The 144,179-nt window shown below is 41.0% G+C and overlaps 2 protein-coding genes across 3 annotated transcripts in view; one reads left to right on the forward strand and one right to left on the reverse strand.

Annotated features, from left to right (window-relative positions):
- Nucleotides 1-221: 221 nt before the first annotated feature.
- RAPH1 (Ras association (RalGDS/AF-6) and pleckstrin homology domains 1) lies at nt 222-59,418 on the reverse strand (the record flags this gene model as incomplete). 2 transcript variants are annotated; one of them, XM_080347084.1, is made up of 15 exons in its annotated part: nt 58,932-59,418; nt 55,716-55,821; nt 54,286-54,808; nt 41,368-41,443; nt 34,539-34,613; nt 24,238-24,315; nt 18,436-18,595; nt 15,712-15,833; nt 14,006-14,071; nt 11,213-11,356; nt 9,918-10,028; nt 8,170-8,268; nt 7,402-7,522; nt 5,737-5,879; nt 222-2,192 (listed from the first exon to the last, which is right to left on the reverse strand). In XM_080347084.1, exons 1-15 carry the CDS (start codon nt 59,049-59,051, stop codon nt 222-224), a joined length of 3,915 nt encoding a protein of 1,304 aa, XP_080203210.1. In that variant the 5' UTR covers nt 59,052-59,418. The 2 variants fall into 2 exon arrangements, with proteins under 2 accessions (XP_080203210.1, XP_080203211.1); XM_080347085.1 differs by lacking the exons at nt 34,539-34,613; nt 41,368-41,443 and having other exon boundaries at nt 54,291-54,808.
- Nucleotides 59,419-140,614: 81,196 nt separating this feature from the next.
- The window catches only part of CD28 (CD28 molecule), a 10,504-nt gene continuing 6,939 nt past the window's right edge, over nt 140,615-144,179 (forward strand). The window contains exon 1 of the mRNA XM_080347041.1: nt 140,615-140,706. Within this exon, the coding sequence (XP_080203167.1) occupies nt 140,652-140,706 (55 nt within the window). The 5' untranslated portion in view covers nt 140,615-140,651. The remainder of the gene's footprint in view (nt 140,707-144,179) is intronic.

Below are 144,179 nucleotides of genomic sequence, written 5' to 3' on the forward strand. Positions count from 1 at the left end.
TCTCTACCCACTTTTCCCAATAAAATATCAACACCCTCAAGCCCCCATATTTTTGGCCTAGCCATGAGAGGGGAACGTCTTTACATTTAGCCTTAGCTACAGTTTGAGATCACCTCTTTCGATGGGGCTATCCTCCGTGTCCCAACATTCTCTCCAAACACGCAAGATCAGGTTGGCTGATCACGGAGCTGCTCCCAAGTCATGGAGAGCGTGGGGACGGACTACCAGTCCCGCGACAGCTTGGTGTTCTGATCCCTTTTGGGAGGCGCTGGGGGTGGCCCCCTCCGTAACGTTGCATAGCCGGATATGTGACTGCCCCCGAAGCTGCTTGTCTTCTGCTGGTCAGCCAGCAGCTCCGGCGGAGGCGGCGGCAGGGCCATGTCGTCCATGGTGGCGGTGGGCTCTGCTCTGGACATGCGTGCGGAGGAGAGGGAGCCGTGCCGGGTGATGGATTTCCGCTGCAGTGTCCGGTTGAGGTCTGCCAGGAATCCTGGCTGAACGCTAAGGCTGGACTTGGGTGAAGTGGGCACTTGAGGGCCAGCTGACGCTGGTGGCTCAGTGACCTCCGCTTGCGTCAGTCGAGTGCTGTCATTCCGCTTGGGACGTGTGGGTGGTGGGGCTTTTTTCACAGATGGTTTTGACCACACCTGAGGCTGAGGATTGACAACAGCGACTTTTGGGGAGGTGCTGCCTGAAAACACGGATGGGATCTCAACTGGCGGGAGAGGAAGATCTATTTCAGGTGGTGGTGGTGGAAAGTCTGAATCAGATGGTGGTGAAGGGAATTCAACCACAGATTCCTTCCCAGACACACCCGGAGCAGGAGGCTTGGCCAGGATCCCTCCTTGTGGAAGGACAATAGGCAGGCCCACCCCAGAAAGGTTGAGCTTTCCTGGCTTTGGAGGGGGTGCAGAAGGCGATGACTCCTTGGAAGGAGACCCTGACGGCTCTGGTGGGTGTGCAAATTTGCTGACAAGGCGATCCACTGAAGGTCTCTTGGACTCATGGTACTCAGTGGAGCTGGTGGACTTGATGCTGGAGTTTCGCTGAGGTGTTGGAGGTGGTTTCTTCCCTCCGGGGCTTGACGTCTTGCCGGTCTTTTTGACTGGAGACCCTGATTTGTCAAGGGGGGGAGAACCTGCAGAGGAAGCTGGGGAAGGAGGTGGAGGAGGAAACACTAAGCTGCTCTCTGGTGGAGGAGGGGGGAAATCTGGTGAGGGAGCGGAGGCGGGCTGCCATTTGGGCTTTGCCTTCACTGCTGGAGGCGACTGTGGAGCCACGCTCAGCGGAAGGGGTTTCAGAGGCTGAGGCTCAGCGGCAGGTGGGGTGGGAGGGGGTGGGAACTGGCTGACTATCTGTTTCACCACCGAGGGCGCTGGGGACTGAGGGGATGGAGGGGGCTTCACAGAGAAACTCTGCTGCTTTGGGAACGTTGGGGGAGGAGTGGGGCCGGGAGGGGCTGGGGGCAGCGGAGGCACCTGGGGAGAGGTGACACTCGGTTGTTTCTTTATTGCAAGGGGTAAGGGAGCTGGCACAGGGGGGGTGACGTGCGTGACCCCTGGCGATGCTGCCTTCCCAACAGGCTGTGCGGGAAGAGCTGCCATGACAGGCTTTGGGGGCGCCTGGGGTGGGGGGGGGGCAGGCACAGGAGGAGGAGGTGGTGGCAACGAGGAGGTGGCAGTGGCCTGGCTTATATTTGGTTGAACTTGATGGATTTTGGGGGGCGGCGGTGGCGGTGTGAACTGTGGCACAGAGGGGGCACAAGGTGCCGGCTTCAGCTGTGCCATGGCCGACCCCGGTGTTGGGGGAGGCGGTGGAGGGGGGGGAGGCGGCATGACACCGTTGGGGGGCACCAGCATCTGAGGCTTTGCTGAGGAGGGGGGGGGCGGGGGGGGCTGCTGCACGGCAGGAGCTTTGGAGAAAGGCCCGCCGTGCTGGGCAGCGTTCTGCAGCCTGGTGATGGTGCTGTACTTGACAAACATGGTGGCGGCAGAGCCCGCCGATGGCGTGGCCTGGCTGGGGAGGGGGGGTGGGGGCGGAGGTGGGGGGGGCGGCGGGGGCGGCGGGGGAGGGGGTGGGGGAGGCAGCGGGGGGGATGGCTGCGAGGCTCCGTAGGGGGCCGCCACTTTTGTCTGTGGAGACACAGGAGGTGCAACAGACATGAAGGGCCGACCTGCGGGCTCCATTCGGGCCTATTGGGAAGGGATTTTTAGTCAAAGTGGAAAGGGAGAAAAAGAAAGAGACAGGGAGAGAGAGAGGGAGGGAGGGAGGGAGACAAAGAGATTATAAAGTCAAGGTCTAAATGTGCCTGTCATTAAAAATTAAGTGGCAGATTACAGCATGCAGGAAGTATTAGCAAAACAATGCAGCAAGAGACAGCTCTGCACGCTGACCAGCCGGGACCGGGTGCGGAGGGACAGAACCAGCAGAGCCAGGCGTGCTCCACGCTGGGCTGAATGGCAGGGAGAAAATACAGCAGCCTTGCGGCAAGTATAGTGACCCAACCAGAGCACGCCCAGAGGCCACAGGCCATGACAGAGGACATCACGGGAATCCTGAACTGCTCTAAAACATGTCAAGAGCAAGCTCTGCGCAGGGATACTACTGAGATCTTTCCACTACACACACTCTGATATCCAAGACTGACAAGGGCAAAAATGAGGAAAAGAGAAAGAACTGAGATTTCCGAGGAAAACTTCCCCAGAGGACACATTTTGAGATCTGCAAGAGAAAGTCAGCTTGGGAAAGAAAAGCTGGACATGCAACTATTACATGAAGCAGAAAAAGAACGACAGGGAAACACTGACTAGGGGAAGGAGCAATGGGAAAGCAGCAGGCAACGTTTTAGTCTACTCGCTGGGTTTTGTTCAAATTAAATTGCGTCTCTAAAAGTGTAAGCCTACATTCCTGTTAAAAAGATAGTTGCATTACTAAAGTTTGTAAACATCCTCTTAATACAAAGTGGTTCAGCTACAAAGCAAGTTGTGAATTTCACAGTGCACAGCATAGGAACATGCCTTAGAGATGCAATACCAACATGGCAACTGACCACACCAGCTACCTATAGTTCATTAGCAGATACTTTGCCACAAGTTAGCCCAATTATGCTCATTTGCACTCTATGAGCAGGTTTTCATATTGCTTTGTTCTAAACGTGGGTGCACACAGCTTCTATATGTGCAAAAGAACACCAAAAGGATTAGAGTCAGAAGCAACAAACGGTGATTCACAACACACATGGGGTGTGCCAATACCTGCCACATTAGCTCTGGAGGGCAGGGGTGTAAGAAAGTTCTGGAGCTAAACCAAAGTGTTCACATGACAAAACACGAGAGAAATCTTGATCTCTTGCAAGCGTTAGTCTGTAAGTCACCATTCTGCCAATCACCCAGGTTAATGAATTTTTGAGTAGCAGCACCTGACCTTAATTGTGCCCTGTATAAGGCACCCCGGGTGTGCTGACCTCAGCTGTGCTGAGCTTCACTTTTGACACCTGAGACAGCAAAAGGCAACAGGAAAAATAAAAGCAGCATAAAACAGACAAAGAGGGCGACCAAGGCATACCAGCACAGCTATCCCTCAGTGGCAAGACCTTGGAGAATCTTCAATTTGTCACTTAAAGCACACACAGTGAATGTGCATTTTAATGCCTCTTTCAATCTTTGAGATATTTGAAACAGAGAGGAATTTTCCTCGTATCTACTGAAGACACTCATCTTCACAGTGAGCAAATTAAACACTCAGGACAGGGAAAAGAATTTTGTAGATCACAGGAGGGTGCCCTCCACAGAATTAAATTAGATTTCCACAACCAGAAACATATTGAGTGATACTTTGGTTACAGAAGAACCTTGAAACAGATCATTGTACTTGTTTGTCCATATAACCATGTAATGTCTTTCTGGGTATCTTGGAAAATCACTTACTGCATACTATTTATTCATATTTGTAACATGCATCTTCATGACTATCTGGAACCCTCAGACATGCTATTAAAAAGTATCTATCTTTCAAAATAACAACAGTACTTTTTTTTTTAGCTCTTTTTCCTATGAAAACGGGCTTTTGCAATTGAATTGTTTGCCATCTCTTTTCCTATGCCAGTTGGATTCTTTGGAAGTTTTAGTACAATCCATCCCCCTTTATTACACATGACAAAGAGAAATATAACTTTTATTGGATTTGTGCATGGGAAGGAAATAAAATTGATGACATCTTGCAACATGGATGGCCCTCACCAGGGGCCAGTCTCAATATTTTATTTTTAAAATGGCTTTAATCAGGTAGCATAAAAATTCTTGGGGTTTATTTAAATGAGCAATTGCCAGCAGCACTATGGACTTGATAAGAACAACAGTCATCCCAGAGTGGAAAACTTCAAACTTTTCTCTACAAGCTACCAGAGAGTGTAGCAGCAAGATTTTCACATCAAACCCAAAACCTCAGGAAGCGTTAATATTAGAGTTCTCATAGCAGTGCTCTCTCACCTCTATCAGATACATGTTAGACAGACTCAAGTGTCCATATTTTGCATAGACATTCCTCCTGCAGAAATGGTGCGCCCTGTGCACACAGACAAGGCATCTGCTGATGAACATGCACCACGTGTTGCATTCATGCAGTAGAAAAATTTGGATCACAATTTAGCAAGCTACATTCCAGGTCTGACTACTACGTTACTATTAGAAATAGACAATTTCCAAGCCAGCAGGCACCGCAGAAAAGTGACAAATTCCAAAGAATGCAGCCATGTCAGTTTTCACATTGTGCCACATGTGCTTTCTTATTTGAAAATGTCATGTCTTGTCTTATTTTTAATTATTTATTGATGCACCAATGTCAGGTGTAGTGACCAATGGTTTTAGTCTTAAAAAGCTTGCTTCTCTAGCTTGAACCTGGCGTCTGGGAAAGATTCAAAAGTGGCAGGAGTGTGGACAGCTTCTCATAGCCAATATACTTCCACAGGTAACCAGTCAGTACTGATGTCATGGCTGTTTGGGAACCTGGAAACACCTTTGTTTCTGACAACAAACAAGCCTAAGTGGCAATTCTGCTGTGTTTGGAACTATTCCTCAGGAACTACACCAGTCAACTACCACAGGAAAGGACAGAAAACTCACCAAACCACAACAGACCTGAGCCCCAGGCTTCAATGGGTTAAAATATTTTGTAACTCTCTGCCAGCAACAGGAGATACCGAACCTGCCTCAATCCACAACTGCTGTCAAGTTTAGTACTTCTTCTTTAACCATATCTATGGTTATTGTTCCCATTTCCACCCAGTATGATAGAAAACATTTGAATAAAAACTACTGGAGTACTTATTAAATAGACAAACCTGTCTTCAGGTTTCAGTTACCCACATCTTTCCATTGTAAAGATGTGGGTAACTGAAACTTGAAGACAGGTTAGTTAACTGAAGAAATATCTTAGTGAAAGAATTTCATTCAACTTGTTAAGAGCTGATCCTTTTATTTTGTCTTTATTCAACATTAGTTAATAGGATTCTATGGGGGGGGGGGCTTCTGTGCACACAAATAAAAGCAAGAACAGAAGATTTCAGGGCTGAATTCCCCGAAAGAGTGATTCCTGAAGAAACAATTATATGGCAGTGTGTGTCAATAACCTAGAGTAAAAAAGTGAAGAAATCCCACTCAAGACAGAGGTGGAAGAGGCATCACCCTGTCTCATACATTTTGTTGGGCGTTGGTTCTCAAACTAAAGTCTTCTTGTTACCTTGCTGGATTCCTCCAGTTGAGTGCCCCGTTTCCAGGCCTCGGAGAACATGGAGCTGACGATACTTTGGGAACGGACATGTCCAGCTGGCTGGGTGTCAGAAACTCCACTGTCAGACTGATTAGAATGATTTGATTGAGATTCTGTTTAGAAGAAAGTTAAGAAATAGTTAGCATGTGTTTATGAATGCAAGAGTAAAGTCAGTGTGCTTATGATGCAACTCTGTGTGGTATTTATTGGTCACCCTTGTTAAATATGTTATCCTACCAAAGGACATTGCTCCCACTAACTGCTGCGTAAACTCTAGCTCACATCCAGGCCGTTGCTGTGTGAAAAACAAATCAGTGCAACAGATTAACCAAACCTGAAGCTCCACAGAGATGACAGCATGTCAGATATGCAGCAAAGTAAAAACACACTGCAGTTGTATGGGTTGTGAAACACTCAACAGCTCCTGTACTTTGTGAAAGCCCCATTTAATGCAGTGCACGCAGCCTGCCCTCTCCAGCACAACCTTAGAAACAGACACTGGACACAGGCTGAGGACAGGCAAACTACACCAGCCGAGGCATCAGTCTGCTCCGTTCCTCAAAGGAAGGGAAGGAAGGATGCATATCCTGCAACTAGCAAATGCAGATGATGCTCTGGGTCCACGGGGTATCTTGAAAACACAGCAGCACCCACCAGTCTGGCATGTGCTTTCTGTGGGGAAAAAGAGTATCCAGGATAGGCTTGACTTCAGCTGTGGCAGAACACGCATGACTGGTGGGCTGCGGCTCAGCCCCCCGGAAGAGAAACTTTACCAGGAAAACACCCCGCTTGGATAGAGAAATTGTCAGTAACTGAGAATTTACTGCTACATCTGACAAGCTGTTCCACACAGTTCAAAAAACATGGTACCTTCACGGTTAGGCTGAATTTGTTGAGCTCATTCTCACAGGCTACTTTCTGGACCTTTCTAATTCAGTAACATTACTTCCTGATCTGTATCTGTGATGGACAAAACACTCTGACACAACAACCTGTTTTCGATAATGCAATTTGCCTCTGAGGGTTCAGAATAACCTGGCCAAGTGTCAGTCAGCTCTGAACAGTGAAATGATATAAAACTATCTGTTTTTAAAGCGTTATAAACAGGAGCATACGACTGCAGGCACACACAGTTTGACACAAGAACAGAAACAGTATTTTCAAAGTCTGTATCGAATGAGATTGTTCGGATCTTTGCCTCTGGGCAGGGACTAGTTCTCATTTTCCAGTTTCAAACATGTCAGTCAACAAAAGCAGTTAGAGAGCTACACATACAAGTCTCTAAGCCTCATTAGAACATGGATTTGACTTCTTTTTTCAAATAGGTCAAGACAGAGGCATTTGAAAGCAAGTTTATTCTTCTCAGTAGCAGAAAAACATTCTTTGAATGTGAACAAGAAAGTACTATATGTTCCAAATACATAAAACACTGCAAGTAATACAATAAAATAGGGTTTATATAATATGTTTATATATATATGTTAAACATAAAGTCTATGTTTTAGATTAAATATAGCAAGAAAGACTTTGGAAAACCAGTCTATCTCCTGCAGTAGTCTCTCCTGAGGTCTCCAGAGAGTGGATGACAAAAAAGGTAATTAAATCTTTGTATTACAAGACAGATCACATTACTACCTGGCAAACTAGATGAGCTGGAGCCTGACTTGATACTGGAGCTAGATAAGGAAGTCCAGTCATACGCAGATTCCGTTCTCTTCAGTGCTTCTTGATAGTTCATGTACAGTTGCTTCCCATACTAAGCAAAAGGACAAACAAATTTAACAACTGTGTAGGCTGTGCACCCTTTAGACTGCTGAGTGCTGCCTCTGGCATCTCTGTTCCACCTGGTTTTCCCTCTGAGAGAAACAACAGGCTCTTTGTTAAGAAGCTCAGGCAACATTAATTCAGTGCAATTTTATTTTTTTTTTAATTTCCCAAAAATTGTAACCCCTTCCCCCAACCTTTTGCCATTTTATTAGAGAATTGCTGAAAGAAAGAAAGAAAACCAGTTCAGTTATGCTAGTAGAGGCAGCATCAAGCAAAAAATGGGCCAACGAATAAACTAAGCCAACCTGGGAGTCCTAGAAAACAATTGTTTTCTCAATTATCTTCTTTTACCACAAGCCACCTTCTTGATTTTTTAAGGGAGCTGGCTAAAATGTAGCCATGGTGTCAGTTAGAACTTTATCATGGGACAAAGAAGTGCAGCATAAACAAGAAGAAAGGGCCCCATTACTGAATTGACACAACAAAGCCTAGCAAATTTGCTAGGGAATAAAATACGTTAGAAGATTCATGTTCACGTTCTGAAAAGTTAAACAGAGGAACGTCAGATTTAGCATGTATTTTGTTTCAAACAGGTAATGACAACAACTCATGGCAACAGTGCAAGCAGGAGGTCACCTTAGCAATACGGATGCCGTTGATCCATTGGTGCAGAGTTCTCACATCATCACAGCAAAGGTACTTGATATACTGGGATTTCTTCTGGATCTGAGGGTGCTGCAGAAAAATTGTTAATCCTCATCAATATTTTAATAGCCAGGAATGCAAGGAAAGCCATTTATCTGTTGAGGTCTATACAGACAAACAATGCTGGAAGCTCTTCAATAGGAGTCTGGTTTTTAAGGATTCAATCCTGCTTAATATAGTAATTTGGTGATTTGTCAGTTCCACACTGAGGACATAGCTTCACTTTGTCTAACTTATCCAACTAACTCCATCCCATTAATTTACTTAAATAAACCAATAATGGACAATTTAGTCACATTATTATTTGACTTCAACATTTTCAGGTCTTCATTTATGCCCAGAATGGCTTTAAAAAATTACTTAGATCAGGTTTATTCTGTGTAGTCAACATGTTTGAAAAAATGATTCACTTTTAACCTGTCCAAATGACGTGGGCAGAAAGTGACATGTGAGCAGAAGAAATCAATTGACTTCAAGGAATTCATAAATACCTACAAACATGGACATTTTTCCTTTTAATTGCATTCAATTAACTGTGCCAATGATCTATAAGAGCATGGAAAATATTTTCAGTTTCAACTGTATGCTTTCTTCCTTAATATCATGTCCCATTTTTGATATTCAGTGTCTACCTCTCAGTGGGCACAAATACACATTGCTCTATCTACTGGAAGATGAAATCCTATTTTCCGACTGTGGACAGGCAGCCACAGACTCCAGGCACATAAAACATTCCAATGTACTGACAATGCCACATGAGCTACAAATCAGAGAAGGTGAGTAGTCAAAGGAAAACTCTAAGTGCAACTATAACCACCTCTTGTTACTTGCACCATTTTCAAATCCACGAAGACACTTCACTTGCTGTGAACATACTGTGAAAACCTGTTTTAAAATAGCTTTGCAGCAACTGACACCACTGTGAACACTGTGTGGGAGTCAAGAGAGATGGGGAGATGAGTAGATGCAATTTAAAATAAAGTACTTAAGTTAATAATCTCACAGTTTAAGATCACGTCACTGCCTTCATAACATTTTTGTCCTACTTGTTCTTTCTACCTGTCCTTTATACTTAGAAATTTCTTCCTTTACAGCCTCCTCTTTCCTGCAGGTTGAGAAATATGGGTAGACTTGACTCCGTAAGGCCAATTTCTGTAAAAATCTGGACCTGTGCTCTGAGAAGACGGCAAGTCCCTGAAGTTTCAAGTGGTATTATCTCACAGAACCTCAATTGTTGTAAATTATAGAGTTACCAAAGGGAAAAAAAGGGTTTAGTGTTATGTTTTAGAATACGATAACAATTAAAAAAGACTCATCAGTCTGGAAGTAAGACAATTCAGGGCAATATGAAAACATTTACAAAGTCACGAGGAGTATGGAGAACAAGAAACAACCATTAGCTAACTGTTCACTTCCTATATTAATTTCTCATATGCAAAATGAAGATAATTTAGAGATTTGCCCTGAAAACTGACAGGCATAGTTTTCCAATTGTTATATTACTATAAGAAGTGTATTCTAAATTATAATCTCTCCCAAGATTCATATTGTGTTAGTCTGTTCTTGCTCACAATTAGGAAGTGTAGTCATTATAAGGGACTAAAATTACTGTGGAAACGTTTCAAGCTCTTTGATTGCTCTTTTCAGTATGAGAATTTCTAAAATAATTAAGAAGTTACCTTCAGCACCAAACAATAATCTGTGGGTGCTTTGTATTTGCTCCGATAGTCCTGTCCATAGTAAACATTGACATGATCTAGCTGTAGAAAGCACACGAGATCCCTTGAGACCTATTAAATACAAAAAAATATTACAAGATAACCACACTCACTGACAAAATCAGTCTAGTGCTAAGATCCAATATTAATATAAGGTCTATTTAAGATCTAATATTAGTTTCAATCTGATTTGAGAACTACCAATACAAGAAGGATACAGCCACGTACAAACTCTGGTATCAAATATTCATTTTTAACAAGGATATTATTTTCTAAATTCAGTCTGGGTTTTTTTGTGTGTGTGTTTTTTGCCAGCATTTTGCGTTTGACAACATTTTGGAGCAAACTACTAATCTTTATTCAGAGTTGGTATGAAGAGAAAGTAACTAAGGTTGGTCAATCAGGAACTTAACAGCTGCTGGTTACATTTCATCTTGGCAATAAGCAAGGTGTCCAAATTCCAATGTGACAGTGAGTATAACTCTAACGATGTTTGGCATTGATTGTAGGGCAGGGAATTTCAACAGGCTACCTTGCATATAGATTGTTTTAATGAAGCAAAAGGCTGTGGAAAGAATGTATTCAGCTCTAAAGAGATTTCCCCTCCATTGCCAGCTGTGTGGGAAGTGGAATTCCTGCACTGGGTATCGGCTGATGCTGTCAGGACTGAAGGATTCATGGACAATTTGAACTCACAGTAGTTCAGCCTTGAAGGTACAATGCATTTGTAGCAGCTTCCTATTTACTTTTCATTATCGATATACATAGAAAAACAGCAAGTAATACTGAAGAATTATATTTACCAGTTTAAAAAAACGTAGCACAAATTGGTCCAAAAATAATCCCATTTACATGAATTAACTAAAACAAAAAAAATTCTGCAGGCTGATTGTGCAGTTCATCTGATATTTTATGATTGGCATTTGCAGTGCAATTTGTCCTTCATCTGCATTCTGCTTGACAAAAGACAGCCTCTTAACTCCACCAATCATTTTTCCTCAGGTGTTTCTGAACAGCTAACCCTGACGTCACTCAAAAAGTAGGCCCTTGCCTTGTATTTTTAAATTTGGGGTTACACCCCTAGCATCAAGCACTATCACAGTAATTTACACACTATTTCCATGATAAAGCTGCACTTTCAACTGAGGAATGTGGCACTAGCCAAGGCACAGCTAGGCCAAAATGTAAGGCTGACTCTTGTGTGCACAATTTACCGACAATAACAAATTCAGGGAAATTGCTTTAAAATAGCATACCTTTGCCTTCCCTTTAGGGACATAGTAGATTCCAGAAGCTCGAAGAAGAAAGTAACGTTTCTTCCAAGACTTCTTACCATCCTCTTTCAGCCACAAAACTCCCTCTATCTCTGGCACGGTTACAGAACTTCCACAGAAACATTCCTGCCAATAAACACAGCAGTTTGAGAAGAGAAAAAGACATAGAATATACAGCATGCCATGGTTTGTTTTTAATGACTGAAATGTTGAAATTCTTTATATAAGGAATGCACACATAAGAGGGACAGCTCTTTTTTTGTGCAGTAATATGAATTAGAGATTAACTGTAGAAGCTACAAGGTAATTCTGACAAACACAATAGCGGATCTTAGCATTTTCTCAGTGTAAGAACAATAATAAAAATATTAGCAGCTATTGTAAACATTTTCTAACCACTGCTTCTCAGTAATAGGTGCCCCAATGGCTTTACTGGCATTAAAGTTGTAAGGTCACCTTATAGATATAGCCTCACAAGTCTAAGTATACACAAAACCTAATTACATATCCATCAGATACAGCTTTAATTCGTTTAATGAGTACTTTGTTGCTACTAACTGCCAACACTACAACTTCTTGTGAAGGTCCTGTTTATAAAGAGCTAACAGGAAAACAAATGCTTTAAATACACTCCAGATTAACATGCAGCACAGAGATTTGAGTAATCCTAGATGAAAGAATTAGACAGAATTACATGCCTCTGCATGTCATGGCTTCAAGCACCTTTTTGATAAACAGCATTCATATGGACTTTTACTAAAACTCATATTAATAATACGCTAAGAGTGTGCACATGCTACTTATTGTATTAAGTATAAATCCAAAATTAATTACCCAAAATGTTTACTTTTGTGTAACTATTGAAATGATAACCATGAATCTGGAAATCAAGTGGAAGCTATGACACTTCAGCATGGTGACCAAACCATTCAGTGTTCAGCTAGTGGAGGCTGTGTTTACTGTTTGCTGTATTTGCTCGGCAATTTTTTTTGTTGTCCTCAGTTCTGTAAACTATTTAATGTGTTCCATATGAGATGCATCTCCCCTTATCTTCTATAGCTTGAAGACTCTGAGGCTTTTTTTTACTTTACGAAGCAGAAAGTTTCAAAGGTTCACAACTTCCAGAAGTTATGCCAAGCAAACTTACAAGTTCTACAAGAAGCAGTATACCAAATAATTCAAGAAGCTAAGGCAGTCTATTCCGTAACATGTGTTGATTGACTTCCTTTTCTGTCCCTTATTTTTTAAATACTTGGTTGTTTATTTTAAAGGGTAATTGAAACAAATTTTAACTATTCTGCTTACTAACTGTGGCAGAATGCAACTCCCCCTCACTTCCCCTCTCTGCCCCCTTTCTCCCCCTCCGTCCTTCAGTTATGGAGGAGTGGGCACATCTCCTCTCTTTCTCTGCTACTTGAGGCTAACAGCTTCTTTTGTTTGACCCCAGAGCACCCTGGCCAGGGCCATTAGGAGAAGGGAGTGCCAAGGAACCAGTGAGTGGGCGTGCAGAGGAGCTTCTTGAATGCCTACAGTCAGGTCTGATCAGATAAAAACGGGACTCTGGTCGAGACTCCGCCCATTGTGTGGGTCTCTCGGAGCACCAGCAAGATGCTGCCGCCGAGAGCCCCCCTCCCCGGGATGGAGACTGCGCCTCGCTGCCACGGATGTGAGTAAAACTTCTCGCAGAATTGTGAGTATATTTATACTTTCCGTGGACATATGCACGTATAACTCTCCGTGCTCCATATGAGCATGTGTAAAATTAATCCTCGCAGAATCGCGGGTGTATTTTCCTTCCGTGCACATATGCACGCGTTAACTTTCTGTGCACATTTGCACACGTACTTTCCGTGCTTAATACAAGCACGTATACCTTCCGTGCACATTTTCACGTGTACTTTAAATTATTTCCTCACACAATCGCGAGTGTATTTTCCTCCCGTGCTTCCACGTAAGCACGTGTAATATTCCGTGCACATTTGCACGTGTAAGTAAATTAACCCTCACAGGATTGCGAGTGTATTATAAATTTACCCTCGCGGAATCGCGAGTGCACACTTTCCGTACTCACTACGAGTACGTGTATCTCTTTAAAAATAATCCCGCACCGTGTTTAGGCAAGTGTGTACTTCTCCGGGACTCGGGGACGGCTCCGGCATTGTTTTGAGTGAAGCCATGTGCATGCACACTGTGGACCGCCTGTTGTATTAGTTGCTGCCCCTTAAATAATTTTCCTCAACTGATATCCAAACCTTTATTTAAGTCACTTTTGGAGTGCTAAAACCCTGTTTCTTTCCGGTTTAATAAAAGTTGGTTTTGGACCCTGTTGTCCCTTAAACTAACCTCAGGGTGCCTCCGTGACACTAACAATATTTAAAATATTAACATAGACGAGTCACCAAATCAATGCTATAGAATTTTGTAGAGAATAACCACTTGGAGGAGAGTACTAGTAAAAAAAGTCTCTGCCACTGCAGGTCAAAAATCCAGGTGACAGTTGTGCAGACTGTGACAGGTTTTAGCTACAGTTACTGGTAACCTCATTTTATCACTGTGTATGCTATTTTAGTTACTAAACAAAATAAAGACGCATTTTTATTAACTGATTGTATCTGAAATAGAGTAACATCAAAATGTAACATCTGAAATGTAACACATTCCATTCTCAGTTGTTCCAGAATTTCACCCAGTCCAGTTTCAATCACCGCAATCTTTTAGAGTTCAGCGTCAAACTCTGAAATGCCCACTATGTCCTTTTTGTTCTGGCAACCTTACCTCCAGCAGCACCTCTTTATTTCTGTCTGCCATCTCAGAGGTTTCTTTCTTGCCCAGAAGATAGTTCTGTAACAAGAGAAAGCTTAATATTTCTACAGGCATTCTGAAAACAAGCCAAATAACATTTCTCATTTGTCTTTCTGTAGCAGTAAGAAAAAAGACACTGTTACCTGAGAACAACACATAAAATGAATAAAACTTTGTAGTCCAATTGAAACGACCTGTCAGACTGCTAAATAATAAATTGAACTAAGTTATAACCACCCTTTTCCAGAAATATCAATCAGTCCATTCTCTTAAGTACAGCCTCATAACAACATTGTCCTGGCTTTCCACAAAAACAGCAGCATCCGGAAAGAAAAATACTACCAACGTGACAATCCCACAATAAAAATATTTTAAAAACTAGAGATCTTTAAACCTGTTAGATACCACCATCATCTACGTGTTCAAAGAACACACACATAAGCAATGTACTACTTTCCACTTTGCCCTGACAGTTTTACCAAACAGAAATATTTTTCACAAAGAATTACTAAATACTCCTTGTGTTCTTAAAAGGGATCTAACTAGGCATAGCTACTGTATCTTATTAAATAAGAAGTTTTATACTCTTTTTGTACTCTTCTTCAGCTTGGAAGGGACTGAGACGACGACTATCTTCCTCTTCCTAATGCCTAGGCTCTTATACTGGAAAAAAACCTCCATATTCACAAACTTTACCTAAATCAATATTGTAAACCATGGAGAAATCTTGGTTTTATGCTGGAACCTCATTCTTGTTGACAGCGCCTACCATATGTACTGATAGTAAATATATCAACTACATGCTTTTAAAAGAATTTAGAGTTTTGCTGCTTTATCGAGAAGCACTTAAATAAGACCTGGTTTTCCATTCTTGCTTAAAAAAAAGATCAAGTATACTCATGATGTCTCAATGGACGAACACGTGAAACTCATAGTTTAAATCCAAGAAATTACCACAGAGATGCCATACAGATGTAAAAACAATCTATGACTCCAAAAGGGAATACATTAGGTAAGAGTTAAGAGAGAGATCAAGTGATACTATATCCCGTTCTTTTCAATTCAAATTCTTCAAAGAGCCATCTTCTGCTTTTCTGTTTCTATTCCTCCACTACCTTACAGTATGAACTGCTGCCAGATATCAGATCTGTAGCTACCGTTGGCGAGAAGAGAGGTCTCTGAGGCTATATGAGAGAGAAGAGAGGCCTTTGGTTTCCTAGCTGGGGAACAGAGGCAGGTCTCAGCTTCCACCGGGAGGGACACGTCTTCTCTCCACTTGCCATTTGACCACAGAGTAACTATGCTCTTTGATTTTGTCTTCCTCTTCTTGGCAGCAACGTAAGAATGCACAGAGGAGAGGCATTACTACTAGTAAGATCTGTAAACACCTTTCTTGCATATTTGCACAGCACCAAGTCTTGGAGTAAATGCCATAAAATCGCTTGCTATTAAAATTACTCACAAACACATTAGCAAGCAGACTGCTTCAGCTCATGGTTTTCTGCCAGGGACTTGATTTTGTGCCAACCATGATGCCAAAGTATAAAGTTGCCTGACATTTCAATACATAAGCAAGTGCTAAAATAAAAGTATGGAAGTGAATGCTATAAAAAATAAGAAACTGCAATCAGGCATGCATGTGTGCACACACACTCATTCAACAGGATTCTCAGGCTTACCTGGGGATTCTTGAAAAGTGCATATTTCTCTATACGTTCCACGAACATTAGTTTGTTTTGACTATCTCTTGTCCAGTTCAGGAGATTTTCTACTAAGTTTTCATGATCTTCAAAGATCCTTTCTGCAGCAATAACAAGAGAGCAAATACATTTGAATCTGTCACATTTTGTGCTGGAAGCTGCTCTGCAGTCATATCTGGGAAACAAGGCATACACGTAGAGAAAACAGAGTTCAGGGTCTACTAAAATGGGGAAGAAGTTTACAGTAAGGAACTAGAAGAACTTAATCAACTTCCAGACATGCCTAGTTTAATTTTACACATACACATTCAACGCTCACACTTCCGTCTCTTGAGGTTTATAGTTCTATCAATACATGAAGTGTTTTCCTTCTCTTTTACCTGACAAATCTTTCTATCCCACATGAACAAGCAGACTCAAATGATGGCATTTCAAGTAAGTACAAATAGGAAGACTATCACATTTATAGATACTATGGTCCACACAATCCCTAGAGGAATTTATTAGGCAGCTTCTTCAGTACAAAATCTGTTTCTATAGCCCAAATCACTATCTCACTGAGTATATATGCACTTAGTATGTAAAACGGCATATAATGCAATGTTTCTGTTATTAAATATACTTTCTAAAATTAAAACATTGTAGCTCACAGATACTTCATATATGTACTCTGCTCTAACTAGAAAAAAAATGAAAACAGCCTTTGTCCCAAACGAAACAAACCTTCCAGAATTGTTTCTGTTACAAACTTGCAGGGTAAAACCAGGCAAAGCACTTCATTCTACATTCTGGAAATAATCCCATTGAGTTCTTCTGAAAGTACATATACAGCTCCTGGTTAAACCATTAATAGTAATAGGTGGCTTTCTACTTCAAGTACATATACCTGAATCAGACTCCTCAACTCTTCTGAGTTATGCTAAAGGAAAATATTATAACCAAGGAGTTCCTTCCTCATACATAGGCGTTGCCAGAAAAAATGTTTCAAAAGATGAAGCACTGGCAAAATAACACAATATACAATAGTGCATAGTGTGAGGGCTTTGTTGTAACCAATTTTTCATCTGTTTTTCAAGTTCCAGTATAAAATACATGCATAAAACAGGCTGCATTTTAGAACGTCTTTTAAAAAAAAATATGTAAAATCTATGAAAAACTACCTAACAGTTGCCCTACCAAGGATCAAGGAAAGTCAAACTGAAAAATGAAAGAGGAAACTCAGTTCTACCCTCTTGCATATCTCTTAGGCTTATCATGTTGTACTCTGAATTTAAAATTCTGTAATTATAATAATAGGTGTTCTTTAGCTTGAAACTCATTCAATACAGCCATCAAAATCTGTCATTGCCAGTATGTCACTGAGCCCATACACAGTAGGACATGCATGTGCTTCCAAAACATCCAGCAAGAGATTTGTTAACCTCAGTTGCAGTTCAAAATAATCTTAATTCAGTCAGGCTGTTAATTTGGATAAATGTCAGTTTCTCTTTCTGTCTGCCACCTAGCTTTTTGTTTCTAGTAGAAGCGAAAAATATTTTTTCCAATATTTTTTCCTTTATTCTTTCCAGGCTGCACAGTGAATGGAAGAGTCCTAGGAAAGCAAATCTAGGATGGGAAAGACCACTGGTGGAGCCTTGAGTCCAGGATCCTGCTACCTACACAACCAGAGATTTTTCAGTGATAGAAAACTACTGCAGAACCAATAAGGTTATATATTAATAATATTCTCATTGGTTAAATGTAACAGAATCACATCTTTGATTTTTATATACTTTATATATTTTGGATTTACATGGAAATCCTTTCTGGTTTCAAAACTGGGCAACTTTTAAGATTTCATTTATTAAAATGTTAAGGTTTTGAGCCTAGTAAGATGCTATTTGTTATATGCAAGGAAGAAGATTCAAAGGATACCTCGACACCGTACAACAGCCTTTTTTGTTTAACAATAACCAAAGTTAACATGCTATATTGCCTGAAATAGAAAACATTTCACCAAAAGAACAAGGAAACACTAATCTGCATTTTAATTTGAAATTGACATATTTGGGTTCAGTTCTGGGCTTTTCTTTAGTTAATGGATAAAGTGCTTACCAGCTCTTTGATGTATTTTTTTCCCTGATAATGGGGATTAATTGTTTTTCTATCATTTTTCCCCTTGTTTTCCACTCAGATGCTACATCCTTTGGCTAAATGAACAACTTACACTGTGGCATGTGCAATGCAGCACAAAGGAGCTTTAACTGCCCTTAGAGCCATACTGCCAACTGCATTAGAATATTTAACAGAAAAAAAAATGTAGGCAGCTTTTTGTAACAAGAGCTATTAGAATCAGCACAAACCACTATTTACAAAGAGAAAGATGTATGGTAAGTTTTTTAGCCCTTACCTCTTTCTTTTGTGAGGAACCAATCAAAACCAAGAAGCTCAGTGATTAGATATATGTAAAACTGCTATATCAAACCTTAAAATTTAGACATATTTTTAATATGAAAGAAGAAAACATTCCCAGATCATTCTGAAACATCATTCATGAGCTTTATTACACATGAATGAACATTTACTACATGAATGAACTTTTACTACATGAATGAATGGGATGATGAACATAATGAAGACAAAAATTTAAATCATTCTGAGGACACAGATCTAGACAAGTGTTACATCAACAGGTAAGAATTATAAATGTTTATAATTACTTACCCATTTGCAATTCAGAGATGGTTTCCACCAATGACCAGTCTAAACTGTAACCGCAATGCGATTTGTCCATCAGATTGTCTAATACTTGTCTCACTGTCTGCCTCTCATCCACCATCATTGTTTTTGAGCTGTCATCTGACATATGGACTCTGATCACCAACTGTTAAGCAGAAAATTAGGAGAACGAGAAAAAGGATTCACTTCCCACCTTTCAACTAAAATAATCTATTTACGATCTTGTTTCTTTTCCTTCTTCCTTCCTTTTCCTTTGTTTAAAATAGCATAAAATAGTAAGTACAATCAAAACACTCCCTCAAAAAGTAAAAAGCCATGAATGATGGTTAGATATTTGTATCACAGACACTTTAACAAAACACTGTTCTCCTTCAATATAAGAGAGTAAATATAAAAGGTATTCCCAGTACAATGACAATGCCTTTTAGCTCTGTATTAGGGATGAAAAAGTGCTTCTGACAAAGTGTCCTGTCCTGATTAATAAAGTGTTTTTGTGTCAATTCTTCTTACATATCTAGGTGGGACAAACATAGATACAGAGTTCTACATTTACCTTATATACAATTAGAATTTTTCAGATTTGCAATTCAAGCTTTCTGGCCACTTCCTCTCTAAATTCTAAGAATGTTGATTATGTGAACAATATATCTATACTAAGTCTTATTTTTCTGGGAAGTATGAAGCATTAGTGTGAAAGAAATCTGTTTTTAAAACTTAATGGCTTTTCATATGCCCTTTAAATAGGTCATTGTCCAGAAAGAAAAATACAGCCATTTCTTAAACCAAACAGAAACTTAAGTCATGTTTCTAGACTTTCTCCACTTGGCAAACCCTGTCTGTACCCTGAAATGTTTGTATTCCATTTATCACTGGGAAATGTTCCTCGGATCAGCTGACTGAAGCCAGCTCAGCCGGAGCCGTGAGCGAAATCTCGAAGCTACAGAGGTAAGAGAAGGCAAAGAGAGGGGTTTCTGGTCGCGATTTCGATTCCGCTACCCGCGAGTCCCCGGCAGCCCTTGCGGAGCCGGCTGACGTGGCGCGACCCTTACCACGGTGACGGGAGTCACACCCCCTCCCTCTTGCTTTGAAAAAGCCTCTGGGAGGGCAGCGACGCATTGCTGCCCACCAGGCACTGCGAGGTGAACGTGCTTGTGAGGCAGGTGAGCACTACCCACGCTGTGCTGCAGCAGCGACTGGGGCTGCTCGTGCGGTAGGGTCCAGAGGTTCTGTCAGTCCGTGCTGCTAGACCGCTCACTTGTTGCTGGTGACACAGGCTGGGTGTGGCAGGGCAAGTTGACTGGACACAACTAGCTCTTGTAGGTGAGTTTGTCCGGGTTTTCATTTTGTTATCTTGTCCTCAGTTTAACTAAGGGTAGTAATGGTTTCTAGAAAAAGGAAAGCTGTTGCTGCCATTAATACAAAGAGTGTGTCTACACAGACACTACCTGCCAAGAAGGATGCAGCCACCCAGGCTTCTGGCTGTGCAGAGTGTCTGTGCCTGGCATTAGCATCAGAGAATGGTATGGGAGGCACCTGTGTACGATGTGAGCAGGTCAATGACTTACTGTGCCTAGTGGCAGAGCTTAAGAAAGAGACTAAGGAGCATTAGGGAGAGTGAGGAAGAAATTGACTGGTGGGGTCAGGCTCTTTTGACTCCTAAGGGTGTGCAACAGGAGATGGCAAAGCCTTGTCCCTCCTGCCATAAGGCAGATAGAGCAGATCTAATTGATGAGGGGGAATGGAAACAGGTCCCTGATCAGAGAAGTAAAAGAACCCTCTCTCAATCCCCATCACCACCCTTGGTGCCCTTAACAAATAGATATGAGGCCCTGGACCCTGAAAATCAGGCAGAGGACAGCCAAGAAGATCCACCTGGAGAGCCCCCTGGATGGACCTCATCCACAAGAAGGATTACAACTGCAGCTGTAAGAGGAAAAAAAGAAGAAGAGGGGTAGTAGTCGGCGACTCCCTTCTGAGGGGAGCAGAGGGCCCTATATGTCGCCCAGACCCATCCCACAGGGAGGTCTGCTGCCTTCCTGGGGCCAGGGTGAGGGACATTAATAGAAGACTTCTGAAGCTAATTCAGCTCTCAGACTACTATCCCCTGTTAGTAGTCCAAGCTGGCAGCGAGGACATCAACAGAAGAAGTACTAAGATAATTAAAAAAGACTTTAAAGAACTGGGTCGGTCAGTTCATGGGACGGGAGCACAAGTGATATTTGCCTCAGTTCCTGTGCTATCTGAGATGGATGAGGAGCTAAATAAAGAGAGAAGTAGAAAAGCCCATCTCATCAACAGGTGGCTTAAGGATTGGTGTCACCGTCAAAATTTTGGGTTTTTTGACCATGGGGCAAACTCCATGGTACCTAGTCTCCTCAGATCAGATGGGCTTCATCCTTCTAGGGAGAGCAAGAGGACTATAGCCCATAAGTTGGCAGGGCTGATCAGGAGGGCTTTAAACTAGGTTTGAAGGGGGAAGGGATTGAAACCAGGCTCTCCAAAGATCAGCCTAAGGATGGAAAGCCCAAATTAAGAGTGAAATCAGCAGCCCACTTGAAGTGCATGTACACTAATGCACGCAGTATGGGCAACAAACAAGAGGAGCTGGAAGCCATTGTGCAGCAGGAAAGCTATGACATAGTTGCCATCACAGAAACATGGTGGGATGACTCTCATGACTGGAGTGCTGCTATGTGTGGCTACAAGCTCTTCAGAAAAGATAGGCAGGGTAGGAGAGGTGGAGGGGTGGCTTTATATGTTAGAGAGTCACTCGACTGTTAAACTTGAGGTCAGCAGTGACAAGGTTGAGTGCCTGTGGACCAGAATCAGAGGGAAGTTCTACAAGGCTGACATCCTTGTGGGTGTCTGTTATAGACCGCCCAACCAGGACGATGAAGGAGATGAATTATTCTACAAGCAGCTGGCAGATGTCTCAAAATTGATGGCCCTTGTTCTTGTGGGTGACTTTAACCTGCCGGATATCTGCTGGGAGCTCAATAGTGCACAGAAGAGGCAGTCTAGGAAGTTCCTAGAGTGTATAGATGACAATTTCCTTCATCAGCTGGTAAATGAGCCTACGAGGGGCAAGGCTCCACTAGACCTACTGTTTACAAACAGAGAAGGGCTGGTGGGAGATGTAGTGGTTGGAGGCTGCCTGGGTCATAGCGACCATGAAATAATAGAATTTTCAATACTCAGAGATGCAGGGAGAACCATTAACAAAACCTCTACGCTGGACTTCCAGAGGGCAGACTTTTGCCTATTCAGAAGCCTAGTTCAGAGCATACCCTGGGAAACAATGCTTAAAAACAAGGGGGCCCAGGAGGGTTGGACATGCTTCAAGCAGGAGGTTTTGAGTGCACAGGAACAGGCTATACCAGTGTGCCGAAAGGCTAGCCGGCGGGGAAGACAACCGGCTTGGCTAAACAGGGAGATTCTGAAGGAAATCAGAAATAAAGAGAGACTTTACCGACTGTGGAAAAAAGGGCTGGCTACTTATGAAGAATTTATGGAAATAGCTAGATCATGCAGGAAAAAAAATCAGGGAAACAAAAGCGCAATTTGAGGTTAATTTGGCCAATTCTGTCAGGGATAATAAAAAGTCCTTCTTTAAATATGTTAATAACAAAAGAAGGGGCAAGGAAAACCTCCATTCTCTGCTGGACTTTGAGGGAAATATAGTTAACAAAGATGAGGAGAAAGCTGAAGTACTTAATACCTACTTTGCCTCAGTTTTCACCAGAAAGACCGGTGGCCCTCAGGACAACTGGCCTCTGGAGGTGGTTGACACAGATAGGAAGCCAAACAGGCCCCTTGTATTCCAGGAGGAAATAGTTGGTGATTTACTGAGCCATCTGGATCCTCACAAGTCTATGGGACCAGATGGGATCCATCCTAGGGTGATGAGGGAGCTAGCAGAAGAACTTGCCAAGCCGCTCTCCATCATCTTCCAACAGTCCTGGCTCACTGGGGAGGTCCCATATGATTGGAAATTGGCCAATGTTACCCCAGTCCACAAAAAGGGCTGCAAAGCTGATCCTGGTAACTACAGGCCTATCAGCCTGACCTCGGTGCCTGACAGGGTTATGGAGCAGATCATCCTGAATGGAATCACACAGCACCTTCAGGATGGACAAGGGATCAGACCCAGCCAGCATGGGTTTAGGAGGGGCAGGTCCTGTCTGACCAACCTGATCTCCTTTTATGATCAGGTGACTCACCTGGTGGATGAGGGGAAAGCCGTGGATGTGGTCTATCTGGACTTCAGCAACGCCTTTGACACTGTCTCCCATAATATACTCCTGCAAAAGCTGGTAGCCCGTGGCTTGGACAAGTGCACTCTACGCTGGGTTAAGAACCGGCTGGAGGGCCGGGCCCAGAGAGTGCTGGTGAATGGGGCTGCATCTAGCTGGCGGCCAGTCACTAGTGGTGTTCCCCAGGGGTCAGTGTTGGGTCCAGTCCTGTTTAACATCTTTATTGACGATTTAGATGAGGGGATTGAGACCATCATCAGCAAATTTGCTGATGACACCAAGTTGGGAGGGTGTGTCAACCTGCTGGAAGGCAGGAGGGCTCTGCAGAGGGATCTGGATAGACTGGAAAAGTGGGCTGATTCCAATGGGATGAAGTTCAATAAGGCCAAGTGCCGGGTGCTGCACTTTGGTCACAACAACCCCCTGCAGCGCTCCAGGCTGGGCGCAGAGTGGCTGGAGAGCAGTCAGTCAGAAAGGGACCTGGGGGTACTAATTGACAGGAAGCTCAACATGAGCCAACAGTGTGCCCAGGTAGCCAGGAAGGCCAATGGTATCCTGTCCTGTATCAAAAATAGCGTGGTCAGCACGACAAGGGAAGTGATCCTTCCCCTGTACGCTGCATTGGTGAGGCCACACCAGGAGTACTGTGTTCAGTTCTGGGCCCCTCAGTTCAGGAAAGACATTGAAGTGCTGGAGCGGGTCCAGAGAAGAGCAACACGACTGGTGAAGGGACTTGAGCACAAGACCTATGGGGAGAGGCTGAGGGAGCTGGGGTTGTTTAGTCTGGAGAAGAGGAGGCTCAGAAGTGACCTCATCACTCTCTATAACTACCTGAAGGGAAGTTATAGCCAGGTGGGGATTGGTCTCTTCTCCCAGGCAGTTAGCAATAGGACAAGGGGGCATGGGCTTAAACTCTGCCAGGGGAAATATAGGCTGGATATTAGGAAGAAATTCTTTACAGAGAGAGTGGTCAGGCATTGGAACGGCCTGCCCAGGGAGGTGCTGGACTCGCCGTCCCTGGAGGTTTTTAAAGTGAGGTTGGACATGGCACTTAGTGCCATGATTTAGTAAACAGACTAGAGTTGGACCAAGGGTTGGACTCGATGATCTCTGAGGTCTTTTCCAACTCAGTCGATTCTGTGATTCTGTGAAATCCTCCTATGTGTAATGGGAAGGTGTCTCTAAAGAAAAGAGACCCAAATTTAAAAATTGTGACTGCTTAATATGAAAAGCCTCAGGAGGCTAGACTTTCATTTCAGCTCTGGGTGAAGGTCAGCAAAGTCTTCTCAGTGTGCACCAGCTGCAAAATAAGCTGTTTCTTAAGAAAAACACTGTTCCATATGCTAGAATTTTCTTGATTTGGTCCAGTCTAGATGAGAGAATACAGTATCACTCAAGATCAGACACTACAGTGTTCCTCTTTTACTTAGGCCAACTTAAAGGTAATAGACACAAATGAGAAGAATTTTCCCTGCATTTTCCAGGAAAATAAGTATAAAATAAAGACCCTTATAAACCAGTATAAATAATTTACCTTTTTCACTTGTGCCTCTTTAATCTTCTCTAACGCAACCCTAATCTTCTCTGCTTTGAGTTTAGCAGCCTGTTCCTCCTGGGGGGGACACAAAATAGAATTCCAGTTAACACAACCTTCAGTCTAGTTTTAGTGGATTTAATTTTGAGGCTACCATGCTTTAAAACATGAACTGAAATACTGATTTACCCATCTATATATCCTCAGCTCTTTCTTAGTGATGATAAAGACTATTGTTTTTTAAGACAAAAAGAGCTACTATATACATCTAACATTTAGAAATACAACCACCAGTATATCCAAAAGAACATACTGGAGATATATACTTTGTACAGACACATTTGGCATTCATCTGTTCTTCCATATTGTAAGTAGCCTTGTGCATTACTACCAATTATTTTTTAGCATATAACATATCTAGTGTCACAGATTTGGACAATAAATATTGAACAAGAATGTACAATTCAGTACAGCCAATAGATATTTGGTTGATCAACATAAAACATGAACAGCATACTAAGAAATATCAGAATTTAACAGTGTGTAGAAAGTACGAAAAACAAATCCTATAAATAGGATTCCATAATATGTGCATTGGTTTAGAACATTTTAAACTATTAAATCAGTTTGCAATAAGTAAACAGCTTGAAGACTCCCTTTATTAAATCCAGGCTGTATTTTGCCTTGCTTTAAATATTGTAAGACATGTAAAGCAAATGAGCATTCTTTTCTTTGATGTTCTTCTAAGTAATCTATTTCTGTTACACTGGAAATGCATTTAAAAAATTCAGATAATTTAAATATGTTCTATCAGCTAATGCTAAAGAAAACTGTATATTGTAAGACTAGCAATACTTTTTTTTTAATTTTGGGAGATTATTGATACTTCTGTTGAAAGCAGATTTAAAATGCACAGCTAAACAAGCAAGCACTCTTTATAAGATATCATATGCAGGTTTCAGATTTTAGAAATCTTAAATTGTGGGTGTTCATGATGGCTAATATCTAAAAGCATCAAAATTATTTAAAAATCTCTAGAACAAATGAATATATTAAACAAATAAACAAAAAAATGCCTGCCAAAATATTCAGTCTCCCCTAGAAGAGAAAACTTAAGATTTTCTTCAGATCAAAAGTAGCACAGCCCTTCACTACACTTAACATGCCATTCTGCATTGGTTTCTTGTACGATTGTAATTCGTGGTTTCTTTACCGTGTGTTTAGATGTCTGCTTTTCTTGTAAAAGTCAAGATTCATCTATTCTGAAATCCAAAAAGTTTAAGTTTTCCACTTCTCAGTAAATTACAGACACTCCTATCCACTGCTAACGGGTATTCCCTGCACTACTTATTGCACCCAGCAACTCTTGCTCCCTCCCACCTGTGACCACACTACGCACCAGAACAACTCAGCCAGGACACTGGGCTGCCTTGTGAGAAACAGAATTCTGTTCAATAAAATGAACCAGTAAGTTGACACAAGCAGAAATAATGTGAGCTTGAAACATTATCTGGGAACTCAATTACCAGGGTTTTTATTAGTCTACGAGGAACTATGGATTTTTATTCACCATAAGAACGGTGTTGTATAGCTTTGAAAGGTTAAATCAGATTAGCATTCTACTAAAAACAAACAGTGCCATGATACCCAGAATACTTTAAATGTAAAACATACCAAGAATTCTAAAATATTCTTCCTTAACTATTTGCATCTGTAGAAGTAAATTACTACCAAAACCCAAGGCTTTAGACAGTTGCAAGGTTCTAAAAGTGATGCTGGGCATGGGTGCATTATGAAATCAGCAAAATGCTTTTTTAATTTTAACATGCATTTGGAGAAACTGTAATTTACAGTTTTAAAAAGCTGCTCATTAACCCAACTATAAACATTTATTGCTGTACAAAGGTTGACAGCACATTCAGTTTTGCTCTTCACTAAAGTCAAGCAGCACAATTTTCCATCCCATTTCACTGTACACCTGTCATTGCACATTGCACATTGCAACTACCTCTAGCAAACCCCAGCAGGAGCACTATTTTGATTACAGAAACAAGTTAATAACAACTGAATTCTTAGAAACTCACAAGAAGTTATTCTGTTTCTCTCCTAACAGCCAAAGCAAACAGACACCCCACCAAAGCCACCCCAAACCTGCACTCTCCTCAATGGGAGGAAGCACATGCAGTCCATCAGCTTGTACTAAACTTATGTTTTGCATTGCACACAGACAGAGGTGACAGGTGGCAAAAATACGCCACTGTAAACTATTCCAACACCACCAAGTAACAAGGCCAGGACGTATAGTCCAATCACATTCAACTTAGGTATTTATTTCCCCTTTGCTAGTGAATCCTTCTAGTAATGGTGATGTGAGTTAGGTTGGCAAAGGGTCATAAACATGCACACAAATGGCAGGACTGCTGCCCAGGTCGCGGTTTCACAAGTGACATACACCAGTGTAAATCCCTGGTATGGTTGATATGCCTGCCTCCCTTGCACAGGTTTGCTGTTCAGTTCCAGTCACAGTGCTGCTATGGCCACACACAACTCAGGGAGCTGATCTGGCTGAAAATGAACACAGCAGAAAGATCCAGCAGAATCCACTCCTTGCTAACACTGCCTTTAGAGTCCCATGCATGCTATGGAAAAGCATGAAGGAGATAAATACATATACCTGCTGTGTAAAAACACAAAACATAAAGGAGCATCATTTCCACCTCTGACAGGAAAAGGCTATTTCCTTTCAGTAGCTGTACACATCATTGTCAAACTGCAACATAAACTCCTCACTTTAATGGGATGCCTTTGAGACTATCGTTATACTGGCATTTTAAAGCTGTCAGCCGACATTGCTTCTGATTATAGAAAACACTACACCTGATCTAAAGAATGCTCAGCAACATACTTATGTTAAGAAGTTGTTCATCCAAAATATGTTAACACATTGTGAACTAAAATTGAAAGAGTACAGCTCTGGAGTGCAATGACTTTAAATGAATGACTACATTTTTATAGCAGAAGTCAGTTTTCAATAATTTTAGCCTATACTGGAATAGTGACACAAATAACCCCCTAAAATTTAAAGTTCATATTTCCTTAACACAATGACAATCAGTCTCCTGTCCCAGTTTCCAGTTAAATGTGCAGTTAAAGATATGCCAGTGGTGTTTTAACATTAAATATGCAAGATGTGTGCTATGACAGAGCCAACCTTGCTCAAATGACTTTATGCTTCACATTTCCAGGTTGGAGGTTTATTTTTTGTTTTATTGTAGATTTCAAAGTGTCATTAATTGATCCCTTTTACAGAGATCACAGGCATAATGGAAAAAAAAAATGGGGGGGGGGGGGCGGGGAACCACTTAAGAAAGGTTACAGTATTTAGGAAAGTTAGCAATTACATGATAAGATGTAAGTAACAAAGTCCATATTTCAGTTAAGCTAGCAGTGTGGATACACAGATCATAGATGCATAAAAGAAGACATTTCTTTTATATTTAATATTTGAATTTTTTCTCAGAAGTCTCAGAGTGCAGCTAAGAAGATAACTAAATAATGAGTAGCATTGCCTTCTGAAGGACCAGGAGCAGGTTTCCACTGTTTATTTTCCCAGCCAGAGTTTAGCCTCAGGTGGAAAGGCAACCACCCATTTTGCAAGGACTCTCCTTCCTGAAGAGCTTTGATTGAAACAGAGGCTCCTGTTGCCTGAGAACATCACATTATCATCATCTTGATTTGTATGTAATTCCCCCAAACTTCAAGACCTCTTTATTAGCCCCATGCTCAATGTGTATCACATTAATGCAGTGCTTTCTACTGATTGTTTTATTTTTATTTTTTATTTTTTTTAAAGGAATACTAAAGCAAATGTGTATGTCATCAGCACTGGAACAGGAAAGCTGAACAAGTGAATATTAACAGCAGTTCTTCTGTATTTCTTGATAAAGCTCATCAGGACAGGCAGAAGAGCCCTGCCCTACAAAACAACGTGGCAATGGTGGCACAGGCTGTTTATAAACAGTGAACTTGTGTTTACAGTAGTAGGCAGTGATCATTCTCAAAACATGTTTTATTGCATTTCTTCTCAAAATAACCCAGAATGACCTATATCTGAGTAAAGGAGAAAGGGAAACAAACCTGACTCTCTTTCAAAGCTCACTATATACAAGCATACAGTAGCCACATTCCTGGTGAGGGGTCCATCCTCCCTAGACTCATCCTACATTTCCTCTCTTCTTTTCAAACTTAATGTAGAGTTTTCTATACCTCTATCGCATTTCTATACCATATCGCATTATGTTAATAAATATGGAAATGCGTGTAAAGCAGTAGTATAGTTCTGGGGGTTGTATACAAAAATCATTAAACTGAAAAGTCTTTAAACATTACGATGACACTACACAATGGCAGTGCCACGTTTTTCTTTTGTTCTACTTCCATGCACCATTCACAGACTTTTTGCTATTAGAAGCTTAACTGCAACACAGAAGGTGGCTTCTGAATGGAAGCTGTAAGCAGCAGTTACATTTTAAATGCATCTTGAAGTCATACTGGCCTTTGTCACAAGTTCCTACAGAAGGGATCGTTTCCCCCCACACTCTAAATCAGGGCAAAGAATAAAGGCCAAGAGATAGATGACAGTTGCTTATGAACTTCAATGCATAATGGCATCTATGAATCTCTCCAGAACCTCCCTTGTGCTTGACCAAAATTACCCAGTGTTTAAGCTTCTCACACTCTCCCCAATGATTTTGGGCCACACTACAACAACATATGCTATTTGTTGAAGTGTTCATGCTAGAAGTGTGATGCAAAGAAATTTTCACAGACAACCCTGGCAGTGCTACTTCTTATTAAAAAGAACCACTGCACAACTTTAATAAGATCAGCATTTTATTTGCTTATAATACCATTAAACCAACTGGTTAGGAAGAAAACTGCAATGCTGAAGTTGAGGAAGAGAGGATGCAAAACCAGTACCTCAGCTAGCTCAAAGGCCAAGGAAACATTAAGTTTGTCCATATAAAAAAAAAACCAACATGGATGTCCCAGTCTCTGAGAAACCTGTTTTTCCCAATTTTCTCAGAATGGATGAGGTCATCTTGTCCAATTCCCCTGGTCAAGCAGAGCCACCTAGAGCCAGGTGTCCCAGACTGTGTCCAGATGGCTTCAGAGTATGCCCAATGATGGAGCCTCTACAATCTCCATGGACAACCTTGTGGCAGTGCTCAGTCACCCTCATTGTAAAAAAAAAATATTTCCTAATGTTCAGACAGAGCCTGCTGTGTTTCAATTTGTGTCCATCACCTCTAGTTCTGTCACTGGGCACTACTGAAAAGAGCCTGGATACATCCCGTCCTCTTTACACCCTCCCCTTACATATATGAGCATGCTGATAAGATGCCCCAAGCCTTTTATTTGCCAGACTGAACAGTCCCGGCTCTCTCAGTAGAGATGCTCCAGTCCCTTCATCATCTTCGTGGCTCTTTGCTGGACTCTTTTCAGAAACTCTATTTCCCTCTCGTACTGGGGAGCCCAGAACTGGACACACTACCCCAGGTGTGGCCTCACCAGTGCTGAGTAGAGGGAACAGATCACCTCCAAGCACCTGCTGGCAACACTCCTCCCAATTCAGCCCAAGACAGCATTTGCCTTCTTTGGCACAAGTACACAGTGCTGGCTCATGGTCAACTTTGTGTTCACTAGGACCCCAGGTCCTCTTCTACTGAGCAGCTTTCCAGCTGGGTGGTCCCCAGTACGGACTTGTGCAGAGGGTTGCTCCTCCCCAGGCACAGAACTTCACACTTCCCACTGTTGAACTTCAGCCCATTTCTCCAGCCTGTTGAGGTCTCTCTGGATGGCAGCCACACCTCCCCATCTGGTGCTGTCAACACACTTGCTGAAGGCACACTCTGCCTCAACAGCCAGATCAGTAATTGAGATGTTAAAGAGGCCCTGACCCAGTTCTGGCCCCTGGGATATACTATTAGTCACTGCCCTCCAACTAGATTTGGTGCTATCGATCACCAGCCTCTGGGCTCAGCCATTCAGCTGGTTTTCAGTCCACCTCACTGTTCGCTTATTCATCCCATACACTAACAGCTTATCTAAGAGAGTTGGTTTGTCTACAGAGTTAAGACTGAGTGAAAAACACCTAGAGGCCACTGCAGTGGTGCTGGAATTGGACAGCCAAAGGCAAGCTGGAACCAAGAGATCAGTGTTGAGGTGTGGGCCAGATGTGGGGGACTTAGGCCAAGCCTGAGCGAGAAACTAGGGTTAGCTTTTGCACCACCATCCACATCATTAATGAATGTTGATGTTGAAAAGTACTGGACCCCATATTGACCTCTGGGGTGCAACACTGGCCTCCAACCAGACTTTATGCCATTTTGAAGGTATGGTAGAACAGCATCCTATTCAGCAGGGACATACATTCCGTTGTCTCCCCGAAAGAACAGTCAAACTAGATTTGACAAAGCTAGTGGCAATGAAGAAAACAAACAAACAAACCAAAACCAAACCAAAAACCCCCAACCCAACACGAAAACAAAACAAAAAACTTTCCCCCTCCCCCCCAAAAACCAAAATGAACCACATTTCCAAGGAATTTCACTGGCTCTTGATCCCTTAGGGCATCCATGTGCACCAGATTACCTTCCTGCTTGCCTATGAATAGGACCTATCTTATAACAGGCCAGGGTTCTCACTGCGGCTACCTAAGGCAAATAGTTATAGGAGAAAAGGTACTAGGTCTGAGACCACAAAAAAGCAAGAAAGGGGAGAGAATGGAAGGAAAAAACAAAAACATATAAACAAAAACCACAACACACCACACAGCCAAACCAAAATAAAACATGACAAAAAAATGCCCCACAATCCAAAAGGGAGAACATGCCTTAGAAACCACAGTAAGGAAGTCTGAGAGAAGACTACAACACAACGTTACACTAGGACTGACTGGTAAGGAGTTTTATGTGGACAAAAAGCTCAACTGATATGCAGAATCGGGCAGAAACATAGATTTGAGAATATAGACTGTTAGTCTATCAGTGTATTAACAATACTTATTATAATTCATTCTAATACAATAAACTACATAGGAACATCATAATAATCACTGTGGATCAGTGCAAAGCAGCTTGTTGAATAGAAGTTCTATATCATCATTTTCAGTGTTGCACAAAACCCTGCTACTAACCACCTACATCCTTTTTGTGGTTTCCAGGGGTGACCATCACAATTTCCTCAAACTGGCTGTAAGAGGCTGGAGTTTTCAGATTGCGCTTACAACCTGTGTAGATTAGAAGTCAATTGCTGTATTTTTAAATTGCATTTTAAAAAAAGTCTCAAACAGATGCTTCATTCAAGAATGAGCACATCTGAATCAGATTGACCTAAGATGCACAAAGCACAAAACCAGAGGAATCAACATTCATAAGAAGGAACATTTAACAAACAACTGTTGTTTTTACATAACTGAGGACCTGGCACCTGAGCCCAGCACGGGGGAAGGACCGAGAGACGTCGGACTATGAATTCTTAGTGTAAAACACAGTCTCTTCTCGGAATATGTACTGACACCTGTATACATACCGATACCTGTGTTGATAAGTTAATTTAGGGGGAAGTTATAAGCAGGGGCTTTTTGCCCTATTAGGCATGCCTACATTTAGGTAGAACACTCGGTCTTGCAAAATCGTTATTAAAATATGCTTTGCCGAGAGATCCTGCCTGGACCTATTATATTTGCAAAATAATTGTTTCCTACATTTGCTTTTCAGGTCAACAAGAAAACAAGAATGAAGTACTAGATATTTGGGAAGAGAAGTCATGATTCCTTTTCTCCAGATGCTGACATATATATCTGAAGCATTACATCATTAAATCACCATCATCTGGCTTCCTGAATGTAGATTCAGCTTCACATGCATCAGAATAATAGAAGAAATGGTACTTTCAAAATCAAAAAAGTTAAAATTCTATTTTCACGTTCTAAGCTGGAATATTTTGGAGCCCTGAATACTCTCTCAAAATCATTTGCATGTGCTCTGTATTTTACAGTCACAAGCTTAGTTTCTTAGTTTTCGTTATTCATTTGATGGCTTAATTCCAACCCTACAGGAAAACAAGCTTGCAGATTTGACAATAAAGATACACTGCTTTACTTTCAACATTCAATAACTTACTTCACTGATAATACTTTCACTTCTGCTTTCAAAGAAAAAGGGTTTCAATGTGTGTGAACAATAATACAAGGAATTACATTTAAAAAAAAAAGAGAAAATCACAATGAACAGACCATTTTCTGTGCTGAGATCTGCCCTATACTGCAACAGGAACTGTGTGCATGGCTTTAACGCAAAAGGAATCTAGTCCATGACTAGAATTTTTACAATTAGCTATATTACCAGAGGACAAAAGTGGTATTATCATTCCCCCAAAGCATCTCTAGTCTCAGTATAAGAGGTAAACAGATCAAAGAAGGGGAAGAACACAAGAAACAATAAGACAATAAGAAACAGTTGACACACCAGAGACACCAGCATAGAACTGCAACATGACCATACAGTGAATGATCTAACACCTTGTGACAATTGCAATGAAAAGCCCCATTTCTTGGGACTGCTTCTCTCACACTGGGGCTTATCTAATGTTACAGCAAGCTGAAGAGATCTTAGCAGCAAAGTGGGCTTTCATTTCATCATTTAGTAAAGATATTTCTCTCTGCAGGAGGTCAGAAAAGAACCAGTAAGTATCCACAGCAGGACTGTGTGCTCAGTAAGCAGAAGGCTCAGCTCTACTGACAGTCCTGACCTGAGCTAACAAAACTCATAATGAACACCAGCAAGCTCACCATGAGCACCTGACTCAAAGGGCTACAAAGTCTAATAAGCTAAGAAAAAGATTTATAAATCCAAACATTCAAGTTCAGGAGTCTGTTAGAATCACTGATATGAGGTAGCTCATGGTCATGTGGCACAGACAGTATTTTGTACATTGTTTTAAGTTCCATATGCGAACGAACACTCATCCTGTATAAAAATGACCAGAAGGGAGGATATGAAAACACATGGAGATGAAAGAGAGAAAATTATGGTTTCTGTTTGTGCCACAGCCGTTGTTAATCTACGTGTGATCAAGCAAGCTGTAGTGGTTTGGTGACTGTTAGCTTTGTTGGGGATGTGGGGGCCAGAAGCTGCCGGAGGGGAAAGAGGTATGGACTTTAATTTTAAGCAAAAGAATCACAAGAGCAGAAAATTACTTCGTTTTGGCTGTTTACACTCCTCTAGAAGACAGCCTGAAAATCTGTTGTCAAGATGCATGCTGAGCATTTTGAGAAACATGTTAATGCATTTAAGAAAAAGCAGTAAACTAGTTCTAAACATCTATTGGAAAATACAGACTACTTCAGACCACTTATGCTGAGCAAACATTATCCTTATTGTTTTGCAGTTGCCAAGGTACATTTTGTCACTTCAGGCTTGCCTGAGGTTTCTCCTCTAGAGAAAAGTAATCCAAGGAGTGGTTTGCAGTAGGTAGCAGCAGCAGATATATCTGACACCTCAGCTACTGAACATTCAAAGTTTTCTCAACAACGTGAAGCTCTATGCTCTTCATCCCAGCTTGTTTTTTCATCAGAGGTTTATAGATTGCTCTATCCCTCCTACTCTAGCTTCAAAAGGAAATATGTATAGAAAATGTAATTCTTAAACTGAATGGCAACTTGTGGACTCAGTACATTACTGACCTCTTCCCTGTGAAGAGAATGAATTTATAATCAGGATTTGTACATACTCATTATACCACTGTCTTACTAGGGTACTCTCCCCACATTATATCAAGATAGCATTCAAAATGTTAAAAAAATTCTCATTACTTACTATAGTTTATCTTCAATACAAGTGAACTTATTTTAAGGATACTACTGCCTTTTGACAGTACTGAATACTCCCACACATAATCCACAGCTGTGATTTTTTTTTTTTTTTTTAAACTAGTGAATGGGAATAGAAACAAAAGAACTTCCAAAAGAACTAGCTCAGTGCATTTCCTTTTCAGCTAAGTCATTTTGCTTGCTGACATGGCTATTAGGTATTTGCCAAGAACTCAAACACTTTGATAAATCTGCAGAAACAAACAATAAAATTCAGCCTTTAAAAGCACCTTGGATAATCAGGTAAATCATGTAAATACATGCACAAGTTCCTGGAAAGGGCATGGGTGGAAGGAGCACAGCACACACCAAAAGCATTCTTTCTACATAGAAATAGTCACATACAGGTGGAAAGAAGAAGCATCACCTTGGTCAGCAAATGAGAAGGCTTTCCTGCAATGTTTCTCAGAAGGAGGGAGGTTTCCCTGTCCAAATAGGAGTGCTTGTGCAGAAAGAAAGAGAAAGAACAAAAGTCAAGAGAAGTCAGCATAGTGATTTTATAGTGTCTTGATTACAGAAGATGGAGTTGAGTTTAAGGAAAAAAACCCCTACGCCATCACTTTATTCCGCCCCCCCCATAAAAATGTGAACATTCCCAAATACTAAGAGTCTAACACACTAACACAAAAGCAGTTGTGCAAATAGAGGACACAATTTTAAGCTTCTCCTGTAAAAAATGTCACACAATAGAATTAAGAAGTTTGCTTACCTGCTAGTCACTTCTTTTCTGCAAGAGAACTTATTTTAAAAGACATTTAGAACTATAAAACATGCACTTTAAATGCTTTTCAAAATCCTGTCCAGTTTTCTAAAACTGAACATGCTACTTCTGTTACACAAATATAAGCCACTAAAAAAACGGTCATCCTGGAGACAAGGAACTGGTTTCATGCTTTCTACACTGGCTGCTGCTTCGCCACAGTTAAAGAAAAAAAGATGCCACCATAATCCAAACCTGACTACTACTTATTATTATTGTTGTTGTTGTTGTTGTTATTATTAAAAAAGTACTTAAGTTTCTCTTCTCTTGTACAGTCCAAATTATATCATCCAAGAAGTTAGAAATAATCAATTTCTCTTGGAAATTATGTGATTTCTCTTGGAAGAGAAATTAGCAGAAAGTGTATTTTAATCTGTTTAAACAGATGAAGCAAAATCAGTTAGCAACCAGTAGAGAAAGACTTGTCAAAAGGCAAAAATCAGTTAAGGACAGTTAACAGGGCCATTATAGCATCTGCTATAGAGGAACAATAAAACCATGAGCCCACAGGAATTTACAGAACAACATAGTAACACAGTCACAAGTCTGCTAAGGAAATTAGGTTAATACTGTGGCAATTAACAAGAACATTAAGTATTAATATATCTCCTGTGTACCACCACTGTACTGTAAATTTTGTCTCATGTGGCTGTATCTGTCTCAGCCTTATTTGTGTCCGTTGGTCCAATGCTATACAGAACAAGGCACAACACCTGAGCAGCCGACCAAACTCTTGTTTAATAATTAGCAGAATTAACAGAACCCCTGTCTCTTATGCTGGGATGAGTAACTAAGGATCTCTAGCGGGCTTTAAAAGTTACCAGTCAGAAAAGACTCGACACAGCATCAGAATTCAAACTTAGGCTCCAGCCCAAGCTCCACCTGGTGCTTAGCCACTAATACAGACACAGGTTGTGCTATCGACTGACTGAAGGGGTTTTGGCCTGCAGATTAATTACAGTCTGTGTCTACATCGTATGTTTTAGCAGCACACCAGTGCTGCCTAGTGACAAATTTTTCATGCCTTAAATACACACTGATGAGCTTTGTGATGCAGGACCACATATAATTAGGTCTCGTGCATTGTTTATGATCATAGAGAATTCTCAGATTAGACGTTCTGACATACATAATCACATTAGGCGACTGATGAACCAATACATTCTGCTTTTTCTACACACAGAGCATTTCCAGCAACTTCAAAGATACTTAAGAAAGGTTGTTATTTAAAGAACAGTTCATTCACTCAGCCCAAGCAAACCTGAGGCAATGTGAACATTGCTGGTTAATGATCCAGCTTTGCTTAACCTGAAGGCAGACTGATCCTCTTTTTATGATTCCTGCTAGGTGAATTTTCACTCTGAATTGCATCCTTTCCTACACAGTTGCTCTAACCTCATGCAAAGTCAGTTTAGAATGGTCTCATTACAACATATTACTACAGAACTTCTGGAATAATTTGGTTGGTTCAATCCAAAGCAGTGTCAGGATAAAGAGAGGATAGTGAATCTCTCCTTAAAGGAAATACTATTTGTTGGAGACTATTTCTTCTACAGAGAAGCTCAAGGCAGATTGTTTAACCTTATTCCTACCATTTTGGCTGTTGCCATCTTGCATTTAAGTACAGTGGATCTTTTCCCCTCTAAGGAGCTTTTATTCTATCCAGAAATGGGAATTGCCATATATTTCCTACAAAATAATAACCACCAGGGACTTCGCTAATACTGCTTTCCAGATCTGCAGCAAAATATAAAAACAGATGACCACCGGACAATTATTCTGGAAATCAAGAATGATGGTATTTCATGGGAACAGGTGTTGGCCAGTAAAGTGTGAAATAACAGTGTGATGACAACTACCTCTGTGACTTTGAGCTGGACAGACACCTAGAAACAGGAAGACACCAGTTCTTTGTCAGACACCTTTTGTGCACAGCTCCTTCCCACAACTTAACACATTCCGCGGTTCTGGAGAGGTCCAAGAGTTAGAATGAGCAGAAAAAGCAACAGGCATTAGAAGATATTAAGATTTTCTACTAAAAGCGGATCTATAAAACCGCTCCATCAGTAAAATAATTTTAAAACAAACACTTATACTTTGATATTTTAAATGATGAACACAGAGCCAGACTCCACTTCAGATTCCCAGTTAATCTAACACCACCAGTGCTCAGGCAGATCTCAAAATACCATAGCCTGGTGAGCAGGATTCTTAAGAGGCAATAAGGAACTTTTAGCCTTGTCACATCATCAAATCATGTAATTTGCACTTGGACAGAAACTGTTTAAGGGAAGAATCTGCCGATATAAACATATACACTGTGCTACCAGACTTCACAACAGTAACAAGGGACAGGCTGGAGCACTGGCTGTGCTGGAGACTGGACTTCACTAAGTTTGGTTCTCTATGATCTCCAGAAGACACTCTTCCTTCCCTAAAAAAAGCAAATAAGAAGCCTACCATGAAGTATTGAATATGCTTGCAACTTCTTTTCATGCCAAAAATAGCTTATTTTGGGGACAATTGTTACATAATACACAAAAGCTATTGGATTATGGTTTAGCACTTCCTCATAATATGGAACGGACTTTGAACTAAGTTTCAGAAACTCAATTTACTTCAAAAGACCTGCACAGAGGAAAAAAATAGTCAAAAGAAAACTATCAAAAAATAGGAAAACTATGTTTTTAACTCATTTTATACGTGAAGTACAAGATGATATTGCAATGATGATGGTCTGGGACTGTTTTCTACTGTAAGTCCCAGCGGCAGTTATTCCATATCATGCTGTAACTATGGATGCTAAGAATAATAAATAATCCTCAAAAAATTATATAAAAGATACACTGATCAAAGCATTAATGTTCTATAATGTAAAATGTATACCTTCCTCAAGGGATGACAAACCAGCTAGCTGTGCACGGAATAAAGTACAGAAACATTCTTACACTAAAAAATGGGCATGATGATCAAAGTATCAGAACTAACAAAAACCAAAAAAATAAGCCTACTAATGTCTCCATAATGAACTTCAGGCTGGTATGGATAACCACAACATACAAAATTACATTTGAGAAAAATTAACATTAACGTTTAAAAGTCCGAGGTACTGTTAGGACAAAAAAAAATTAACTAGTTTTTTTCTGTCATTCAGCAAACACAGCTAGCCTTGATGTTTATAAAAACATAGAATATAGGCTTCCAAATTACATTTTGGACTTCAAAGGTTTCCTATATCCTTTCTTTAAAGACAGGAATGTAACATCCGCTATCTTCAGGCCTAAATAGCAGAAGTTCATGGAGCAGCTGTTGAATATTGCATTTCAGTGTCTTCAGAGAACTCAACGCATTACTCCTCTTAAATACAAAGTAGCTGCTTATGCCAGAAAGCTTTTTAAATGCTGAAACATTGTCATACCCATCACCAACCTACATCTACAAAACATGTTTGCTGAACATGATAGAACAGGACTACCAGGAAAAAGAAAATACCTTTGAGATTTTCAGAATATAATTGTTTGCACTGTACTAAACGACAAGTAATCCTCTACATGGCCAAAACCTCAAGATTTTCTCTCCTATTATCCTTGTCAATTCCTTTATGAAAAGTTCAGTGGGTTGACTCATCTAAGTGTTCTGCTCCAGCAGGGGGATTGGACCAGATGATCTTTTTAGGTTCCTTCCAATCCCTGATATTCTGTGATTCTGTGACTTAATTCTTGAGGTTCTGAGGTCTCGGGATGAAAGCCAATTTCAAAAATGGAAAAAAAAACAAGCACACTCCCCAACCCCCCAAAAAAAAGGAAAATAAACCAAAACCAACACCACAAAAAAACCCACAACCAAACAAAAACAGCACCAAGATTATTTCTAACACCGAATTACTGAGCAGAATTATTTTTTGCAGACGGTAACTGATGGATGGATTTTTGGTTCTGAAGGAAGCAACTGCAGCAGGCCATCAGTTCACAGGTAAATGCTATCAATATACATAGTGCCTCATTTCTTCAATTCTACTTGTACATTTTTGCAAAACCTTGACAATCATGTTAATAACGAACACTGATCCATCTTCTTGTTACACACCTGATTATTGCTTGGTACTGAAGTGAGACAAATTTAGAAAGATTCCATCTCATTGCAATGAAACAGCGTTGTATCTAATTCCTGGAATTTTAAGGTAATGGCTTGGAATGGATACATGCAGGGCTTAAAAACAGCACAATACAGTAAGAAGAGTGACAAATATGTTCTTTGCACTGTCAATTTACACATAATGCACAAAACCTGGGTGGGACGAGTAAGAAGATGATGACCTGGCAACCTTCTAAGGTATTTTTATTGTTTTAATGTTAAATATGTTAAATAGAAAAACTTATTTTTGGTTAAATATTGCGTGCAGGTTCAAAGCCATCCTTCACTCAAGGCATATACAACAGAATAACTCACCTCAGTACATTAAAAAAAAATTACAAGATACTGAGGACTTGTGTACATAAATATCTTGCCACATTTCTTGCAAAACTCTAAAAATTTATCATTAATACCCACATCTAATTAAACCAGCTGGTGGCACTCTTGTGCCACTGTTTTAGATTTAATACAACAGCTGAGAAACATGACAATTTTTTTTTTAAAGACTCCTTCTGTCCCTTATGAAACACACTGAAACGAAGAAAACTGAGTAAGCACTATCCAATAGAGAGCTACGTGCTTACAGAACTTTGTTGAAAACACAACTACTATAGCTTGCATTTCAACTACATCAGTACATTGAATTCTTTAGACTCCAGGTTAAAGAACTAGAATCCACTATATTCAAAAGAGAACTCAAGAATTTAAAGTAGTGTAAGCCTAATTTTTATATTTTTGTCCCAAAGGGGTACAAAGATGGGAAATGAGAACTGAAACGTCACTTTGCAGTCTGTCAAGGTTTAAGGTAAGGCAGCAAGAAGCCGTGGCAGACGCTCCCTGTTATCCCCTCACTTCCCGCCACCCCTTTCCTTCAGGTTGGAAAGATTATTAGAAAGATAAGGGGAAAGGAAGAGAGACTTAGACTTCAAGTTGGAGAGTTTTAAGGGGTTTTACTAATGCTACTAATAAACAGAGAATATGTATACAAAATATACAAAACCAGTCTGCAGTGCTGGATGTGGAGTTGGCGTCCCTCAGCAGCAGAGCTGGGTGTGCAGAGCTGGCGGCTCCAGCAGCTGCAGCTCAGGCCCTGGAAGTCATGGGTGGGACTGCACAGCAAACTGGAACCTGGGTGCAGGATGCAGGGCCTGAGGCCTGGGGATCAGAGGCAGACAGACAGGGTCCTCTCCAGATGCCGGCCATGGGCGAAGAGAGTGTGACCCTCGTGATCACCCTCTTATATAAAGGGTATGATGATTACGAGATGGAATACTTCCGTTGGTCAGTTCTAGTCACCTGTTGCATCCACCCCTCCTCAAACACGCCCCTCTCCCAATGGAACATGGGAAAACTTATCAGTCTTTCTTGGCTACCATAGTAATAAATGTAAACATGAGCTTCTTCAGCATTCCATTGGTCTCTTATCAGCACTGAGTGCAGCATCCTAGGAAAAATAAGCAGGCTAAAATTCAGAAAAGTACAGCCACCTAGAAGAACTGAGCTGAAAGAAAAATCACTAAAAAAGAACTGATCTTGTTTTTAACAACACCAGGACACAATCTCTCTGAGATTGTGTGTTCATGTATAAGAGCACATAATATAAAATGCTGAACATCTTAATAAAAAAAACCCCATTTTTTGCTTTCCTTTGCCATGGGGGTTGTTCAGTCTGGAGAAAAGGAGGCGGAGGGGAGACCTTATCACTCTCTACCACTACTTGAAAGGAGGTTGTAGCAAGTTGAGTGTTGGTCTCTTCTCTCCAGGCACAAATGATAGGACAAGAGGAAACGGCCTCAAGTTGTACCAGGAGAGGTTTAGACTGGATATCAGGAAAAATTTCTTCACCAGAAGGGTCATCAGGCACTGGAACAGGTGCCCAGAGGAGTGGTTGTATCACCATCCCTAGAGATATTTAAAAGACACGTGGTGCTTAGGGACATGGTTTAGTGGTAGACTTGGCAGTGTTAGGTTTATGGCTGGACTTGATGATCTTAAAAGTCTTTTCCAACATAAGTGATTCTATGATACTATTCTATGACCATGACTGCTGAAAGCAATTGTGCTTCAGAAAAAAAAAGTGTATCTTAAGTAGTCTTGCCCAATTAATAACTAGAAAATAGGCAATGATCAACTTCAAGAAAACTATAAAGCTTGACTGTAAGGATATACACAGTTACCTTACTGCACTGTTGGGATACTAAAGAGTTAAACTCAAGTCACTAATGTGATTTTTCTGTTGCACGCAAACTGACACATCTACTGACAAAAAATGAAGCCATATAAACACGTAATAATAACTTACAGGAGCCAATTCAGCTGCTTCTTCTGGAAAGTTAAACGGATGCTTGGACTGATTGATGGAATGTCCCATAGAAACAGTAAAAAACATAGGAAAATGGGGAGGGAAGGATGCAAAAGGGGAAGAGGGGAAGAGAGGGGGAGAAAGAAAGGTTTTATTATCACTCAGAAGAGGAAAGAAAGAAGCAGTGATGACAAGTGACTTAAGCAAAGGAAATAAAAATAGGTTAAGAAGCTGCAATGTTCCTCATCCAAATTTCTTATGGACAAAATGATCAATTATTTGAAGACAAAAGGAGATTCAGGCTCTCTCCTATGGGAAGAGAGGAGGAAATAGGATACAAGTATCTTTTAAACCACAGTGAGAGGGGAAAGAGTCAATCTCAGATCAAAGCACTTCAGTGAAGCATCTGCAAGCACAAACAATACATGTTTTCTACCTTTGTTGAAACAAATCAGAAAATAAACGCAGGTAACATCCTATTTGCACACCCACTTGTTCACTAAGCCAACAACTGAGACTTAAATTCTCTCAACACTATAAACAGAAAAAAAAACCATGGTAATTTTATACAAGCTTATATGCTTCCCATGTAAATTCCTCCATACCAGTAAATAACATAATGCACTCTGGTCACAATTACTATGTATGTATAAGAAGAATGTCCATTTAGTAGAGATTTATCATATTTCCAGTTGGTCATATTATTTTAAATCTCTGAGTATCCTTATACTGTAATTCATTTAAAAATAAGTGAAGAGGAAGTACTTCTATATTTCCATAAACTTCAGTAAGGGAAGGAGAAAAATAGAACAAAACCAACAACAACAAACATAAACCACCAACGTTGTGTTTCAGGACACAGTGTTCATGGGAGTGACAAACTTATTAGTGTGAAGCTGTTAAGAGATCAAAACCAGAATATTACGCTACTAAAAAGTAGAGGCCCTAAGATTTCCAGTGCATCATCCAATACCTGCTTCTCTTCTGTCAGAGGTATAGAATTATTTGTTTCAGGCATGTTAATTTTGATAAGTGGGTTACACAGTTAAGGTTTGACAGATGTAAAAGGTCTTACAGTTTATTCAAAACCTCAGGAAAATGGACACTTAGAAACTGAAGCAGCAGCATTAGATAACAGAGCTGCCTGATACTTCAGCATACAAGATGTGGTTTCAATTGCTTATAAAAAATTTTTCCAAGCTCTAACCACTAAGACAGGAATTTTCCATGATGGGCTACTGTTATAGGATGATTACTAGTCATTTGCATTAGACAAAGTATTTCCTGGGGAGGAAAGGGAGGTGCATTTCATTTAAAATACACTTTTTTAAAGATCTCTGTACATCTGACCATGGAACTGATTATTGGCAGGGGCATCCTCAAAGACTGGCTTTGTGCTTTCCCATGGGAAATTACCCAAATTTGTCTAAGCATAAGCCTTCAGAATTAAAATTGCAGTCCATGAAGTCTCAGTGAAGTCTGAAGCACCACAATTAAAAAATACCTCAAGGATATATCCTCTCACAGAGCAATGCCCAGACCTTCAACTGGACTCTACACTACTAACTCTGAAGAAAAGATTGGCCAAGTTTGAGAACGGTTGGGTCCATGGTGGAACAGTGTAACAGCCTTCTTGAAATCGCAACAGTTGGCTGCTGCAGAACACATTGGAGCCCAACACAGGAAGTGAGGATCTGGAGCTATTCTTCTGTGCTCCCAAGTGGCAAACCCTCCTCCTGGAACCCGTGCAGCTCCATTTCACTGCAGACAACTGGAATTTCCTAACTTTAAGTGTTCAACTTTGCATATCTCTCTCTATTTTTTTTTTTTTTAGCAAACAAACAGTAAAATAATGAGGACTTAAATATATGAATTTACAGCAAGTATTTCTTAACTACAAGGGGGTCCTTATAACTTCATGCCAGTTCTGGCAGCTAGTCAAAACCTACTGGAATTGCAATTTAAGAAAAACAACTGTGGATATTTCAAGGCAAGAAACTTCTGCACCATTTGCCAGTCCATGCACCTCTCAGGTCAGTTTATGATGTCGAACATTAGTTCCTTGGGACACAGCAGGACAGAAAGGATTGCAAAAGCCAGCAAACACTTCAGTTCAAGCTAAGTTTCACTACTGGTTTTAAGAAAGGTAAGACTAAACAGCCACAAAAAAGAGGCAGTCCTGACCTCCCCCCAACCATGTGCTCTCACATCACTTTTGTGTGGACAGCAGTGATTTTGACCATGTGGTCCAGTGGATCAATGATCAACTAATTCAGAAGGATTACTTTTCACGGAGACCACAAGCTGATCCAAATCACTGGGCAGCTGCACAAACACTAGCGTCAGCACAAGATGGGGCTAGACTGCCCAATTCACCAGTAGCATGGACCTAAATTAGCATAAACCAAACAAAATCCCAAATCAAGTTTGTCTGCAGGGAGGAGGTATCAAGCAGTGGCATTTTCCCAAAAGAAAAACAACACATAACAGGAAAAAGTAAATAAGAGTTAATTTCACAGAAAACCAGATCACGTCTGATCTGTCCAAAACCAGAGGCATTAACTGGAAGACTAAAAAAAGAAAAGACAGAAAAAAACCACCCACACTTTATTAAGACTAATTCATGCATAATTGCATTAGTTGGAATATCAGATACTTCATCCTGTGAAGGGCTTTACCTGTAGCACAGAAAACAGGTATCTTAGCTGCTTTGATGCCTTAAAAAATAAAAGTGCATGTAGCCTTAACTGGCTTTGTTTGAATCTGCTGCTTGTTACACTAAATAGTAACTGTATTAAGTAACAGTTGCTTATATGTCTGTTGAACACTGAATCAGTGCTAAAAAAATGACTGTAGACATCACATTATCCAAAGATCAATCACTACAAGAGAATGAGTATACACAGCTGGAGAGCTAAAAGTCACAAATCTACACTATTGGTTAAAAGCAGATAAGCCATATGAAAAAAATTAAACCTGCATTCATAAAGCAAACCACTGATGTGGCTGGTCTAAAATCTTGAATAACTTTTACAAACAAGATACTAGTACATGTCCAACACAGGAAACTGTGACCAAGGCTGTAAATTCAGTTAAATAAAAAGGAAGACTTTTCTCTGCATTTGCAGACAACATTTATTTTACAATAACAGCCTAAACACTAACCAGCATGCACAACACTGACACTGTTACAAGGCCAGTTCTCAGTTGTTTCTTCAGAACATGAAGTCCTATTTTTGGGGTTCAGACTCCTCTACAAACCTCACAAACCACAGTTTTCATCCTATAGGTGGGAAGTATACATAACTGAAGAAAACTGCATAAGTTCTTTTCTCATTTCAAGAGTTTAATGTTCCACAATCAGCTGCTGTGTTCTTAATTTTTGTCATCTGTTCCAAATCGAATTTTTGGCAACCTGAAGGACAAACAAGTAATCTGTTGCTAATTTCCTACAGATGTAGTATTTCTCTTCCCTAATCTAATTAGACATTGCAGAAAAAGTAAAGGAATTTCTCTTGGTTTTAAGTGGACTGGTGTATCTACAAAAGATTTGCCTGTTTTAAAAGCTCCATTAATCACAACGTGTAGAATATCTTCCCTGGAAACTGCAACCAAAACATGCAACTCCCTGCAGTGCTGCTGACAAAATTCGGTATCATCGTAAGGCAAGAACTCTCATTTCTCATCTCAGTTCTAGTGGCTTGGTCCAAGATTGCTTCTTCCGAGAGGTACGTTGCCTAGATTTACTTGGTCATTGATCTATGGTATTTTTCCCCTTGTAGATGATTCTAGCAAGAGTTCCAACTTTTGAGCAACCTTTTTCATAGCTTGCCTGTTTTAATGGTATCATTTTTTCTCAGTAAATCTATCATAAACACAAGTATTTTTCTAAAGTGCTGTGGAACCATCATGAAACAGTGAGATTTATCTTTACATGTGGTTACAGTCTCCCACAGCATCCTAGTTGCTAAGTTGCAGAGGTGTGGTCTAGACAATAGAGTAGTGAGGTGGGTTACAAACTGGCTTAAGGAGAGAAGCCAGAGAGTGGTAGTCAATGGTGCGGAGTCTAGTTGGAGACCAGTATCTAGTGGAGTACCTCAGGGGTCAGTACTGGGGCCAGTATTATTCAATATATTCATTAACGACTTAGACGAGGGAATAGAGTGTACTATCAGCAAGTTTGCTGATGACACTAAGCTGGGAGGAGTGGCTGACACGCCAGAAGGCTGTGCTGCCATCCAGCGAGACCTAGACAGGCTGGAGAGTTGGGCGGGGAATAACCTAATGAAATTTAACAAGGAAAAGTGTAGAGTCCTGCATGTGGGCAGGAACAACCCCAGGTTCCAGTATCGGTTGGGAAATTACATATTAGAGAGCAGTGTAGGGGAAAGGGACCTGGGGATCCTGGTGGACAACAGGATGACCATGAGCCAGCACTGTGCCCTTGTGGCCAGGAAGGCCAATGGCATCCTGGGATGTATTAGAAGGGGGGTGGTTAGTAGATCAAGAGAGGTCCTCCTTCCCCTCTACTCTGCCCTGGTGAGACCACATCTGGAATATTGTGTCCAGTTTTGGGCCCCTCAGTTCAAGAAGGACAAGGAACTGCTGGAGAGGGTCCAGCGTAGGGCAACCAAGATGATTAAGGGAGTGGAGCATCTCCCTTATGAGGAAAGGCTGAGGGAGCTGGGTCTCTTTAGTTTGGAGAAGAGGAGACTGAGGGGTGACCTTATTAATGTTTATAAATATATAAAAGGTGAGTGCCATGAGGATGGAGCTAGGCTCTTCTCGTTGGCAAACAATGATAGGACAAGGGGCAATGGGATCAAGCTGGAACACAAGAGGTTCCACTTAAATTTGAGAAAAAACTTCTTCTCAGTAAGGGTGACAGAGCACTGGAACAGGCTGCCCAGGGGGGTTGTGGAGTCTCCTTCTCTGGAGACATTCAAGACCCACCTGGACATGTTCCTGTGCAACCTCACTTAGGTGTTCCTGCTCCAGCAGGGGGATTGGACTAGATGATCTTTTGAGGTCCCTTCCAATCCAGAACATACTGTGATACTGTGATACTGTTATTTAGACAGCATCCAATTCGAACTGGCTTCTCCAACTGATGAAATCTGATACTGACTTCTCTAATCAACACATGTAAAGACACAGGAGGGGAAGCTAAAAGGATTAAAAAGGTCACTGGACTTCAGAGAGCTTCCATCAGCACCAGCAGCTGTTCTACTGTTAGCATTACTAATTAAACAGCACATGTACATGAACACACAGCAGTCTAACCATTTTCAGAGGATACCAGCTCAGCTGACTGCCACCAGCTCATATTCTGTTCTCACAACAGCCAAGAGTCTACTGCAACCGGAAAGTGAAGGCTGATGAACCTTGAACTCTGTGCCTACATCTTAAAAAGTCACAACCACTGGAAAATAGAAACAATCAAGTGTTTGGTATCTCCAGATGAACACAATGGGAAAAAAAAGCACAAGTACGCTGCAGGAAAATTCTAAGTGATACAGTACAACTTTGCTGGAGACAGTCATACATCACACTGCCCATTTTCCTGTTCCTTCCAGGGAGGAAACTTTTAAGCTTATTCATCAGTGTGAGACAACGCTGTCAGGCAAACCCAGAGATAAATACATTCGTACATGTTTTATGGTTCATGCTAGACTTTAATTAGTGACCTATGTGAAAAAAAGTTATTAGGTTGGTGCAAAAGTAACTGTGGTTTTGGACCATGAATTTTAAATCATTATAACTAGGCTCAAACACATCTTTATTAATCAAAATAGGAACCATTACAGTCAACACAATTTTGCCAATGAGAAATAAGTTTGTTTATTCCTGTAGTGTAAAAGTCTGTGCTTGAGGATTCGACAAACTCTTGGAAAGCATCTTCTGCGTCCTGCTGGTTGTGGAAACGTTCTTCCTGCAAAAAGTTGTCAAGGTGCTTGAAAAAGTGGTAGTCGGTTGGAAAGAGTATAGGTGAATATGGTAGATGTAGCCCAATTCATTCAGCTTTTGAAGAGCTGGTTGTGCAACATGAGGTTGGGTGGTGTTGTGGAGAAGAATCAGGCCGTTTCTGTTGACCGATGCTGGCTGCAGATGCTGCAGTTTTTGGTGCACCTCATTGATTTGCTGAGTAGACTTCCCAGACAGAATGGTTTTCTGGGGTTCAGAAAGTTGTAGCAGATCAGACCAGCACCAGACCACCAAGCAGTGACCAGGACCTTTTTTCAGTGCAAGTCTGGCTTTGGGAAGTGCTTTGGAGGTTTTTCTTGGTCCAACCACTGAGCTGGTCATTGCCAGCTGTCATATACACTTTTCATTGCACATCACAATCTGATCAGGAAATGGTTCATTGTTGTTATGCAGAATAATTTTTGATTTTTTGGTCAGCTCATGAGGCATCCACTTACCCAGCTTCTTCACCTTTCCAATTCGCTTCAAATGCCAAACGACCATAGAATATTGTGTTCTTCAGCAGCTTCTCACGTAGTAGGAGGATCAGCTTTGATGACTGTTCTCAATTGGTCACTGTCAACTACACTACTCATCTCCAAGGCTCTCATCTTCTTTGCAAACCTTCCTGAACCACTGCTGCGCTGCACGTTCATTAGCAGCTCCTGGGCCAAATGTGCTGTTGATATTGCGAGTTGTCTCCACTACTTTACAACCCATTTTGAACTTGAATAAGAAAATCACTTGAATTTGCTTTCTGGCTAACATAATTTCCATAATTTAAACTAAACATAAACCAGCAAGTAATAAGCCAGTAGCAAACAAACAAAGTGAGAGAAGTGCATTAAAATGAGGTATAAAATAATCACATTTAAGAACTTATTTCAATATCTAATGGCAAATTTCAACAATGCAAAAACCACAATTCTTTTGCACCAACATAATACATGGTAAATTTTAAATTCATGTCTATGAAATAAATCAGATACACTGATCAGAGAAGCACAATTTATAAATACAAGGAAAATGTTTAGGTTCTCATTTCCCTTTTGCTTATTTTCAATCTTAATAACCCAATTTTTAAAACCTACCAATTCCATGCATTTGCAGTAATTTAAACCTTTAGAACGTCTACCTTTTCTTACCAAAAAAATCCAAACAATTAAAAAAAATCCCTTCACATCATTTGTTTTGCAGATTCCATAAGTATAATGTAGAGGGAAAATATGTGCTAGTTTTGCAGGCATTGGGAAGAGTATATTAGTAATCTTTAGGTTCTAGTGCATCATATGACAAAAATTGTTTATCTGTCAAGCATAAACTTCATGATGAATAGCCAAGCACATTTGATTACCAAAATACATAAGTATTGTTTATATTTCATAAACTGATATGTTTATGTCTGGAGATGTTTTGAAAGACTCCAAAAATCTGGCAAGCGAAGAGTCATTTTGCATGTATTTCAACATTTTGGGAACTGGACGGCTCACACTTCTTATGCTAACAACATTGGAAGCCAAAGTAATGCTTCAAGATGATAGATATGTACTGTTTTCCTTCACTGTTGACTCATTAAAAATAATTTGTGATTAATAATTGAAAAAAAGAAAGAGGAAGAGATGGTCTAATTGTGTTTCATATTAAGTCTTTCCACTGACTATTTTCAGCTTAGGAAAAGGGTAACTGGAAACACTCCAGAATACACTTGGTTTACAAAACTAAAGACATAACAGAACTGGCAGAAAATGAAAATAATTTAATTTTTTAAAAAATCTTTAGAAGAAACACAAAAACATCTGTCATGCCTTGTTTGTTGCGTATCTGTGACTACTCTCACAAATCAAAGACTAACATCTTTAGCAGCTGCTAACCATGAAAAACATGGAACATAAGGAAAACTACTCAAACCTCAAGATCCCCAAATGTAAGAGCCAATAATGCTCTATTCCTCCAAGAGCTAAAATAGACCACAACTGTTCTTTAAATCATCTACAAACAGTATGTGAGGTTCAGCAATGCAACTTTATTTTAAGATACTGTTACCTACCAAACCCATAAATATTATGGGTTGATCTCCCTCCATACAGAAACAGTTAACTGCATTGTCATACAATATAGCATTTAGTAATCACACATAAAACATGACCTACAATAACCTTTAACAGGTAGAAAAGCTTCTGTGTTATGCTACTATGTAGCAAGTATTATCTTAGTGACAAAATGTCCATACACGAACCAAGGAAAAATTGCTAAAGAACACGAACTTTGTCTTCTCACTTTATCCCACAGGAGTTATGAGCCAATACAGATGTTTCTATGAGTGCTGAGCTCACGTCACAACCATCACTAACTGTCATGCCCCTAACGATTCCTTGCTTTTCCCCAAAGAAATGGTCACATTTACTCCATACTGCCACCTTCTCTGTCAAGTGAAGCAAAGAACTGGTAGTTTTAACGCACTGGTAATTCCCTGTCAGGATTTTCACCTCTTACAAATCAAGTCTAAAAATGCAATGAAGCAAAAAAAAAAAAAAAAAAAATCATGTAGAGTTACTGACTGATAAATTCTGCATTATCGTATGTAAGTTGAAATCTCTGAGCTGTGCAAACCGGGTTACAGACATAAAGAACGCCATGGTGCTGCGGGGGGTGATGCTGTACTGTGCCAGACCAGAGGGCAGCCTTCAAACTTCTCTGCATCCTCTCCACTGAGTAGATGCAGGACAGCAACAATGACTGGCCATGAATCGACCCTTTCACCAGTCAGACATGAGCACCATCAACACAGTTCTCTGTTCTCTCCCTACTACTTCTGTTGCTCTAGCAAAGCTCACTGAAAATACAGACGATTTCTTGGTGGTGGAGGGACCGAAGGAAGAAGGAGAAAGGTAATATGGGTGGGTAGAAGGGACAAGTTAGTCATAGAGTCATCGCTTGTCCTACCTTTACTCATGCTATTATATCAGTCTACATCCAAGCAAAGTATCCCACAAGCAGAAAACAAGATTTTAAGTGTATGTCGCTCATTACACGATTAGAAGCACAGACGACAAAAAGTAACCTATCAATTTAAGGAAGAATATTTGTTAAGCAAGGAAGTAATTTTGTGAAAGACAAATTTCAATTTAGCAAAAATTACAGGGGGGTAAAAAATTCTGTTATTCAGCAATGCTTAAGAGGACAGTGAAGACAAGAACATAAGGACAACACTTAGTACCACCAAGACAAGACCATGAGACTACAAAGCAACAATCTTTGAAGACATTACTGTCCACAGTATCCAAAGGGAAAGTGTAAAGAATTGTTATGAAAGGGAGAAAATTATACAATTTGTGATGACAACTAGTAAAAATATGATTTTAGACAACCCAGGGAATTTCAGTCAACTCTCCTGAAAGTGGCATAGAGACATATTCAGAATGAGAACAAGGATGGCCCCAGCCAACACAACCACCGAGAGTTATCATCTGTCATGATGATGATGTATCTTCAACCCCAGGAAATTACTACAGCACAGCCTACTAGGAAGAAAATGACACTGAGGTGCCTGTCCAATTGCTCAGGCAAAAAGATTTATATAATCCATTACCACCAACGGGTGTATTCCTGTTCTTCCTTCCAGCCTCCAGTTCTTGGCTACAGTCCTCCTGCTGTACATCAGCACACATCAGATCACTCTGACCTTATGCAATTCACCCAAATAACACACAATGAGCCTCAGAATAAAAGTAGTAAGTTCTAATAAGTGTCAAAGTTGGGACAAGTGAGGAGGTGAGACAGCACATCGCATAGATTAGGTTCTTAGGGACGGATGGAAGGATCATATCCTCACATTTTGGGGCTATGGAATTGCAACCTCTTTCCATAATATTTCTCACTATTATCAGTCAGAACATATACTAGACATTACCTACGGCCCTCTGAGGGCAACTGCGAGGCTGATGTGGCCCTTGGTGAAAATGCGTTTGACCCCCCTGTACTAGACTATATATACTTTCAGTGGGCCAGTGCATGGCAGCTCTTTTATAGGATTCCCCTACATTTCCAGGTCAGTGAGCTCTTAAATACACAGCAGAATTATTTTTTTAAGATAGAATACTGAAGTTAGTAACTGTAAAGCTTAATTTCCTTTTTTGGACAAACATTCCCTCCTATTAAAACAGTATCTCATTTTACTTAATGTTACTGTCTTCCTCTTGTGATTCCAACAAAACTAGGTTGCAAAAGAAAGGGTGACTTTTAAAGTCCATGTACTGCCTAGAGAGAACAAAAAGGATCCATCAAAAGGGCAGAGCTGCCAAGTAATTGACCTCTTTTGCAAAAGCTACAGCAGCAAAGAAAAATTTTAAAGGTCAGCTTAACTATAGTCAGTCTCTAGAAAGACAGGGAAAAAAGAGCTAACTTGAAGCACTATGCAAGAATTAAAAAACAAACAAAAATCAACCCAAATCTGCTGTGGCTATGAAGTAATAGCCTCACCCAGTTTCTGCACAGAAACTGGGTTTTTTCCCTATAGGGGCGCTAGGTCATCTTCAAAGGCCACTTACTCAGAGGTATGTTCTCCATGAGAAACAGCACCACTGAGTCAGCTGTGTGGGTGGAAGGGGAGAATTCAGCCGTACTAGGAAAAGGTGTGTTGGTTTATAATCTAGCCATGAAGATTAATAAACTCTAAATAGTTTTCAGGCACTAAATGAATGAAAAAGGAAATTAATTCCTTTGTCAGTCCCCAGTGATTCTACCAAAGAATCCTTGGATTTCTGCCCGTTTATAAGATAAGTTTTATTTAAAAGCCACCACCACAGAATCTGTCACAAACTCCAAACAGATGTGATTTTTTACTTTTCATCAGTGATGAGAAAATAAAGTTGCTTCACACTAAAAAGTCCCATCCCATAACAGTTTTAATAGTGAATAGTTGAACATCAATTCTGTAAACCTGGGGATAATTTCTCATCTTCCTCAGGCTACTGAAATTAAAACCAACAGAGCAAAAACAAAGCAGCATTGTTAATGAGTGTAGAGGTTTCTGCTCTCAAGAGGAGAGCAGAATTTGGCTCTCGAATTACCAGCACTTTCTGGTTAGCTCCTTCAAAGGAATCATTGTTATCAACTTATCTGGGCAGAAAAACAATAGCCACATTCTGTGAGAAGCAATCACCAGCTTTACAAAGGCAGCTATCGCATGTCTTTGTCATAAAAGCTTGTGGGGTAATTTTGAGCCTTGCAGACAGTGGCTAAGAGCTCAGAAAGCAACTGAGAAAGCAACTGCAACACTTGCAGCAATAGAGATTAGCTTCCTGTGAAGAATAAGCAACTTCTTGACCTCTGTCTCTTGATTCACCAACATCAAGTTATTTCAGTGCAGCAGGTGGGTTGTTGATTACTCATGCCATGTGAAGAACTGAAAAATCTGGGAGACAAGAAGGGCAATCTTACTGATGCTTCAAGCATATCAGTCCTTAAGAAAGAGAGACTGAGGTCTAGAGGAATATCTGCAAAATCAACTGCAGAAAACATCTTGCATTTTTAAAAACTAAGAAATGCAAAATTCAAGTTTTTCTTGTGCTATGCAAGTGACAAAAGCAATTAATGCAACTAAATCATCTTTTTGGCCTGAGGAGAGACAAAAATGCAATATTGCCTAACATTCCATATAAAAAGAGCTATCAGGATGAATAAGAGAAATAATTTTAAAAAGGCCTTGTTATAACACAGAAAATGATGGACAAGGAAACAACATTGTAATCAATGATTGTCACAGGCTGGCTGCAACTCCTAGGCATACAGCAATAATGCAAATGTTTGCATTTTAAATTTCTAAAGAGAAAAGGACACAGTTGTATCTACCTCACTTTTGCTTCACTCAATACAAACCTCCAATAAAAATATGACCACCAAGTTTTTATGCAATAAGAAACTTTATGTAAACTTTCATTAATTTCTCACCATTTTAAATAAAGATTTAAATCTAAGTGTGACCTTGATGAGTTGATCATTGGACTACCAAGCCTACATCATTGACACTAGCTGAACTTTGCTGCAGATGGGTAGAGGCAGGCTTTCAGCACAACTCATTCAAATTAGTGTTCATTATTGATGAGAATAAACTCAGCTTGTTCCAGTTTCCTCCCGTAAAAGTGAACATGCATATTAGCACAACTGACTTTTGAACAGGCCAGATTTCTGTTTCAGAGGATATTTCTACAAGACAGCTTCTAGTTTAAGTTCTTTAATTTCACTGGAACACTTTTCCTATTTCCTCACGCAAGTCACCAGCACTTTCAATGTTCCCCAAACTGGCTGTGCTTTTACTAATATAATTAGTTTCCTCTCTGATTAAGCAACGCCAAGGCACCAAAATCCCAAATGAACATCTGCTATTGCTGTATCCCAGTCCAGCTGTTTTTCTGTGTTGTGCGTTGCTTCAAAGAGTTCTCCCTGTCATACATTAAACAACAATATTAAGTAGCAGCAAAATACTAGTATAGTATAGCTCCAGATAGACACTCAAACTACTCCAGGTGTTTCAGGTATTAAGTGTACTGTAACAGAAATGCAGTCTCATCGGTTTTACTTTCTTTTTTCCATAGCTGTGCAGTCCTCAGATTTAAATTAAAAGCAACAGATGTACTCAGAATAAAAACATTAACTATAAAACATTAAAATTTGTGACTGGCTTAGGAAAGAGGGGCAAGCTCTTAAAAAATACATAGTACGCGTTATTTTAAAAGGTTCCCTGCAGACAAAAACACAGAAAGACGTAGCCACAGCATGTGCAGTCCATGCAAAAGCAATCTTTAATCAGTGCCACTGCACTGAAGATGTTCAGCCAGGAGTGTTAGCATGAGAGATGGAGAAGGGGGGAAGAAAACAAGAAAAAAGGAAAAAGAAGAAAAGGAGTTTGAAGAAAAAAAATTCTTAACCAAAAAAAAAATCTTGAATTAACGACACTCTACCTCAGTGATAACTTGCCCTTGTGATGTCAAGTCCAGTTCCTGAGGTCTCGTCACCTTATCGATATCCAAGGAGTCCATGCTGGAAGCTGCAGAGGTGATGCTGGAACGGGAGGAGTTGCTGATTGAGCGCACCTCAGCATCACTCACTGTGCCAGCAGATGCTGTCCTCCTGTGCTGAGCAGTAACTACTGGTTTGGTGTCTTCCTCAATAGACTGTTGGGCTGCCTCATCCATGCTCAAAGAGGCCTTCTCTAACTGTGCAGTGATGTCATCCAAAGATACGTTGGCATGTGATGGTTTAGTCACCTTACCAGATGAGGAGGATAATCCTTTCACGCTGCTGGGCTTAGCAGAAGATCGGCTAGCAGGTGGTTTCTGAGCTTTGGATTCTGGGGCGAGGTGTTTCACCGCAGCATTGTTTGCTGAATGAGACCCAATGCTGCTGAGCTCCTGCTCTATGGAACAGAGATCAGCCATGAGGGCATCTAGATCCACAGTCTCCCCCTGATTCAGGGCTTCTGCAACAAACAAGAGGTTTCAGGACATGCAGAGTTACTTTCTTTGTCTGTGCAACTCAACTTCGTATTATCGAAGTTAACCGTGAGGATAAGGGAGCAAAGGAAGCTGTATTTTCTTTTCCCATCTCTATTGCAAAATCTCCACTCACTGCTAAGCACAAGCTTATTTGCACTACTACACTTGATCAGTAATCACAATAAAACAAAACAACAAAACAAAACCAACCCCCCCCAACCTATTTAGGTTAAATACATTTGCCCACAGAAGCATGTTCAGATTACATGTGAGAAGTTTGAACTGCTGTCATGTGAACAGAATCTAAAAATACATTTGTATAATAAAATGCGTCAACTTCTCAAAAAAGTGTAGGTGTTTTGCTAAGCATTTTCTGCTAAAGCAATGCAAAGTATGTGACACTGCTTAAGAAACCCCACAAAATACTGCACACATATTCCATCCACAAAATACTATACACATACTCAGGCTTAAATTAATGCTTCCTGTATTACAACCAGGGGAAGCTATTTTAAGACAATGAAAACCATGATTTTTGTTTAACATGAAAGCATTCTGTAGCTATATTCCCACATCCTGTCCTGTGAAGCAAGCCACTCTTTCTTCCTGTTTAACAGATCTACACCAATTCATTCTTCCATTAGAGCAGATCTCAGAACGTGTATTTCTGTACAAACACTGGACTACAATTCTCAGATACTAGGTATCGTAAAAGATACTGCTTTAGGATACTCTAGTTTCTGTGCCATCAGAAAGCAATGCCTTCAGCAAACACATTCTCACCTCAGCCAGAAGTGTATTTAAATGCTCTTATATTTTTACAGCGTTCTCATAACTGGAACAGGTGTTTTTCCTAAACTAGTATTTGAGGGGGGTAATAATTCAACAAACCATTCAAATTGTACATGGAGAAGCGATATGAGAAGTTGGCAAGATTGGTTTCCTGACGGAGAGGCGATCTCTTCACTGGTGCCACTGCCTTATCCGTGTCCAAACTCTGTAAAAGAAAAAGGGCAGAATAAAGTTTGACAAGGAACAGGGCAAGCAAACAGTCAAGATCAAGGAAAATAAATTTTCTCTAAGATATTTTTTTCAAAAACTCCTGCGATATAGAAAAAAATCCCCACAACTCTTTTTCAGGCTTTGGACTGAAAACATGTCACCATACCACAGAGATTTTGTTTCAGATATTCCATGGAGAAAAGATGTTAAACACATCCTGGTTTTTTTAGAATCAGGTATGGAAGCATATTCCAAATGCATTTTTAAGTGGCTACTTTTGAACCACAGCCAGCTTGCTTACCTGTAACAGCTTCTCTGCAGCCAGTTGCATCTAAAAGCATTCAAACTGGCAGCCTCTCTAAGAAACGTGTCATTAACTTCTGAGCATAACCATGGCATAAGCATACAAAAGCATTCAATGAAGAATTCTGTCTCATGAAAAGGGATTTTAAATTGGCTAAATTCAGACATGTTTGTCAATAAGTCTTTCCTGTGAAAAATGTTAAATTGTGAAAACAAGCCCCAGTCAGTTTATGTAAGATAATTTTTTTTTTTCAGAAAAACTAATATAAGTTAAAAAAAAAAAAATACAGACACATCTTTCTACTCAATACACTGAATTGTTATGTTACAAAGGCTAATATAGGCATACTATTATAGCAAATACCAGCATTTTTGTAAGTAACAAGCAGTGGGGCACTATGATCTGGCTGGTGACCCAAGAGGTACACGACAAAGTCCGAATCTGCTGCCCGCGGCGTGACAAGTGTTACACAGGGAATCCAGCTCTTGCTGTTGCTGATGCTTGACAGGCCTGCAGAGGGTCTGAATTTAAGCAATGCTTGTACTGATAAAACTTTCCTGAAAATATGCTTGTCTAAAAGAAAAGTATCTTCTAGGTCTAACAGAACAAAGTTTCTCACCTAAGCTTTTTTATTTCCATTTTCTACATCTTTACTCAAGACTTTGTCAAAACTCAGATACGCTATTTTTTTACCTCCTCTCTCCTCAGGTTGCCTTGAACTTGAAAAAAAAAAAGATCACTTTATTAAAAAGCCAGTCATCACTTAATGATAAGCCAGTGATGCAGCCTTGTCTTCCATCAGGTGGAAAAACCCTCACCTCTAGTACCTGTGATGGATTTTACATATTCTAAGACACAGAACAGCTAAAAAAAAAACCAACAATTTTTTTTTTTTTAAATCTACCTATCTATAACCCTAGAGGCAGCACTGAAACTGGAGATCAAGAGACAAGTTAGGGCTCATTCTTTCAGACTGAGCACATAGACTGCCACAAAAGATTTCCTGTAAAGCAAACATATTACAGTTAAAAGCATCTAAAATGTGTTTTACTGAATTTAATAATTAAGTTATTTCACATTCTTGAAAACACATGTGATATGCTGTCACTATTATAAGAGCACATTCTCCATAGCACATTATGATGCTAAAAGAGCAGTTTGAAGAGCTGCTGAAAAATGCAACAGCACCAAAAGGTTAGTTCTGAATGACGATAAGCAAGGTATGACATTCTTTAATTAACCTGCATCATAGGGCAGGATAACTAGAGCAGGATAAATGTTAATGCACTCTGCATCAGTGCCAAACGCTGCTCACACATGCTGCAAATGTTGTGATTACATTTTATAATGCCTTTATTACAGCAACAGTTAAAGAGGGCAAAGTGAATTCAAATGATCTCATGGGAATCTTTACAATTACAAATCTTTTAACAAGCACTTTCGTCTGGAAAGGAATCTGGGTCTTACTTTGAATGCCCCCAAAATAAACACTAAGGAAATCTAAAAAGGAAGTTAAAGTTCAAGGAACTCAGAGACAAAAAACCTTTCCTCCTATTGACCTTAGAGCACAGCTGAGAAACAGCAACAAGTGCTGAGATGACAGGAGTTCATCAGCACTAATCACCTCCTCCTTCATTGGGACTTTATTGGGACAGCAGCATCAAGACAGAATCACTTTCCAAACAAACAAACTGAGACACAATTAACTGCATTAACTTGTTTATACACAAGCATATGAGGTCATTCAAAATTCAGGGGCAAATGTCACTTACCAGTAGTTTGAAAAGACAGAATGGCAACTGTCAGGCTATGTTGCAGCCTGGTGTGGTACAGCAATATGAAAGTGAGAAACAAATAATGTGGGTCTTCCCCTTAACTATCTGTCAGTAGGTTTTGAAGAATTTTGCGTGGATCAGCACACAAACTGAGACATCATCATAAAATCCTTCATAGGAAGTTGAAAACAAACCACAAAAATTATGATACACAGATTGATTTCACTGTCTTCCGTTCATCTCTAAAGGCAGGATTTTTTTTTTATTGCCCTGCGTGCACAAGTTTACTAAAAAAAAGAAAATAATTTTCCCCTAGAGAAAAATCTACATTTAGATCTTGCAGGCAGAGATTTAAGTAGAAGATAACATAGTTGAGTCTGAATGTGAAATGCTGTCACATGATTAGCTGCATTTTCCTTCAGTCTTTGGGTAAGATGAAGATAAGAAAATCTGCCTCTTCTCTAGATTACTGAAATTTGAAGTATTGTACCTTTGCTAAGTCTATGTGACAAAGGGGGAGAAGATGAAATACATTATTCAAGAGGGCCAGCCAGCTCACATGGCTGAAAAAAACAGGAGACAATCAGAAAGAAATGGCCTATCACCCCAGGACTCTTGCATACCATGCAAAATGCAAGATCTGCTTCTGAAGGGAAGGATAAACACAAATAAATACTGTCATAGCTGGACAATGTCTAACCATATATGTTTGGAGATACAGCCTACCTCTAGTCAGCTAAAGTCAGTGTTTCTCTATATACACAGGGACAAAATACCAATTCCATAGTTTTTAAAAGGAAACATATCCTCTGCAAAAGGTCAAACTAGCAGCTTATGAAAAATAAATTTAATAACTTTGAGAAGGGAAAAAACAAGCCAATTTAAAAATCTTTAAAGAGTACTGAGTTGGTCACATGCTACAGTCCACCTTGGTGCAAGTGGCAGTGCTAAGTACCTGGCATCCAGCTGAAAAAAATGGGATATGTATAAAGAATTCTTCTGTGAATTGATCGAAACCCCCCTAACCTGTGTGAGTTTGTCCAGTTCCCCCAGCCAGGCCCCAAACATCTTGTCCAGATCCTGATCTTCCTTATCACTGTCTTCTTCTGCACCATGGTCAAGTTCTTCATCTGATAATTGCTCCATCTGAAAAAAAAAAAAAAAAAAGTTTGATATTCACATTATATCACTGTTTAAGAAAACTGGTGTCAACTACTAAGTTTTCTGAAGTCAAAGTACATGTTTATCCATAAGCTTTATAAAAATTGCATACATACACAGTTTATTATCTAGTTCACAAGGAAAGAGTCAGTGTGAAAGCTGCAATGGATAATTACAGAGTCATTCTTGCAGGTCACTTTTGTCAGAACCACACACAAAAAGATAAAGAACAGAGTCCACAATATTTAATACACCATCAGGAAATTATTTCTTGCTAGCCTTGCACGTGCATTCATTACCACCTATTTTTGGCAAAGTCTACTGACTTTACATTACAAAAATTCAACTCTTGTCCAAGGAACTCAGCTGACCACAGTTAAGCAACATTACTGAACTCACAGGAAGCGCAGTCTCACTGCACTGCAAATAGCTGACTCTACACATCTGTAAACAGAAATGTTTAAACAGGCCAGAGAGAATGCCAGCAATGTATCCCATGAGACAGTTCAAATCCTGGACACTGTCCAGCTCACTGCAATGGTACTGCACAATTTTTACCCAACAAAGAAACTCCTCTCTGGAAGCAAAGAATCACCATTACAGCTGTCAGACACTCCTTCATTCAACACATTTGAGTGACCAAGATGAAGACTCCAAATTGGGTCAAGTCATGAGCTACACAGTAATTTGCTACATGGCTTTCAGAAAGCACTAGTTTACATCTTGTAGATTTAAATGCAAACTTTCTAAATGCTGCTCTTCAGGAAAAGACAAATATTGGTCTGAAAGACATCAGTGTTGCAGCTGTACTGATGAGAGACGTTAAAAATAATGATAAAGGTGATCTGAGAGAAAAAAGGTTCAATCCATTTTTTACTTCATATGACAATAGTTCACGCAAAAAAACCCCTCCATGGCTTAAAAATAGTCTTTCCTTCTATTTGTATGTTGCTTATATTTCACTTTACCTTGATAAAACAATCAGGGAACAGGAGACTACAGAGGTGATGTACAGTTCTGAGGTCAGCAGAAGCCAGGGCTTTCCCACAAATGCAAGACACTGCCATCCAGTTGCTCCAGGCAATGCCACTTCAGTCTCCTACTGAGATTTTGTTTTTGTGGTAGAGCACAATGCAGCTGCTTACCTTGAAAGGGGCAATAATATTATAGCTAACCTCGCACAGTACACTGCACTGAGCAAACACTTAGCAGATTAAATTTGCCATCTGAAACTCATTTCTTCCAACAGTTGTTTTTTGTGTCCTGCAAAGTACTTCTGGCACTCCAGGGAAGAGAAGGAAGGTATTCCTAAAAGTTAAGAGTAAAGCTGAGCTCCAGAAAATGCCAATATGCTTATGTAATAGAGCTGCATCCTTCCACCAAGACCACCCCAGTTTTTCTGTTCTCTACATCAGGATTCCTCTCCGTGGTGTCACCTGAAATCCATCCCACACACAGCAATGGAGACAGCAGGGCAGCAGCAACTCACAGCCTGCCTCAACTTCTGCAAAACAAACGGAAGCTGGATTCCACTTTCACACCCCTTCAAAGCTCTGCTTTACTATTCCTTAGGCTTTTATATGGATGAGAAATACCGTAAATTCAAGACAAAACACATTCATACTTAAGGTGACGTGGTCAAACTGCTCTAACAGTGTTTGCATTTGACAACATAGCATTTCTCAATGTCTAGAAGCACTTGAAGTAAATAATTTTTATTTGAAGGCTGAGGGAAACTATTAAAAGCATGCTGTAGGAAATATGACTACGGACTGGCAAATCAAATAAATGGAAACTGTGATATGAAACAGACAGAGCTCAGTATTTACAGACACTTTACCCTGCTAGCCTTTCCCTCTCTGAGCTGTTTTAGCCACTTACTCTACAGTTGACGGGGCTTGTTCTGTAGTGCATTTGTTCTATGGCACTGTTCATAACCCATCCTTTCACTAACAGAGAAGCTTTTTCTTTCTGCTGGTTTCTTTCCATGGCTTAGTATTCTCAATTTCCTATAAACAGTTGCTTTAGCTACTTTAACTTGGCATCAAAGACACTGCTTTAGTTCCAGTTGCTCTGAAGACAGAATTAGCAGCCTAAAGTAAACTCTTACAAATAAAGTACTGTTGTGTCATCAGGTCTGGCACTAGACCCTGGAGTATTTGCCAGCTCCTTGTAGTCCCCACCCAAGCTTCCTAACGTCAGATGCATTTCCTATGAGCCCGTCAACGTTTGCTTGGAAAAGACACACAGAGGATAGTGTGTCACTTCAGAAACTGCTAATATTAGCTTGCTAGTTCTTTAAAATGGATCTCTTCTAGCACCAAGTTCCGCCACTGGAAGGAGATACTCCAAAAGACATTAATTAAATGATTAATTCAATAAATTAAGGCAGAGACAAAATGCTCAGATAACAGTATCTGAACTTTTTTGACATAAGTCAAAAGAGTAACAACTCAAAAAGAGTACACATTCCAATTAAAACGCTTGAAATTTTTCTTTTTACAGATATGTTCTTTCTCACTGTTGTTGATCACATCAAACATGCACGACACTTTAGCAAACCATGACCTAACTGAGATTTATCACACCTTTCTAAGGATATGACGTTTTCAATTTATAACAAGAAAGAAGTAGCTGTAAAAGAATCAGACTGCAGGATTTGTCTACACCACAATTAATGATGGAAAGATTATCAGAAAAAAACAAATAGAATTCTGAGTCCAACTGGAAAGGCCAATGTGCTTAAAGGGTCAGCAACAAGTATGTGTTTATGCACTACAATTTCAGAAGCACTATACTAAGCATTTTGAAATAGTGATGCTCAAGTATGTTCAAAGGCAACTGGCAGCTTAAAACCCCAAATGAAAACAAACCATCTTTCTTTCAGGCAACCGATGTTTTCACCCCCAACCTTTCTTATTATTTAAACACAAGCTGCTACAAGCTCATGCTCGTTCATGAACTAAGGATTTTCTTCCTAAAAACAACTATGGAATTTGTTACAAATCTCATACAGGGACATTCAAAACTCCTTCTGAGCAAGTACCTGGATTTCTGCATTTTAAAATCTAACCTCAGGAACCAAAAGCACTGACACAGCATACTCTGGTTTGGAAAGCATACTCCGTTTAGAAATCAGAGTTCTTCTTCCATTTGTGATCATTCATGTGTTATCATGCCAGTATCTATTTCTGTTTAAGAAGCTGTAGATGACAGACCACTGCAGCAGTATACTGTATGAGCACATAAGTGTGGTGTGCACACAAATACAAGAGTAAGATTCTAGATGGTTTCACCTCTTACACATTTACCTGACCATTCAAAGAAATAAGGTTACTTACACATGGGAAAAAAAAAGCTTTAACAAAACTGTCAGCCAAAGTTCACATCCAGGTTTCTAGGCATTTTCTTGAAGTTCTGGTAAATACCAAAGAGTAGTTTGAGCACAAATATTTGTTTCGTATTAATATTCTGTCCACATGACAGGGACCAATTAAATCCAGCATGGTTTTCAGTAAGAAATAAGAAAGTCTTATACTGTAACTGACGCCAGCATTTCTCCTTTGAATTTAACACTGCAGCACACTAAACCAACAATACAGTGCGGATCATTTGCTTCACTATTTCTATGTTTCTTCTTAATAAGCATAAAATATCTTGAAATTACCCCTGAAAAAAGAGATTTGGAGGGGGACTGGAAAGTTATGGAAACTTCTTTGTGCATTATCCAATGTTCTATAACTCAGTTTACATTAAAAGTAACCTAGATGAAGACCTGAACAAAAGAGTATTTGTTTTCTTTTACCTTCAGATAGCAAAGGTACCAGCTGAATACATCCCAAGGATCCTACAAGCACACAGACATTCCAAAGCCTCTCGGATTCAAAAACTACAGCACAAATCTGTCAGCCAAACAATTCAAATCCAAAACATCCCAAATGAAAATCTTGCACCAGTGAAAGCCTCCTTCAACATACTATTTTGAGCCAACTTTGAGTTTTGTTTCTCTTTTTTTAAACCATGCTTCAGGCAAAAGCTTTCCAGGCTTGTAGTCACAGCACAACACGATGAAAATACATTGAATGTCTGATAAAAGCCACTCCAGTAAAACACAAGAGACATTTCATAACCAATAATCCCATACATTTCTGTAATTACTCAGGCAATAATTTTAGAAGTTAAAATTCCACAAACATAGCATCTGTTGCTACACTTTAAAAATCAAATAATGTCTGTGCGCTCCTTGGTACCAGCTAAACAGGTAAACCCATTCATGCAGTACTGCTTTAAAATGGAAAAATATTGAATCTATGCCTTGCACACATGAAGAGATTCACATACTCAGAAGTACTGTGGGTGACCTCTTGAGGTCCTGGACAATACCTACCTGCCTCAGTGTGAAATCCAAGAAAGAAACAGTTACAGCTTGAAGATATAATTCAGATGTATAAAATATGCATAGTTACTAATGTATTTCAATAACGGGTCACTGGATTATTAAGGACTATGACAACTACCTGTTTCGTTTCCACTACCTGTTTCTTGCCCTTCTTTCCCCACCTCCCCAACTCATTAAGGATATTTTCTTTACATCAACACATTATCTGGCACAATCAAATTGATCTGTCCTGTCAAACGTAACTGCATTCCAGCTATCAAGGAAGCAAGGCACACAGCATTACTTTGGAAAACTGATTTTTTTTTTAAATTCCTTACTTATTTATTAACATAAACTACTAGCAATTTGGAGATAGGATTGGCAAAAAAGGAATGAACAAATGTTTAAGCACATGGGGATCTTTAAGCTGTTCTTCAAAATTAAAATAGGGCATTGGACTTTAGTAATAAATCCTATTCTTCAAACACAGGAAGTCAAGAGCAGAACATGGAATGCACAAGACTTAACACAACTGGGAGAAGGAAGACAATTATAGAATACGTTAAAAGTTTAAAAAGCAATGTGTGGTTTGAGCATATTTCACTTTCAGGTCTTTTACTTTATGTCTGGCAGCTGGTTTGGACTGCAGAAAATATGAGAACCAGGCACTCTCACTGTAAGGTCTTACTCTCGGGTTTAGCCAATTTGTGCAACATGGAAGAACGTATCTTTGAAACCACAGAAAAGAAACCGTTGCATCTGAAAATGCATGTTTTGAATTGCAGACAGGCTGGAGTTTCAATGAAAGATCAATTAAAAGTTGCCGAAAGCAACAGTTATTCAGCCAAACAAATGCAGCATGATTTCTAATGCTATTCCTCAAATGAAGCACATGCCTGTACAAGAACTTGCCTCTGTCTCTAGCTGTTTGTATTTTAAGCCCAGTAAAACAACCACCTTTTCACTAAGCTTTTAAAAATATTTTTCTTTACATGATCTGTAAGTTTGTAATGTAAGTATTTAGAGCAACACAAGTGAACACACAACTTACATGAATTTTAGCAACTGCTAATGAAGCAACTGTTGAAAAAGCAACTAGAAGAGAAAAAGTCTTATTCAGGCATCAGATGGTAACATCAAAGCAAATTGTCTCACTGTTCCTGGAATCCCCCAAAATACATCACTGCTGTATACAGTAAATACAGGTTTTCTAAAACTCGGTGCTGTCAGGAGAGCACTGTTATGTCTTTCAGATTATAACAGGCTGCTCAACAACCACCCCCAGAGATTCTAACCAGGCAAGTCAAACATGCCATTGCTGCTCCCTGGTCTTCCACAGATTCAGCACCAAATCTTTAGAATGAAGCAGTCAGGACACTAAGCATGGATATGACAACATAAATATGAAAGAATAAAGCTCTTTTTGGCTAGCAGCATGAAGAAATAGAAAAACATAATTCTGCATATTCACATGCACTGCAGCTGACTCCCTTTGTATTTAATCAAAATTTATGCACTCCCCCTGTAACTTTAGTTGACACAAGCACCCACAATTTCCTGAAATAAACAGATGGAAGATACTGGAATGTTTACTTCATCATCTTGATCTCTAACAAAGAGAAATACTTCTGATGTGCCACAGCAAAACCACCCACAAAATACCCACTCCCCCTTTGTTTGAAAGCTTGAAGAGAGAAGGTGAAATGTGAAGTGAATCAAGAAGAAGTCAATTGTTTATTCATGGGGTTGGTTTCTCATTCTCACTTATGCTGTCTTTGTAATATTATTACTACTGACTCTAGCTTTCTATAACTGCAGCCTGAAATTTTAAATTAGTTTCCATAGGGTGACCCCCTGTATATCAAAACACATTTAAAATATCTTTCCTCCTGTAAGAGAGGAGATATGCCAAAATTACTGAAATGTCTACTGAAGAAGCTATCTAATTGCATCTGAAATCTGTGCTGCTGAGAAGGCATACAGTAAAACCTCTATTCCCTCCAATATATTTCAGTGCCTGTCTCGTATCTAGCCAAACAGATGTCGCCTTGGAAAGAAGGGGCTTTATCAATCACTTTGTCCCATTTCCTAAACTAAGATTCCAGCCAGAGTACCCAAGTGGACACTACATTAATTCCCACTAAAGCAGCATCCTAGATTACATCATGTCACACAGCAGATTCTTTAAAAAGACAACCTGAAGACAGCTCTAAAAAAACTGCTTAGCCAGAGACCATAAAAACAGAAGCTGCTGTAGCCAAAATATTTTTCAAGAAGAGGATAAAATACAAGTGTTCTGTAAAACAATGATACTCATCAGTTGCAGGAGTCAACATCTTAGTCTTACCAGCTAAGACTGGAGAACTGTCAGCGTGAAAACAGAGTGAGATTATAAAAGCTAGGAAAATGTACAGCTTTAAATCTATATTATAGTCTGCCTTCACTAGGCAGAGAGATGTATTTAAAAACACACATTAGCTCCAATTTTCCAGAATCTCCCTTATGCAGTTATCATAACACAAGCATTATTGTAGCATCTCCTCCCACTCAGTTTTAGCTTTGGAACTATACTGAATGCAGTAACTTCAAGAAGCATATTTCTGTATTTTTTTTTAATAGAACTAATCTTTTTAGAATATTAGCAGGAAGTAGACAGAGGATGCATTTTGTACTATAAACAGAACAAAAATATCTTAGAGTAGCTGAAACCTTACAAAAGACAGCTAAGTGTCCAGAAAAGGTTTCATAGACAATTTATTACACAATTTGAGAAAGTACAAATTCAAAGTTTTATGTGTGACTCCAGACAACATACACTTAGAACACACTCATGACAGTATTTGAAGAGGACATAAATACACAATCAGGTATCTGCCTTACAGGTTCTTAGATAAATGGCCAATTTTGCTCAAACAAGTGATCATTAAAAAGCATCTCACCCACTGAAGAATCACAAGTGACTCATAGAAAATTCTGCTATTTCAGTCCCAAGTTCTCCTTTCAGAAGAATCCTTCAAATCTTCAAGGTTCCACTTCCTGTATGCGGCAGGCCGCTAAACTTCCCCCAGGTTGAAGGTTGATTGAGCCGCTACAGTAAGTGAAAAATTACTTTCCCAATTCTAGCTCTGGCCATAGATTTCAGGAAAATAACACCCTTAAATATTTCATTAATTCTGAAGTGGGAGGAGGGAGGAGATGTGCAACAGCACAGAGAGGAGACAAACATTCCTGATCACTGCAGGCAACTCACTTAAATCCTGAAGCATAATATTCAATTCAATTACAGTTATTATCCTAATACACAGCTGCAAACGGTATGAGAACACTAAGGGCAATGTAGGCAATCCCCAGAGTATGCAAAGGAAGTGGAGGAGAGATCCAGAAGTGCATGTATCCTAATGACGTGGTAGACTCACACATACCAGTAAGCCAGCCTGAAGCTCCACTAGAGCTTACATAAAACCATTAGAAAAGGAAATTAAGAACTTAGATGTTTGAACTTTTACTGAAGCTTCTCAATGGCTTTGTGATTCATGTAAAAATGCAAGTCTTCAACATCTTTGTATGCATTTTTCATCAAAACTACAACAGACACGTTGGAGAAATGAAGGAAAGATTTCCATTTTCCATTTTACAGATAAGGGACATGACAAGGAAATACAAAGCAAACTGCTCACAGTTTAGGAAGAAGGAAAACTGCCTACATCTGAAACTGTACCTTCAGCAACATTCTGCATGTAACAGAACATAAAATCTGACCAAAAGCAGCACAGAAACATGCATGGTATTTTACACAACCAGTTAGAGGGTTCTACTTTGCAACAAGGACAATATTTTCAGACATACTACTAGCGACAGTTCAAACGATTATCCGAAAGGTCTAACACATTTTTCAAATAAAACAGCACGTAATCCTGCTATGTCTCATTTGGTCCTCTCCTTTTATGGCTGCTAATGCTGACTAAATTACAATAGAAGAAAAATAAATCAAAACAAAGTAAAGCAATAACAGACAACAAATCAAGGCTGTCTGATTCTGTAGGAGGGCCAACAGTCTTCAAAAAAAAGGATTCAGCTGAGACCTGAGCACAACACTTGTTTGTGATGCAGAACTACTTTCTTCCCTCTCAGGCATTACACAGTTTGATCCCTGAAAAACATTTAGGTGATAGGTCAAATTGGAATGCAGGTGAGTGCATTTCCTCATAAGACTCCGAGCTACTCTATGCTTTAGTCTGGTTAAAAACTACTTCTTGCTCAAGGGACCCTCTCAAAGGTTAAAAATAATCATGATGCCAATGCTCACTTAAGATACCACACCAGACACTGGTAATCTGTATGATGTGGGTACTAGCTAGACTCAGAAGTAGTTGCCAAATCCCTTTCAACAAGGATCTAGTGACAGTCTATGAACCATAGTTCAAAAAAATGTTAGAGCAGTGCTTTAGCTGTGACAAATAACATTCTTCACAGGTTGCTTCATAGAAACTCTTGTATCAGGGTATATATTCTCTACACTAACCTCAGCTGCAACAGACTGGAAGTTGATTTAGGATTTCTGGTAAGAATTAAGATTACATTTTGAAGACCTGCATTTCACTATAGCTGGAACTACCATCTCCAGAAAACACACACAACAAAACAAACAAACAAAATCACAAACAAAAAAGAAAACATCAACCCCAAACAACCCACAACTGTATATTATTTTCAGAAAACTGACCAATGAATATTTGATACACCTAAAGTACACAGGTGTTTCATTCTTAGCATTTGAGTCAACACATTTTGTTTACAGTGAGCCATTACAAACCTCGTAACTGTAAGAGACACCACTTGGAAAAAAAAAAAATGTTTAGAGGATGAATAGGAAAATAATCTTTTGACTGAAACATTATCAAAGAAAGAAAAAGTATATTCAATTTAGAAGACACCTGATCTACTTTAAACCCACTTCTAACAAGCTAAGCCAAAGAACAACAACAACACTGGCTTAAACCAAAAATAAACATATCTAAACAACAGGCTACCCCAGTTCAAATAATTTTATATTTTAAGCCACTAGTAAAATCAGATTTAAGTATTTAAATTAGCAGTCAACTTCCATCCTCCGACTTCATTGCAAACTGTAAGTAGGGACATAAAACTGCTCTCTACCCCCATCACTCTTTTTCATCACCAACCTCTCCACAGAAGGATGTCTATTGAGGTGTGAGGCAGATGAAGACAGCCACTCCAACAGAGACAAAAATGGATGTACGGTACTGCACCATGACATCACCAGAAAAGAAAGAAGTACTACAGAAAGAGATGTTTTTCCATGGAAAAGCTGTGCCTCGTTGGAGCCTTGGACAAACTGCATAGCGGAGAGCCTTGTGAGTCTGGAGGAAAGCCTGATATTGGGCCACTGATGAGATGAGCCCAGTAGTCAAGACTGGAAAGGCTAGAAGTCAGCAGGAATGGGGCAGTTTGCTGTGACAGGAAAGGGGAGAGGATTGTTTGGCAGTGAACCAACACTGCTCACATGGTGTGATGTGAGGCACAAGCACTGAAGGGGGAGCAACTACGTGGCACGAAAAGGAGAAAGTACAAACAAGTTGTGCACGATATGGGTGTAGGTAGAAAAACATGTTTATGAATCTCACAACTGCACAAGAACCACTGCTCTGAGAGACTACTTATCAGCCTCTTCCCTTGGATCTTGTAGGTGATGAGGCACAACTTCAGATCCCCATAAACCTCACACACAATAACAAGACAGAAAGTCAACTTTCTGCTGCATAAACTCACCATTTTCCTTGTTGATGCTGAAGGAACCCAAGTTCTATTTTGACAATCTCCCCAGGCAAGAAAAAAAAAAAATCCCTTGAAGGAAGGAAAGTCCTGGACTTGCACAACTCTTCTTTCTCAGCTCACGCTTTTTTTCTCCTCAAAAAGTAAGAGAAGCCATTCTAGGAGTTCTCAAACCACAAAGCAACTTCTGTGAGGCATCTGGTTGAGCAGGGTGCCAAAGCCTGTAACAATTCCACCACCACTATTCACTCGTAAAGCCAGCACAAATTGCTGATGAGGAGAGGGCAGATATAGAAAGCCATGCTCACCACTGATAAAGGGTGAAAATACAACTTAAACTCTCCAAAGTTTCTGAAAAAAAAAAAAAAAAAAAAGAGAGAGAGAGAAAAAGACAATATTTCTCCCTGTATTTTTTCCTTTCTAACGCTTTCTTCACTTGGGGCTTTGCTTCTACTGTCAATTCAACATCCTTTCTCTGGAAGGATAGTTTAATTATTATAGACCAAGAAGTTCACATCATAACTCAAACCAGTATTAGCAATTTGAGGTATAAAGCTACAAAATTTATCTCAAATTGCTAACAGGTACATAAGCATTGCCTGCTGAGCATTGACCTTAATCTATAGATAGGCCTCACGAAAATCATTTTAAAAAATTAATAATTTAGTATACTTAAGATGTACTCTACAGATAAATGTTCATACTGAAAAGCTGCATTGTTTCAGTTTCTAACTAAGTATTGGCAGTAGATAGTAAGGGAGGGAAGGGGAGAAAAAGCACCATTTCTGGACTCTACTCCCTGGAAAAAAAAAAAAAAAGCACTTTAAGGAAGAAAGCAGCCTCAGAATAAATGTTAAGAAGTTTTGTTATATCAAAGGTTAAGCACCAACTGATGCATACCAAAAGGACTTTATCTAGAATTTAATTGTAGAGATTATGACCAAATGTAAATATTTAACACAGAATCAACATTTTAAAGTACATGTAAGAAAAAGTAAGAAAATCAGCTTCCATGGCAAGGAAAAAATAAAGTCTAAGTCATGCCACCGAGGAAGTGAACAAAAAATTCCTATACAGTAGGCCAACCATGGAAGATGGGGCTGACAGCTGGGTCTTCTTAAAGAAGGACTTTAAACAAAAGGATTTAAACTCACAGAATTAGGCCAGCATTCCCAAGGAACACTGTTCAGATCTTAAGCTGCAGAGGCCTTGTCTAAACAGCTCAGCACCGGAGTCACATAAACAACTACTGTAAATCTGTCGGCACCACACTTGGTAGCTTTGCAAACAGAACTTTTCCTTGCATATGAAAAACTAAAGACAGAGTGTTTTCCTACTGCAACCATGGCGGGGGATGGGGGGGGAGAGGGGGGGTGGAAACAGAATAAATCTAGTCAGAATCCATACTGCCACTCACGAATATAAGTTTCAAGAGTTTTTCCAAAAAGTTTCTAATCTCCCTCCCAAACTGTTAATCTAATGTGGTTTTTTATTCAGTGAAGGACAATCCTGAGCAGGTGGCTGAGTACAGCTATTCTATACACAGACATATATACACCGTACATTATGTTTCACATTACATTTTGTTTATAAATACGCTTGGAAGTTCTGCCACTCGGTAATCAATTATTCTTGTCTCTCATCTAAGTTTGATGCTGTGGAAAATCAACAAACTAAGATAATGCAGATTTAGATGATGAGAAAATAATACCAACAGCTAACTAAAATAATTTGAAAGTTTAAAAAGTTTTTTAAAAGTCACAGTTTGTAGATGAGACAGATATAATTTATGGCGAGTTTTAAAGCCATCTGAAAGCAACAAGAGTAGTTGCTTTCCCTGCAACTATTTTTTTTAATACAAAAAGTGAACAGGTCTTTTTAAACACCAGGGCTTCTTAGCAAGGGTCACACAGACTGAAAAATACTGTAGAGCACACTAAGAAACATAAGTTAATAGGGACAGGAATGAGACGCTTCATGGCATTCGTTAAGCCAGGGGACAGATATCCTCCTATCACCACCCAAATATGAACATCAAGAGTCGCTGTAGCTTTCAATAAATCAACAACAGTACTCTAGAGGATGGCTCCAGGGTTTCACCAGACAGCACCTTCCCAAAGAACCCTCAGCAGTAAAATGTAGAATAACTTCTGATAGCCACTACACTTTGACCCTGTATTCTGTTTCCTGGAGAAGGAAGAATGACCACTTCCCAGTGTCCCCGTCCAGCACAGACACATCTCTCTACCACACTCTCAAGGCTCCCGTCACTCAAATAACATCTTGGAAATTTTTGGTTTTACCAGGTGTACAGAGCTCAGTACTCACACAAGGGTACCTGTCACCTACACCCTCAGCTGTGGCTATGGTTTCGCACAACACTGTGCAAACAGTTTGTTGCTGTTGCAAGCAGGGGCTTTGCCTTCTTGTTATCTGGCCCTAAAGGTGGTCACAAAACAACTATACTGTATTTAGTATTATTTTGTTATATAACTAAGAAGCACAGAATCACAGGGATTGGAAAGGACCTGGAAAGCTCATCCAGTGCAATCCCTCCATGGAGCAGGAACACCCAGATGAGGTTACACAGGAAGGTGTCCAGGTGGGTTGGAATGTCTGCAGAGAAGGAGACTCCACAACCCCCCTGGGCAGCCTGGGCCAGGCTCTGCCATCCTCACTGAGAATAAGTTTCTTCTCAAATTTAAGTGGAACCTTTTGTGTTCCAGTTTGAACCCATTACCGCTTGTCCTATCATTGGTTGTCACTGAGAAGAGCCTGGCTCCATCCTCCTGACACTCACCCGTTATATATCTGTAAACATTAATGAGGTCACCCCTCAGTCTCCTCCAAGCTCCAGAGCCCCAGCTCCCTCAGCCTTTCCTCACACGGGAGATGCTCCACTCCCTTCAGTATCTTGGTGGCTGCGCTGGACTCTCTCCAGCAGTTCCCTGTCCTGCTGGAACTGAGAGGCCACAACTGGACACAATATTCCAGGTGTGGTCTCATCAGGGCAGAGCAGAGGGGAAGGAGAACCTCTCTTGACCTACTAACCACCCCACTTCTAATACACGCCTGGATGCCATTTGCCTTCCTGGCCACAAGGGCCCAGTGCTGGCTCATGGTCATCCTGCTGTCCACCAGGACCACCAGGTCTCTTTCCCCTACGCTGCTCTCTAATAGGTCATTCCCCAACTTTACTGGAACCTGGGGTTGCTCCTGCCCAGATGACAGACTCTGCACTTGCCCTTGTTATATTTCATTCAATTTTTCCCCGCCCAGCCCTCCAGCCTGTCCAGGTCTCTGATGGCAGCACAGCCTCTGGCGTGTCAGACACTCCTCCCAGCTTGGTGTCATCAGCAAACTTGCTGACAGTTACTCTATTCCCTTGTCCAAGTCATTGATGAATATATTGAATAATACAGGCCCCAGTACTGACCCCTGAGGCACTGCACTAGATACAGGCCCCAACTGGACTCTGCCCCATTGACCACGACTCTCTGGCTTCTTCCCTTCAGCCAGTTCACAGTCCACCTCACTACCCGCTCATCCAGACCACACTCCCTCAGTTCAGCTGTGAGGATGCTGTGGGAGACTGTGTCAAATGCCTTACTCAAGTCAAGGTAGATCACGTCCACCGCTCTGCCATCATCTATCCATCTTGTTATGTCCTCAAAGTCAGTGAGGTTGGTCAAGCACGACTTCCCCTTGGTGAAGCCATGTTGACTGCCCCTAATGACCCTCTTATCTCTGATATGCCTTGAGATGGCACCAAGGAGAAATCGTTCCATCAGTTTCCCAGGGATGGAGGTGAGGCTGACCCGTCTATAATTACTCGGGTCCTCCTTCTTGCCCTTTTTGAAGACTGGAGTGACATTTGCTTTCCTCCAGTCCTCAGGCACCTCTCGCGTTTCCCAAGACGTGGCAAAGATGATGGAGAGTGGTCTGGCAATGACCTCAGCCAGCTCTCTCAGCACCCATGGGTGCATCCCATCCAGACCCATGGATTTATGGATGTCCAGGTTGCCTAACTGCTCCCTAACCCAGTCCTCATCAACCGAGGCAAACTCCTCCATTGTCCCGCCTTCCTCTGGGGCCTCAGACATACAGGGCTGCTCAGGCCAGCCTCTGGCAGAGTAGACAGAGACAAAGAAGGCAATTAGTAACTCTGCCTTCTCTGTATCTTCTGTCACCAGGGCACCCACCTCGTTCACCAGTGGGCCTACATTGCCTCTGGTGTTAGGGGCTTTGCCTTCTCGTTATCTGGCCCTAAAGGTGGTCACAAAACAACTATACTGTATTTAGTATTATTTTGTTACATAACTAAGAAGCACAGAATCACAGAATGACAGGGATTGGAAGGGACCTGGAAAGCTCATCCAGTGCAATCCCCCCATGGAGCAGGAACACCCAGATGAGGTTTCAAGAGTTTTTCCAAAAAGTTTCTAATCTCCCCCCCAAACTGTTAATCTAATATGGTTTTTTATTCAGTGAAGGACAATCCTGAGCAGGTGGCTGAGTACAGCCACCTGAGTACAGCTACGTATTGGAAAAAGCTCTTCCTGTTGTCCTTCAGCCCTCTCGCCAGGTTTAATTCTAAGGCCTTAGCTTTCCTAGTTGCCTCCCTACACCCTCTGACAACAGCAAACCCATGAAGTTTATTAAACATCATGTAAACAGTTTGTCAAGAAAAAAAGTTTCTGCCTCTTCTTGCCATGATCTCTTAATATCAGATGCCATCAAGGCTCATTCTTTCCTGAATTCAATGGAAAAATGGAAAACTTTGCAAGACGACTAATTTATAGATTACTTCACTAGTCAGATACTTCAACTCCTTCATCTTTCCATGCTACAAATGTAATACTACCAAATTATTGTTTAAACAGAGAAAAACCACCATTGATACTGCAGTATAGATAAAAAACCCAAATCTATTATAGATGCAGTATTTTATTATCAACACGCACTACCTCAGGTTTTTTCCTACAGAATATAAAAATTCATGTCCTCCTATGAAAGCAACTACGTGATTTTTTTTAAGCATTAAAAATTAATTAGAAAAAATGGGCTAAAAATGGGCTAAAAATGACCTTATACTGTAATGCATACTGAATTTTCATCACGCTCAAAGAGCCGCCCTTCCTAAGACAAAATGCTAACCTCTGAGTACAGTATCATTGCAGCCAATGTCAGTTCCTTTCCAAAACACTTAAGCCTGTGTCCACAAGGCTGATGGCCAATGCTGTCATTTCCTCCATTAAGATCTGGAAAGCAGCAGGAAATATGGCTCACAACAAATGCAGGAATACCTGGCATACAGAAACACCACAGAGCCTACTGTCCACTCTGAGCCTGTTTCTGAAGTCTGACTACAGATGGTCTATTGCAACTTAACCATAGTGAACTCCTCCCAAGAATTAAGGGCATGAATTCTCACAGATTAATACTTTTCTGCCATATAAAACCAGGACAAACTCTTATTCTGCACATACATTCTTTTGGCAGGACTAGGGAAGGAGGTTATATCTAGTTCACAGAAAATTAGGCCCCCCATTTCATAAGCAAATATAAAGTGCATGTTGAAGTTTGTAAGAATTTAGTAGGTACTTTCCCTCAACAGAAATTTGGAAGAAATTTATCACAAATTCTGCATACAGCTACATTAATTATAAATGCAGGAGGAAATTCATATTTACAACCTCAAACAAAAAACCATTACATCATCTTAACAGCTGTGTAACAATCTGGCAAGCCTCAGAGTGAAGTTTTTTTCTGAACATTCTAAAAGAACCATTATTTTTGTTTCCTCATAAATATCTTCCTTGGTATAAAGACCTCTACAAGGATTGAACTCAATGAATAAACTACAGAATACGACACTAAAAGTGGAATGTGTTCCACAATTACTATTTTTACTGCTAAAGGAGCTGAGTTGACCACATTCTATAAGGAATGTAATTTGTGACACTAGAAATGGTAATTAATTGCATCACATTCACACCTTATTAAGGACAAGGGCTGGCAAGGAAGAACTGATCTGCATTAATTTGCTGTAGCCATAATGAGCCACAAACTAGCAAAACTAGCTTTTTAAAAATGTAGGTGACAGTGACCAGTTTAAAAGCCACATTAGAATAAGTCTCTGAATTCATTTCCAAGTTGTGTTTGTCTATTGCACTATAAAAAGCTTATGCAGATGCAGGAGTTTGTAGAATATTCCATTATCTACAGTCTCATTTCCTCAGATTGCTAACAGTGAGGTGGGAATTGGCTGGACAATTTTTTTAGTATCAGTTTTTGTAGGAAATATGATTATGCTTGAATCTTAGCTATCTCAAGCTGAATCGAATAAAAAAAGCAGCACCATGAAAGGATACACAATGCAACTTAAAAATAAATAAATTAGTTCATGACTTTTATTGGTTTACTATCCTCCTTCAGACCTCTAAATGCCCATTCAGGTTTACATCTTGCTGGCAACTTCTTCCTGTCACCTTTCCAAAGGATTTATAAAGTTTTGCTGATAGAAGCTACAGCCGGAACACCTTCAAGGGCTGGCTTGTGATAAATCAGAACAAGTTTACAATTCAAAAAAGGAAAGAATTTTTGCAGAATTATAAATTTCATACCAGTGGGAGCTTTTTGCACATTCTCCCTGCATCCCAACACATCTGTCCAATAAAGATGCATATTTTTGTAAATATAAGGTACTTAAATTCCTTATTTATACTTATTTACGAATGATCTCCGTCGGGGCCATGTCCAGACTGTAAAGCAATGTTGCATTTGATAGTACCATATACCTGTTTCCATCAGCAGGAAGGAAACACTGAAACTGAGCTGCTTCTTTGGAGGTCTTGAAATCTATAAAGATGATGGACTTCATCCATCTTTATCATTCAGAATTTGAGATGTCATTCCATCTAAAATATGAGGTTTTACAGCTCTTATTATTAAATCATTACCTATGCTTTTTTTTTTTTTATTATAATTTTATAATTTTTCTTTCTCTTTTTTCATTCACAAGAAGCATGGTCAAGTTGTGTCCACAAACAACAACGACACAACCATGAGACCCCCCCACCCCTTTCCCAGTTAAGAAAAACAAATGAGAAAAGTCCACCTTATGCAGGAAAAGAAAAACAAGCTCAAAAGTCAGTGGAAGAAAGTTGGGAAGGATTTCCACACATCGATGTTGTTGCAACACTAAACACTGCTGGTCACATGGAGCACAGATGGATTCCTCGAGCTCACTGCTATCACCTTCTGGTTGCAACTGTATTAGAGAGGTCAGAAAGGAAAATACTTTTATTTATACCAGTATAGTTTTTGCTGACTTGCTCATAAAAAGCACTAGACAAGAGGCAGGTAGTATTACCAACATGATCCATTACTAAGAGTCTTCAAATATTTAAGTCTCAACAAATAAGGCTTGAGAACGTTTCCACAGAGAGCACAGTTAGATTTTGGGGTTGGGTGGGGTTTTTCTTGAATTAAACTACTTATACACAAGGTAGGTTTTAAATTGTGCTGGTGAAGCTGAAGCAACTTCTGCTTGTATGCAGCTAGATTTGGCATTCTGTTGAAAATGCTCTTTTACATTTGACGGAAATCCTGCACCACACTTTGAAGGATGATACACAGAATAAATAAGGAAGCAATTATCTGGGCAATTTTCCCATCATATTGAAGTCATACAAACAATTCAGTTTTACTGAACTTCGAGAAAGCTGAAGATACGGGTGATGTTTTACTCTCCTTTTATCGTTTAACAGTATTCTAAAATCTTAACCTCACACTTCGATATTGCCTGAATACACAGCAGTGTAGCAAAAGCCTGACAAAACCGTAATCAGTGCAAAGTTAGTGTCATAACCACTCTTCGAAAGACTGGTCATCAAGGTGCATTTGGAAACTTTAGACAAGAAACTAGCCAAAATTCAATATTTACTGGACAGTAGCTGGAACTCTCAGCAGGGAATGACTCAACAGGTAGGTGCTTGTATGCTGTAACATCAGTGGCAGCTGTTCTGTCAGAGCTGCCAGTGGACCTGCACACTGATTAAGGGAACTCACTGGCTATGGTCCATGGAGATGCCGCTGAGAATGGCTACCAGGAATCCAGGCTTGGCTGGCAGCATTATTTCTGTGTCTCTGTCCATTCAGTACAACCACTTTTGAGATCTGGAGATGAAACAGCTCAATCACAAGTCTGAACACACCCCACAACATAATTTATGAACAAACACCTGTTAAAAAAACCAAACCAAACCAAACCGGATGCGCCTGAAGACCTTGTTTATTCCTGGTCTCAACTTTTCAATTGATGTCACAACCTTCTCTCAGAAGAAAATTACTAAAAGTGCAATACATCAATGGAATCATCCACAGCCTTCTGTGCTAAGTAGTAAGGTTAATTCTAATAGCACCTCTTTCCAGCTCCATTATTCTTGACTGTTTATATTTTTTAAAATGAAAGCAAGTCACAGAAAGCAAGTTCACATCCCCTTTTCCAGTTCTTGTGCACCATCTAAAGAATCAGCTAAAGAATCTCTCCCTGCTGAGAATACACAGAAAGTATAGGACCAGCATAGCTAATTGTACTACCCAACCTCCCCTCAGGTGCATTTTGAGATGGGGAACACCAAGAACAATATTCTGTACAGTTCTCGGTGGACATATTACCTCCTGTAGGGCAACTCTAGACAACAAAATTGAAAAGCACACACACGAACTTCAGCCCAAGTACAGAAAGGAATTGAGCACAGAAAAAAAGGATTTTTTTACCAATCCAGTCTCAAATCAAGCAGCACGTCAGGCACAAACATTTCAAAACCAATACCTGAAAGGAAACAAACTAGCTAAACATACAACTTGCTAAACTACTGGTTGTGTGCAACTTACCTAGAAAACTACAAGACTGTCTAAAGAAAAGAACTGTGCATATTACAAGACAGCAGAAAAAGTGTGGTTTGAAGATGACAAGGATAGCATTTAATCCATAATATAATGATTGCTCTGTGGCAGACCTAGCTTCCTCTTTTTAAATAATGTTGTATTCCTCGAGACACTATAAAGGTCAGCAATACAGAGAGGGCACAAATCAATTTTTTACAAAATGCAGAGCCAGAGATATCATTTCAGTGCTTATCTTAATCATCTTTGGAAAGATGAAAGTGATCATTGCTACAGCAGATTTTCTAAACGTGGTGTATAAAATACATTAAGCATAGTGGCAATAAAATAAGAAAACTACAGTTGTCAATCTGTATTCTGTTCAACACCAGGCTACCGCATGCGCACCTAATGACAGGAAGATCACCACTAGTTTCAAAATACAAGCCTCAAACCATATGTTCACTATACAGAAAATTCTCAACACAACACAGGACCAGACTGCTGCTATCTCTCTTATTCCCCCTTTGAAAAGTTACTAATCACATTATAGATGCAAGCAGAACTTAAGAAATTACTAAAGAAATATTAAGTAAACTAAGGTCTTCTTTTACTGGACCTTGAATTCCCCCCAAAAGCAGTATTCTTTAGTTTAACAAGCTACTATCACAGCACTACAGTAATTCACAATGAGTTGTGTGCATCTAAATTTTAAATTTTCACTTCAAAAGGTGAATAATATAACATTTTAACTGCTTAACCATCTATGTATTCCAAATTCTATTAAAACACCCCTGAGACTTCATACCCTACATACCACTGTTTTGAACAATGGCTGTCACTATACTCCAAAAGGTTTCATACTTCAATCTGGCTGTCTTGCAATAAATAGACGTGATAAGAGGTGATGATTTGAGATGCATACTTTATATAGAGCATCCAGATACAATACAATATTTTGAATCACACTGCAAAAACAAAGCAAGCCCTACTTTTGAATATATGTTAGTTTCCCATTTCTATCAATAATACTGCCTGAATCATGCTACAATACCAACATTTTAAGGAAAGCAATCCAGCAAAAGTCATTTTAGGAATGAAGAAGCAGCTGCTGAATTTATCAGTACGCTACATCTTCCCAACTCTCACGGCACAACACAACATAGTGAAAGCATGTGCAGTTGTAAACCCAAATACTTAAATCCATAGTGGAAGGCAAAAAGAATTTAGACAACTTAAGGTCAGCTGCAACTTAACATTTTCATAAGAGAACAACCGAACCTTTTTCTTGCTTTTCACCTCACTCTAAAGCAGAAAAATAAACATTTAGGCAGCTTTAACTGGAGCAATGTACTACACTATATCAATATCTTGTAATATTTTATCATGTTTCATTAAATCAAGTATATAGAAAAGTTCTCAAATGTTCACAGCCTGTCAAGGGTCTCATCAAAGAGAATGCCAGACTAACCTTATCTCAGAAAGTTAATAATGAGCATAAATACAGAAAACTTAGAAGTTCTGTCCTTATTGTTTCAGATGACGTACATTTCAAACAAAATGAAGACTGTGTACCCTCAAGACTGAAAAAACCTGAGGTGGAATCTAAGCTCAGAAGGCAGGTAGTTTATTATGCTCTACAAAATCAAGTAACTAAATAAAGTCTTAAGAAGACATTGCTTCAAAGCACACTCTCCTCTTTTACAAACACTTTAGACTTATTTTATTATTCTTTTGGGAAATGAGAAGTGAACCTGAAATGCTCATGCACCTTTTACCTTACAATATATAAAGATATGAGGTTGGCCCATGGTCATATTATACAGGGACACAGCAATTTGTGTTGTCATCTTTGAAATAAGAAAGAACACATTTCACAAGAATTAGTGGAAAACATTAATGATCGGAAGGTACTAGATACGAGGAATAATTAAAAGTCACATATAATACAATAACATGCCTTATGTACTGCACTCAGATCAGTCTCTAGGCCAGTTCAATTTAAACTCTTCTCCTGATATTAACAGCAGACAGACTGTACATTAAACCAAAGTAATTTGTGTCAAGCAGGAATGTTTTTTCCTCCACTGTATTTTAAATTTAAAGGCCACACAAACCTAATATACTTCTGAAGGACCCAGGCCCAGAAAGAGACGCACAAAATCATTCCCCAAACTTTAGGCTCAACAGTCTACCCAAGCTAAGTTCCTACATAGCACCTGTAACTATATTAATGATCAGGTACTTCAGAAGAATGAAGATTGACACCTCTTTTCAAAAAGATAGATGTCAGAGTCATCACATTTCAGAAGTGAAACACCACTGACATTGAAAGCACACAGTCTGAAAATACTTTGTTTGCTCTACAGTGGACTTTCAACCCCACAACGCATGATAGTCATTCCAGGAATATTCCATTCCAGTTCACGAAAGATAATTTAAGATTTTCCATTACAAAGTAGTAATAACTAATTACAGGGGATTTTTAAAAAATTGTTGGTTTTGAGGACCTTCTGAAGTTTTTGCACCAATTCAAGCTAAATAGGAATAAACAGTATCAAAATAGAAAGCTTTGTTCAAGATAATCACAAGCACTTGAGTAGGATCTTTTGGGGGTTTGTTTTCTATTTTATTTTTAACAAGAAAGTCTGCGATTTTCACTAACTAGGATAGCAAGCACAAAAGGTTAAGCTGTATGCTGCAATATCAACTGGAGTTTTGTTAATACAGAGCAGTCCTCACAAGACACTGCAGGCTTCTCTTTAAGTGCTGTGACGCAGATATGTGGTTCCTCCTAAAAATTTTACTCATTTCCCTATTGCTTCAATTTTCCACTCTGTCAGCTGCCAGAAGGGGAGACAACATTCAAGCTTTTCTATGGGGCCCTCCTTTTCCTTCCATGTAATCGCTGAAAATGAGACTTCTCACTTCTGCTATGCTGCTTAGAAAGAATCTTTGAGATCTCTAAACCAGAACAACTAAACATTTCTTTAGGGAAGTAATTCCCTTCCTCCCTCTCTGGACAGGAATTTATTGTTGGTATTCACATCAACCTGACAAACAGCCTTTCAGTTTCACAGAACCCATCATAAGATATCACTAAGTTACTTATTGATAGACACAGCTGGGTAGAGGTGATCTAAAAAGTGACCTTCTGTTATTCAGCTTCAGGCAGGGTTGTTCTCCTGACATGCTCAGAGATGGCCAAAGGAATTCCCAAGTTATAGTCAGTGTTACTATCTTGCGAAGTTACCATAAGTGAAAACTACCAGCTTTCCCTACCCCCTAAATAAAATGCCACTATTTAATGGATACAAGAGCTTATTTTAAGCCCTCAGACACAACTGCTGTTAACAAAAATCCAAATTACTAGAATTGTTGGTCATTGATGTAACACAGCAAACTTGCAGAGTGCCTTTCCAGGAACAGCGTGCAATAGCATGCAATCATCCAAGTTTCTATCAAACTCACTCAGAACTACATGTCCAAGTAAGAGATCGTTTTCTTAAGTCATGCATTAAAGAGATAAGTGGCAACTTCCTTGGAGAACAGGTCTGTAAGGCACTTTCCTTTAAAGGCTCAGAACCACTTAAAGAGTTCTTTCACTATGGGATTCTTTAGGTTTTTTTAATGCACTATGAAATGCATTTGTGTAACAGGTCTTCAATCAGCTGTGAAGAAGAATGATTACAGACACCTGGGAAGTCCAAACTTGCATTAGCATATTAAAAGAAAACAGATTCCAACAATGATTAACTCAGTTTTCAATGGTGCAACAAGATTACAGCAATTCTTCTAGCAAGGAGAAAAGCAGGAAGCAAAATTACTAAGGACAAATAAAGAGACTTTGGAATGCTTGGCTTCTGGCATGAAATAAAAAATCTATGCAAGATGCCTCATTGCTATACAGGCACGAACTAGGCAAGTCAGAATGAAATTGAAAGCTACAATATATGAGTGGGAAACTGCCTAGAACAGCCAACAGTTCAATACCAAAGACGGAGGTTTTAAGCCCAGACACAATCCATCAGTGATGTACCTCCCATAGAACAATTATGAGGAACCTCCCTCCTTAAGTGGTGAACGTCATCCTTGCTTCTGAAGGAAGCTAAATTGGATATTGCCATTTACTTCACACAGGGTGTCTTGTCCCTGAAGACACAGAGTTTCAGAGTTAACACAAATTTAAGAACTTTATATCTTTGTGTATTTCCAGCCAATAACATGAGAAAACCTGAGGGAACACTGTCATAGTCATAATGAAATGGTTTCACATTTGTTAGGGAGTACTTCTCTTCCCATCTAATACAATACTTCTTGTTCTAAACCACAGACAAGAGAAACAAGCAATGAGCTCAGATACAAAGCAGAAAAAACATAGGACTAAAATTAAGGCAACTAGTATGCAAGTATAGTATTTCTGCAAAACAAATAAGTTTCCCATGACACCTTCAGAAGATCACCGTTAAGCTGCAAAAATAAATCTCATACATGAGATGTTTGAAAGCATCTTGCAAACTTACTGTTTTCAATATTGAGCTAGAACCTACCTTAGATTTGCAAATCAGCTTACTTAAGTGTAGATAACATTATCATCTGGATATGATAATGAATTCATTTACAACATCACAGTGCAAAGTATTTCTTACAACAGATTCTGAAAGCCCAGATAGATGCCTTTTAATACTCGTAAGATCCAAGTAGCATAGTTTGTCTTTATTTTTAAAAATGCTTTTACATCCCAGAGATAAAAGAACCTTTGATTTTGCAAAACTATATAACCATGGTCTAGAAAGGTGTATACAAGGATGTAGCCTTTCTTCACCTCTTAGCATCTCCCCAAAGGTAGAACCTTTGACTGCATCTCATCTCTCCTTCAGTCTTACCAATCCAGCATGCTACAGATCATGCTGTAAACTGCATCACAGAACTTAAGTGGATTAAATCTCACCACTCTCTTCTTTTTCAGACTATTTTTAACACAACAGTTTAGTGATCACTAAAACTAAATAAGATTGAAAGGATATCTCCATCAAGAAAAGCATAAGGAAAGAAAAAAAAAAAAGAAGCTGTCTCTAATCTCAATTGCTGCTTCTTAGTTCTTATTAATACCATTTCATTAAGAGACCTACTAGAAAAAACACTGAGCAGAACATGCAGCTCTTGAGGCTGGGTCAGTACTGTCAGAGATGCAAGTAGGGAGAACTGCAAACCTGCGGCAATTCCAGACATAGCAAATGCATCTGTACAGGGATTAATGTCTTGAAGAAGTTTATAAACAACACATGGAGCAACTTCCTCCAAAGAACCTGCACATTTGTTTTGCTAATGCTATCTTCCGTAACATCTACAGCGAAGTCCATCAGTGACATGTCATCAGGAAGAGATGGAAAAAGAAGGAAAGCCAGCAAGCGTGTACACACACTGTTTCCTTCCGAACATTTGTTTTTTCAAGAATGATGTATCACAAGGATCAATTCAGCAACTTCACGGAGTTAAACATAAAAGTACCACTACAAATCTACAAGCCTTTTGACAGAGGGGAAAATCTGTCAAACATAGCTTCAGTATATTTTCTCAGTGATTAAACCAATCAAGCATTTTAGACAAAGAGATATTCCATCATAATAATCAATGAAATGATTTAAAAGACATCCAGAGACATTGAAAAAAAAAAAAAACCAAACACTATTTTTTTTTCATCACTCATTGAAACAACACAGTTGGGGAAAACCTTCCTTATCACTACCTGTAAGTTCCAAAAAGAATTAAATTCCATACCAAAAAACTCTTTATGAATTTTATGTTATAAAGGCAGCATTTTTCACAGTATGCAGTAACTCACTCAACTTAATGCTGCACTTAGCAGGCAATTTTATAACACGTATTGAAGGGATTTAACTGCAAAGGTGATACCAGAGTAAGAATTCAACTGTTTGAGACGGGAGTGTTTTATCATCAATGCACGCTACATATTCATTATTTGCACTTCTAATACTACTCAATGACATAGCCTTCAAATTCCAGTTTTACAAGCAGATGATACAAATTTACCAATTAGAGTTTCTGTAAAGCTAGTAATTAAGTCTTTTGGACACTTCTGAAAACATTTTTGCTTTATGATGACTAATTGGATTTCAGAAAATAAACTACAATTTTGCACAGTGTAATCCTAGAAGAGTTTGCAATACTTCCTCAAAGAATATACAGAGTTTTTCACAATTCGCTGATACATCATGGTAGGAGAGCAGAAGGAGAACTACTTGTTCGACACCAGGTTTAGTTTGGGGGAGTGCTTTTACCAGGACTCTGTAACCAAGACACTAAGACTAGGATCACACAGAATGAACTGCCTTTTCTATGCTGAAGATGGCTGTTCTTAAAGCAGAAAAGTGGTAACAAATGACAGAATTGGCATCAAGATGGAAGTCTAGCTATGTATTACTGGAAAGAGACAAGCTTTACTTGCAGCTTTTCTGTAGGGAGCAAACTACTGCACTGTTCCTTCTTCCTGGAAGAGCAATGAAGGCAACAACTTTAAAAAGCCTACAAAAATTAATTGTGGTTGGGATCTGTGCTGAGCACAGCTTAAGCAGAACAGCACTCTGTTTTAGCACACGAACACAACCTGCTAAACACACTGTCAGAGCGCTAATGCCTTTACCCAGTGCAAGACGATTTCAGCAGATATCAAATACAACAATTAGAACAATACAGTGTTAACATTCCAATAATGGATGATAAAGATAGTTTTCACACAAGATGATCCTTACTCAGTTTACCATTTGCCCTATGTAACATCAGTGCAACTTTATCAGGAACAGCTTGAGTTCTTGAATACTTCAAAATATTTACTCAAGTAAAGTAAATATATCATAAGTTTCACTACTGTGTAATTTCCTCACCAGACTCACTATAATATTTTGCATAAAAGCTTTCACGTTACACACTAGTCTTCTTAAAAAAAAAGACCAGAGACAATGAAGATTCAATCACCTTTCTGCTTACATCACTATAAATTAATCTGATCAATTTCTGAGACTAGAAATACAGTAACAAGTAAAAAATTATGTTCTGTGAATAAAATGTGTTATAACTGTTTTCCTTTAATTCCTCTTCCTGTGCCCTCACTCCCCTAGCCCAGTCCTCACTACAGAATTCAGCCAACTCCTTATGAAATAAGATGGCAAAAAATAATTTTCCCAATGTTTAACCTCAGGCCAGTTTCAAATTCTTGTGCAGTCATCTTCCTCCATACAGATCCTGACAGAGTGATAGCTCACAGAACAAGACATTTCAAGTGCTCTTCATTAACAGATGCATTAAAAAAAAAAAGTAAGCTCTATTCTACATAACATCTTACACTAAACACTTCAATTAAAGCCTGTCCTATCAAATAATTAAAATTACTACATAAGACAAAACAGAGAAGTGACTTTAACTCGTTGAAAAGTCAAAAAGTATCAGCCAATGTATCTAGATTGAGCTGCATATAAAGTATGCCGCAGATACTTTTCTTATTCTTTATAAGATTTTCAAGTATGAGGATGATTATTAGCAACCTGAACCATCAAGGAATTCTACTTGTCTTTCTCACAGGGACTGATATGCTTAATTGGATAGTTATTACTAATTTCCGGTATTAACCTCTTGAAAGTAATATGCCATTTTCAATGAACACAGTTCTTAAGTGATGATAATGCTTGCAGATTAATAAGGAGAAACTTAAATCCCTTGCCAATCTGAAGAACAATTAAAACAGGCAATTTTAGAGCAAGTTTCTTCAGTGGAATCCCCTGATCTTGTTGACATTCCTAAAGGTGGAATGTTCATTGTGTGTCCTCACTCAAAGTCTGCGAGTGCCAATTATATTTTTTGAATCCTCAAAAGGGTTCATTCAATATGACAACCTTGGTTTTGTAACAGTTATATTTTCTCAAACAAAATTAACATTTCACATAGAAATGCATTAAGCGTGACTATTCAACAGTCTGCTGTCATTTCCACATATGATTAAACTTAAGCAATAAAACAGATCTGGATTGCCCCTTTTATAAGACTTGTTAATCTCAGATTGCCTGATTCAACCGTAAATCAACCTATTTTTTTTCCTTTCTCTGCAATTGCTAGAAGGTGTGAAATCACAAAAGCAGCATCCATCAGTGTTTGGTGAGGGCTGAAATACAAGTTGGACATTTTAGGCTTGAGTAAGTGCCTGTAACAGGTTCTAGATTTAATCACCATGGTCTTCAGCATCCACTGATGTTAATGGGAAGATGCAAAGCACATTATTTCAGTTTTACTTGAAAATTCAGTAATAAAACTGTTGTTTGACATAACAGAAAAGGCAGTGTGACTATTTTGCAACCTTTGTCTTTATTTATAACAAGAAGAGATTTGGATTTTTCTAGTACTAAGAATGTGATGTAAATTATTTAATGGCTGTGATATTCAGCACTATTCTTTTCAGTATTTGCTTAACTGGCTTACTCTCTGTGATTTAACACTGTCCCAGTTTGACAGATTTCCATCACCCCACTACAGTGGCTGAAAGACACCTAAAGAAGGAATACAGAATACTGGTCATACTGGAAGGAATACTGGTCATACAAGTAGTATGACCAGTAAAGATCAGATTAATACAGCATAAACATGTTAAATTAAGAGTACAAAGAAATAACTATTTCTGGCTAGAAAAGCTAGCCAATTAAAAATCTTGATGCTGAAGGAAGCGATAAAGGAACACATGTTCATATTCTTGCAAAATTCAAGAGTAAGAAGCAACACAATAGTTTTACAGCTAATAAAATTTCAGTGGTTTCAGGGAATGGAGAATTGAGGTGATATCCACATATTCTGATACTCAGAAGACTGAGTCTATCTCTTGAAAAATAAAGTCTCTTAAATTAATCATACTGACCCATTACCTACAAAATTTACCACAGCTGTGTCATCCACTCCCTTAAACCAACAGGTGTTCTCTGTACCATGGCTTCCCTCATTAAGAAAGGCACAGGCTGCAATACACACGGAGTTTGAAACACTTAATATCAATGCATTATGCCCCTGGAAATAAAAGTTATTTTAAATTCAAGCCTGAAGGCACCGGTCTCAAGATACTACACAGGGAAGGTAGATTCAAAAGACTATCTAAAATTTGTCAGTGTCCCTTTTCACATTATTTTTGAATATTCTTTTCAGAGATTAACAGCTGCTAAAGTACTTTACTTTCCTGAACTGTGGCTTATCTCTTAGCAATACTTTTCCCTCTGTCATCCCATACTGAGTCAGAGAAATAGCGGCAGAAGGACTTTTCATTGCATATCATATGAGTCTGAAAACCAAGCCATTCTAAGAAAATGTCTATCTGGAAATGAAATTTGTAGGATGGCAATAAATAAATTCCTTAGTGCCACTTACATCCTTTTTCCATAAAAGAAAAAGCCTCCCCAATGTGGATTTCTGTAAGGTAATGTGAGTGGCACCCACTGACAAGAAACACCACATATCAACTGGGGTGCAGAAAAGCAGCTCTGTATCCCACTATCCACCACATTCAGCCACAAAGGATATCAGCATATTAAATATGAACATGTCTACACCTTTATATAAGGCAGGTGAAAAGTATTCCCCAGAAATGGAATTTATGGCCTATACTTCTGTTCTTAAAGATAATTTAGCAAATTATTTTTCTGTTCCTCTATTTTAATAGGAAACTTAGCAGAGAAAAGCTGATTAAACAGACAGTAAAATTAGAAGATTTTCTGTTTCAGACATGCTGTTTCAGTAAACATCTAAATTAATTCATCAATAAACTCATTTTTCTGCTCAAAGGTGTTTCACAAACTAATGTGTCTGTGTCTGGAAGACAGTGGAGTGGGAACAGATAAAAAGAGGTAATCTGTTTAAAATGGAATGGGCGTGATTCTACAGTCTCACAAAATGTTAGCTCCCCATTCCTCAATCACATGAATGGCAACATAAATATATTAGCTATATGAAATAGTCCACTTGTGCCAAACAGAGCACATCTGTACTCCTCTAGTAAAACAGGAATTATACTATGCATACTGCTGTTTGCCCCCTTCTGAATACCTATAACCAGGTAAAAATATTACAAGCCTTGAAATACTAATAAAAATGATAACGTGCAAAGACAGTGCCCAAACATGCAGGTGACTGATACCACACAAGATGACAAACCCAAAAGAAAGAAAACCTTCCAAGATGAATAGGTAAGCCATTGCCTTCTTAAAGCAAGCAGCATTAATGCAGGAGAAAAATAAGTATAGCTATATGAATTTTACACAGGTCATGTGACATTCACGTATACAGACACTCCTCCTTTCCCTCCCACCATCCATGATTTTCCCCGTGTGAAAAAAATATAATAAACCACTCTCCCCATCTCCGTGAAAACCAATGCAGACACCAGCCCTGTTTGGTGGAAGGCTCTTCACTAACCAGCCTGTCCTCTGCAAGCCGTATGGGTAAAGAGCTTAAAAAAAAAAAAATAAATCAGTTTTGTTTGTTTGAATGAATGTTTTTCCAACGAACATTGTAACGAACGATCCAAACCGATCTTTCTGCCTCAGGAGAGAGGATTTGAGAGTGTTCCGTTCCCCGGGTCGCACAGAGTGGGCTGCCCGCAGCTCCACAGGGTGGAGACTCAGCCAGGCTGACATTGTCTGGATCCCTGGCGCATCCCCGGCTCATCCCCAGCACCTCCCAAGGCACACCTCACACCGGGAACCGCCGAGGCGATCACACACACACAAAAACCTTCCACTGGTCCCCAGCACTGCAAAGCCTGTTTTGAAAAAAAACACCCGCTGATGTCTGGGGCGTGGAGGGGCGCAGGGCACAGCTGGTAAATGCTCGCCCCTCCAATACTCGGTCGCCCCAGTAGCCCCCGCCCGACCGCAGCGGTCCCTCAGGGCCCCCGCCCCGCCGCTGGGGTGAGGGGAAGCGGCAGGAAACGCCGCTCCCCGTCCGCCGCAGCCCCGCGGCCGCACGCCGGCTCGCCCACCGCCGCCCCCCAGAACACCGACACGAAGGCGGCTCCAGCACTCACCTCGCCCCGGCTCCGGGGAAGCCCCCGGCGGGCTGGCGAGCAGCGCCGACCCCCCACAGAACAGAAGGGCGAGGCGGCAGGCACGCTCCCGCTCGCTGCCGGCGGCGACACCCGGGCTCCGCTCCGCCTGCAGCCCCCCGCGGCTGCTGCTGCTGCTGCTCCTCCCGCCGCCGCTAATGGTGGCCAGCGACACCAGCTCCCACCGCCGCTCCCTTCCTTCCCCGCTCCTTGTTTCCGCCGAGCGCGGAACCGCCTCCGCCCGGCCGCCGGAGCACGTCCCTGCCCGGCAGCGGAGACGCCGCTCCCTCCACGCCGCTCCCGCCCCAGCACCCGCCGCCGCTTCGGGCTCCCCCCGCCACTCACTTCCGGCGCGCAGGCCGCACCTCGCCCCGCCCCGCCGGGCCCGCGGCCAGCGCCCGGGGGGCGGCAACAGCCCCGCAGCGCCGCCGGCTGTTGGGGCGGTTGGGCGCGCGGAGGGACGGTTGAGGGCCCTGAGAGACGGTTGGGCGCGCGGGGGGACGGTTGACAGCCCTGAGGGGCGGTTGGGCGCCCTGAGGGTGCTCCGTACACGGTGCCGTTCCGTACGCCGCTGCAGGCGCTGGGGGACGTGACCCGTCCCCTGCTCATCGCCGGGGGCTGGTTGCTGTAGGCAGCGAATTACCAAATGTTGGAAATGGTACGGAAAGCCCCGGCAGCAGCTGCCCCGGACCGCGCCGCCTCGACCACTCCGTCAGTATTTGTCACGGAGAAAACTTCAGTCAGCTAAAGCACGGTGTTTTCCATAAAGGAGAGCAATTATGCAAAACCGTGCTAGTTGTTTTACTTCTGTAAATACTAATTTACCGACGAGGTTATGAACTAGGTCAAAAGCAACATGAAGAGGCATCTTTTAAAATACAAGCTAGTACACGGAGAAGATTATTTTTGTGTGTACCTACAATTAAGTCATTTGAAAGACAAAGTTCACACATATAATTCTAATGTATTCAACAAAAAATCTTAGCTATATAAATTAGCCTTAGTGTGTAATCATTTTCAAATTTTGGACAACAAAATGTTGACAACAATATGCCAGACAAGCTGAGATCAAAGTTATGGATGCGGAAATATCAGATAGTTTTGCAACTCTGAATTTCTTTTATAAATTATCAATGTGGAATATAAACACGCATTCATCACCAAGGGACTAGAGTACCCTTTCTGGAGTTGCAAATAAAGTAATTTGAATCAGCCACTGAAAATTATAGACCACTACTTCTACACTGCTTCATAGTTCGTGGGAATGTTCCAAGATTAATAAACATCTGGGCTCACGTTATTTAATGAAAGTGATAAGTACTTCAGTTTTCAGTGCTGTTCTGCACTTGGTGGATATCAACTTGCTAAGTTGCCCTGAGCGGAAGCAGAGAGCAAACAACGCAGTTAATTTAATGCAGGGTGGAGATCAGAGCATTTTAACCTTGAGGACCAGATTGGATCTGTGCGCATCCTGCAGAACCACCATCCAATTACATACATCAGTTACTAATGTAAAACCATCCCCCAGGCCAGGGAAATTGTACATACCTGTTGGGTGAGGTTTTCAAAGTAGTACGGGGGATTTAGTCATACATCTGCCAATAAAACTAACAGCTAATGAAATAATAAAAATAGTTAAGCCTTTTGAGTAGGTTAGAAGGCAAGTTTAAATGTATATCTGCTTCCAAATAACAGAGGATAAAACTGATCATTGTTCTTAATCAGGGAAATAATTCCGTGGCTATCGACCTTTCCTTCTTCTTAAATGTTGTCTATCAATCTCCATTTTAAATATGTCTAAGCAGCATTGGCAGCTGAGCTTAACTTTGAATCCTTCAAAGGTTTTATTTGCTGTTATTCAAATAATTCTGAATAAGAAAACATAAATAAACAAAGGTTACGTAGGCTTTTGGATCATTAGACAGCTGGGGGAATTTCCATAGAGGACACACCAGGCAAAGGCTGGAATATGAGAGTTCAAAATTAAAAGAAACAACAACTCCCATCACGATTGCTTTGTTGCACCCGAGAAAGCTCAGTGACTTGTGCAGCAGAAATTCTGTATTTTGGTGAAGACCAGCTGGGTCTGATCCAGACTCTATCAATTGAAATTATATGTATATGTGCATATATAGGTACATCTATAAGTACATGCATCCTATCCTGGAACTCTGAGCGCCTGTGACCCTTGCCAGCTCTCACAAGGAGAAGAGCAGTCTGATTGTTTCCACCTGCTTCTTTATATTTTTTTCTGCCAACTACATTGTTCAAGGTACACAATCATTAAAAAAGCCTTTCCTGTGCATCAATAATTTGCTCAACCTATACCGTATCTATTGCTGCTCAGCTTGCTATAATGGCATTTCCAAATGGGAGTTATGATGAAGTATTACAGTATTTCTTAGCAACAGGTATAGCACCCATAGCCATTAACATAAATAATTCAGCTCATCCAGCCTATACATTAAAAATTTCTTTTCTCAGATCTTATCTACTGTTCAGAGTAAACAAGAATATCTTGAAGAGGATCTGACTTTGAAGCAACAGGTATAATGACAACAGTAGCCCAGAATAGGAATGCAGACTTGGACAGGAGCTTCTGGGTTTTCAAGCCCGGCAGCATGATACAAAACCCATCGCAGAAACTGCTCACGTTCTAGGTTCAGGCTGCTAAGCTTTCTCAAGGCTGTTCTTAGGAAAGGCTGCAGCTATTTGCATGTGAGAACAAGTTCAAACAGAGGAACACCACAAACACTGGAATGAAAACACCATTTTCTGAACTCATTTCATCAGTGTAAATCAGGAAAATCTTGACTAATGCAGCTAAAGTACTCCTGATTTACAGTGGGATGACAGCTCTGAATCCAAAGCACAGAATGGCTGCATATGAAAATATGACCACTTTCCTCTTTACGCACTTTCCCCTCATTCCACCTTTGAGAACTAGAGAAGTACTGTCTTCCCATTTCTCAGGTGATGATTTAAAGCACAGAGAGAGAACACTACCTCCCCACAGTCTGGCTATGAATGGGGCTTCTTTCCTAAGTCTGAATTCTGCTCTCATCAGCACCAAACCAGTCCCTTGCTTGGGAGATTGCTCTTCATCCCAGATTTACTGACTGATACTCTTTTTTATGGAAGCGCCAGCATTACTGTAATACAGACTAGCTAATAACCTATCTATAGCATTCATTGCCATTATCACTTTTGGTGAAAACTCAAACCATCCCATCACACATCTCAATAAATCATGAGGGCTAACACACGGCAAGAAAACATTTCTTCTTGATCCTCAAAGCAACCAGCTTATGCTGCTGAAGCAAGAAGCTTGCTTGTCCCCCGCACCCTTGTAATCTAGCGCATGCAGCTGCAAATGTCATCTTTGCTCACAAAGCTTCACAAATCCCTTTTTAAATTCCACTAAAGTCTTTGCCTTTATGACTGCCTATGCAATTGGATTCCATAGATCGAAAATACACTGTGTGAAGTAGTATCGAAAGCATGTTCTGGAAGGTTTTGCTCTGTGGATTGAGGCTGCAATTAACTGACTTCACTAGACACCTGTTGAAGTCCCCCTTTCCTCCATATGTATTACCCTCCATTATTCTTTATTCTGCACAGCTGATGTTTTGGTGGCTTTTTAGGTCCTGTGAGGAAAAACCTGGCCCTCATTAATGTATGTGAGCACCATGCACATAAAAATAGGGAAGCAACAGCACACACACAGATTTGGATCTTCTGACATCCAGGGTACCACAGAGACTCTGGATTCTCCTCTCAGGCTGAAGTCAGTAGTAGATTTTAACAGAAGCAGGGTTGAGCTAATGCTGGCACTTTGGAAAATCCCACCCAAGGGATTCAGTGATATTCAAAGTTCTTGAGGCATGTTAGCTGTGGGGCATTTCCACTAATGGGGAATGGCACAGTTGTCTTTATTAATTTTCTTTCTCCAAAGTGCAATTAAAATGTATATATTTTTATATCTTTAGGAACAAAATAATGTAAAATGCTTCTGTTCCTAGAGATTCTTACTGATGGGCAGATAAGTGGCTTTCTGCAGCACAGTTACAGGCCTGAAAATCTATCACTCCACAAGATCTATTAATACTCTCCAGCTGCCTTTCTTTTTCCTTCATCTGACTTAAAATTATTACAAGGGAAAATAATGTAGCTGTGGGTCCCAATTACAGAAGTTGCACCGGTCATTCCTAAAACAAGATTTTTCATCCTCTTCTTTGAGATGGGAGGAACCGGTACTTTTCTACCTAACTGTACATTTACAACCAAGAGAAAAAAAATCTCAGTGGTGAGGATGAATTGGAAAAGGCCCATTAGCACAGGAAAAAGAAAAGGTGACATGAACTGGAATGTGGTGCCAACAACAGCAAGGGGGGTGATGCAAACAAATGCTAATATAGAGGACGTTGGTCCATTTTTCAGAAGCCACTACATGGTAAGGATTGTCAGAAAAAAAAGGTCAAGGTTATGATAACTTTGCAAACAACTGTGCAAATAAACACAGCCTGGAGTATCTTTGTTTCTTTGAGTGATGCGTATGAAAATTATGAGGTTACTTGTCCATAAGAATTGTGAGGTTCTGGCACATAATTCACTCAAAATGCAAATAGTGATTATTTTCCAGACACTCATTCGAACAACAACAGAATTTTCCACATAGAAATGAACAGCACAGATTACTTCAAAAGCATTAAAACATCCCATTTACCATGTTGTAATGGCAGAGGTTGGGTCATTAGCATCGCAGGGAAATGTCAGACTATACTAGAACTTTTGCGGTCACGAGAACCATTGCTTTACAAAAAAACCCCAAGTCCACAATATATTTAAAATACTAAGTGGGGGGGGAGTGGCAGAATAGGGTGAGAAAAGAAATTGGGTTCGTTTCTGCTTGCTACTTCTACTTTGCAGCTCTAATTTGCCTGGCAGTTCTGATGAAAAGTTCTTCTTGCACTGACCTTTTCAATGCAATGCCGTTTTAGCCTTTCTGACTCCTAACGGCTCTGCTGGATGTCAGACTGGAATATCCCAGGATAATCCAGGGGTCTGGATTAGGCATTTCTCTGAGTCAGACTGGAAAGCGCTTCTCAGGTCTTTGGACTCTATGTTACCATTACAGAGTAAGGCCTGAAAGAATCAACAAGTAGTAATTTACCTTTCGAATTATTTTTTACCTTTTGGTTAAAAGCATTTCTCATTTTAGGTTGAAAAGGTTCCACTTCATCTCACTTCAGAAGTGACATATTTTGCTTACTGAATTAGTAAAAGAGCATTTTAATGTAATTGTTGAAAGTGTTTTTCCTTCAAGACCAAACACCTTATATACAGTTAATCCTCACTACAGAATATTTACCTGCTAAATCTGATTCGATAATTATTAAAGTATAAGTGACTTTGTGAATGTGCAATAAAACAGAATTATCAGTCACATTGCTGTCTGAGATAGAACAGAATTTTGGCGCTTCTGCTGCTGCACTGTGAAAATCCAATATACTACATTTAGCTTCCCTTCTTTATAGAGTGAAATATTTTAAATTCAGTCAAACTGGCCGTAACTGCAGGGGGAAGCTTTGTGTGTACATACTGCAGCAGCGCAGGACGGTTTCTGGAGCTGCAGGGACAGACATACACATCTCTGGTACACTCAGTGCTGGCACCACTGTTCGTTTTTCCAGCCACTATTAACTGTTCTTTCCCAGCATCTTCAGCCACGTCGTATCCTCAGATCTCATTCTGGATTGTGACTTGCTGTACTGGACTTGATTTTTTTTGTCTTTCAGGAGCCAGCTGGCACCAATCAAGTTGTAAGACTGGGTGAAAAGTACAGCTTTCTCCAGAAGTTCTGTGTTATTTTACTGGACCAAATGTTTACAGAGCACAACTATTTTTTTCCTGTCATTTTTGTGCACATGTGAAATATTTGACATATGCCTTGTAAATCATACATTAGGATTTACTGGAATTTCTGTCTTGACCACTTAAGTGACATTAGCTGGACTTGTCACATTTTTTTTAAGAAGCAGTTCAAACTGGTGCTGTTGTTCTTTAACTAGGGAGTGACTGAAAATAGTTCTGGGAAGCTTCAGATTCTTTTTTGAACAGCTGTAGACGAATGGACAGTAGATTTTTGAATAGTAAACTTCAGCTTTCTTCTCATTGTATTTCGAAACTTTTACAATTTATTTAAAAACTCTCATTCTGAACTGAGAAGTGGAAAAGAAACATTTCAGCATGTTTAACATGATCTTTGTGATGTTTCGGGACTTATCAAATAGAGCTGTCGTGATTTTTTGAATAATTTTAGTGATGACGTAGGAAAAATTAAATGGCATTCCAGAATAACTCTGAAGATTTTTATTCAAGATATGATGGGCAAAAATCCAAGCAATCCTCATTAGTAATTCCTTCAGGGAAAATTTTCTCCTTGAATCTTAATGTGTGCTTTTGAGGTAGGTGACTTGGAGCACCTGTTTAGAGAAATTCAACTGCCTCAACTATCCAAGTGATTTCTCTCTTAGTCTAATAGACACAGTGTTATATACAGGTACACCCATACACATAATTTATGTTTGCATGTAATTTGTACTAAAGTACTCAGGGATTACCTTTACCTAAATGAAGAGTGGGATTAAGTGAACATATGGTGTTAAGAAAGCTGGAAATAAAATCCCCCTGCATCTTATTCTGCCACACTTGTATTGCTTATTAGAGGATTACTTGTGAGGCTGTGTGGACAAGCTTTCTGAGGAAGGAATTGACAGGCATAAAGTTTCACAGGTTGGTACTGGTTATGAGGGAAATCCTGCAAAATTATACTATCTAGGTGAAAGGTACTTTGCTGTCTGTTAGAATCCTGAAACTCATTTTTCACTTGTACTGTATCAATATGTACATGCAGAGAAAGAGAGAACCTAGTGGTTTCTTTTCACTCATCATCATAATTTGGCAGGTAGCTTTTCTGCAATCAGACTACAGTCAGAACTGGATGCTGTCTCCTTATTAAATGCCTTTTTATAAAGGTGACCGGAAAGCCCAGAAACCTACAGTAAATTGACAGAATTTCAGCCAGAAAATCTATTAATTTACTTCAAAAAGTTATTGTGATATCAGATGTAAACCACACAATTTTCCTGATTATTTACCTGACAATTAAGCGTAAAACAGATACAAAAAACTTGCAACATCTATTGCATATACGAGCCAGTAGCCAACTTAATATTACAGTGTGAAAACAGCTTCAAAGGACAGAGCTCATTGTCCCCCAGCAACCGTATGGCAGTACATTTAGCTGCTGCAGTCAGTTCATGCTTAGAAACCTCAGTGAGTTCCTCCAGCCCGTGGATTTGGAAGTCACCTTGATATCATTTATCTTCCCAGAGCTGTACGTACGCTGTACGTACGCTGCAGCCCTGCTGCTTCCTCCAGATCCTCCCAGAGGTCCATTCACATCAACCAATTTGCTTAGTAGACCCTCTTCACATAAGTTTCAAATCCTTATAGTCTAATCATTTCTTCCTCTTCTACTGACAAGTAGTCTTCTTGTTTGTGTCCTAAAATAAACTCCCTGGACAAATATATAAAGCCACTGCATGATCCCTTACAGCCCTCTTCCATATGCACTCCATTTTGACATCTGTGAAGTTGATAACGTCACCAGAGCAACCAGTATGAATATAAATGTCTCAAAATAGCAATCTGGCAATGCTTACAGTGCACAAAATCAGTGTGTGCAACCGCCTGGTTTTATCTTTGCTATCCTTGCCCTTCCTTTCCCATTTCCTCCACTGGATATTCTTCCACTTTTTGTATTGTGTCAAAACTGACTGTCAGCTCTTTAGGAAGATGTAGATCCCCTGTTACACACATAGTCTTTCCAGGGACTTAGCTCTGCTAATTTAGAAGGGAGCGGTGGTGATTGCAGCTGTGACTCCTTTAAATAGTTTATGAGTGGTGCTCACTTTGTTTTTTTTTTGTTTCGCAACCAACCAGAAATCAGCCCCAGCAGCCTCCCATATGTTCCTTGTCTTTTGTTTGCTTGGGTATATTTATTGTATGGGTTTACTCAGGATCCAGCTATGACTATGTCATGGGTTTGTTCTGTACACTGTCAAAGACATGAGACTGAGCCCAACACCTGTGTTTAAAACATTATAGTTGTGTCTGGAAAGTCAGAAAAATGGGAGTATGATCTGTTCTGAGCTATTCTTACACCATTGTAAACAATCTTAGCTAGCTAAATAGAAATCCTGCCACTAAATACAAGTGTCAAATTGCAACCAGATCCTCAGCATGCCAAGACCACATCAGTGCAGTTCCAGATTTCCCTTTCAGTGAGTAACCCGGCGTGCCTCGTGTCAAGCAGCTGATAGCAGGACTGTTGTTGCTACTCCCTGCCCATCTGAGTGCTCCTGTGCAAATCCACCTGTCTGGATGTCACAGTGGACTCGCAGGATCCCTGGGGTATACTGAGGGAAGAAGCATCACTTCTCTTCCAGGAGATAATGTACCCAAAGCCTGAACTACTGCTGGTCAGAACATTGTGTGCAGGACAGTGTAATTAAAATGTATTGAAGCTCAGACCAACCCCTTGGAAATGAATGTCCTCTTACTTTCAAAAGACCTCAAAGAGACAATTCCTCCCTCTGCTACATCCTTAGGTCTCCAACATGTTCCCCAAGCCCACCTTACCCTTGCTCTCTGAAAGGTAGGTCTAAATAACTTTCTGTTTCTGTTGAGCACGTGTTGAGACATCTTGGTCTGCAACATCCACTCCAGTGCAAACGTTCAGGCTATTTGCAACCTTCCATAAATGCTTCCCGCTTCAAGAGTTCAGGATCCAAATGACTCCCTAAGTGTTGGTGTATTTGTTGCCTGCTTTGAACCTGAAGAATCCACAGGTGGCAAGGAGATGAATGCAAGCAATACATGCTGCTAATTCTCTCTGAAAGTCTAAGATTAAGGCTAAGACCACTAAAAGCCTGTGCCATTATATGAGTATCAATTAGAGAAAGGAAATTTTTGCAGCATTCATAGCTCTAACATATATAACAGTGTCCTAAGAGGAACGTATTTTGATCACTCTTAACTAATGCTGAACTAGTGTAAGCTGTCGGGTTAAAGCATAGCCGTTTTCCTTTGTTTAGTTGTCCCTCCAGCAGGACTATATGTTTGAACAGTTGGTACATTCAATCTAGCGCAGACCTAGCTTGTTGTCTCCTGCTACATGCACTCCTGTTCCTTTCTGATCAAATGTCACATAGGATCAGCACAATAAATCTAGATTAGAGTTGAGAAACAGTGATCATTTTTAATTTTATAGTGTTATTTAGTTTGTGATACAGCCCAAATATGGCTGGAACCCAGTGTGTGTATTTAACTTCGCCTTTCCCACTGAAATGTGTCATCTGCACTAAACAGAACAGTTCTGCAGCACAAATTCCCTTCTAAGTAGTGATTGCTGTATAAAAATGAGGTCGCTCTCTCTGTAGATAAAACATTTTTTAAAATGTTTTTGAAATAATTTATTTTGCATAAAAATAGAAAGGAATATTTTAAATTGATGTGGTTTTGCTGTTTGCTTCTGCAAAATTAGCCTTAAATGGATACTTACAACAGCATGCAAATTAGGGCTGGAAGGGAGGAGGCCAAGGGTGCTGCTCAATGGAAGTGGTTTTCTGCTAAAGCTGGAGCAGAACTGCGTGAAGCTGGAAAAGGTCTCAAACCTGGCTGCTTAAAGTTAGGAATCTATGATGTGTCAATGACTCAATAAAATGGCCTGGTTTTCCAAAACGGTTGGCAGGCACCCACATTTCTCATTGAAATCAATAGGCATTGCATATGCTTAACACCCTGGAAAATCAGGCCACTTATATTTAGGAGTTTAAATATGACATTTGGAGCTTAAATTTCATCTCCTACAGTTAAAATACTAAGCCAGAGTATCTGAAACCTATTTTGAAGTAGGATGTCTGATCTAATGGTAGAGGTTACAGTTAATTAAGATAAATTATTACTATGCTGACCTCCCACCGCCTCTGAAAACATTACCCCATATGCTGAGACACCTTAGCTGTCTCCTATGTTTCTAGCAGAGAAACTTGTTGCAAGAACACTTTTCAGGAACCCTTCTGACAACCATGTCCTTCATGGATATGAGCCCCAGTAGCCAACATTTTCACAAGCAAAACCATATCTGAATGCAATTATTGTCAATAGAAGGATTTTGCTATCATTACGCGACAGGATGGAACTTGGCTCCATCTTTCTGTTTGTTGCATGGTGCATGACAAGTGAGTGCTGGTAGTCACAGCAGAACTGTGCCAATCGCCACCATATGTTAGAGTCCATTCTCTCACTATGCTGGGTTATTACTTCAAACATTAATCAGAGCATCATACACAGCTCTGCTCACAGCAGCAGCGCTGCAGCCCTGGCGATGTGGAGATTGTCCTCTGTAGCTTGTTTAAAGCTAAAACTGTGCTCACAGTGTTTCTGGAGGCTCAGTGATGCTGCTGTATCTGCATAGCTAATAAAAACTTCCAGCAAGTAGCCCACTCATTGTGCATTATAGAAAAGAAAAAGTCCCTTAAACAAATTCAAGCTCTTTCGAAGAATTTATCTCATCACGACTCCTTACTTTTAAATGATCTATCAAGCGTGAGATACCTACACACGGCATTTTCTGTTTCTATTTATTTCCTCCAAGACCTGGTGGTCACAGACCTCTCTCACTGATTTGTCTGGTGGAAGGGAATTGAAGAAAATCACTACAATGCATGCTGTATTTCTGTGTGGTTAGAAAAAGGATTTAAGTGGCAAATACTGCCGGGAAATTGCAGGAATCTGAATGCTATTTTTTAAATAACCATTTGGACAATGCCCATGCTAGAAAGCCCTTTATTTTCTAGAGGGCAAGACTTCCCCAGTTGTGTAAACATGCTCTCAGAAGGCAGCTGTGTGTCAAATCACCACTGAGCTATCCACGAGTGGGGAAGGCACCCTGCAAAGCTCTGACTCCAACCCACTTGAATTAGGGAAGACCCTTTCTGATCTTAGTGGGCTGTGGACCAGATCTTACCCGTGAGCAGCAGTGAGTATGTGTGACCCAGATTCAAGAATGAGGTCTGCTGGGTGCATCTTCCAGGTAAAGACTGAACACTGGTGGGGACCAGGGTGACAACGAAGGCTCCGTAGAGCAGACTCTGAGCACCGTGCAGGACTGTAATCTGCCTCAAGCCATGACCTGCATCTTCAGAAATCTTTCTGACATTGAGTAATTTATCCTTTCAATACAGCTACAGGGAAAACTCTGTGACTAGAGCAGCAGGGTTGCATTTGGAGGTGCTGAGGAGCTGGAACCCCTGAGGAGTATGAAAAAAAGTTGAAGTTGTACCTTCTCACTCCAGAAGGTACAACTTTTATCCACAAAGCAATTTTGTCTGAAAGCCAGAATTAAAACCCAAAAGTTCCTCGCTTAGACCAAAACCCCATTGTGGGATAGTGTTTCATTATAGAAGTTATTTATCTACCGAAACTATTTAAAGACAGGAAGTGTTATCTGTGGCTAGGATTAATCATCTCTGTCACACAGCCTGTCTCCCGAATGAGAGATTAATGCAGAGTATAGCTTCCTGACAGGCAAGAAGCCTGGTAGGGATTTTGTTAATTCTGTGGTAAGAAGCAAAGCCAAGGAAATTGCACAATGCCTGGCATGTTGCGACACTGCCAGCCAAAAATATCTCAGCTGAGACTGCTCATTGTGCCAGACTCAATAGACAGAAATGGCCAGGGAAACCTCTGTCACGCCCCAAAATCCAGGCCTGCTGTGCCGAAAAGGGAGAATGACCAAGATGTTGGACATTCAGCAGAGAGAAGGCAGCTTCCACTTTTCCTGCTGAACTTGTGTGCTCCCTGAAGAAAAAATGAGAGTGCAAGAAAAGCAGGGTGCCACAGGGAGAGAGAGCAGACACATGGCATGGCAGCACCAACGATGCTGGTGGAGGAGCAAAGACAGAATAGCAGAAAATGAGGCATCTTGAATTGGCATTTGCTGCCCTGTGTGCTCAACCAGCCCCAGGCACCTTGACCACACACAGCAGGCACACAAACAGAGTATGGCCAGACCTGACCGCAGAACATCCTCCCTGGGCTCCTGTCACGCTGCCAAGTCGCAGATATAGCGTTGCCCTTTGTGCACACTCACAGAGGAGGGGAACTTGTGACAAAGGGCCAGAGTAAGATTGTACTTGTTTAACTTGAAGGAAGGAGGTCATCACACGCATCTTTTGTCTCCCCAGATGAGGCTGCCATGTCTGCTCTGCTATTTGTATAGCCGGCTACACAGCTGAAATATTTGCATTTTTTTCCTGGGCCCTGCAGCCAGTGCGCCACTATTTGCGCTGGTAAGATGCCAGACTCTTACTCAGTTGTAAGAATGAACTGGTGATCCAGTCAGCTTTGTTATGTTATTGTCGGCCACAGCAGCAAGATAGCAAACACCACCAGCAAGACCATCAAAGAGAACACTCACTCTTAAGAATAAAGAAGAATAAGCTTGGTCATAAATTACACCACAAATCTATTTCTAGCCAAAAATAATACCTATTATTATCAGAACATGTATGCTAGAAAACCATCAAGGCTTGACCTGCTCTTGTCGGATGATATGATGTGCTGCTGTTAGTAATGATATGATTGGAGCCATATGGGATCTCCAGAAAATTATGTGCTAATTATGCGTTAATGTGATCAGTTCATATGTGCCTACCGACTGGCTCTCTAGTGCTGCTGTACAGTTTATTCCACAGCAGATCGACTAGGTGTGAGAACTTCAGAGAAAAATACAGCGATTTGCTATTTGAAGAAGAGGAAACTGTGGGCTGACTCGCTTGTTTTTTTCACCTTAAAACAGTGATGGGGCTGTTAATTTCAAGTGATAAATATTCCTGTTCTGGTCAGGGAGAAGACGGTTTTTCAAGTATAAGACAATAGAGCACTGTTTTGTGTGCTACAGCCTGAGAGTAATAGAACAGGATCAACCCAGGGCAAACATCCCCCATTTATCTTAGCAGGACATGCAAAGATTATTTTTAATCCTCTGAGTGCTTTGTACCTTTAAGACGGTATTTTTGAAACCAAGAAGCACTCACTGTAACATTAAGTATTGATCACTTACAACACAGCCTACATTCAAAGTGGTTTTGTGGTACACTACTGAATTAATGAAGTTTACATTTCCACTCTGCTCTTCCTTAAAGCTCTTACGTTTCAATGAACCGATGGGCAGCTTAGAGCTCTGACACACTTCTTGTCCTCAGTCATCCTTATGCAGTGTTTGGAAGGGCTGGGCGGTAGCCTGCATCTCTTCTGGTCCCTGGTGACACAGAATCACAGAATGTCAGGGATTGGAAGGGACCTCAAAAGCTCATCCAGTGCAATCCCCCTGCTGGACCAGGAACACCCAGATGAGGTTGCAGAGCGGGCGGTGAAACAACAGCGATCTCACACTGAACGCTCTTATCGGCTGCACCGCTCCAGTAGAACTGTTTAATGCATTCATTACATGTCCTGTTTGGAGACTGCACTCAGGATCTAAAGGCACTCTCTGGCAGCTCAGCTTCACTTCATCCTCAGCATGACTAATGAAAATAAGGTGGATCTTCTACACTACAGTAGACAACTGAAACTGTGCCTCAAGACACAGCTGGCCTTCTCTGTGTGGTTTTTCCCCTCTGTGCTGCTTTAGTCTTTTCATCCAGCTCCTTATGGGCAGCAGACTGTGTGTTTCTCTGCAGATAGTATTGTTCCCTGCCTTTGAAATGCCTGCATGTTGTAGTTTGCTCTTTTCTTTGCTCCTCCCTGTGTAACTAGAGGGGCGGATGCTTCCTAGATAAGGACTGGGAAATGGCTGGGTGTACATGTCTATGAAACATAATCAAACAAAATGAAAGCTGGTACCGACCCTTGAAATGTCACCGCAAACATTTTTATGCATGCAAGTGGCTTAGCCGGTTTCAGAGAGGCTGCTCTTGTTCATAAAGGATATCTGTGTGGAGGAGACAGCATGATGGACACTCTGCTTATTGTTATAATAATGTAACTAGCTTGAGGCTGCTAGGAGACCATGATAAAGGATGTCTAAGAAAGATAGCGAGTTCATAAAGTGTTTCATTTTAAGGTATGTAGAGAATCATTAGCAGAGCAGCTGCAGCTTTTTATATCATTTTGTAATGCATGTGATGTGGCATTTTGAAATTAAAACCATCTTTGCGGCTGACTTTTTGTCAAGTACATCATGGCCAACAGTCCACCTTTTCCAGAGCCTTCCCTGACTGAGTCTGCACAAAGGCTCAGACACCTCTGAAGGGTAAAGCCCTTTAAAGTGTGAAAGTTTTCTAAGAAGAAAATGAGGTGAGTTTGGCAGATTGAACTAAGCAGCTCTAAGGATGAAGCAGCCTGTGTTTCTGCATCCCTGCAGCGAGACATTCCCAGGCGTGGCCCTGGCAAAGCCCAGTGCCCATGTATTTCTGGAATGAATGCAGCTGCCTCTGCGGCTTCTCGCCCGCACATCGCAATGCTGGGCAGCCAATGCCACTGGGACTCGCAGAGACCTCTGCAAACCATCTCAGGGGAAAGTAATTTAGGACCTTTTGCTCTTAAAAAAGAGATCCCTGATGCTGGAGTCACTACACTAGAGAAGAAAAGAGCCTTTGGACTGAAGAACGGAACCTGCAAATTCTTTACGCTTTCACTCCTCCAGGAGCTCCTGGATATTTCACCTCAGCCATTAACTCTTCCAGACACAATCCCTCTAAATTTAGAACTCATCTTGATAGCTCTAAACAAAAAGACAGGCACGAGGAGGCAGGTAGCTGTAACATAACCTCTAGGACACAGAAAGGATAAAGGACTCCTGCCACTAGATTCAGCCACAAAACCTCCCTTCTTCCATCAGAGCCACGAAACAGGCTCCAAGTCATTGTGTGAACTCTGGAAAACCACTGAATCATTTCTTGTTTTAGTCTCCTTATCTCTGAATAAGGAAACTTTTTTGCAGAGAGGGGTTTAGCTTAGGGATCCACGGAAAGCTCCTTCGACTCTGAAGACAAATGTGGCAAGCATATGACAATGCTGTCACACACAAATAAAGCAGCACTAAGCCTGCTCCCCTATAGTAGGCTTGTAAATAACCATCAACTTCCAGTGAAGATACTAAAATCAATATCTCCACACATACAGGAAGGCATTTTTGAGGCTCAGCCACTAAACAAGACCTTGTAAAAACATTACATTCCTATGAAAAACAAGTTTGGACACTGATAAGTGCTGCAGGAAAATTACACTCGATCGGGCAAACTGAGAAGCATTAGATTGTTAATCTCTTATCCCTCCAAAGATCCTGTCCTCTTGGAAATGAAAATCCGTTGTTGCAAAGGCAGGGAATCCACCTTTTCATTGGATTAACTGCTGGGTACCTCATGTCTTTTGTTCATATGCCAAAGGCTGTGCAGGATAGTGCCCTCTCTCCTCCCTCCCCAAACAGTGCTGCAGATAAAGCGAGTTACTGCCTCCCGAGCGCTTCTCCTGCCTGCCGGCCATCCTGCCCGAGCCACCTGGGAAACCTGCCGTTTTACCCCCCTGCAGCAGAAAGCAGGTTCATACAGGCTCTGCCCCTGTGTATCTCTCTCCCCCTTCAACCGCAGTAATACCTTTGCCTGATATTTTAGTTTGGGGGGGCTACAGACCAGCACGCACCCTGCCTGGGGCTGCGGGGTGGGCTCCAAGCACCACATTGCTCCCTTTGCCGATGCTACATAGCTCAGGGACACCGCGTGTCCCTTCCCTCACCTCGGCCAGGCTCATTCCAATCCCCACCCGCCCGCACCTTGATCTAATACCTGCCGTTTAGAGTTGACTGACTCCCGAAGTAAATGGGGCAGGTTATTTGGGAGAGGCTGCTGAATTGCGATTGCAGTTCTTCGCGTGCTGAGTCACCCTGGCAGCAGATTTCAGCTGCTTCTCGTTCAAGGGAGCGGCACGCAGTGAATTGAAGATGCAATGTGCGCTGCTGAAACCTTACGCAGCTGTATTCAGCAGCAATGAGTGGGAGCGACAAGACAGTCTAATTACAGGGGGTTCTACTATGAAGGCAGAAATTCAGGGGAAAAGCTTTTGTAGTTCAGTTCTCCACATGCGCTTCAGTGAACCGGCTAAATATAGAACACCCAAACCATTGGAAAAGCAAAGGAAATGGAGACCCAGGAAAAATAAGCCACTGATGGTGATTCAGGAAATACTTCTGAATTAAACCATTTCCGCTGTAGCCTTTGTAATGTTCTCAGAAGACCACAGTTGTAAAAAAAAGGAGTCATTCCTGGCCTCAAGTGTAACACTGGCTTGATATGGTTGACAAGGGATCGCAAGGGATCTGCGTGGCAGTCGGGTAAACTGTGTTTGTTTTCACAGACATGTATAAAAATACACATTGCTAGAAAATCAAAGCAACAGCCACGACAGACCAAAGCCTTTCCATAGGAGACAGAGAGCCTAATTCCCTGGGAGCTGGTGACCCCAGCTGCTCTCAGAGCTGTGAACGTCACTCGCTCTCAGGACCTGACCCAGAAGAAAGGAAGTCGGGGCTGCATTTCATTATTGTGGCACAACAGACTCCAACAGCTGCAACCTGGGTTAATGAACTGCAAGTCAACTTCCAGAGGCACAAATCGCCTCAGTCCTCCCCCAGAATCAGGCACGTTTGTGTCCCGGAAAATCCAGCAAAACTGTTGCAAAACCAAGGTCCTTTGTATGTGGCTAAAGCTGCTGAAGTAGAAGAGATACCCTGAGTAAATGTGGGTCAAATGGGGTTAAGCTTTCTTTCTTCAAAGAGTTATCTGGAAAGGATTATGAATCCAGCAGCAGCACTGGCCATCAAATGTGCTCAGATGTCTCAGCTGAACTCATGGTATCTTCCAGAAAAAAGCTTGTTTTTTGTTCCTCTAAATGTACTTGTTCTTGTAGATGTTTATGGGACTTACTGGCAACTGACATTGGAAAAAATCCCCACACTTCTAGACTTATGTTTGTTGAAAAGAGATACGTTTTTACTGAAACATTTGCCTCTGGTTTCCACAGAAAGGAAATTGATAACTTTCTACCTGATTGAAACTTCTAAAAGTGCAGCCTGTTGGCTGACTAGCTGGGTTCACGGTTACAACCCTGTTTCACTCTTCCTACATGGCCCTGCAAGTTCTGAAAGCAAAAGTTTTTAACCTCTAAACAGTCTTGGTTGTAAATGTAAAGATTCTGCCCCTTTAAATCACCTTAGCCCGGTATCTCACTCCAGTTTACATGAACAGGATTTAACGAGAGGGAGGCTAAGCTCTGTTTAGTCTTTTATGACCTTTAAGACGAAGATTTTAAATATTTTTATAAGATTAAAAGAAAAGATTTGTAGAGCTAACCAGGGGATTTGGAATACCTAGTTGCAGTGAACAAGATTTGAGGCAGTAATTTCCCACAAGGTGACTTGGAAATGCCTTCTGGGTGATGCAGAACCCCCTAAATCTGGGAGATTCCCCCAGATGTGGTTGGTGCAGCTTCGTTGTCTCCAGCCCAGCTCGGTGCCGGCTCAGCCCTCGCAGGAGCTGAGATCTCAGGGCTTCCCACACGCTGTTGCGAGGCAAATTTCACACCGTGGAACTAGAAAACACTTCAGATCACACCATGAGCTTTGGAATATTTTAATTTCATGTTTTTGTTTTTTTCTACTGAGATCTATTAATTAAGACATTTGACTAGACTGGAGAAAACAAAAAGGAAAATAGACTCCAGGGAACTATCTCGTCTTAGTTGGGCAAAAGAGCAGATTAGCTCATGGATGACTTCTGTCTTTTTTTCCAATGATATTTGCTCTTAAAGGCTTGGGAGTCAGTTTCATGTTTACCAAAATAAAAGCCAATATTACTGACATCAAAGGCCTTGTAAGTAATTTAAGAAGGTGTGCAACAGTTTTCTTCTACAAATAGTCATGGATTACATGGCCCTGCCTGTGAAATTTCTCTGGAGAGAATGGCACAACTTGCAAACTTGCCCTAAATTTCCAGCACTTCATTCTGCCAAGGGCAGATTTTCTTTAAAATACAATGCTTGAATTTAGTAACGAGCAGCACACGTTTAAAATTACAAGGCCAGTTGCCAATACAGTGGCTCCCAGTGAGCTGTACTGTATGTGGTGGTGTTAGGTACCTTGATGACCGTAGCACAGAAAGGTCCCATGACAATGTCTGTGTTATCTGGTAGGATGTGTCCAGGAACAAAACCTTGAGTCATATTCAGCCCTGGTGTAAGCACCTGCATCTTTATTTTCTTTGGTTATATATTTTGCAGCCCAGAGTAGAAGCCTAATCAGAGCTGCTGATCCTCACTGCTTATATAACAACTTTCTCCACTCCCCCTCTCCTTCTGTAGGCTTTACTTTCATTAAAGAAAAAGAGGATGAAATATTCTTCTAGAAATGCAAGCTGCCTAAGCCTGGCTACCTGTTAGGGGATATGGGGCAGTGGAATATTTCAATTTGTGCAATCAGGGCAAGTATAGACCACCTAAAGACATGTATGTTCTGTCTGATGGCACTAAGTCTGTCTTTGGGCGTAATTAAATCAACATACGATGTGTTTGGCACATTATTTGTGGCAATTTTCTCTTATCTTTCTTGCTGTTTGGACTCAGTGTCTCCACGCATCTGACTGTTTTTAAACAGCCAGTGGGTGATTTTCTACATTCCTTCAGCTCTCAGAGTTAGATCACTGGAGCTATTTTCCTTGGCTGAGTTTATTGCATATGGACTGTTGACTACCTTCTCAATCTGGTTTCCTGCCTGTGTGAACATTTTGTCAAGGGATCTCTCTCCTGTAGTGATGCAACCGCTGTAGGTGTGTGCTGGGAGGTGTGTCTAAGTGTCTTTTATGAAACTGGAGTTGTTGAAGAACAGAAATTCAGGTTATTGTGAAAACAGCCTGTACTGTCAGTCGCAAATGTGAGGCAAACTGCAAGCTCAAATGTCTGCTTTCTTGTGAGAGTGCTTAGTAATACCATAGACATTTGGTCAGTGATGAGATGAGAAAGCCCCTGGTGCCAGCAAACTGGGCAAGTTTACACAATGTGGCTCAATCATTCTTGCTCTTTCATATTAGAGATACAGAACTCACAGTTTTGCGAGAGTCCTAGTAGATTACGTGGTTCTCAAGAAATTAAAACATTCAGTAGAAGTAAATTGGCCCTGACTGCTGGTTTTCAGAGAGTGCTGCTTTCTCCTCCCTTTTCTCTCCATTTTACAAAACCAACACGGCCAAATTTATGATTTGTAGTGAGAGGTCTTAGTTTAAATTTGGGGCCATAGGAAGCCATTTAAAGCTTCAGCACAAGAAAAACTGGCTGACACAGTCATCATGGGTTTAGAGGGCGGCACCAAAGCTACCACACAAAATACCCAGCGTTTCAAATGGCTCATTCACAAATCTGTGTACTGCATTCTGGAGGGAGTCAAATCCTGTTTGCCTTTTGGGAGTTGTCACATTGAAGCCAATTGGATTACTCATTTGTTTGAGGCAAGCAGGATTTAACCCTCCAAGAAAAAAAAAAAAGATTTGCTAAATGAAAGGGATTAGTTTTTTATATGTAATGCTATGTTAAAAAAAAAAAAAGGCATCTTTTCTCCCTCTCTTTTTTTTGGTGCAACATGAGCAAGAAGCTGAATAAAACTCTTCCGTGCCCTATGCATCTTAATTTTAGCTGCCAGCGTCTATGCCTTGCCATGTTTAAATCAGCATGTTAATGCTAATGGATGCTTTTCAGTATGCAGGTCATACTGGGCTGAAATTGTTTCTAGGGGTGAAGCTGCTCTCTTGCTTTGGTGTTTGAGACAGGGTACACTGTTTAGTCTCAGATGCAGACTCATTTGTGGCAGATTTAAGGTCGGGCAGAGTTTCTGATTTGGCAGCGCTAGAGGCTGGTGAGCCAGCTGCAGGTTTTTGCCATTCTTGGGATGTGCTGAGAGAACAGACCAAGTGTTTGAAGCTTTTTTGAAAATGAAATGAAACTTGCCGTCAAGGTCTGGGTGAGCTCTGCATCTGGATTCACCCAGCACAGAAGGAAACTCTCTGGCAAAGTACATAGTTAAGCAACAGGTCCTGATGTACGGAAAGAAATTCCATGGGGAAGCAAGGGGAGCCCCTCTGAGACAAACCTGGTGGGCAAGGTGATGCCATCCAGGACCACATCCAGGCTGAACGTTATGACAGCTTGCATTTATACCCTTATGTGGCTCATTGATTTTCCCATTATTTGCTAGAGCTGTGTTATACCATGAACTTGCTCCTCTTAGAACTTACAGTCTGTCCTGAATCCTGAAACCCTGAGCATAAACTTGGAGCATTATCTGTATAGCACATAATGAAATTCCTCTACGGGGCAGAAATAAGTACTTACAGCTATGTCAGATGGATGCTTCTTCTCGAGATGGGGCAATATTCAAATGAGTGAGATGGCAGTCTGGCAGAATCATAAGGAGTTCACTTTGGAAGATCCCACACAGATAAAGAAGTGCTTCTCTTCCGTCAGGATACCTAACTGAAGTTTCACAAAGAGAGGAACAGATTCAGGCTTTTAGTACAAATGTTTCTGAATCTGATCAGTATGTATCTGTTACTGATTGCAGTACTATCTCTGAATTAGTTTTTATTCCTTCCCCAGTTCAGGGAGACCCAACAGAGGAGCTGCTTCACAGCAGATAGTCTCTTCAAGCAATGCTAAAAAGTTTGGGATGTTATGACAATTCTTACCAAGGCCAAGATTCAATGCAGGAGGAAGCAGCATTTATGGAAAAGAGATTTACATGCACATTAGTTCTCTACATAAATCTATCTCCTTCCTGAAAAACAGCTGTGAGCTCCACAGACCCAGAATAGCTGTAAGACACAGAGGGTTGAAGATTTATTATTTCTTTTAATACTTTAGAAATGATGTTATTTGTCTGCCAAATGACAGACCCCTTGGTGGCAAGGATTTCATGTTCAACCAGACTGCCATTCGAAGTAGCCTGAAAAGTTTGCAATCTGCTATGTAAATAAGAGAAGAAGAGAAATCTTGCCCAGAAACAGCTGTAACAAAACAAAATCCACTCTGGCAAGGAGCTGCCCATTTGAGTCCAGCTACTACAGTCAGCACAGCAGATTGATAACCTGTGTTTTCCCCTCCAGAAGACCTCTGTCCTACCCATGCTGGTACCAAGGAGGAGCAGAGGGCATTAACTGAGAAGCAAGTAAGGTCAAAGCTGGGTGTTCTGAATGTGCTGAATGATCAAACTGTGCCATGAGCTAAATTCAGGTGAGTGTAAGAGAACCCACAGACTACACCACTTTTTCATGTTGCTGCTCAGGCAGCCACAGCCTAAGGCCTCTGTTGCCGAGGAACAGAGAGCGCAGGATTGCTTATACCTCTGGTGCACTAATTACTTTTGACTGGCTGCTGCTGAAAACATCTGCCCTGTGCTGACAGTCCAGGTTGTCACATTGTCAGACAAGGTATCAGGAAGAGGCAGGTTTCCTTCCATGAATCTCTAAACACCTCAGAGACAGAAGTTCAGTCAGGAGAAAAGCTCCCATCTTGTCATGACGAGCGTTACGGTGTTGGCCCTGTGGATTTTCCACCATTAGTGAAAGGAGGCAGCAGGAAAGGCTTGTCCTTGCTTCAGAAGAACAAGGCAAGCACTGTGTGTGAGGGGCTGCAGCAGCTGGTGGGAGAGAGAACAGAGGTTCTGTAAAACATGGGAGATGCTCTGCTGGACGCTGTACCCGGTCCTTGTGCGGTTTGGGGAGGAGAGAGCCATGCCCACCCCAGCCAGCACTGAGGGTGCTCCTGGGACAGGCTCTTTGCCCCCATGGGGTTTCCCTTCTCAGCTCTGCTGCCCGGGGCACAGAGGCACCAGATGCTGTACAGGCAAAGCCCTCTTCAACACTGACCTCATCTGCATTCAACACCAGACGGGTGCGATGCTGCCGGGGGATTGCATTAAACTGTTTACTTTTTCTTCTAATCTATCAGAAGACTTTGCCAAGGTATCTTCAAGTGCAGAAATGCCTGTTATTCTTGGACCTGACTAGTGTCCTTAGCTCCTGCGAATTACAGGAAGGGTGCATGATACAGAGTGTGCATTATCTTCTAAAGAGGCTTTTTATTATTGCAGTGCCAAGCTAGGGGAGAGCATGAAAAGAGCAAAGCAGGCAGTGAGTATTATTTGAGTTGTTGTGCTGTTCAAGGCTTCAAAAGGGTTGTGCTGAGCCTCTGTCAAATGACCGCTGCTTTCAGTATGGCCGGGTGGACATTCTCTAGTGCAGGGCTGCTGGGCTGAATCCAGCCCTAAATCTTTGAGAAAAGGGCTGCCGTGAAGACTGACACACAGCCTTTTTTTTTTTTTTACTACATGAGAATATCAAGACAGGAGTAGCTTAAAAAAATAGGTCAAAGTATTTCTATTTTAAGTACTTGTGAAGAAATAAAGAGGTGCAGCTCGGTTTTTCTGGTTCGCATTTCAACGTTTGTGAGGGGCGTCACAGTGACGGTGCCAGAGCTGAACTGGCAGCCTCCCCTCCAGGGCACCCGCTCTGCTCCCGCTGCCCGGGGAGCAACTGTACACTTGGGAAAACGTTCGCAGTAAGAAATGCTCTTACAGGTTTTGCTTTGTTGATGCTAAATAACTGCCAGGATGCTCTGGAATAAAACAAAGCACAGTACCAGATCAAATGCACTAATAGCAAAATCCTATTAACTCTGCATTTTCTCACCATACAAAGGCTGGTCACAGGATCCTCCAATAACAGTAGTCTCATTCTGCAGAACAGATCGTATTTTATGTTATTGGGGCCAGACAGTTGATATAAGTAAATGTATCTCCGAGTTGTAGCTACCCAGGTTTAGAGTCGCTGCAATGCTGACCCTGTGTTAACTGCACACATTACAATGCTCTAGAATTTCTCTTGCCACAGACTGTAATAAAAAGGCATTTTCTGGTGGTGAAAGGTCAGTAAACAGATCTGAAATGAAACAACCTTTTGTTATTATCGTTATGCTTTAAGAATGATTTTGTCCTTCCACAAACATAATATACATGGTCTGCCTAGGAGTTTTGAACAAAAATGGTTGTGCACAGCAACTACAAATAAAACAAAAAATTGTGTCTAGTTTTAAGTACAATTGTTATTCCTGATTTTAAGTCTGTCTAACTAATGCAATTAATCCTCCTAGGAGCTGGTGATTTTTACTTTCCTATTTCCTTCACTTATGGCTTTTAAGACCATCCCCAGGGCACTGCCTGTTAATTTCTATTTTAGCCTGGTTTAACTAGCCCAGTTGTTCAGCAACCCTTAGGCAGACAGAACTAGATTTCTGGCCTTGCTTTTCCTCAAGTCAACTGCAATTGGGCTGAAGGTGAAGAGCCTGTAAAGTGAAATGTCGATTTACACCCATCTTGGAGCTGGATGGTTTAGCAGGGGAAGACGTGTCCCTGGTGGCAGAGCAGCAAACAGCTGCTCCAGCTTGTACAGAACATCTCATCTTCCTAGCATGAGCTAGTCTAGTTTTCAATAGAGCACTGCCATTGTTTCAGCCACATCTGCTGGGGGAGGCTGAGGGAGCTGTGGCTCTTGAGCTTGGAGAAGAGGAGACTGAGGGGTGACCTTATTAATGTTTACAAATATATAAAGGCGAGTGTCAGGAGGGCGCAGCCAGGCTCTTCTCGGTGACAACCAATGGTAGGACAAGGGGCAATGGGTACAAACTGGAACACAAAAGGTTCCACTTATATTTGAGAAGAAACTTCTTCCTGGTGAGGGTGCCAGAGCCTGGCCCAGGCTGCCCAGGGGGGTTGTGGAGTCTCCTTCTCTGCAGACATTCCAACCCACCTGGACACCTTCCTGTGTAACCTCATCTGGGTGTTCCTGCTCCATGGGGGGATTGCACTGGATGATCTTTCCAGGTCCCTTCCAATCCCTGACATTCTGTGATTCTGTGCCATTCCCATGAGAAGTGCTGAACCAACGCTCTGGGAACCACAGACTTGTGTGTCCCCACGAGGGGCAGCAGCAGGACGAGCACTCTGGGCCCACATGGCCTGGAGGGGTTGTCCTGAGGCTGGCCAATGTGGGCCACCCCACAGACTGTTTGCTCATGAGCAGCTACACAACAGCCTGTGGCAGTCACAGACAGACCAGGAGGAGCCCAGCTTTGAGCTGCTTTGAGCGTCAGGATACTCCGTGCCTTTGGTGTCTCTTTGCCTGCCAGGATGCTCCCTCCCATTATATCCCATTCTCCCAGAGACACATGCGGGAGAGGCTCAGACACAGACCCTGCGAATGCCCAATACTGCCCCATCCAAACCTGCGTCTGCCCCACCGAGCAAACATTACAATGCTATTAATATCCTTCCACACTTCGTGCCCACTCTGTTCAAGCGTGAGTGCCTCTTTACAGAGCTCAGGGCCTGCTCCAGGCCTGCGGAAGCCATGCGTGCAAGCGCCTGTCAGACAGCTCGCTGCGCCATGAGCGCACGTAGTCATTTCACTTGGCTGTCTTTTTACTTGGCTGCAGGCTGTTTCACTCACACTGACCTTACCAGTGAGCATTTCCAGTAATCACCAAAAATTTATTGTGGCACTACTAAGCGAGTGGCAGAAGCAGACCCTTTGTGAGGAACACACACTATCCAGTAGTCTTCAGAAAGAAAAGGGTGGTAAAATCATCAGCAGAAATCACTACTAAGAATTCTTCCCTGGATTTCTAATTTGATAGTATGTAATGAAAAGAGACTCTGTAAAACAGAAGGAAAATAATTAGATCTCTCAAGTTTTTTGCATCTAAATGGATGCAGATACTATAAACAAGTATTAGTCTAAGAACTCCACAGGCATCTGCAATTTCAGAGCCACTTCAGACTTCACAAATCACATAGTCTACTCTGGATTTTCATCAGAAGTATTAGCATTGATTTCTTACTAAACCTTCATCTAGTTGCATAAGGGAATAAATTTAATATTCTCTTTCCCTGGTTTGGGTTTTAGTCCTTCCATCATGCTGCATAGAGGTATGATTTATTTGTCCTCGTAAGAACCCATAATTAAAGTACAGATTGGTTACACAATGTCTGACATAGCTGCAGACTACGCATTGCAAGTCGGTTTTGAAGCTAGGGAGTATGACACAGCTGAGACTGCATATGGTTTACTGTTATAGGGAGATGCTTGGAAGCAGAAATCAGATTAAAAGAGAGAATTATTATTTTTTGCTTGCCTAAATATGAACATAAACAAGGCTGTATACAGATTTTCCGCATTAGTCGAGGCAAGGATTATGAACACTTCCTCTAAGTGATGGCATTATTAAATGTTCACTTGACACGTGAAAAGCTTTATTCTGTGATTCAAAAAACAATGACATAGTTATTAGGCCAAACTGACCTGTATTACTTTAAATGTTTGCCACATGCACGGAAAAGAATTAAATTGAATATGGAGCATTCAACTGACACATGAATAGTTCTGAATTCCTTCTTTGAGGTAAAGTTTCAAAAAATACCAAAGAGTGTAATCAATTTAACAGCAGGACCAAGCCATCAAGAAAGCATAGATAGTATTCATTCGGGCACTGCAAACACATTTGAATATGGAAACACATTTCAGCCTCAGGCTTCCAATAAATACTTACATAGGGACTGAAAATGGCTGTAAAACGCCAGCTACCTTGATGGCCTTTTTATGAAGCAAGGAACTAACCTGAATCTGTTTTGCCTGCAGATCTGGATTTATCTGTGTCATAAGAAATTACAGCCTTTGGTGGCACTTATTAAAAAAAAAAAAGAGTAGAGGCTGAATTCAGTCCTTTTCCTGTCCAACACTTGGGAGACTTTATTAGCCAGCATTGTTCACATCTGCTTCTAGGGAGCACACCGGAGGAGCATGTGATCCAGCTGTTGCTATGGTATCTAGTGGGATTTTAAGAGAACAGTGGCAAGAACCCTCCAGCTGACACCTGAGTTAAAGAGGCATTGCCAAAAATCATGAGTTGGACGTACTTAACCTTTATTTGTCAGATTTTTCTAAAGGAATTGAGTGTTTAGCACTCCAGCGAGAATTAAGAGCACCTGGAGCCTCTGGGGGGGAAGGATAACAATACCAATAATACCGTCATGCAATTTTTAAAAAAATGCCTCCTTAATTTAGCAGAATGACATCTGCTTTAAACTGAGCTCTGAAAACGCTTAGCGAGCACAGCTCAGCATCAGTGCAAGAGGATAGACACCTAGTTCATTACAGAATCAATGTGTAGGCGAGCGCACAACAGCTAAGCACCTTGAGCCGACCTTTCCTGCTCTCCCCCTCATTCCTGCCAGACTATAGATAGTAGAAAGACATCAAAACCTTGTTCCCCAGGTGCTTCCCAAAGCAGTACTGCTCACCCTAATGCTCTGCTGCTGCGTTATGCACACAGCCTATCAGAAAAACAGACATACAGAATGTGGCACATTGTTTGGGGGTCTGTTTTTCCAGCATCTTCTTCAGACAGAGGTTTTCCAAGAGCTGTCAACTAATAAGCAATAGAATTGCAATGAGCGCGTGTTTGGCTGAGCACAATACTCAGCCTTTTGTGAGCCAGCCAGCAATTTGGAGCCTGCAAGGCCTCGGGAGACTGGGCTTTCCCCTTGTTTCTGCTGGTTCTTCCCTTCAGTGGGTCAGTCAGCAATACTGGGATTACTGTTCTGGCTCTGTTGCATGCCTGTGGCCAGCCAGGCTCAGGCTGTGATCATCTGTTTTGTGAAAGTGGAAACAATGTCCTACGCACGGAGCGTGGCTTGCTCTGGGCCCTGGGAGACATCCACAGATACGAGAACACCTATCTGGGGTGATGTTGGATTTGATCACAGAGTGGCTGTGAAGCAGCTGTCCTTGCTCCTGGGGACATTTTCTGTTGCTACCATACCAGACAGAGGACCAGACATGACACTAATGAAGTACCAAGACATGCGTTGTTGAATGAAAGCGATCACGGAATCTGCCTTCCCCACTTGAACACAGATCGTTTGCTCTGCCAAAGCTATGTATTTCTTCTCCCTGGTTCCTTTTGAATATTATAGTCTTCATGAATTAATCAGGAAAATACTTGGTACAGTAGGTGGAGATATGAGAGGCTGTTTATGTTCAGCAGGAACACAAAATGCTTTGTAAAACTAATCTATAAAACAAAGACTTGCAAGAATTGCATGCAGTTTAATAGTTCACTTATACAACTTGATGATAAAATATGCAGAATCCAATATTACATGGCCTTTTTACCCCGATAGAATATGAATAATTTAAGATTTCTTTTTCAACCACAAACCTCTTGCCATGACCCAGTCAAATATTATCATCTCAGAATGTATTACCCTGCAAACTAAGCCAGGAGACATCCGTCTCTGCACAAGCGGTCCTGCTGTACACACGCGACAGGACAGCAAGCCTGGGCTAAGAGCTTGGATAAGCAGAAGTGGCTCTCATCTGCTTCCAAGATGTTTCTTATAATTGGCCTCTGAAAGTTCATCTGCTAATTGCACAGTAGAGGAAGGCTGTAACTGTTAGTAACACGGGAAGAGGCACTTCATGGCGACACTCCTCAGCTCAGGAGTGCCAACAAGCCAACTTATCAAAAGGCTGATAAAGAAGGAACAGAAAAGGAGTTTGGGAACTTCTGCTGAAGGGCTGCTCAGCACGCCAGTGAATGGAGTGAGCAGGAAACTGTGATGCTCCTGCCCAGGTCGCGCCTGCTCCTCATCCTGCTATTTCATTGCACTCTATATTGGCATCACAAGTTGCTATTTCCAGTCCATTTTTTCCCCCTTGTCTATGTATTTTTGCATCTTTGCCTAAAACAAGCAGAAGATGATATTTTGAGGTCCCTTCCAATCCCTAACATTCTGTGATTCTGTGAAAATAAGTTTTCTGTGAAAATAAGTGCTTTTCAATAAAAAATGCTATTTAAGCCATGAGACTTTTCTCTCCCTTCTGCTTCTGTACATCCCACGAACCTCTCCTTCTCTTCTCACATCCTCTACACTTTTGTATTTGCCTTTCTGTGCTTCTGCTGCTCAGGCAGTGTACTAACGTGATCTTATCTCTGCTACAGTTCTTAGTCATTTCCTCCTGCCCCTTGCAATTCATTTCCCTTCATTCCCTGCCCGCTCTCTACAGCCCTGCAGATGCAGTGGGCTCCTGTTGCCACTTCCACATCTGCAGTGGGAGGTTACGAATCCACACAGTGATTCGAGCAGCTCTTGAGTGGCTGATCAGGGATCTCAGTCTCTCATTATTCCTATGGGCATGGGGAATAGAAACCTATTGACATGGGAGAATGTGAAGGTCTAGACTGGCGTGAGAGAAATAGACAAAGGTGACACTGTCCATGCCCTGTATATCTGCAAATGTATCTTTTTTAAATTCTCACACATTTGGAGTCCAAGGATATTACTCTCAATAAACAATTTGCTTGGAAAATATCCTTTGTCGTCTCGGTGAACATTGCCAAGCTACCCTAAATTATTTCTTTAGTTACATTTTTATTAAGATGCCCTGAGTGTCTTGAGTATGAGAAAGGTTCCCAGGGACCAGAGATTAACATCACCAGGGTTTCCCTGGAGATTTCAGAACACGAAAGGGCAAATTGCTGGAGCACAGAAGGCAAACTCCCGTTATGGCAACGTGTTCACAGCTGTTATGGAGGCAAAGCCTCACAAAGTGAGGTCAATAAACCAGACAGTAAATCAAGTTTATGAAATGGTGACTAGTGGGACTACATTAAAATGTTATCTGGGAATGTATGACAGCCATGGATGAAATGACTTTTCTTCTCAGGAAGGCAGGTGAGAGCAGATTGATTTAATCTGTTGAAAAGCAGGAAAGAAACACTGAATACTGATACTTTGGGAACTGCCTGTGGACTAAGTGACAGTGAAAGTCAGAGGCAAAAGAATGTGTAGTGGCAACACACACAAGGTTCTGTTTAAACGTTCTTATGTGACATAAATGAAGTCTTGCAAAGAGGCTCAATCTTGTGGAGAATCCCACTCCCACTCCCCTTTCTTTCTCTGGTTTATATTTTCTATAGCCCATAGTGTGTTTTGTTTGCCAAATGTACCTACCTACTGCCCAGTGAAAAGCAATTTTTTTTTCAATACAGAGAACAGGTGATATTAAGAAAGGATTCTGAGCGTGATGGTAGGGAGGTTAAATTCGTTGAATCTTTGCACCATCTTCACATATGGCTTTCAGAATTAGCTCCAGTCAACATACACTTCTGTTTGGAACCTACATTTCAGTTAGTTCCACTTACAATAATTAATGGTTAAAATGATAAATACTGAAGTTAGTGAGTCCAATTATTCTATTTTTAAGTACTCTAAATAGGCCTGAAATCTGGTAACTGAATGCAGTGATTTACTTGGAAAGTAAGTGGGCAGCTGGCTGGTTTATCAGAAACGAATGATCCGTCCCCAGCACTGGCTGAGTGCCTCTGAAAGCTCCGACTGTTGCTGTTTTGCCGCGAGATACTCTGAATACAAAGAACAAAGTGTTAAATGGCTGCGTTCCAAGCGCACATGGCAGTGGCTTTGTTATGACCTAACTACACGCTCTGGGCGGCGGTGCTTTTCACGTTCAGTAATGACTTCTGTTAGACCAATATAATTGGAAATGCAGGCAAGTTTTCCTCAAGTCTAAAATACAAGCAGTTGCCCTCAAAGCTAAACACAGGTTGAGAACAACTGCTGTGAATTTAATTTTCAAACCTCTCTAAGATTCTTTGTTTGAAGTTGCCTTAAGATGTGCAGCCCCCTAACAGGGAATTAATTTAAGCTCCAAATTTGAGTGTCCACCTGAAGTTCTTTGATTAAACAGTGACAGCCCAAAATATTACTCCAAGTGGCACCAATTCTATGCTGAGCTTGAAGGGAACAGCAAAACACCAATATTTGAATTACACATTTGGTCTCCAGGCTGCATGAAGCCCTTAGAAGAAGCTCTCAAACTTTGCATCCCTAAAAGCAGTAGATGAAATAAAGAGAAAGGTGAAGGATAGGGGAAAGAAAAAGAGATTTACCAAATGAGAAAAGACATATTAGACTTGGATTCTCCTGAGAACGCTGTCTGCCAGGTTGGTATAAAACACAGATCTGCTCATTTAGAGTTCAGGCTACACAACAGCACTTAGCTAACAGATGTTTCTGGATGTAAAAGGACACTATTGTCTGTAGGACTTGCAGGCTCCAATGGTATCTAGCCATTAAAATCAAATTATAGAATCAGGAAGAACCAAATCTCCTGTAGCAACATCTGTAGGATCCAGAAGTGAGGCAAGAGCCATTTATAACGATCCTGTTTGTCCTAAGTGCTGTATCATATTACACCAAGGTTTTCTGTAGATGCTCCAAGCACAACAAGGAAGCAACAAAAACAAAGGAGAAAGGAGGCAGCAGAACTTAAAAAACCATGCTCAGCAACGTCTGCTCTTTACAACAGTCACTGTTAGCCACACGTACTCACCCATCTTCCCTGTCTCTCCCAGTCAAAGACTAAATCAAATTCAACCAGAAGGTGGCCTAATTAGATTGCTTTTATATTCAAGGTAGCACCACCTGGAGTCATTAACACGATAAATTACAGGAGTTCTCTCATGACTGTGCACAACGGTGCTTGATGAAAAGGGGGAGGTGGAGCTGAGTGGCTTTAGATGTCAAGACAGAAGGAACCAGAAGAGCATGGGAGACTTCTGGGGCTGCATCTCAGTGACTTTTATGATACAACATTATATTTTAAGAATAAGAGGATGGCTTAGGCAGCAAAAACATCAGCAGGATAGTGTTCATGCTTTATGGACTCATCATGAAGCTTTAGGCTCTAAACGTGCTTTTATTTTCAAAACAGAAGGGGCAAAAAAGGGAAAGATTTCTCAAATATATGATATTTTAAATACCAAACAACACTGCTATATGGATATCTTATCAAAATTCCTGGATCTCACGTAGTTCCTGGCTCTGCATTTCTCTAAGACAGTTCCAGTATGACAGAGGGGCAGGGGAGACAGTGTCTTTGACTGTTATTCCAACTCTTCAGAGGTTTGGGAGCCTCTGGATGCTACACAGCAAACCCCTCGGCAGGCACTGGTGATACAGCATGGCCAACTTCAACCACTTTTGCATGGTCCTATTCAAAGAAACCCTAGCATTTAACATGATCTGAAAATAAAGCCTTGTTTTGATACATCTACCGAAGCATCCAGAAATCAAGCCATTATTCAAAAAACATCCTCACCAAGGGCTATATTCACAAATCGCTCATGCAAAGCACAACTATCAAAGTCTGACACCTGGAAGAGCAAACCAGTGTGCAGGTCAGCCACTCTGTGTATGAAGCAGGTAAGAACTAGAAAATTGAGGTAGATATTGGACAGTGTCCAAAAGAGAAAGGCACAAATGTAGGAGTGTCTGAGAACGGGGTAGAAAATACCCAGCCAAATTATTTTCAGTGGTATTTTTTGTTACTAGAAAGCCAACACAGAACTGAAATTCCATATACAAGATATTATATGCATAACTCAAGTTTGCAAGTGATGGAAGTATGGGATCTTTTTTTAAGATTCACAAGAGCTGGGTGACCCTGCCACACCTTCCATCGCATGCCAGATGATCATCCATTATCCTGGGCAAGAACAGCGTGCTCATTTTTGCAGTGTGGGAGTTGATTTGGATGCCTGGTAAAAAAAAAAAAAACAAAAAACAAAAAACAAACAACCAAAACTGTTGAATGCTTAGGGAAGAACTTACAACATTAAGTTAATGGTAATAGTCACGAAGATGCCACCAGACACCGAACTCTGCAGCCCGTATCAGGACACAGTGGTGAGGTAAAGAACGAGCCCAGAAGAAGTGGATTTTGAGGAAAATGAGGCAACTTTTACATGACCAGACTTTCCATGCAGTAAATGATGTGGTGGTTTTGAAAATTATTTTTAAATAAAATGGTGCAAATTAGATCTTTTGGTATTTTGCGTTTGCTTCCATTTCCCTTTGCATCTCCACTGCTAAATGTTATGGAGTTTGAAATAAATACTAGTCAGTTCCAGCATGTTTGCCAAAGGTATTACAAGGCACAGAAGGGTTGTCATGGAGACAGAAATTCTCATGTGAAGCAATCGAATCCCTAAAATATTTAAGCAACACTTAGTCTGCAGGGCAAACATGAAGTAGGATATTTGCAACAAGAATCTAGATTGGAATTTCTCATGTTTAAATTAAAAAGAAGAAAATAAACCAAAACCCACCTCAGGAAATAAAACCGAGCGGCTGGTAGATGTGTTTAAATGAGAAGAAAACGTGCACAGCCACTTTCATGTCTACACAAGGACATGTCAGCTCATCACAGAAAAAGAAAACCAGCTTCATCTGTGACATTCACCTGCTGAAGTGACACCACATGTCTTGGAGCAGGTTTCTCTGAGTGGTTCAAACCATTAAGAAGAATGAACTAGATTTTCATTTTGTCTGCTTAACTTGCCGAGTTGATAATATGCAAAGGCATAGGAGCCTTCTGAGAGCTCAAACCAATACAAATCTAATTCCTACCTAGTACTGTTTTAATACCAACCTTTCTCAGACCTGAAATAATACAAGGGAGAGGTGCCAAAGGCAGTCTTTTGGTTGCCATCACACTTAATTAAGTTAGTTTTGACCTGGTAATTACATCTACAAGTAAAAAGGTTGTGTTTTGTGAGCCAAAAATGGGATAGCTGAACTCAAAGTGTAGCCACCAAACTGTGTCCAGCATTGCTGGGAAGTATTAGGAAATGGATTTTTACCATGTTTCCAGTCCTTCTCATCAGCCCTGGCCCTTATTGCTCCTTTTTGACAGGTTTCTTTCCTCTCCTCTCTTTGCACTAAGCAGCACAGGGAGGATACCGAGGAGCCAGAGGAAAGGAGCAAAACATGGGCTGAAAAAAAAAGCAAGCAGAAATGGAACTGTGAACAGATGTCTCAAGCAAAACTCCCATGGACCTTCACTGGGATATCTGCCCAAGTAAGGGAGCATGGGGAGGGCAGGAAACAGCCTAGAGAGATCTTTTAAATCTTGCAGAGCTTGTAGTTAATTCAGATCAAGTGTTCCTGGGGACAGTTTGTGACAACAAGGAGAATGTAGTGAAGGTGTAGGAGGGACACAGTTTTTGCAATATTGCTGCTTTCCCAGGCTCTCCGGACTCTGTCATTTTGAGAACTATATGTTTTAACCCTCAGGGGAACACCAACTGGAAAATGGAAAGGTTCAGTGTGAGGTAATTTATGGCAGGCTGAATACCACCGATTTATCCATTTGGCCTTATAATAAATCCCCCACTGATTAATGCAACTTCCTAAAGTTCCTGATAAAGGAGCCGTGCGCTCCCTGAAAGCACTGCATGGTTAGAGAGCTGCAGCTCTGCCAGATAATTAATATCCACAGCACCTCCAGTTGCTAACTGACAGAGATGGACAGTAAGGAAATGTTCCCTGGGTGATAACTGGCCTAACCCCACACAAACCATTGACAGGTGATACTTGTCACCCGATGCAGCGGAATATGGGACACTGAACTTGTCACATCGTGGCACCCCCACAGTAAATCTGTGTCCTCCCTTAATCCTGGCATCCTGTTCCTCTCCCTTCTGCATCCAGCTCCAACCTCCTCTCCTTGTTTTCATGGCTCTGAATGTTTCCAACCTTGCCTCTCCATTTTTAATTTCCCATTCCTGATGAAGGCCCGCCCAGGTCTCTCAAACAACATCAAGCCTTTTTTATCACCAGTGTTTTGCACCTCCCAGTAGCAGCTTGCTCCTCCTCTTCTTCTCATGCCAAACTTCTACCTCTTCTTCATGCTTATTCTGCTTGATAACTTCTCTTTCACAAAGCATTTACAGCAATGCTGCTCCCTCAAAATGCACAAATGTCTCAGCGCTCATACTGTTATTTTGCAGAAAGCTCTTAAAAGCTTGAAAAGTCAGTGATTATCACATGCGGTTCAGGAAACTGATTGGCTTTTTAAAGCACTGACCTCTATATATGTGCAAATTGAATGCAAGGATCCGCTTTCTGAGCCATGCACAATGGAGCAGGGTCACACTTTGAGCTGGCCTTAGCACAAAGATGGCACTAATTAAACAGTTATATAAATAATAAAAACATAATTAGTCATCAGGCCTAGACAACACATCCAGCTCCTGCAAAGTGCTGTCTTCTCTACACATGCAAATGCTCTAATTTTTGTATTCTGCAGATTCAGTAATGGATCATTTGTTAACCATTCATTACCTGAAACTCGTGTCCAACAGCAGCATAGTATCTCATCTCTGCACCTTCAGAAACCCTCAAGAGATGATTAAAAAGCCCCAAGCCCTCAGAAACATCAGTGTCTGTGAATCTCTTTAGCTTTAAATAAAACTGAAGACCAATCTTTTCCCTGAAATGCTCAGCTTGTTCTGAATGCCTGTTTAAATCGAATGCAGATACGCTCTATTCTTTCTGCCAAGGCGTTTGCCGTCTCGGAGACAGAGAAAAGAACATTGCACCATAAGGGCATGCACATCTGTCCATAACACAAACCCCACACCCAGGTCTGCACTCCGTTGGTCGTCCTGGGGGTGAAGAGGCATTTTGACAATGCTGCAGCTTGTTGGAGGAAAAAGAAGAGGAGCGGAGAAGGCATGGAGGGCAGAAAAAGGATAACAGATTTTTCATTATAAGGATGACATTTACAAATACCATTCCCTTTGGGTGAGGTTACATTTAAGCTAGACAGCTCAGACAGTATTAAAACTGAGATGAGGCTTTATTTCTGAAGTGCTTTTCTTCTGAGGAACCTGAAACACTTTCAGAGCAGCATGAATGAAGCCTCAGAGCAGCAGCGTGGATGAAGCAATGATTATTCCCCATTTAGTAGATGGGGTATAAAAATGCCGAGAGGTCCTGTGCGGGTTTCAGGGTTGTGCAGGAAGCCTGTGGCACCGCACAGAAATAGAACCCAGACCTCTTGACTCCTGGGCTTGTACTCTAACCACAGACTCACCCTTCTCCCCTTAAATATTCAAGAAGGTCAGAGCCACGCATCACCAACAAGTCAAAGATCTGAGCGATGCTTGCCTTAGATTTTGTAAGTATATACCTAAAATAGTATATGCATAGACAGGAAGAGATAATGACCTGGGACATTACATAGTAAAATGTAGTATAAAAGGCACATTGGTATTTTTTTCTTTGGTGTGCTGCTGCAGTAGGACTCCAAGTTCATTTTTGTTCCCAGCTGGGAAAGGATTTCAGGAAATGAAGTTGAGAGAGGACAGTTATGCATGTTTGTTGACCTGGACCTTTCTTACTTCAATCAATGACATATTTACAAGAAAAACAAATAAATATGCAAAGTGTTTTGCACTCTGATAAAGATGATGCTACAAGGAGGATGCAGGGGCAAAGGATGAGCTTTTTTTTAGCTATAGTAAAAGCTTCTAGAGGGTTAAAAAGAGACGTTAATTATAACAGAAATAAACAACAAATAAGACTTGAAAGATTGCTGCTTATTGCTGTGTTTTAATGCAGGCATGGCCGCAAAGATCACCTCCTTCTGAAGTGTAATTCTTCAGTGCTAAACAGGAAAGGCTGCTCCCAAGAGGGATTTCTGAAATAAAAAGTTGCTTGTGTTTTCACTGGTTAATGTGTAAAATCTGTCTTCTGGGTTCAGTTCACCGACTTAAAACATCACACAAAGAAGGCAATTTTAGACAAGTCTAACCTTCTTTCTTGACTAAGGAAAAAAAATCCAGTCATGTTTTCCAGTGTTCAACCACTGTGCAGGTTTGTGTGACGCTGGCTATTTACTTTTGGTCTGAAACAAGGCCCTTCCCAGAGCCTGGTTTATGCTCTTTGCTGAGATGTCTTTGAGTTCCAAGGCACAGCTGCATCTCCAGTCCTGTCAGTTTGGTCAGAAGGCATTAGTCTCAAAACCAGGGAGAGACAGAAAATATTTGCCTCCCCTAAGTGGCTGGTCTTGGCTGAGGGCTCGTAACAGTAAATTAAAAGGAAGAGAAAAAGGAGAGACTTCTTGCTCTTCTTTTTGGTTTTGTTTTGTTTTCTAGCTCTAGTATTTAAGTCCTATTTGTCTCGATGTATGTGTGTGTTGAGTCTTGATTTCTAGCCTCACCATTAAAAAACACATAATGGATTCCATTTAATTGCCAAGCTCCCTTAGCGAGCGGTCTATTGCACTCAGCAATTGAAACGCCAAATTGAACCAGACACCTACACTTCAAAAGCAGTGCCTCAACTCAGAGATATGCAGAAAACAAGCTAATTTCAGGGCAGGTCCTCAGACCTGGAAGAGCTGCTCTTCATACAGGGGTAAAGATAAACCCTGGGTTTTTTCACTTTATTCCAAAGTAAAGGAGAGATGCAGCCAGGATGGCGTGGGAGTCCAGTCCAAGCAAATCCTCTGGATTCCAGCCTTCCCCCCACCCTGCAGCAATTCTTGGTTTTGTCTATACATATGAGCAACAGCATATGGACCAACAAACGTGCAAGGAATAGAATCAGCACAAGCCCAAGCTACCAGAACAGTAAAGTCCAATAGACAGTTCCCGAGAGCAGAATCGCCACTCTTCATTAAGCTGTGCCCATTACATGTTATTATTGCTGAGCTTATATTGCTTCATTGGGGTTTTATGGTTGTTCAGGAACACTGTGTAAGGATCTGCTGGGGGATGGGTTAGATTCACTTTCAAACCAGAACTAATCTATGCTAGGCAGATGGGCAGTTGAGGATAATTTATATTAAAGAGAAAATGCACAGTCAGATATATTTAGGTAGCAGCCAACAAAACGACGACTCACGCATTGCTGACTTCAGACATTTTGTCCTTTTCCAAAGCCCCATCCTGACACTGCACTGTGTGATTTGAGGGCTGTACCCTAGTTGTGCTTATTCTGCGGGCTGCGGCTTAGAAAATGGTGCCTTTTTGCTGCTCAGAGCCATTCATACCTTCAGGCCCGGTGCTCATTATCATCCCGCAAGCAGGTGAACATCTAAGCTGGGATCTCCTGCAGTCTAGTGGCAACACGAATTACTAGATTTACTAGTGAGGTGTTACAGAAAACTGATGGAGGTAATTTGTACAGAGAAGTACAGATAAATATATATCTGCGCAGATAAAATAAAAATGGAGACGAATCTTTGTACAAAACTCATTGCACATCTGAAACAAGCTTTTTGTCATGTGTTATCTGGTTTTAATTAAGGAACATACAGTACAGGGCAGGTTTTCTAAACAGTGTGTATTTTTCTCTGCTGTATAGATAAAACCCTGTGGCTCCAAAATGGACTAGAATTTCACAAACCTCAACTGGCAATAAGAAAGAGACTAAAGTCATACAAAGAATGGCCACTGTTGTGATGCTGTGAGTCACATCACTGAGGTGCTGGAAAGCCAAGGGGACTCTGCTGCTGCACGGGGCTGCTCTTGCACCACAGGAATGAGGACATTGGAGTGAGACACATCAGCGCACTCAGAGGTAGCACTGAGTAGTGACAAGAAGTCACACTGTCTGATTTAAAACTGGTAGAAAATAGTACCATGAAGATCCCCACTGCACTTGGCAAAGGAAGGCTGAGTAAGGGCATGGAACACAACAACACCCCGACAAGCATTCATTCCTCTGCTAAAGCTACCGCTGTTTGGTGCGGTACCAAAAAGACGGGAAAACCAGGCATCATTTCCTGTGGGATTTGTATTTTTCACCTTAGTAGCACAATCCCATTCTTTTTAAAGGCATTTGATTCATGAAGTTTGTAGGTAAAAGCCAGTGAATAATATTTCATTTATGCCTTGCAGATTTAACAATCATTTTCATCACACTAGTCACCCAGAAAAATCTTCCTCAATACTGCCATTGGGCAATATTGTTTCCAGAAGCTGCAGAGGAGCTAAAACAAATCTGTTACCTATGATTATCTCGATGCGTCCTGTTACTTGTATTGCAACCACATCCAGGTGAACTGGCACAGATAGTGTTTCGCTGGGCTGGCCAGTTCTTGACACAGAAACATCCTGGCCTGAAGGGTTGTGAGAAATGGAAGAAGAGACAGTGAAGAAGACCAGGGAGACTTCCAGGCCCAGCTCCTCAGACTTCCTTACCATGAAATGACACAGCAGTGTTTTCCTCCGTTACCATGGCATCCTGCGAGCAACTCCAGTGCACTAGCTAGACATGAAGTGGGCAATCCTGTAACAGTTTGGCAGTTTGAATAAACATCTGCAAGGATCTGGCTGGACTTGGGGACAGGCTGTGCTTTGCAAAAGAAACCACAAAAATTGGTAGTCACACTCTTTTCCTAAGGTCCTCTACAGAGTTTAGAGGAAAAGGTATGAGGCAAATAAGATCTATATCCAGAAAAGGAGAGTGGCTGGAAAAAAAGTGTCCCATGGCAGGGAATCCTGTACAGCACAGAAAGGTAGAAGGGACTGGAAAACAAAGAGATGAATGGAGGAGACCAGAGGGAGAGGTGCTCTCTGTTCCACAAAGAATGGGATGCATATTGTATTGCAGATGCCAACTGCAGTGCCTTGTGTATCCTCTGTGATGACACAATTGGGGACATCGTCCCAGGGAACCTCTTGGAAAGGGCAGTTTCTCATGAAAGATGCCACCAGATGCAGGAGAAGCAGGGACCACAGACCTGTGAGCTAAAGACACTAATGATCTGCAGTCTGGGCAAAATTTAGGAGTTCATGTGGGGGCAGAAAGCAGCAGATCGAATCCTGCCGGAACATTAAATCACAAATAGCTGGAGCTGTCTGCCTTTCTCAAGGCTATTCTTATTTCTGTTCCTAAATCTTCCTATCACAGGTTAAGTCGGCACAGTGTCAGACACCTTGCATCTGTGTGCTCCCATTCTCTTGTATACATCCCAGTCTCAGCTGAGGCTGTAAGCAGGAATATTCCAAAATACCACAACAACAGCTGTTTGGTTGGATTTTTATAGCACTGAAACCCAGGGGTGCTGGAAATCTTTACATAAAGCATTTTCCCATAAAAGAAACTTCCAGATGAGTGTCTGTGAACAAACAATGTTTGGCTAGTAAGCTTGCCCATTTGATGTCTGCCATTTGCTGTTTGATTTATAGTAAATAAATAATATCTTGCTGAATACCACAGTAACTCATGAGAACGTTAATGTATGATTTGGTGGTAAAGGGGTGTATAATTTCATTGGAGAGCCACCATCAACCTGACTGCATATTTGAAGAGGGTTATCTTCCTTAGACAGATAGTTCTTGAATAAAACCCATAAAACTGAGAGCAGTCCTTACTAAAAACTTTCATGGGTTTGACAAGCCAGTGAGCAAGTGCTATGATGCTCAAAACTACAGGTGATGTGTAGTATGTTAATTTTACCAGTCAAGGAAGCTCATTTTACATGAAGTATTTCAAAGAAAACCAGGTCATTTGTTCCACAGGCGGCAGGATGCTGTGCACAAATATTCTCCCTACATTTACGATCTTACAGTAAGGTGAAGAGACTTCACCTACAAAAGATTCACAAAGCTTTACAAGTGCCGTATTTACTCACTGTGATGTGTTGTACAGTTTCCAATGGCTATAGAAAAAGGGGCATGGGGGAGAATGTGACCCTAAGCAGGATTTGTATACCACCTGAACCGCTCGAGATGAATGTCTAACCAGTTAGAAACCTCCAGCACTAGAGCCTGTGGTTAGTCTGCTGCTCTGCTTGGGCGCTCTTGCCTTCAGAAAGCTGTTCTTCATGCTCAAGTCTCACTTGCTGCAGTGCAATCCCACTGCTGCTTGCCTTGCCTACGCCAGACATGGAGGACACGTCATTTCCTTCCTCTTTACAGCCTTCAATCCTCTCCAGACTTCTGACTGATCTCTGCACTCCTCTCGCCTCCTTCCAGCGGGGCACAGTGTCCCAGCCACCACCTGCTACTCCAGCTAAGGCACTGCTGATGAGCACCCAAGCTGAAGGACAACTTCACATCACTCTCAGTCCAGTCTCTCAGTTTGTGCAGTGTGGTGCTTGCCTTTTTCATGATATTAGTGCTTCATGTTTAGCCTGCGATCCATTGGTGCTCACAGATCTTTTCTTTTTTCTTGTTTTTCTACTGCAGAGCTGTTGCTCCTCACTGCATGCTCCTGCTGCAGATTGCTCTCGCATGGCTAGCGAACCTTGTACTTGTGTAAGAGCAATTGTACAGTTTGTTCAATTTCTACAGTCCAAATCCTATCCCCCACAGTGCCTACAATCCCTCCCATCCAGGCCTGTGTGGAGACTTAAAAAGCAGAATCTATTCATCACCCAAGTTATTAATGAAAGTAACGAACAATGCCAGGCCAGACCAGACTCTGGGGAGCTCGGAACTGAGAAGCTCAGTTTATCTTTCTGTTTTGACAGCAAGTTGTCTGAAAATACTAAGCCTTGTTTCCAATCAGTTTGATACTTGCTTTTCATCTGGCCATATTTCTCTTCCTTGCTTACACAAAGCTCTGCCAAAAGCCTTACGAAAATCAAGATATATGGCATTTACTGCTTCGCCCTGTCGGCATGGTAAGGATTACCTCATCAAATGATGAAATTAGATGGTTTGACACACTCTGTTCTTCAGAAAGCCACGTTTATTTCCTCTAAGTCCTTATGAATAATGGCTTGAGTAATTTTTCCAGTATTTTTGCAGGAACTGAAATAATCTGATCTCTCTATAATGCTCGGACTCTTCTTCCCTCCCTTTTTTAAAGAAAAGTATTACATTTGCCTTCTTTCCTTCTTTGATATCTCACCTTCCTTGAGAGAACGACAAATGGTTCTGAAATTATATCAGGTAATTCTTCATGTATTCTGGGCTATAATTCATCAAGCCTGGTTAATCTGAATATAGTTGATTTCTTTGTGCCCTTCCCAACCCATTTTCTCCCTATGCTAGGTGCTGTGCTGTCACTTGTGTTGGTTGGCTGTCTGCAGCTGGCTCCTGAAGCCCCCGAGGCAACATTTAAAAAACACACGTTCTTAAGGTTTATACTCTTTACTTTGCTGTCTTCCTTGCCCTTTAGCTTCCATAGGAATGCCATGGAAGCTGGAAGCAGTTAGCTCCTCTGAAAAGAAGACTTTAGCTATGTTTTTATTGTCTTGATCTCATTTTAACAGCACAGCAAGAAGAGCTCTAGGCCTCCTGTTTCTTCAGCATTATTGTAGAGACATTTTCTCGCCGGCTGCGTTACAGCGCGGATGCCTCTCGAGCTCTCTTATCTGTGCATGGTATCTGATGCAAGGTGTACAGACTGCTTTGTGAAGGGTTTCAAAAATTGGCAGCACCTCCAGCTCCTCACGTATCTTGTGTTTCTAGTCCCCATTAGGAGAAAACGGTCTCATATCAGAGTTTTCACATTATGTCACTGCCAGACACATTTGGTCTTGCTGGGAAATACACACCTGTCTTTGCGGGTTTTTATCTGCATCTGTTAAAGTGCATTTAACCCAGGTATAAATCACCAGTGCCAACTGCCTGCAGTGTAGCACAACCGTATCGTTTTGAAAGTGCAACCCATTTGAACACATCTGCTACCTAATAGCAAAGATGGCTCTGAAAATTCAGGTGACAAACTAGAAACTTGTGCGTGCGCTCCGTGGTGAGAGGGCACACCGAGAAGGCTTTAGGCCTTATGGTTTCAAGAGCCAAACTTAGCATATTGTTCAAGTTGTGAACTGTTTGGATTAGAAACTGATATCAAACCTTTCAGCTACTTCCTCCACCTACGCCATGTGAGATCGTATGCCTGGAAGTCATCAAAACTCAGCCTGTGTCTGTCTTACTTGTACAATAGTGATGCTGACGGAACAACCACGAATGAAATAACAAATCAACAATCTAATCTACATCCTTCCAGCATCACTTCCTAAAATATGATGTAACCACATAAGCATACCACAGTCTATAGCTTACATGTCTCACACAAAACCTGAGCACCCGTAAACAGCAGAGACCTAAAGTTAAAATTTGCAGCTTTACATTAACTGGAGAACACATACATCTCTTGCCTTGCTTTCATATGCTTTCAGAACTAAAAGCAGGATTTGCTAGTTATTCCAATAACAAAAATATAATAACATTTCTGACCAGGATGGAATATAGCAGAAACCAAAAAGTGGGGAGATAGTCTTCTCAAATGGTCTGCAGTTCAGGCTTAACAGCTTCACAGAATTCAATAGGTCACATAATGAGCTCGTTTGAAATCCTGGTCAAATGAAACCCATGGCAAAACTCCCATTGATTTTTCTGGGGCCAGGATTTCAGTCCAGCCAAACGGCATCCAAATGCTGACCTTTTTTAAAAAGCGGCAAATGTCATGCAGCATTTTGTACGTGAATATGTTCACATTCAGACAAACCGCTATGTTTAAACAAGGAAACACACATGAGGTGACTTTGCTGTCAGGTCAAAATGGGCTCTGGAAGACACTATCTCCACAGTAGATGAAAGGATGGACAAAGAAATACTCAGTGGTGTAGGCAGAGAGTAGCCAAGCAGGGTGCTCTGTGGAGCTCTTCATAACCTCTTCACAACAGTCAAGTAGAAAGACTGGAAAGGGAGGTTGCGCTTTTCCTCCGACACAGGTCAAACAAAGAGCTAAACACTCCTTCTCCTTCCCATCATTGCAGTACTACTAGAGACTCTGCTTTTTCAAGTAGTTTCCCTGAAATAATCAGAGACATCTACCTTCTTTATACAGGTTTACTGCCCCTCTAGGCATTCAGAACCAGAGGAATCTATTTCTACCAGCTTTATTAGTGCAATGCAATTTTCCCAGACTCAGAGCTGAATGAATTGTTTATGGTAGTAAGTGATTCGTTTAATTTAGTCAATTTTTTCCTGCTCGTGATTTGACCATCACTTCATCCTGACTTCTGTGTTTGCAGGATTAATTGTAAATATTCACCGAACAGAATATACAAATACATTTCAACTGAGGGGTTGTTTGCAGACCAATGCCTTTGAAATACCCAATTTATTTTTTACCCCCCAAGGGTATGAGGCTGGTTGCCGAATTCACATGCCATCATTTCCGACAGAGAAACGAAGACTTTTAAAATAGGAGAATAATGATGGAAGATTATCAGTCACTGAACGGATGATAATTCCCCTGTATGATGTTTTTCCAGATGAATATTAATCTGTGTTAAAAATTGTTTACAAAATGTTTAGGACTCACAAATAATTGTTGAACTAACAGCTTAAATAAACATGACCCTTGGAAACCAGGAGTGAGATCTGATAATGAGAACAGTCACGAATCACCTCCTTCTAGTTCCAAAAGCTCTGCTGCTTACTAATTTGTCTTCTATCCTGCAGGGCTGCTTTGCGAAAACCACCAAGGATATTACAAATAATACAAAACCCACACATAACTAATCATGGAAAGTTGACTGAACAGGCAAAATGTTCCTACAGAATAATTGGTTTTCTAAAAAACATTTACAAAATTACTTCCAATTATGAAAGGAGAGTCGAAGTAATGATTGTCTTTTTGATATGCTACACAGATACTGCAGAGACTTATAGGAATATTTCTTAATAAAATGTCTGTGCAAGTACCTTAGGAGGTAGAATTAGGGCTAATGGAGTCATCAGCAATAATCTGCTGAAGCCAAGGAAAAATGACACCAGAAAACTTCATGTTTCTGAGGCATAAAAGTAAAAGCTCAGAAATTTAATCATGAATTCCAATTTTATCATAAAACCTTAGTTGACTTGGCTACAAAAGTGTACTTAAATTTTTATAAACTCTCAGACTGTCCTGAAATCAGCAAAATCAGAGGGTTTACTTTGCTTTTAATAACCTCCAAAACTTAGTGAGATATTAAAATGTGACTGTATTTTAATATCCTCTGAAAGATTATCCAGACAGCTGCAATAAGCAAAATGTAGCAGGACCTCTTCAGGGTCAAATTTTGTGTATAGGAAAAGGTGAGATTATTCTGGTTTTATTATAAAGCTGTCTATATGTATAAGAGACAGCAGCAATGTGAATCAGAAGCCCATATACCTAATTCTTGTGCTGATGTGACTTGTAATAAGCTATCATAGGATTTTTTTTCCCCTCTTCTTTAAACCAGCAATGATTCCTATCCTTTGGATGTACCAAGGCCTTTGTAAACAGCAAAATGGTTATTTTCAATTTCCCACTTAAAGGAATAGTTTAAAGGAGTGTTGGCTTTTGAATAAAAGCAGGATTTCTTTCCTAAGAAAAAATGTGTTATAAAATTAGTAAGTGCTTGTCACAATTCATATGCATATCCAAATGAGTAAGCAGATGCTTCCTACTGTGATTTGAAAAGGGCTTCCTCCTGCTTTAGACACTCTTCACAGTTAAGAATCAGGAATTTCAGTCCCTAGTTCCTATGTGGAAATATTTAAAACTCCTTCTATTAATAATATATTTATGATGTTTTCCTATGCGGCCCAGCACAAACATTTCCAGTGTGCTATGACTCAGTACTTTTTTTTGAAGTGGCAGAAACACAATGAAAAGCCTGTTTCTCATCGTATTTTGGCGGAAAACAACTCTGTGGGCTGGTGTTGGCAACACCACAGTCTAAGAATAGGGCACTTTTTGGGCAGCAAGTTGTTGAATTTGGACACGAGCTGGGTTTGCCTAGGCGGAAAGCAGCCCCGGTCTTCAGGGAAGGGGGTAATGTGGAAATGCTTATCTGACAAGTTACAAGTGCATTAGTGTCTACCAAAATAATTATTTCCTGTGAGGGCTACTCAGGATGAAGTAATCTCAAAGAATATGTTCCATTGTACGAGCGAGGTCGCTGGGCAGCCCCTCCAACACGTCCTCAAATGGGCTCTCATTGTATGGAGAGCTCTATTCTAGTTTCAATTGTTCGTAAACATGAGTAATGCTTCCTTCCATGTTTGTGTAAATGGATGGTGCTTCACCTTCCTTACACGTACCATGCTGATAGCACTACCACCACCTTTATAAAACGTAGCATTTGGGTGAGAGAAAAAGAAACACAACAACGAGGAAGTTAAAGCTTTTAAAATGGGACTGATCATGGCAGCTTAAAACCTGAGCTCAGCCTGGGTTGTCCTGGTTTTACTGAACCCAAGGAACGTGGAAGTGTTTTCTCTATCTAAGGCTTTACCCATAAATACAGGCTATGTAGACTGCTTTCTACTAATGAAGGCAATGCAGGCAATTCCCTGGAAACCCCATTCCCTTACTACGGGTAACGTTTGCCAAGTGACTGCACCACCAGTTTGATTTCATTCCTATTTCACCCCAGGGCTCTGGTTTTCTGATTATCCATATTGTTCACATGCTCGTTTTGGCAGCAATAATTTTAGCCAATTATTTCTCTCCAAAAGGAGAGAAACTAAGAGCAACTAAGCACAGTACAGCCACTCAGTTGAGATAGGGGAGAAAATCAGAAGGGTAAAAGTGAGAAAATAATGGGCTGAGATAAAGACAGTTTAATAGATAAAGCAGAAACTGCACACACAAGCAAAGCAAAACAAGGATTCATTCATCCCTTCCCAAGGGTGGGCAGATGTTCAGCCATCTCCAGGAAAGCCAGGCTCTATCACGCATTACTTGGGAACACAAGTACCACAAATCTGAAGGCCCATCCCTTCCTTCTTCCCCTGAAATATGTACTGAGCAGGACACCATATGGTATGGAACATCCCTATGGCCAGTCTGGGTCAGCTGTCCCAGCTGTGTTCCCTCCCAGCTTCTCATGCACCACCAGCCTCCTTGCTGAAATGTCCTTGGCTTGGTATAAAAATTGCTTGGCAACAATCTAAGCATCAGTGTATTATCAACATTCTTCTCATATTAAATCCAAAACACAGCACTATACCAGCTACTAGGAAGAAAATTAACACTATCCCAGCCCAAACCAGGACGCTGGTACAATTGGAAGACCAGGCAGATCATATTGGGTGTGCATCCCCCAGGCCCCATGCTCTATGAGATTGCCATTCAGCACAGTCCCACAAGCTCTACAGCCCCTCAGACCTCACAGGACCATGACACTCCACCTTGCCCTCAGATAAGAAAACACAGCCCTGACAGACAGAAATCTTGTTATTGATATTTAGGGATCTATGGAACTTCTGGACAAGCTGTAGACAGCCAGGTCTGGAAAGCTGTCCTTTTGCACAAAGCTGAATTCTGAGTTTGCTCAAGATTTCTAGGAAGTTCTTTGGAAGATGCTTCTTCTCATTTAAAATTGTTTGTAGTATTCCTGCAGTGTTCATTCATATTTTTTGTTTCCAGCAAGATAAAGGAGAGGAAAAGAAATTACCTCCCTCTGAGCTCCCTCATACACAGGACATCACTGCTTTGTTGCCATATCTTTCATGGCTTTACTGGTTATTTTCCAACTTTTCCCATACCCCTCTCCTTAGAAAGGACAGAAGATCACTGTCATTCACTGCCAAAATGGAACAGTCAGCCCAGTTCCGTCCAGCTGCCTGGCAGCAGCTCTTAGACAGAGGCTGAGAAGAGCTAAGGATTATTTTTTCCAGGCTCTCTTTGCTTTACCAGTCCCAAGCATCCAGGTCCTCGGCTGAAGTAAACTGGAACAATTTTGTCAACTTCAATCATAACACACAGAGATCTCACCTTTTCTACTCAAGAGAAACATAAAGCAGGCAATGCAGGGAGCAGACAATATTTTTTCCCTCTAGCCCTAATCTGAAAACACTTTTATCACAGAATATTTATCATGTACATACTCACCTGTGGGCTTTATTTCAGGTGTTCCTACCTAAACATGTGACTTCTAATGAAGCAGCAGCCATATGTCAAATTACAGGCAGGTGATAGAGGGAGTTAATCACACAGCTTTGAGCCATTCCCTCTGTATGCATTAAGCCACCTCCTTTGAGACTTGTTCTAACAGTCCAAACCAGGAATAGGTACAGCCAGAAGAAACAGTTACAACTTTGAAACTTGGGTGAGATCTTTAACTTGAAAAGAGCCAGGAATGTACATGTGTGAACTCCTGCCCTTTTCCCAGCAAACACTAATGAACAGCTTCCAGCTATTGGCATTAAAAATAATCAGCCTGTCAGGGAAATGTTTCCCCAAATAGGGAAGGCTTCCCTCAAGCTCTTTCTCAAATTTATATGTGTTTGATGGTAGCATTAAGTCCTATATCAGTGACACATTTATGGGCTGCTATCTTGAGGTCTGGAAACACACATTTCACATCTTTCCAAAGAAAGTAAGCTCCCTTTCCACTGTGACATGTCATATTAAAGCTCTCACCCTGGAAGGCTCCTACGTCCCAGACATCAGCGGTAACATTTTAAGGTACAGAAAACCCATTTAAAATTCCCTTTGAAGGAGTATATTGATTTTCCCTTTTAAGTGTGATGGTTGTACTTGTGGTATGAAGGCATCTAGATTCACAGAAAGAAGAGTGTGAAAAGACTCACAACACAGCCAGAATTCATGCGTGTGCAAGCGAAATGACAACATAGAACAGAGGCCATCAGAAAGCCGATCAGACCTGGAAAGCTGGTAAGCACAGGGCTACTTGTAGCGTTTCCAAGCTCTGCCACTAACCTGAGGTGTGTCCTTGGGCAGATCTCATCACCTTGCTGTGATTCCATTCCCCATCTGTAAAATGAAGATAACAAAATGTAACTTTATAAAGTGCTGCAGATGACAAATGCAACGTAACTCTTTGGGGTTAGCTTACTGGGCACAGCACAGGGTGAATAACATCGATGATTCATTGTCTCCCTAGCCAGAAATAACAGGACTATTTGTTAAACTCTTTCTGTCACCCCACTTCTGCATCTCCACAGCAGCCAGTTAAAGCACATTCTCCTTGTAAAATACATGTGAAAGAATCAGCCTTCCATCTGTACAAAGTAAGTAGAGCACTATTCATGGCAAATCATTACTTGGGGCAGCAATGGAAGAACCAAGATGTTTTAAGATTTGCAGTTGTAGGAAAGAAAGCATTTACTCTAGCAGCTGACAACATGCAAGCATGCAGAACAAGCAGAATAAGGCTCCTTGCTCAAGGGCTGTGTTATGATTATTCAAGGTGGGGAAGAAAGAAGAAGATTCTCTCAGATAATTGTAAAATTTAATCTTTGTATGGAGTTGCAGGATAGTCCAGGGACTTAAAAGTTAATTGTCTATAATAGTTCAATGGGAATTTTAGTGACCTACTGTGCTCCCATCAGACTGGAGTCCTCAGGAATAAGTGAACTGGCTGTGTATGCTGGCGCTGTACAACCTCCAGTGATTGAAGGGACGCTTCATGTATTTTAAAATTAGCTTCTAAACTAGCCACTTGTTTCATCATAACACATTTGGAATCACCTTCTGACTTTAACAGATGAACACTTGGCTTGAGATATCTGGGCCATTGCCTCCTCATTCTATAACATAAAGGTAAACTGGCAACCTGCTTGGGGTTTCTTAGGACTCTTTAAAGATATCCGGATATCTGAGAAACCAAACTAGATCATGTCAGCATTTCTCTAAAACAGAGGTTGTAGCTCCTACCAGTGCTTGGTTTTCTAACAGTAGGCACAAAAAGCTACAAATACCTGGACTGTTATTTCATTTACACACAGAGATGAGTAAAAATCCCAAGCTCATAGTCTAGATTCTTGTGTACCCTGAAAACTAATTTACAAACCTTTCATTTACTTCTCTTAGACTTCACTTTCAGCCATTTTGTGATGGGATTGAAACCTTCTTTTTCCCAAACATGGCATAATTGCATTTTAGCTCTTTCAGTGCTCTCACAGCTCTAGCACCACTTAAATTCTAACGTTAGTCTGGATTCCCATCACTGTGACAGCAAGCAGAGCCTGTCTGCCAGGTACAGACAGACTCAACAGCCCAATATCTGAATGGAAAATGGAGTTAGAATAGGAGCAAATGGTGCCTGAATTAATGCAACTGCAGAACACCCTCAGGAAATGCTCAGATACTTAGACAGGTGGGAGAATGATGAAGAATAATGAATAATGAGGGCATATTGAGGGACATTTTCAGGGTTTTTTTTCCCTAGATAAACCTTGATGTGATTTGTCCTAAGTGCAAGATGGCTTGCTGAAAGCTATAATATCTTCTTCCCCTACCCACATGATAACTTTGTCAACAGAAAAAGATCATACACGAGAAGTAACAAAGTCAAGTATCTAAGTGATCGGAAATGAACTGTTTAAATTAGAGCAAGAGCTGCAATTTGGAGAAGGAAAGGAGCCATACCCTTGGGAACACAATGATGATTTGTGCCCTTTTAAAATTCTAAAAAATCCAAGAAGTGCAGATGAGCCAAGAGCTATTTTGGGGAAAAAAAAAGTGCTTCCTTACTCCGGGGATCAAAGAGGAAACCATTAAGCAAAAGTGAAAATATGATGAAGGGCCAGAGGCTCTGGAAAGGGCAATAGCGGCACCAATGCTCATCCGTGCAGAGAGAAATGATACATCACAGCTCGGTCTCCAGGGCCACAGTGGATAATTTCTCAGTGGCCTCTCTTCTATTCCACCAGCCCAGTCCCTGTTTGCCATCAGTGCCTTGGTCTGTCCTCACCCTGGGAAAAGCACATGAGGAGCAATAAGGAATGGAAGAGAATAAATGGGTCCATGGCCACGCTGAAGAGAGTGCACGCGGTTTCCTCTTCGGTTTCATTAGTGGCATTCCTGGCGCAGAATCTCTTCCTACACAGCCGTTTCCACAATCATGTTTCCATCTGAACGGTGCCCCTTTGCCAACAGGTGAACTGAAAGGCAAGTAGCTCTCTCTCTGCAATATACTCTGCTAGTTCTGTGATGATGGGAGAACGTACAGTTGTGCTTATTTATAACGTGGGATTTTTTTCAAAAAGGGAAGGGATACCAGAGCACTATTTCTTGCACTGTTTGGTCTTTGTTTGGATAGCAAGCAGGTGTAGAAAAATGAAAACGAGCAAAACTAGATCATCTACTGCCAAAATATGCCAGTGTTTCCAGGGGCTGGGAAGGCAGGCAGAACAGCCAGCAGGCCTAGGGAGGAAGGTTTCTGCTTCTAGGAGTGAGGAGAGATGGAGCTTCCTGAGGGGCCAGGGTTGGCCACTGGGAACTTGGAAACTGCTTTTGCTTCTGCCATGATGATGGGACCAGCACACATCTGTATGTACTTGTGGTAAAGAAACAGCACTGCACCTCTAGGGAAGTCCATTTCTCGCTGACGGAAGCAACCCTGCAGAACCCCAAACACAAGCACCCATCTTGCAATGCAGGGACAAGAGTACCTATTTTTTGGAACAACCCTAGCTTCCAGTATAAGTTGGGGAATGACCTATTAGAGAGCAGCGTAGGGGAAAGGGACCTGGGGGTCCTGGTGGACAGCAGGGTGACCATGAGCCAGCACTGGGCCCTTGTGGCCAGGAAGGCCAATGGTACCTGCAGTGGATTAGAAGAGGGTGGTCGGTAGGTCAGAGAGGTTCTCCTGCCCCTCTACTCTGCCCTGGGGAGACCACACCTGGAATCTTGTGTCCAGTTGTGGCCCCTCAGTTCCAGCAGGACAGGGAACTGCTGGAGAGAGTCCAGCGCAGGGCAACGAAGATGATTAAGGGGGTGGAGCATCTCCCGTGTGAGGAAAGGCTGAGGGAGCTGGGGCTCTGGAGCTGGACAAGAGGAGACTGAGGGGTGACCTCATTAATGCCTATAAATATGTAAAGGGTGAGTGTCAGGAGGATGGAGCCAGGTTCTCGGTAACAACGAGTGACAGGACAAGGGGCAATGGGTACAAACTGGAACACAAAAGGTTCCACTTCTATTTGAGAAGAAACTTCTTCCTGGTGAGGGTGCCAGAGCCTGGCCCAGGCTGCCCAGGGAGGTTGTGGAGTCTCTTTCTCTGCAGACATTCCAACCCGCCTGGACACCTTCCTGTGTAACCTCATCTGGGTGTTCCTGCTCCATGGGGGGATTGCACTGGATGAGCTTTCCAGGTCCCTTCCAATCCCTGACATTCTGTGATTTTGCGACTCTGTGCTTTTGAAAGGCGGGCTCCCACCACCTTGTAGGTGTTACTGAGCTTTGCAGAGGCAGCTTCCTAAGGCTCAGCTCACCAAACGGTTGAACTTCCTGCTCGAGCATTGCCATTGCGGCGGTTTCACTTGGCTGTGCACCGTGTGCTGCAGAGGGAGGAGGAGAGAAGCTCCGTGAGCAGCTGGGGGTGCAGCCCGGCCCGTGCTGGGGGTGGGGACAGGGCCCACCACTAGCACCATGCTCCTGGGGGTCCTCGTGGTGCTCTGCTTCATCCCCGCTGCTGATGTGACAGGTAACAAACTTCACCACATTTCAACCCTTTCCACTGCTTTTCCTCGCTTTGATCGTCAGGGTGGAGAAGGTCTAGTATAGCTTTGAATTAATTTTGCACAAATTATCCTGTGTTTGGATGAGAGGGGACAGACAGAGCACACTGCTGAGATTGCACATGGGTCAACTCGATATAACTAAGAGGCTGATTCTTTTCCTGCCACAAGTATTCCTCCAAGATTTGACCTAAGAGTTTTGTTTTAATTTGACTTCATTTTGGATGCATTTGGAAACTGCACGCATAGATAGAGGGGGGGTCTATTTCACCCTCCCCCTGGGCTTTACCAACTTGGCTCACAAATGTGAGCAGACCCGGTGGCTCACAGAACTTGCAAATAAACAGACCAAAAGCAGAGTTGCTTACTGAGCTCAAAGATGGAAGTACAGGAATTGCTGGGTTTCTGCTTTTTGCATTGTTTAGTACTTTATTGATAGTTACTAGATACCTAGCTTCTTTCTGAAAAGATCTTCAACAACAAAAGAATGTCTATTTGTGATCTGGAAATCCTAACTCTTAGCGGACCTTTCTGAATCTCCAGTTGTTGTGGCTGGGGGTATTTTCTCTTGGAGCTGTCTTGCTGATGCAGTGTTCATACGTTCAGAGTTAACATGTCTTTCCAAGGGCTACATCAAAATGCAAAGCAAGGCAATGGATGATGGCTTTTGCTAGGATAATCTTGAGACAATTTTTCAAACCGCTGGCCTGTGAACTGCTGTTATTGGGCCTTCTCCAAATATCAGTGTTCTGTATTTTACAGGGAAGTAGCAGATAGGAACAAAAATCCATTTTCCAGTACAAATCTTTTCACATATAGAACATCTTTGAAGAGGTGTTTTTTCTAATATGAGAGATACTATTGAATCAATTTTTTCCTTATTTCTGCCTTATTTTACTATAATTCTTTTCATCAATGAAGGCATTGCCATTTGCATGACACCACGATCTACATTTCTTTAACAGATCATAGGCTTTTTCTCCCTTGTCCTTTTTCCATATTTGTAACTCTGTGTTTGCAATATAATAATTATTTCCGCAACAGGCCCCTGGGTTGTCATAGAATACACTGATTCCAGGAGGGGATAAGTATCAGCGGTGGGTTAACAGTTTTGAAAACGTTTCCGTGAGGTGTGAACAGCTTTTAAGCAACTCTTTTGAGTCGCAATGAAATAAAACACGGTGTGTGGTTATCAGACAGAAGGGTTATGCCATGACTCTATAGACATTTATACACTCTGCATGAAGAACTTGAGTTTCTCCAGTAGCTTCACTGAGACTGTTCAACTGCTCAAAGAGAAGCATGAGGTCACTTGCTTCTCAGAGCTCTTATCTTTTTCCCATATCTTTTCTTCATCTCATCATTTTGATTGAGATGATTGATCCTAAGCACACGGAAAACACTAAGGCAGGTCACGACCCTGCAAGACTTCGTCAAGCCACAAAGTATATTATAGACCTCAGGTATTTTGTTTTGGGGAAAACATCAGAATTTGGCCTGTTCTGCTGATGTTCGACTGTACCAGTGAGTGCTGCAGGTCGAGTTTGAATCATGGAAAGGGACTTCCAAGATCAGTTTGCTCATTTCCCTTTTGCAGTCACACTAATATTTACAGAGTTTGTGCTATGCCCTTTTTGCTGGCTAAATAACTGCCTTGCTCTGGTCTGTCAGAAAGGTAGCTAGATCAAGTTGCCTGTGCTGTGTATTTTGTGCAATAAGTAATATAAGTGGGTTTCCACTGCAGCGTACCACAAATGACCTCATCTTTTTACTGCCCACATAACCTTCTGCCTTATGGTCTCTAAGTGTTAAAATCAACCTCTTACCCACTAAGGTTACCAGAATGCAGAAGATGTATGAGGCAAGGTTAGCTGAGATTTGGATGACAACAACAAATTATCGTTTAAACAACAACAACAAAAAAAGAATAAATCCTAAACTGCCAAGAACCCCCGCTGTGCTCACCTGGGCTTTATGCCCCAAAGTGGGAGAGACTGGCAGAAAGCAGGAGTGTAATCACGAGAAGGGGCAGATCCCTCCAGCTGCACATTAATGCACACAGCTGGCTGACCTGAAATGAAACTACAAAAAGACCTTTGTATCTGGGAAAGAAGAGTAAAGGTCATTGAACAACAGACTGTCAGCAGCCAAAATGGAATAGCTTTGTATGTCATATAGCTGTGTGTCTTTCCATTTGTGGACTAAGTAAACTCCTTTCAGGTTTTCCCCTATCCCCCCCAGGGACTTAAGTGGGCCATTTCTTTACTGTGCTTATAGAAATCCCAACTTATCCCAGATTCCTTGCTCTGGCAAACAGCTCCTTGGAGTCAACCAGCATGGAAAAGAAAGAAAGGAGAGTACAAAATATTTTTAGCAGGATATTTTTTTCCAATAGCTGATATTGATTCATGGAAAGAGAAAGAAAGGAAAGGAAAGAAAAGAAAGAAAAGAGAGAAAGGAAAGGAAAGAAAGAAAAGAAACAAAGTGAAAAAGAAATAAAAGGAAAAAAAGAAAAGAAAAGAAAGGAAAAGAAAAGAAAAGAAAAGAAAAGAGAAAGAAAGAAAGGAAGAAAGAAAAGAAAGGAAGAAAGGAAGAAAGGAAAAGAAAGAAAGAAAGAAAGAAAGAAAGAAAGAAAGAAAAAGAAAGAAAGAAAGAAAGAAAGAAAGAAAGAAGGAAAGAGGGAAAGAAAGAGAGAAAGAGAAAGAGAGAAAGAGAGAAAGAAGAAAGAGAAGAAAGAGAGAAAGAGAGGAAAGAGAAAGAAAGAAGGAAAGAGGGAAAGAAAGAGAGAAAGAGAGAAAGAGAGAAAGAGAGAAAAAGAAAGGCAGGCCTCAAAATAGTTATTTCCCATACTTTGTTGTCTCTTTTTCATTTTCTTGGCAAATAAGAAAGAAAGAAGGAAAGAAAGAAAGAAAGGGAGAGAGAGAGAGAGAAAGAAAGGAGGAAAAAACTTCAATGAAGTTTTGCTTGCATCAGGAGTCCATGATTAGAGAGTCTATATTTATGGCTACAATATATGGATGGTACTGTTTTTTCATGATGCAAAAAACCTCACATGTGATTATAACAAATGTCTAGCATGATAAATAAGGTATAAAAAAACGCAACAAACATTTAGACATCTTACACATCATTGCATATAAATCCAAAGATCCCGAGAAAGATTGCAGCCTGTGCACACTGACTTAAACAATTTTACATTTTTAAACTTCACAGCTTTTTGAAACTGTAGACAATGATTTTTCATAACTGCCATTTTCTTGGCTGGGTAAGGCCAAGATATAGATATTTATTACTATGCAGCATGACTGAACACAGCTCTGGAAATGGTAATCACAACCCCATTTAGGGGAAAGCATACACTAATGGAAACACATACTAGATGTTTCAGAGTTTCACCATTTTAACAAACCCAATGCGACGCTTATGAGAAAAACCGTCT

Source organism: Nesoenas mayeri (genome assembly GCF_963082525.1).
Source record: "Nesoenas mayeri genome assembly, chromosome: 6".
NCBI lineage: Eukaryota > Metazoa > Chordata > Aves > Columbiformes > Columbidae > Nesoenas > Nesoenas mayeri.